The sequence below is a fragment of the Mustela putorius genome, unplaced genomic scaffold, assembly GCF_011764305.1.
Source record: "Mustela putorius furo isolate JIRA1106 unplaced genomic scaffold, ASM1176430v1.1 tig00000561_pilon_pilon_pilon, whole genome shotgun sequence".
In the NCBI taxonomy this organism is placed as follows: domain Eukaryota; kingdom Metazoa; phylum Chordata; class Mammalia; order Carnivora; family Mustelidae; genus Mustela; species Mustela putorius.
In genome coordinates this window covers 1,712,961-1,857,139 of record NW_025421415.1, presented here as the reverse complement: position 1 = coordinate 1,857,139, position 144,179 = coordinate 1,712,961, and the positions used below count along the sequence as shown (strand labels likewise).

The 144,179-nt window shown below is 37.7% G+C and overlaps 2 protein-coding genes across 7 annotated transcripts; one reads left to right on the top strand and one right to left on the bottom strand.

Annotated features, from left to right (window-relative positions):
* Positions 1-26,524: 26,524 nt before the first annotated feature.
* Positions 26,525-137,879, bottom strand: CSNK1G3 (casein kinase 1 gamma 3). 6 transcript variants are annotated; one of them, XM_045081421.1, is made up of 14 exons: positions 137,422-137,879; positions 99,446-99,873; positions 93,213-93,253; positions 88,719-88,788; positions 73,046-73,194; positions 71,171-71,405; positions 57,228-57,313; positions 57,022-57,106; positions 55,062-55,210; positions 53,583-53,678; positions 49,783-49,878; positions 39,343-39,449; positions 38,703-38,726; positions 26,525-28,991 (listed from the first exon to the last, which is right to left on the bottom strand). In XM_045081421.1, the coding sequence occupies exons 2-14, from the start codon at positions 99,621-99,623 to the stop codon at positions 28,937-28,939; spliced, it is 1,371 nt and encodes a 456-aa protein (XP_044937356.1). In that variant the 5' UTR covers positions 99,624-99,873; positions 137,422-137,879; the 3' UTR covers positions 26,525-28,936. The 6 variants fall into 6 exon arrangements, with proteins under 6 accessions (XP_044937356.1, XP_044937357.1, XP_044937358.1 ...); XM_045081422.1 differs by having other exon boundaries at positions 55,062-55,207; XM_045081423.1 differs by lacking the exon at positions 38,703-38,726.
* Positions 136,904-137,581, top strand: LOC123392420 (basic proline-rich protein-like). Its single transcript, XM_045081429.1, has one exon. The coding sequence runs from the start codon at positions 136,904-136,906 to the stop codon at positions 137,579-137,581; it is 678 nt and encodes a 225-aa protein (XP_044937364.1).
* Positions 137,880-144,179: the final 6,300 nt, after the last annotated feature.

Below are 144,179 nucleotides of genomic sequence, written 5' to 3'. Positions count from 1 at the left end.
GCAATTTTTTGAATTAACAGATATTAATGATGATCATTCTTTTCTTTCACACCAGTGAAAGCACTGAACCCAAGCAGGCATGTTTATTCTCAAAGAACTTCTAAGCGATGCAGGCAGTTAGATAGTTCATCATTGCTCAATGAACAAACACATTTTAAATATATACTTCATAGGCAACAGAATTTTATAAGAGCTTGTTCTGAGGTTTTCAAAATTCTATAAAATCTTTGACATAAAGTAGGGTGCTCAAATTTTGGTCAAAAGACCACCTTCAAAGGAATTACATCAAATGCTTACTAAAAAATGGGATTCTTAGGGGCATCTGTGTGGTTGAGATGGTTAAGCATCTGCCTTTAGCTTAGGTCATGATCCCTGAGTCCTGGGATCAGAACCTCACGTTGGGCACCCTGCTCAGCAGGGAGTCTGCTTCTCCTTCTGCCCCACCTCCTGCTCATGCTCTCTCTCTCGCTCACTCGTTCTCTCTCACTCTCACTCTCCCAAATAAATAAAATATTTTTAAAAAGTGGGATTCTTAGACCTTATCTTGGACCTATGGAGTCACAATTCCATAGGGAGGAAGCAATGGAATTTGAATTTTTAACAAACCCCTTAAGTTACTTTTATGACATTATAGTTTAAGAACCTCATCATTTTAGTAAATGAGAGATGAAAGTGAACTCATTTTGCTAAGATCACAAAGTTAGGATTAGAATCAGAAACAGAAACTAGCCCTCTGCCCTTTGGCCCCAAATTCATTATCCTATACTATAAAAACTGGGAAATAATTTACCATATCAAATCTCAAAATCTTTGCACGATGGATAGGGAGCTACTGACTGCATACAGAAGAGACACTTCGTAAGTACATCTTGTGCTCTTTAATATGTTTTTTTTAAAACAAAGGAGCTACATTATTAACAAGAAGTTATAACAGCATGAGTTTTCCCTTCTCACTATGCATCACCATTAAATCTAATAATAGCTGACATTTCTGTGAAGACAACAGTGCAAAATGGTCTCTACTCCTTTGTTGACTATGAAGCCAAACAAAAACAAGGTCAAGAAACAGAAATCAAAAGATGAACCTACACAGGTTGGACTATTTGCCCAAAAAGAGAAACAATAATTCCTTCCAAAACTGAAGACCAGACACAGCCCTTGAAACTGGTCTTCTGGTCTTCTGCCTTGCTTTGACCAGAAGAATACAGCATGAAGGGTGCTTTGAGACTTCCTCAGCTCAGCCATGAGAGGTCTTGAAGTTCCTCACCCTCCCGGAACGCAGAGGGCCTCCTACGATGAAGAGAGCGAGGACGAAAACCATGTGGAGAGGCCCAGGCAAGCCAGCTCTCTCAGCCCTCACAGTGGCATCTCCAGCCTACCACAGCCACATCAATGAGCCCAGGTGAGACCAGCAGAACTGCCCAGGCAACCAACAGAATGAGAAGCCATAATAAGTCATGGTTGATTGAAGCCACCCAGTTTTGGGGTGGTTGTTACATAACAACAGATAATTAATACACCAAGGAACAACCATAACCCTAAACCACAGCATATGAAGCAACAATCACAATATTCAACCACAGCTGCTGCCAAGTACAATGAAAGTGGTACAAACACCGAGGAGGGCTCCGGGAAGAGACCTGAGCCCCTATAGGCTCCAAGCAGAGTAAGGCATTTGTCACACTATGTGGCGGGACTAGACCAAGACAGGATCACTCTTCACCTGAATGGCCAACTGGGTTTATGAAGAAGCTATGGGACCCTCAGTAAACCTTACTTTATTTGAGCGGGTAGCAGAATACTCAGGGTATTCTGGGTATTCAGAATACCAGCTGGGTACCCAGCTGAATAAGAAAGCATACACATGTGCCATCTTTTCGAGAGCTACTGCCAGTGAAACAGGGTGTTGGAGAAACTCTCATTGGCAAGGAGTCCTGCAGAGAAGCAGAGAAAACCACTATGAGAAAAAGGAAAGAAAGAAAAGAAGGAAGAAAAAAAAATTTGTGGATTCACTGCGTGCCTAGAAACTTCTGGCTAACTCCAAGAGAGTTGATTTAAATACATAGAGTAGAACATTAGTAGGAATGTGCTCAAAAGCCATGGTCTATATAAAATTCAAATGTCTTGCCACAATGTACCTAGGCCTCCACTGTACTAGCCATCATCAAAGAGCTTATTCAGGAGTGTGTTACAGATGAATAGTAGAAAAAAAATCAGCTGGAGCTTATACAAAAGTAGTACCAAAAGCCTGAGAAAAATAATCTGGCAAGCAGAAGGCAGATAAGAAGTTGCAAGACACTAATACACATCAGACCAAAAATGATAAACACGCTACTCTTCAAATAAGTTATTTCTAAAATCACAACCCTTCTGAAGCAAGAATTCAGACAAGATATAGTAGAACTCAAGGGGGAAAAAAATCACAAAATAAATGTAATGAAAAGTGATGTGTCAGAGTCAAAAAAAAAAAAAAGAAGAAGAAGAAGAGAAAAATGCAACTATTACATAAATGAAGGTTACAATAAAGGTATTAAAAGGAGAAAAACAAGCCATTTTTAAAAGTACAGAAATACAGAAGAGCATAGGTATTTTTTTTTTAAGTATTTGAAAGGAAATTACTGTTCTGGAGCCGAAGGAGATCCAACACATATATAATTGACATTGCTAAATAAGAAACAGAACAATAAATATTCAAAGACATAATAAAAGAAAAATTCCTGAAACAGAGGAAGAAACAAAGATGTAGATAAGAATGAGGACACCGCATACCAGAAAAACAGTTGCTAAAGAATGATCAGCACATAACCTGAGAAATTTACTGGAATATAATGTTACAGTATTCGATAGGGGACAAGAAAGAATTGATTTTTCCTAAAAGAAAGAATATTATTTGGCTGGCCTCCAAGTTTTAAAAAAAAGGTCACTGTAGAAGGCAACAGAGGGATATCTACTAAGTCTTCAGGGAAGGAAAAAAGAAACCAAGAATGTTCAATCTAAAAAGTTTTCATTTCAAGTATAAAGTCATCGACAGCTAATAAGAAACATACAAGAAATCAAGAACATGTCTCCTTTGAGCTCTTTTTTAAAACAATACCTATGGCAGCATGATATCCTATCAATTTAGAGATAAATGGAGAAGTTGTTGTATGGACTGTAAGAATTATCTGTAGAACAGAATAAAAATGTAATAGACCACAACAATTTAGAAATAATACAATAATCTTACCTCAGGTGACATAAGGGAAGGAGAAGTAGAGAAGTTGGAAGAAAGAGAAAACATACTCATCTCTCTCTTTGAAGAGGAGTCAAATAGATATTGAATCTTAAAGCAACAGCTCATTAAGTCACGATTTAAATATATAAACACTTGGAAAAAAATATGAACACCTCAGACCAAGTAGCAAATAAAAATGATCAAAAAATAAAAGCAGATCAGGGCACCTGAGCACCTCAGTCAGTTGAGTGTCTGACTCTTGATTTCAGTTCGGGGTCTTGATCTCAGGGTAATGAGCTGGAGTTCTGCACTGGGCTCCACATTGGGCATGGAGCCTACTTTAAAAAAAAAAAAAAAAAACTAAAAACTGATCATAAAAAAATGATAGGTTCAAAATTTAAAAATTATTGTCAAGACACTAAATAGGAAAAAGCAAAAAGTAACCTCTTTATTTCTGTATCTAATTTCCTCATTAGATCAAAAAGGAAAAACCATCCTCTAGGGATCAGAGTGATTCCACAAAGAGCAAAGAAAAAGAAAAGGAAAGTGCTGGTCAAGGAGGAGCCAGAAATCAAGCCAATGTCCCTGGACCTCCTCTTCCTTCCTCCACGGTGAGGGCAATAAAGCCCATTCCCCTCCTGCAGAAGGCACATCATCCAGACTAGGAAACCAAAATTAAACAATTATAATAAATCATAGCCCCCATTTCAATATACCTCATTGCCTCATTCGACATTTATTCAACAGAATTAATAGTGTAAAAGAACACAAGACACTTTTCACCATAATCGTATTCATACGTCAATTTATTTTTTTTTTAAATATGACATTTCTTTTTTTTTTTTTTTAAGATTTATTTATTTATTTGACAGACAGAGATCACAGTAGGCAGAGAGGCAGACAGAGAGAGAGGAGGAAGCAGGCTCCCTGCTGAGCAGAGAGCCCAATGTGGGGCTCGATCCCAGGACCCTGGGATCATGACCTGAGCCGAAAGCAGAGGCTTTAACCCACTGAGCCACCCAGGTGCCCCTCATAAGTCAATTTAAAGTAAGAATTTAGATGAGTCTATTCAGAACTTTTTTAAAGATTATTTCTTTCAACAGTTGCCTTTCAGGGTTGCTTTTACAAAAATACTACCTTTTTTTATGTAATTTTGTTTTTAACTCTTTCATTTCACTGGCACAAGGGTCAAGAGAGAGGAGAGGACAAAGGAGTTCCTCTGAGAGGTGATGGTACCGGGTTAAGTTTGACATCCTTCCTCTCACCTTTGCATGACTTTCACAACTTGTTTCAGTGATTGTTCACAAAGAGTTGGAGTGGTGGACCACCCTGGAAAGCTGTGGTACAGACTTCTAGGAAAGGATGTCCTGATTTTTACTCTAAGCAGCCATGAAGAACTGGTAGGCTTGTGGAAACTATTAGATGTTCCTGAAACTAGAAAACCACAGGACCCCCAGTGGTAGCTTCCTCGTTCTCCATCAACTTGGGGTTGGGGGTGATGGCTCTTCCTCCTGAGGAAGCCATGGCTGCAAGTGACAATCTAGGTCACCACTTGGAGCCGGAATAGGAAGCCACTAGGATATGACATTATAAGCCATCCCCAACCTGATCCCCAGATGGCAAGTTCAAAAGAAACCACAAACACCACAAAGCTGGACATACTAGTAAAGCAAGAAAACCTTGACAGAAAATTCTAATATGTACTGTGTGTACCCAAAGAGGGGAATAAATGGTCTGTTGGTTCAAGTAACTAAGGTAATAAATATTACAGTTTTGTATACCTAACCATAAGCTCTTAAAATTCCTTCTAGCTAAGCTCTAACATTTGAAAATGGATTCACTTCAACATTTCCACTAAAATGGATCCAGCAGATTTTGAGTGCTGCTGGAGCCCATAAAACAGAGATGAATCACCAGGAAAAGTTTATCTCTTATGATCCTTTAAAAAATTATGACACAGAATCACACTACCTTCAGGAGTTGATAAATCATATCTAAATGAACTTTGAAAATGCATCACTTGGGTGTTATGCTGTGTGAGATTAGCTAGGAACATTATGTCTCTTGCTGTCCCTAGGACAAGGGACCCAAGAGGCATACTTAAAGAGGGAGGTGGCCACAGAAAGAGTAAAGGCAAAGACATCAAAGAATGACAAACTCAACAGTGAACTAATACTTGACTTTCCCTTACCAGCTAGACGTGCCTGGAGCCAACAGTTCACTTTTAAGCCATGAACACCTTTATCAGAATCACCTGCTTGAGAAATTGCTTATGCCTTCATTTCACACAGTTCATCACACTAAAAAGAGAAGGCTAGCTGGATTTCATGTTCTCAGGTTTTAGGGTTTTCCTTTTCTCAAAGGAGAGCTAAGGACCTTTATTTTAAAAATATTAAGACAAGTGGCAAACAATGATCTTAATGAAAACATGGAGGTACTCCATGTGGCAGGCCTTCTCACACACGCTACCAGCGTGTAATTCACAGTGAGCACATTCAAGGGCTTGAAAAGGAAACGGGGTTTTGTTTTAAGGGGTGGGGTTGAGGATGGGCAAGGGAATGACTAGAAATCTCTAAGTTAGGGAAAATGGTCTTCTCGAATAGAAGAGACCTCCAACACTGTACCTTGGTAGATCAGAATGTGGAAACGATGAACTATAGGAGCTATGGCCTTAGGGGACCACAAAAAAAATGTAGTGGCTTAGTTTTTCCTAGGGGAAATAGATGTTCTGAAGAGCACACTAACTCCCTTTTAAACATTCCAACTGGCCCCAAACCATGAGCAGCTTCTGATCAACTATGAAGACCAACTATGAAGACCAGAGCCCTTACCCCAGATTCCTGGCCTGATTAGACTTCCAAACACTTGTTCAACCCTAGAGTTGGGAAGAGCCTTTCAATCAAGACTGATAGTGGATATCTTGCCAACCTTTGTAAGCAGGGGCTCAGATTTAATTTGATTTAGGAAAATAAAGCAATATCATATTTTGCTATCTTCTACTTAACATAATTTTAATAAAACTTGCTACATTCTAATACCTTACACATGAGTATTATAGAACAAATACATCTCTGCCTCATGTGGCTTTCAGTGATACAGTCGACACAACCTTTCCCTCAGCAAAAATGTATTATGCTCAAATAACATCACCGCATTTAATTTAACTATTACCCAATGGCTTTAGCATACCATCTTTCTATTTGGACACTGTCCACAACATGGCTACTAAATGAATTTAAGTGTTAAAAAATATTGTGATCTAATTGCCGTGAGATGGAATCTATATGAGAGTGGGACAGAATTCTAAATTCCAGGTGAATCACTGTGCTCGCTTCAGACTTCCTGAAACTGACAGTCAATATGGTGGATCTGGATAGCTTAATGGCGCTGGTAGGCACTTCCCATAGATAAGCTAGCTCTATCTATGTTTAATGGCTCACACACTTGTTGGGAGCAGTTAAACTATGTCAGGGGCAAAAGATAGTAACACTGCAAGTAAGGACAGTGTCTTCTGACCTTAGAGCATCCCTCTAAGCCATCCCCAGCCTGATCCCCAGAACCTGTAACACAATCCCATCTTGAGATGGGATTACCTGGGTTACCCAGGTGGACCCTATGTAATCCTAAGTGTCCTTATGAAAGGGAGTTAGGAAATCTGAAGGTGGAGAAGTTAACGTGACTTTGGAAGCAAAGAGGGGAGAGATGTAGCCACCGACCAAGGGATAATGGGGCAGCTTCTGGAACCTGGAAAAAGTAAGGAATGGCTTCTCTCCTCGAGCTTCCAGAAGAAACCAGCCCTGCCAACAACCTGATTTTACCCCCATGGACTTGATTTCAGAATCCTGTCCTCCAGAATACTATGGCAATAAATTTGTGTCATTTTCAGCCACTAAGTCTCATAATCAGCTACAACTGCCGTTAAGAAACCAGTACATATCTCTCCTTTCCCATATGCATTCAGAGTACTGAACCCTGAATTTATGGTGCCTAATAATTTACATTGTGCTTTTACACGGCTGGCCTAAGAGTCAAACTCCTCTAATGCTGAGATTAAATTATCTTTTGGGATTCAAGCATTTTGATACTAGAGAGAGAGAGACCAGAAACCCATCCCCAGTGATCGTAATGAAAACATGGAGCTCCACCTGGGCCAGGCTTTCTCACACATACCGTCTGATGTGATCCTTGCTAGACCTTTGACAGGCAGGAGCTACTTTCTCAGGATTTTTTTAAAAAGATTTTATTTATTTATTTTGACAGATAGAGATCACAAGTAGGCAGAGAGGCAGGCAAAGAGGAGGAAGCAGGCTCCCTGCTGAGCAGAGAGCCCGATGCGGGGCTCGATCCCAGGACCCTGAGATCATGACCTGAGCCGAAGGCAGAGGCTTAACCCATTGCGCCACCCAGGGGCCCCTCTCAGGATTTTATAGAAGAGTAAATGGGCCAGAAATGGAGTGACCTCTACATCCCCCTCAAACCACACCCCTGCTGAGGAGCTTTCCCTGAATACCTCTCCTCCCTCCGAGGGTTGGGCAGCACCAGCTCAGCTTCCCCGAGCTCCCACTGCAGCATTCTGATGGGACTGAGTCCTCGGAGCACTCTGATTTTTAGTTAGTGTACCTTTTGGTTCCCCGTGCCCATCCTCTCTCTTGACCCAGCCTTGGAGACAATAACGAGGCTTCCTTTATCTCTGTATCTCTAGATGAGCGGCTGGTATTTGGATGGGATTTAACAAATGGGTGACAAAGGTAAGGATTAGGTAAGGAAGTACAAAATTCCCCAAAGGAGGAGGACAACCTGGGATCGCTCATCCACCTTTCCAGATAGGACATTAGGGATCTTCTGGTTCTCCTCCAAGAATTCAAGGCTCCAACCAGCCTTCTCACTTAGGAACAGATCCAAGCAAGATACTTCAAACTCAAAAATCGGGCAGGAGGGCGCCTGGGTGGCTCAGTGGGTTAAGCCTCTGCCTTCAGCTCAGGTCACGATCTCAGGGTCCTGGGATCGAGTCCCGCATCGGGCTCTCTGCTCAGCTTGGACCCTGCTTCCTCCTCTTCCTCTCTGCCTGCTTATGATCTCTCTGTCAAATAAATAAATAAAATATTTGAAAAGAAAAAAATCAGGCAGGAGATTAAAAACAAGTAAATAGATGGGGATGGGGGCATCTGGGTAGCCCAGTCAGTTAAGCATCTGACTCTTGATTTCAGCTCCAGTCCTGATCCCAGGACCTTGAGCCCTGCCTTGGGCTCTGCTTGAGGTTCTCTTCCTCTCCCTCTGCCCCTCCCCCCCTAAAATAAACCCATGAGTCTTTTTTTAAAAAGGTAAATAAACAAGCATCTCTGATGCTTATCTCCAGTTGTTTCTAGCTAATAACCGTGGCTAACTTCAACATTACATAAATTGGCCCTCCTAGGTGGTCCCCTAAGATCCCCAGCACTTATCTAAGGGAGACTATATACCATCTCTAGATAAAGTGCTTACACTATTTTTTTGACAACCTACCTGGTTGATAATATTTCTAGTCATTAATTTTCAGGTTCGGGAAGAGGCAATTCAGCCATTTTTCACAGCCCCGGAGAAGTCATACACATTTCTGCTGAATCGAGCACAAGATAATGCCGCAAGACCCACTCAACTGAAACCCATCACCTCCGCCACCATACGTTGCTAACTATTAAAACAAAATGGGAATCGGTTTTTCAGCCGATAGTTTGGCTAAAAGTCTCTCTTAGGCAGGTTTGACCTTTACATTATGAATTTCATTTTGCTGCGAGCTCTTACATTTATATTACTGCTTAACATGCACTCTTCATAGAAACCTGCCCTAACAATTCCTAACTGTATTTATTCATGCTGAGCATTCTGCTTAACTACTCGCCTCAAATGCAGTACAGCCAGCAGAAAAATAATATTTCCTGTTATTTCGGAATGGTGAAGGTCAGACCAGTTTCATGCACCGGGAAATGAAATGTTTTGTGTCTTTAGGCTGTGCGGTCTAATTTCAATGCTCTCCTTGCCGTCGATGGGAGTGCCTTCACCGGGGCCTCCTCTCACTGGGTTCTCTGTTGTCCTCCTCTGCCCTCTCCCCGGTGCCTTTTTAACTGAGCAAGGTGACTTCGAACGCCCCACCGTCCACAGGAGGGAGGCAACATGCACAGCACCGAAAATTTAGGTTAAGCATGGCCTTTGTTACCAGAAAGCAAAATTACGTTCATGAAATGGTTCCACAAAGTTCTCTTATCAGCGAATTAATCCATTCAATAAAATAAGTTATTTCATCCTCTATACTATTCAGAGGAATAAGATGATCTCACAGATTGCCCCCTGTTGGTTTCCAATTAAACTTGCACGCAATGGTGACATAACCCCATCCCCAATTTAAGGGGCCACCTTCCAAAGAGCCTTACAGCATAGTGGCTCAATGCCTGGGCTCAGAAACACCCAGACTGGAGACTTAGCTCTAGTCAGGTATTTACTACCTTCGTGGTGCTGCATTCAGCAAAATGAATGCCCACTGTTTTATTATGATGACCCCTTTGCTTATGGAATTGTGGCAAAATAAACCTCAGCACAATTGCAGAATTTGCAAATATTTTTTTCCATTGACAAGGCACTCCGCTCTGAAGTCAGGTCAGGACCCTCGGAATATGAGAAGGGAAGTTCTATAGGACCAGGCAGTGTGTTGAAGTCTGTGCCCACACACAGGGCTGGCAACCTACAATGCAAAAAGAACAGAGCAAGCTTAGATGGGACGGGGACAAGGATCAAAATCAGGTGGTTCCAACCTTGCCTGTGAGGCAAAGCAACAAGTAAGATCCCGGGGATCTTCAAAGACAGGCATGTAAGTGGCCTGACTATCGTCCACTGGCTTCCCACCCTCACTACCACAATTCACTGTTACATTAGAGATCAGAGGGCAAGAAGGACCTGGGGCTGTCACTACCTCCTCAAGAATTTGATCTACATACAGCTTATAACTCTCCCATACATCATCCTATTACGTATGGACATGAGAATGTTCTCCAATGTGTTTTCCACAGTGGGTTGAAGTGTGGCTCCCAAAATATCTATCTACCCAAAACCTGTGGCTGTGACCTTATTTGATAAAAAGAGTTCTTTCCGTTGTAGTTAATGACCTCAAGATGAGATCATGATGACTGAACAGGTGGGCCCTAAGTCCAGCAACAATGTCATTGTTACAGACAGAAAAGAAGACAGAGACACCATGTGGAAGGCCACGAGACAGGAGGCGCACGCACAGGGTCCCAGAGGAGCTGCGGGGTTGGAAGCCTGACTCCAGTCCTAGAAGGGAATCCAACTATTCCTTTATTCAGCAGGTCTTTTATGGAGGGCCACCTTTGATGGGTATGGTCCAGTCATTTCATATAAAGTGGGGAGTAGGAAGCTGTTTCTGCGATTTGTCAACCACCTGAATACCTTGGATAGCACTCCTAACTCCAGGTCTTACCAAACAATAGATCTGAGAAAGTTAACATCTCACCTTGTTGAGGATTGTGTCAGGAAACACGGAAGTACAGAGCCATTAGGAGAACACCCGGGTCTTTCACTGGGGGAGTCCATGCCTGCAGCAAAAAGGCAATAATTCTTCCCCTTCAGGCAGTTGCCTCTCATGCTTCCCTGGCACTTTTCTGTGGCCGATGGTATATGGTAAAAATAAATTCAGACTCGTGTTTCTGACTTCAAGTGTCGTCATGTCATTAACTCAGTATCTCCCTTCTAGGAGGTGACAAGGACCGTGAGTACCAGTCCTCAGTAGGAGAGAAGGCTGAGATCAGTCACAGGAGTTTGCAAACCTCCAGCATTACAGAGAGGTCATCAGAGAAGGAGTGAAATCAACAACTCCTTCCTTGCAAAGGCAAGATCTGGGGGATGACGGAGCCCTGGAGAGTCCCTACAGCCTCCTGACAACCAGCCCTAGCATGAGAGATGGGGCTAAGTCAGGAAAAAGTGACAGACCCAAAGAAAAAATCTACCTGCCAGAGTCAGAAAAGACAAGACAGATGGAGGACAGGAACCAGTTCCTGGTGAGACGAGAGGTACACGGGAAGTCAGAACGCGAGAAATCCTGGGGCACAGGAAATTTCAGTGCGACCCATCAAGAAGTTCTGCAAGATCACGGAATCCAAACCACAAGCGGCGCTGGTCTTTCATCTGCGAAGCCTGTGAGACAATTATTTAATCCAGCCCACTCTTATGGCCCTTCCACTCTACTCTATCGTCAAAGAAACAGATGGCCCACTAGAAAAAAATGGAATCCTAAGGCTCTTCTATTCACCACTGACTATATTTTCATGCTGTCTACTCTGTTCTTTGCAGCGTCTAACATTGTCTTGATTTCTCCTAGGGTTTTATTGTTCTCTCCCATTTCGTTTTGAGCTCTACCAGTTCACTATTCATCTCTTCCTGCTGGTTTATCATTTTGCCTTAGTGCTTTTTCATCTCCTCGCAACACTTCCTGTTTCAAAAGCTCGTATCTTCTTTATTTAGCCAAGTGACTCAGTTTTCCCTCCCCTTTTTTTCAAAAGCCTTAATTCTAAGATAATTACTAGAAATAAGCCAACATGAAATATGTAAAGAGATGTTCCGAGAAAAAAAAATTCTAAAATATATTTAAGAACTCTTCAAGAAGAAAATGTAAAAGACAACCAAATACTACACCAGAAACACCATAACACAAAGCATATATATGCGATGGTACTATATATATACACACATATATGTCACCATATAGTTATATATCACTCTATATACACACACGTCACCATATATTTTATCATTATATATACACACATGTCACTACATATATCACTATATATACATATACACATATATGTCACCATATATATGTAACTATCACACACATGTCACCATATATATCACTATATATACACACACATGTCACTATATATACATACATATATATGTGACCATAAATATCAATATATATAAACACACATATATGTCACTGTGTATCACTATATACATACACACGTCACCATGTATATATCACTCTATATACACACATATATTTCACCATATATATCACTATATATACATGCACATATATCACCATATATATATCACTATATATATACATACACATGTTACCATATATATCACTATATGTAAACATGCCCATATATGTCACTATATATACATACACACATATGTCACCATATATATACTAAATATACACATGTATGTTACCATATAACTATATATACACACACGTCACCATATATATATCACTATATCTAAACACACACATGTCACTACGCATCACTATATACATACATACACACGTCACCATATAAACATCACTATACATACGCACACATATATATCACCATATATAACTATATATACCTACACATATATATCACTATGTATATACATACACAATATGTCTCCATATATATAACTATATATATTCACACACACGTCACTATGTATACATACACACACATATGTCACCATATATCACTATATATACACACTCATATATGTCACTATATATATATACATATATATAAAAAATGTCACAAAACAAGCAAGCACATTAAAAAAATAGATAAAGGTCATAGGAAGCTTTTATATAAAATTAATGAAATAAAATAAACAGAAAAAATAAAATTGTGATTTAAATGTATGAAACAAGAGAAGCATAAAAAAAGAGCCCTAACATGACTGAAAACAAAGTCATGAAGAGGGAGAACCATACTGAGAACCATACCGAGCAAAATAAATGAAAAAGACAAAAATGCACAAATAGGAGACCGAAGATGACAGAGTATGACAGACAAAAGAGTTCTGAGACAGGAATCATCGATGCTGCTGAAATGAACCAAATAAAACAGACGTTTGCTAAAAGAGAAAAAAAGGAAAAAAAAAACTTTTTCCTAAAATAAACGTTTGAAAAAGTGTGTTTTAGGGGCACTTGCATGGCTCAGTGAGTTGAGCCTCTGACTCTTGTGCTGAGTTTAGGTCATGATCACGGGGCCGTGAGATAAGAGCCATGCCAGGCTCCATGCCCAGCACGGAAACTGCTTCAGATTCATCCTCTTCCTCTCCCTTCTGCCTCTCTCTCTCCCTCACTAAAAAAAGAAGAGAAAAAAATAAATAAAGGTGTATTTGCTCCTCCAAACCTGACATAAAAAGATGAACTCCAAGATTTCAAAGATGAACTTAAAAGATTCTATGAGCACCAGGCAAACAAACCCATCAGGTCTCCTGTGGGGGTGGGGAGCGGAAGGAACTGAGTCCACTTTCCACGGAGCTTCCTCCATCCACAGAAGGCAGTGAGGCAGGGCTAGACGGCCCAGGAGCCAAAGGCTGATGCAGAAATGTTTTTTCTCCATCAAGCTATTTTTCACAAATAAAGACAAATAACATACATTCTCAAATGTGAAGGGACTCGAGAATAACTTGAAAAATAAAAGCCAAGGAACCAGCGGAGTAAACGGATTGCAGTCAAATTTTAAAACTGTGGAAACTTTGGTCAAAGAAAAGAACACAGATGCTATACATCATGAACATGTTGGAAAATAATGAATACTGAGAGGAAGAGGGAAGGAAAGAATAGGGTATAAGTAATATAAGCACATAGATTTTTTTTATAATTTTGCAAGATTATCACCAGATATTGTTTCAAGCTGACAAATGGAGTAAGGGAGATCATCTTATTTTAGAATATAACGGGAAAGAAACACTTTAAAGATGAAACAAAAAATAATGCGACCAGGTAAATTAAAATAATATGCATACCCCATTGTTATATAAGACTCTTATTTTAAATCTCCATTAAATCAACTCAAAATTTAAGTGTGAGTTCAGAAAAAGAAAAGTCATAAAAAATTTTTCTACTGGTGGGGATATGGACCCTGGGGAGGGGATGTGCTATGAGAGTGCTGTGAAGTGTGTAAACCTGGCGATTCACGGACCTGTACCCCTGTACAGGGATAAAAATACATTATATGTTTATTTAAAAAATTAAAAATTAAAAATAAATAAATAAAAATAAAATAAATTTCTCTACACCAAAAAAAGTGAAATTAAGGTCCAAAATTATACACACCAAGGCCAACTGTATGGTGATGAGTAGTAAGTAGACTTCTTGTAGTAATCATTTTGTAGTGTACACAGATACTGAATTACTATGTCGAACATCTGAAACTAGTATAACACTATATGCCTCAATAAACTACCTCCCTAAAAAAATTCACCCATTAAAAAGAAAAAAATAAACATGCAAGTAGGTAACCTAATCTGACATTAAGACATAATACAACGGTATGATAATTAAAAACCTACAAAAATTAGGTGATTAGACAGAAGGGTCCAGAGATAAATATAGATATATGAATATATAGATATAGTATATGATAAAAAATATACATTTTGGAAGAGCAGAGAAAGACTTCCCCAATAGGAGAGTGTTGGGGAAAATTAGCACCCATCTGGAAAGAGATCAGGCTAGAGGTCTCTACCAGTTCTATCAAAATAAATCCAAGTAGATCAAAAGTTCTTTAAAGTTGTAAATAACATAGTTGGGTTGTTGGGTTGTTTTTTTTTTTTTTTAAGATTTATTTATTTGAGAGAGAAAGAGAGGGAGCGTGAACATGCACAGGTAGGGAAGGGGCCAAGGGAGAAAATCTTCATTCAGACTCCCCACTGAACGTGGAAGCTGACGCAGGGCTTGATCCCATGATCCAGGAAATCAGGACCTGAGCCAAAACGAGGAGTTAGACACTTAACCACACTTAACCACACTTAACTGAGCCACCTAGACACCCCTTTATATATTCTTTGACCCAGCAATTCCAATTCTAGAAATCTGTCCATCTTACATAGATGCTAATAAGTAGTCCTTATGCTAAAATGAAATAATTTCTAGGATCTTATTTTTAAATAAAAAAAGCAAGGGACAAAACACAGTAGGTTCAGTATGCATTTACTTAGAGCAATATGAGATATATGATATGTGTTTATGTAACTGTGTATACACGCACACACACATATATATAATACATATGTATAAAGTTCACACATGCATAGAACATTTCTATTTAGGATAGGCAAGAAACTTAACACTGGTTGCCTCTGGAGAGGAAGTGTGGTGAACTGCTTGTCTGGCATCAGAAGGAGACTTCCCTTTCCCTGTACAGACATCTGTACTATATGGGTTTTTATCACTGACATATATTGCTGTTTGATTTAATAAAGGACACTTAGACGCTCCAAGGAGCACAGATAAGCTGGGTGCTGAGCCGTACTTCTTGGAATCCTAGGACCACAGTAACAATGGGCTCGTTAACGTAAGTCATTAAATGCTTGGTTAATTATAAAAGATACATGGAGTCAGAGTAATATTATACTGCTCTAATATATCATTTTCCAAAGAGTTAATTTCAGAGTCAATGGCCTAATATCTTAATACCAGGTTGTGAAAACAGAAGGATTATTACATGTACTCTAAAAAACAACATACAGTTTAGGAAATTACAGAATTATATAACTCACTTCAGTGTCAGATGGGATCTCCTTTACTGGAGATAGATGCTGTGATTTCAAGACACAATTAAGATAAACTGTGAAAAACATTTGTTATATCTGAGACCCCCAAATACAAGTATCACAGCCAAAATAACTCTTGTGTGACCCAGTTAACACAAATATTTAATTTTCCTAATCGATTTACAGGTGCTTAATGAGAACAGATCCTCGTCACATGGAAGAGTGTCACCATCCTTGGTGATACCTCCTTAGATGTCAGGACTCCCAAAATAAACTCGAAGCCATAATTTGACATGAACTTAATTGGACCCAGAAAGAAATTAAGGCCTATAGCATAGCCCACATGAAAATGACATGCCCATTCACTTATGCCTTTTTGTCCCGAAAACATTTTTGCAGAAGAAGGCTGAGTTTTTAAGGCATACGATGACGGAACATTCAACTTGGTGAAGGCAAGAGGAGTGCGGGGCCTTATCACCACCTGGGTGTAGAAATCCAAAAAGAAGTCTCTTGAGAACTTTCCACAACTTAACAACCCGTCATCTCCTAAGGGGACTACCCTTACAGAGAGAAGAGCCACTAGCTTCATAAACACGTGTAGTGTAGGGATTCCAGGGGTGAGACGCAGTAAAAAGCAACAGAAATGATCACATGATGAAATGTTACCAGGCATCAACTAGGCATAAACTAGGGAGAGGCATGAAGTAGGCATGAGCTAGGCATGAAATACTGATACATGGTACCACAGGGATAAATCTTGAAGACATGAGGCTGAGGGCAAGAACTACTTTCAAAAGGCCGTGTGATGTCAATTGGATGAACTACCTAGAGTAGGTGGTCAACAGAGACCCAAGGAGGGGAGAGGTTGCCAGAGGCTGGGATCAGGGGACATGGAAAGTGACGGCTTAGCGGATGTGGGGTTTCTCTTTACAGTGATGAAAATGTCCTGGAACCAAGTAGAGGTGTTGGTAGCACAATACTGTCAACGTACGTACTTCCACAAAACTGTACAATCTAAAATGCTCAAAATGATAGATTTTTGCAATGTGAATTTGCTCTCTGATACACAGGTAGGTAGTTAAGTAAGTAGGTAGAAAGAGACAGGTAAGATAGGATTATACATCTATGTTTTCATAGAAGAAACCTACAAAAAATTGGCCTATTTTCAGGATTTTTTGTTAAAATCCGACAATTACATCCTTCCAATGACAAAATGTCTAGTAGGAAGAACACGTTCAGATTAGCAATTAAAAGCACTGCTCATCTGCATTCGTATTCTTTTTGACCCCTCAATATATGATCTTTCTTCAGCATTACCCATGTGTTATCACTCTAAGTATATTAATGAAGCAGAAAAGATGGAAAGAGATAAGTAAAATTTAATTCTGTCCCCAGAGGAAGAAATTTCTTATGTGCATTGCAAAATATACGAAACTCACTTGTCTCGGTGACTTAAGACTGTAGCTCGCTAAAATGTACAATTTGGATTTTTTCTGAGACCAAATGAAATTTCAAATGTATATTTTTAATCGATAGAAAGCATATAGCAGAGTAATCAGGTTAATTTCCTGTTTTAGTTCATTGTTTTCCATTATTTTCTTCCTCTACTAGCAAAATCAGAAGCAACAGAATTTTGTGCACTGCCCTTGTTTTCATTTTGGGTAACATCAGATTTAGGAAAGCTTTATCCTTAGTGTATAATATTCATAATGTAAATACATAAAGATCACAATTTATGGTCTACACATACCAGAAAGCAAAATATTATGTTGTATTGGCAGAGAATGTTTCAGTCTCAAGCTAACTAGATTTCTATATCCATGCCAAAAGCAATGGAAGATGATTAATATGAAACATTTATAAAATGTCACCAAGATAAATAATCCAACTTATATTACCAAGGACTCTTTTAAAAAGGACCAACTGGCTTGCAAAACACTTCTTAATCAAAAAGCTCTTTTTATAAGTGGATTTGCATTATAACAACCTGGGAAAGAGTTCTTTCACTTAAACTACAAGTTCATAATTCAATTAATGTGTCTGTCAGTAACTTTACACATTGCCTAAAGGAAAACTGAAGGTCAGGGTAGCAGATGGTATAACAAAATGAAGTTTGAAATAATTACGTTTGGTCTTTGACTTTTTTGAGAACCCCCAGTCTTCTGATGGCTCCATTTTTCTTCCAGATAAAAAGCAACCCACAGGAAGCCTCCTCTCTGCCTCACCCACATCTCAAGCCAACAAGGACAGTAGAGACATTCCTTTGAATAACTTTCTCACCCCCCTTGACCCCACAGACAAGTCATCTCCACAAAGCTTAATCTGATCAGCCCCTTCTCCCTCACTTGCCCCTTTCTTTGGATTCCTAGTTCATCTCCCCATGTCATTCTTCCTCGCCGGTGGCTTCTGCTTCATCCCAAGGATTGATAGATTCCTCCCCCAGTAAAAAAGAAAAAATACCCATTCAAGCTCCCCCAATCCTAAAGCCACAAGCAAAACACTCTTCTCCCTCGATGCTGCTCCCCCCTCTAGTCATTTCTTCATCGCCTAACCACGCCTTCCAAAACAAGACTCTGTATCCAAAGTCTGTTTCCTCGGTCTGTCCACTCCTTTCAAGGGTTTTCATCCTTCATTTGCAAAACACTTTTTAAAAAGTCTAAAACATAAAACTCATTCATGACCTCACTTTTTAAGAAGAGCTATTTTTTTTTTTTTTTAAAGATTGTTTTGAATGGATTTGCCAGAGAGAGAAAGCACAAGCAGGGAGAGGGGCAGAGGCAGAGGGAGAAGCAGGCTCCCCGCTGAGCAGAGAGCCGGATGCAGGACTCGATCCCAGAACCTCAGGATCATGACCGGAGTTGAAGGCAGAGGCTTAACCTGACTGAGCCCCCCAGGGTGTCCCAAGAAAAGCTATTCAAATTAATAAACAAAATCTCCCCCTCTCCATCCATGCCGATCTCTGTCAGGGGAATCTAAGAAAACCCTGCCAAGGCTTCTAGACCTCTAGACAAATGGCCACCGTCCTTCCTTACTCTGGTATAAAGTTAAGCCATCTCCTGAAGAAGCTGTAACACACAGTGGATGCTTTGTTCCCCAGGGCTAACGTATCCAGCTTACAACCAGGGGAGGCAACAAAAACATGCTATCATTGTCAGTCATCTCAGCTTTCTCTCTTGCATGGAACATTTCCATTAAGGAAGATAGGAAATTGACTTCTCGGTGTTCTCCACGTGAAAGGGAAAGTTGGACATACATGTCGCCATTGCTGATGAGCTCTGCTACAGAAAAAAGGACAGCAGGGACCAGATGGTATGCGGAGGCTTTATCACCAACAAAGGTTAGTCAGACCTAACGTTTAACCCCTTTGGAGAGAAATCTTCCTACCTACCGTTGACTATGTAGAATACAGAGTTTTCCATTTCCTTAAGCACCACGTAAGGAATAAATGGATTTCCCAATTTAGGGAAGCATTTATTAAGCATTGTATTCTAAACAGACCCTTCATTCCAACAAAATTATTCCTAGAACCCCAAGGGCTCAGTCAGTTTCAGAGAGGGAAAGAGATGGCACAAAAAGGGGTGGGAAAGGAGTGTCCTAAGCGGACTATCGACAAGGCTGTGGCAGGGCTGAGGGAGATCAGGAGGAGCTGAACACAGTATCTGAGGTGTGGTCCCTGGGGGCAGGTTGTGGGTGGCCAGCTGCCTGTGGGAATGTGGCCACAGGACTGTGGCACCTGCCGTCCAGCTGTCAGCCACAAGGGTAGGACTGTCACTGATGTGCTTGCCATCAGAGAGCTGGAGTGAGGCTGCCATCCACCACCTTGTTTTCAGAAGTATGGCCACTAGTGATGCCGTCGATTTGGCAGAGCTGGTGAATTAATCTGAAGGTATCTTGAATTAACTGTATATGTGATATATCTATCACATATATGATATATATGATATATATGATACGTAAATTATATATGTATATATAAAATATATATGTTGATGTATCATATAAATTTATAATTTTTATCATTTTGAAAACAAAGCTGCATAGAGAATATCAGGGCATCCCGACAAAGTTAATATGCGACACAGGACAAAATACAAAGTACAATAAGTGAGTGCTTTTCCTACTCATACGATGTTTTAAAATGGGATTTTCATTTCCAAAGCACAATTTAAGATGGCTTAGAGTGTTAACTTCATGAGTTCCGAGGAAGGGCCTATTTGACTTGTTAATATCATTTTTAAACTGAAAGAGGATGAAGGTGAAAAGAGCTGATAAAAGCCACAGAAGGTTAGCGATGGCCACCAGGTTAGAGATGGCCAAGTAACTCACTCAAGCAGAGAACTTAGCGGTAATCCTGAAAATCGTACGCAGCCGTCCTCACACGAAAGCACAGATGGAAGCCACAAACAGGAAGAGTCCGGTAAAAATGGAGCACGGTAAATACAACCTAGGAGTCACTGCCACTGGGCGTAAGATTTCTGACTGGAACATTCACGTGAGAAGGGGGCACAGGGCAGTCTACTGAGACAATACGTACCTGCAGTGAAGTTAAAGACACTCAAGGTAAAATCCTAGGGCAAAGAAGAGAGGAAAAACTGGGTCACAGTTATAAAAACATAGTACAGAATGCCAAGACAGAGAAAGAAAATCAGATTGGGCACTAAGCGTGGAAAAAAAGCAAAGAAAAACGCTAAATACATCAACTTTGGTTAAAAGAACACAAAATACGGAAACATAAAACTTAGTAGTTGATAGAGAACTCCCAATGTCCAAAGAATATCATTTCCCTAAAAGCAGAGCATCTGACAATTTTTATATGCCAGAAACCTAATCTTTAGGAAGTGGAGATAGCAAAAATCTACTCTAGACCACAAAAATGACCGGCAATAAGGAATTGAGTGATAAAGTGGAAGTGTCAGGCGCCCAGAGAGAATGTGAGCGACTCATGTTAAGATCTCTGATACCTCGTGAAGGGAGCTCAAGACTGTGATTTCCAGCTCTGCTATTAGAAATGATCCTGATAAAGAAAAAAGGAATAAGCTTGCCCCAAAAAAAGCATCTCTTCTGACAAGCTCAGCTTTTAAAAGCATACAAGAGCTGAAGCAGTGTGCATTGCCAATGAAAATGAAAAAAGGTAAAATCTCAGTTGAGATTTTTGGAATTAGTTGAAGATGTCTTTTAAAAAAATACTGAAGCCAACAAAAAAGGGTTTTATAAACTGCATGTCAAGCCAGTTGAAGACAAGGGGGGAGGATGACAAAAAGAATATAAGGCTTAGCCTATTAAAGTTTCATTCTACTATCTTTTTTTATTTTAATCAAGAATAACTTGCACCTAGGAAAGTTAAGGGGGAAGATATATGGCAAGAAGGAAATGAAGCCCATCACAGGTACCGATATTTAAAAAGGAAGTATGTATGGATATATTTACAGATACACAGATATTTAAAAAGAAAAACTGAGTATCCAGACCTGGACAGATTTCATACAGAAAGACCATGTGGGGGTAAATGGAACAAGACAGAAGAGAGATGCGACATGAAATTTTTTTTTAAATATTTTATTTATTTACTTGAGAGAGAGACAGTGAGAGAGCATGAGCGAGGAGAAGGTCAGAGAGAGAAGCAGGCCCCCCATGGAGCTGAGAGCCCGATGCGGGACTCGATCGCGGGACTCCGAGACCATGACCTGAGCCGAAGGCAGCCGTCCAACCAACTGAGCCACCCAGGCGTCCCTGAAATTTTTATTTAAAAAAAAATTAAAAGATGGATTATGTAGCTCACAGATTGATAATGCTGATTCTAAGTAAGATTAGACTGAATTCGTTAAAAGGCAATTTGTAATATTAGTAATAGAAATGGTGATTGTTAGCAATAAACAAGGATTCATTAGAAAGGGTCCTATCAGACTAAATCCAGGACTCCACTCCCCCCTTTTTTTTTTTGGAAGGGATCATGGAAACGGCCAAAGAAATTACCTAGCTTGTTCTTCTGGATTTCCACAAAGCATCTGTAAGAAACCAGTGGCAGTAATGTGGCGGATTGTCATACATTAGAACGCTTAGAGGTTGTGATATCGGTTCAATGACTTAATACTAAACTTCAGCTAGGATTCCAGGGACTCGACGTGGAGTCCGGCACTGGCTCTCCGCAGATTGACATTTTCATCCATATAGGTATAGAATTGATAGCTATGAATTTATCAATGCCATTAAGGGAGGCAAGATGGCTAATGGTGCAATGTGACAGGATTAGGGTACAGACATCTCTCAACAGATGGGAATGATGGCTTCCATCCCAAAGTTTGATAAATACCAGGCCTTATTCTTGTCTCAGAGCAGAAGCACACTCTCTGCGTGAGAAGTCAAGGTGTCACTCAGTTGTAAACTCTACTTCATTATAAGGGTGAGGGTAAAAGGTACCTTGAATTAAGAGCAATTATGAACATTATTGCTAATCCTCAGGGCCAGGCTGCAGAGAAGGCGTTATCCACAATTGGAGGGGAGGACACTGATGTGAAGAAGTCAAATCACTTTGCTGTTGTTCTTGAAGAGGAGTGAAGAAGTGAGATTCAAATTAAATCTGTCTGATCTCAAAACCCATGCTCTTTCCTGCTTCAACATCTAATTTCGTACGGCAGACAGATACCTCCCTGGCTTTATTTCCAACTCCCACCTGCGCTGTGGTGTATTTTCTTCACTGCTATCCTCATTCTTGATGTCATTGAAAAATGGCCCTTTCTCTCATAATGGGAGGATAGGTTATGTTTTGGTAGGTAGTGACATTCAATCAGGGACCAAAATAATTTACTTCAAATACCCAATTCCGTCCAACGTGGACTAGAAGAGAGGTTTGGCCAACTATGGTCTGCAAGTTAAATCGAGCCCATCGCCTGCTTTTATCTGGTCCACAAGCTGATGGTATTCACATTAATAAAAGGCTAGGGGGCAGGGAGAGTATTTCATGACATGTAAGAATCGTATGCAATTCAAATTTCAGTGTCCATGAATAAAGTTTTATTGTAACACAGCCAAGCTTGTTCGTTTACAGAGTGTCTATGGCTGCTCCCAAGCTACAAAGGCAGAAGTGAATGATTGTGACAGAGACCATCTATGGCATTCTCATCACTACACACTGCTGTGCAACACACTTCAAATCTCAATGATGCACTTAGAATTCAACAGCATTTCAAGTGCCACACCAATTGTCACACAGACATTTTTATTGTTTATTATTATTAGTGCATATCAATCATGTTTAAAAAAAAAGGAAAGGAAAGTGAACTTTAAGTGTAGCACTTTTAAGGCACAGTGGACTGTGATTATTTGTCATACAATTACATGGCAAAGCATCCTGTTTATTACGCAATGATACTTCAGCTATGTGAAAAGAATACAATTTATTGTGACATTACCAGACTAAGTGCTCTTCACAGTATCCCCAGCTTACAGGAAAGCAACAGTCAGAAGAGAAAACTTACAACAGAGGATCTCAGTGCAACGAGAGAATTCTTTCACACACTCGAAAAAATGAGAACAAGGGGGCGACAAACCAATTACTTCCCACGGGGCTCACCGTTAGCCAAGCAGAGCTATTTACGGATGGTGAGTTCAGGTTAATCGTATTGGATCCCAGCAGCCAGAAAGTGTGTGCAGAGAAAATAAATGTGTCTAAGGCTAGCTTTTTAGCAAGGACAGGTGCTTGAAGCCTCAAAGACACCAACGGTCAACTAAAAAGCAAGGCAAATGATCTCAAGCAGCTCTCCTTCGCTTGTGATGAGTCAACAGACATTAGCAATACTGCCCAGTTTTTATTTACTAGAGAAGTCTGTGCTGAGCTTGAAGTGACTCAAGAATTAGTCTTTAGGAAGAGCCTCTCTAGAACAACTGTTGTAAAGAATATTTTTGAGGAACTTGGGAAAACACCAATTCAGTGCAGAATCAAGTGGACTTTGCTAAGATGTGTTGCAACAGAAGGTGGTAAAAATGTGGGGAGCGCAGACAGGTGTACTAGACAAATTCACACAGCTTGTCAACATGTAAGATGCTTAAAGTCAGTGTTTATACCTTGTACCACTTGTCAGCAGGGGTTTTGTGGAATATACCTGAACCTGTCAGGTTACTGAACCAGTAGTCAGTGGTGTATTTCATTCACCCTTGTGGCCTTAGCCACCATCGCTTCCATGAAGTCGTACCAGAAACAGAAACTGAGGAACCTGATGGGCCCAGTCGTACAGCAGTTTGATGACAGCGGTAAAGTGTTACGGCAATTTTTTTCAGCTCAGGACCAAGACTGCGAACTTGCTGAATGAGAATCACCTCTGCCTATTTTAGATGAACCCTGAATTCTGCCTGTGCTGCAGATCTAATCATGCTTCTTAATAAATTCAACTTAAAACTACAAGGCAGAACAGCACTTCTATGGGAAACTTACACTGTGGCCAAGTCAATATGGTAACAACTCGTGCTTAAATCATGAGTGATGTCAAGCTGCTTTATATAATTTCCCACGTGGTCAGGTTCAAAGGGAATAGAAGTTCCATTCCCACACTAACGTGTAGTGTATCCACTTTCCAAACCGAACCACAGTTCTGGCTGGACTTTTGGATCTCAAAATCCATGTAACTGTACGACTGAGGAACACTTACTTGGCCTTCAATTGGAAGTGATTGTACCTGCAAAGGAATGATCTACCAAAGGGCAAATATCAAGAGGGTAATCTAATGAAGTTCTGTAAGTACCTTCCAAGTGATAAACACACTCAATGAAAATCATACATGTGAGAACTGGTAACAGTATTTGCTAGTGTCTATCTGCGGGAAGCAATTTTCAAAGACGAAATATGGAAAGTCACATTACCAATCAGTATTTAACAGACGAACATGTGCCATTGATTTTAAACCCCAGATAAGTGAAACAGTATTCCCTCAAAATAATTCAATTCTTACCATTACTAGACTTTGATTTTTTTTAAATTGTACTCAGGCATTAATATATCATTTGGATTCCATTAATAAAAAATTAGCGGAAATCTGTTTTCTTTCTCGTTACACAAGTGTTTATGAGTCTCGATTTTGCCTCTTGGCCCACAAAAAGTTTGCCAACCCTCGCTGCAGATGAGTACAGGTGTGTTTTTACATTTAAATACAATTGCAATACAATGAGCCTTCCTCTGAACAACTGGTCTTTCCAGCAAAAGCATTTTCATATCCCAGTAATACTACCGGATGATACCTACTTCTTTCCTTGGTTATGATCATGTATTCTCATTAAGTCAATTTCCTAAGAAAATAACATGTGAGTCTGTATAAGATTGAGGCAGAGAAGAAACTAGTTATCCTGAACGTCCACAAAGCTCTGTTAACTCCATTTACTTGTAACCCTGCAGGAAAAAAGCAGCTTTTTACTCTACTCATCCAGCTTTTTCACACTCGACAAAAACAAAAGCACACCAAAGATACTGGGGACCACCGTCTTTACCTGAGTCTAGAACATTTTTCAAATGTTTTTACTTACTATGCATCATTTCTAAGAACATAATCAGATTAGTAAAGTCCAGTAACAAGAATGTTTCTGAATTTAAAATGGCTAGGTTTGCCTTTCGCCTCTCCCGTTTTTCTCATCAGGACAGAGGCTGCCTGTGAGTCTTGCCTCAGTGGTGCCGGTTCGCTCTGACTTCTGGTACTAAGGCCCTTGCTTCCTCTTGGCTAAAACCCCTGCACCTCACCTCTCAGGCCAGCGTGTCCTCTGAAGGTGGGCAGACAGCCTTCCCTTGGCCGCAGTAATTGGCTCGGCATGGGCTTATAAATGGAGAAAGCAACCAGTGTCCGTCTTGGGGTTTTGTTAGGACTGCCGAGAGGAACTGCTTGCTGTCTTGGCTGAGGTTACGAAGACGGCAGACGTCTGAAGCTGCTGGGTGGCCACTTCTCTGTCACACAGGAGAAGTGTCCCTGGCGATGAATACAGCCCAGGAGGGTGCAAAACCGAGAGACAGGGCGATCCCGACTCTACACCAGCATCAAGCACATGGGAAGCTGGTGCTTCCACCGGACTTCTCAGCAGGATGCAATGACAGACATCCCCACCGCGGGAGCCACTCACAGTGCAGAGGGCGCTGGCGGATGCAGCTACTGTGTCCTTCCCACCGAATCCCCCTCTTAAATCAGCTTTTTCTACATTGGGCCTTTGGACCGTTACGTTTCCTCTCCAGATCTACAGTCTCTGAATGCTAGTGCTGAGCGTGTGCTGCTTGCCTTATCTTACCTGGGGCGTCTCTCCGTGAGCACAGCACTTTTAGCACCATTTTGGAAAACTCCTCTGAATGTTCCTGGCACAGGATTAGCTGTGAGAGGCTGTCCCAGATAGATGCCCTCCGTCTGCAATGATAAAGTCGTTCACTGAAAAGTGGATTAATCGTGTTTCATCGCTGTGCACACCCAAGTGGACTTCATTTTTTACGAGGAATAAAATGATCCTGTTTCTTTTCCTGACTTTATTAGTGGCATTAGATTTAATTAAGTGCTCTATTAAATGGTTCGAGGAAGTATAAAAGGCTTTTTCTTGAACTCTGATTAAAGAAAGCCCAGCTACTTCCTGGTATGTACCCTGCGACGGGGCTCCCAGAGAGCAAAATCCCAACAGAAACACAAAACACAAAAGCATATTCCTTTAGCTCAGCTTCTCACGTACACAAAATTCAATGAACCGGATTTTTGAAGTTCCTGTCTCGGGTTAATACGAGTAGCATCACTTCACCCGTGATCAGAGGAAGGGGGAAAAAGCGAGTTTAAAAAAACTACTTTATTTTTTATTTCTTTTTCAGTTACATACTTTTAAACAGGGATGTGTTTCATTATTCAGACATTCAGGCAATGTTGACTTCATTAGTGTTGACAGAAAAGAAGCATAAAAATGCAAAACATTGTTGGCTTAACCTGAACATACCTGCGTTACCTATTACTGACCAGTTTGTGTTGCCAAAAGACTTATTCCTTGGCATTAAAATGGAGCACTTAAAAATATTGCTAAAAAGCAAATGTCTACACACTGGTCTTTGCAGCAAATAAGGGTATTTATACTTTTAAAATATTTTAAGTCCATAATTGGATTAATATACACACCTTCTTATGTATAAGGAGTTCAGATCATATAAACACTGTACAGTCCAAAAACCCTACTGAGAATAAAACTAAATAGGCTTATGATAAGAAATACAGATATCGCATGTATTTACAAATATCATAGACACACAAATTTGGTCAAATACTGTAAAGAAAAAAAGTGGTTTCACATTATAATGGCCAAAACATCCATCTACCTTGCTCAAGGCAAACAAAAAAATGAAAACTCAGTATGTAACTCCTGTTGTTTAAGACATCGTGACAGTATACAAACAGAATGGAAACTGCTGACCAAATTATACAGCAAATGTCTTCTAGGCTGAGCGTGGGCCTTTTAAAATCAAGAACTTGAAAAGACCATTGAGACGATTCAGAGCAATGGTGATAAACAATGTCCTGCTTTGCAGTATTCATATGGGCGCCTAATTCATCAAAAAGCAACACGCTGAACTTTTGGCTAATAAGAAAAATAAGTTACAAAGTACAATTAAATCCCTGCAAATGCAATAATGAAGTCAAAAATGTAATTTATTTCCTTTAATTACACATTTCAAATGTTACCTTGAGACAACAAAAATAAATAAGCACGCCGGAAGGCATGCACTTAAAGACAAAGAAAGGGCTGCGTCGTGGAAAGAACAAGTAACAATCTTATCAATGACAGGTGAATGTGAGATTTGGAAAAACTCGTTCTCTTTCTAGCCAGTCTTTTAGTCTTAACTCTTCTTGAAGAATCTGGCTTTAGAATGAGACCAAAGAATACCTGTGTCTTTATGGCTTAAAACAAACTAGACTTAAAGAGTGGCATGGGTTTCCTTTTTCTTTACAGAACTGTTACTTTGTTCATATCCAGGCACTTCAAAAGACTATGGAGGCAAAGCACCTGACCCATCCTTTCCAAAACAGTTTTCGATCATCAAAATTACACTAAAAAGTAGGAAAATTCCAGAGAACCAGCAAAGTTGAATACAAGAGACTAATGTGCACAGAGGGCAAGAGAATGACCCAGTTTTTATTGCTGGGGGTCTTTTCTTTCTCTTATTTTTTTTTTTAATCAAAAAGCAAATAATTAATAGACAGACACCACTGCATGGCACATCCAAAATTTTCTGCTTAGGGGAGAATGTAATCATTCAGCAGTAGGTTTCAGTGGGATCTCCTCGGACTTCAACCTTACACATCGCAATGAGATTCACATTGATTTCTTCTCCTTAGTGTATTTAAAAAAAACCAAAAAACAAAAAAACTCCAACATATTTCATTTCTCAAAGTATTCATTTCTTGCTGTCTAACATACATTATTATCTGGAAGCATAAAGTTACATTATACAAATATTTTGCTTTTTTTTTTTCCTTTTTTTAAAAAAGCGCTTCTGCCACTTGAGCAACACTGTACTTGGCATCATGGGGCCACAAAAGCAGAGCTCCTACCTAGCATGATTCGTTTGACCGCTACTGTCTGCCGAACCCATAGAGCTTTTCCCTCAGTACCTCTAGGCAGTGACTGTACCATGATTTCACAGAGAGAATGTTAGTATGACTCATGAATAGCAGTACCATCAGTAATACTGAAATCAATGCAGATGTCACACAAGAAATGAACTTCTCACAAAATAACTTCTTTTACATATTTGGGCAACTGCGTCTTCTCTGTTGCATTATTCCATTGGGGAGAAAACTCCTGCTTGATTATGCTCTTACAGAAGTTATAAAAAAACCAGATTAGGCATGTGACTGTTTGACACTGAAGACACTGTACTGCTTTCTACAACAGGAGGAGAGCTTCTGGAAAATGTCCTCAGAATGGTATCCATCAGTACCACCTCCTTGGTCCATTCCATTCACTGATGGGCAAAGCACTCGTATGTTTGGACAAAACTTTAAAGCTTCCATAAAAGTTAAATTAGAAAAAAATATGAATGTAAGACAACCACAAAATGAAGTATGAAAGTATGACATTTCGTTTCTAAGAGTGAGTCCTCGAAAATGTATGTGGTCACTACAGAGATGATTTTAATCACAAGACAGCAGATGAACACGTAAGTAACTCCCCATGATCTGTCTGTGTCCAGAGTCATTTGTGACGCTGTATGGTTTTCCTTTTCCTTCGTTTGAAAAAACAGCAGCACCTGCAGACGGAGGGAAACACTTCTTGTATTATAAAGGTACTAGAGGGTCACAGGGTAAAGGCTGAGTTTAGCGTATTAATTTCAATGGTCGTAAAAAGCAACAGGCTAATGCAAGATACACGGAGAACATGCCAAGGAAGCAAACATATTAGTGAACCTAGGGCAGAGTTATTATTATTACTACTGCGCAACCAACGTGCCTTTTAGAAGATAGGCAGGCAGTCTAGGCAACATTACAAGAAGCCACTAAATTTGAAAGGCTTTGCATCAAGACTCACTGAGGAACTGGAGAATTCTGAACGCTCACTGACCCACCATCTTTTACTCTGAATACTTACTAACCTCTGGCAGGGGCATGCTTATATAAAATTCATCTTATGCATTCTCTCCCTTTATTCCTGATATTTGTATATGATTACTAAAGTCACTGTCAGAAAAGCAATAATGATCCTAATACTGAGGATCTGGTTTTCACCAAGAATGAGATTCCAAGAAGAAAAAGAGAAAGCCTAAACAGACTCTTCAACAAACATTCTCCACCACATTTACAAACTGTCTTAACTAGCATGTCAAGACAGGCACTTTTTAATTCTTTAAGGGTTAAGGCCAAACTGATCCTAAGTTAATTAAAGTGAAAGCTGCATTTAACATTAAAAATAGCATAATCAAGATGATTTAATTCTGCAGTCTAAGAGGGGAAAGCATACGGAGTTTCATTCTTAAGTAAAAAAAAAAAAAAAAAAAAATCTAGAGACGATGCCTGAGAGACCTGATTTTTTCCATTTTAAGTTCTCCTTGTCATGAAAAGATGAAACACACGCAGCATGTGGGGAGCGATGGTGAGGCTGGTACTAACTCACAGGTAGAGGAGAATCACTGAGCAGAAACTCACACCAAAATATATACACATGCATACATCTATTCTAATAGTCCGGCATTCCTTCAAATACAGGTCTGGCTCTTCTCCCCTTCCACACTTAAGGGAAAGTCCATCTCTCAGAATGCGACAAAGACAGGCGACACACAGAGGCTCTCTCCTCTTTTCCAACAAAGTCTATGTTGGAAGTCTTACGTGTGTGCGTAAGTAAATGTGTAAATCCTGTCTGTGATTAAAGAAGTATCTATATATGTGGTGATTCAATCAACAAAATGCAGCCAATTCAAGGCTTGTACAGAAAGTGACCTTCTAACAATGTTCCTCTAATTCTTACCAGCCCGCCTGCAAAGAAGGATATTAAATGAGTAATTTCAAGCTAAGCATAATGGAGACCACCCTAGCTTCAAGTGTCCTCTCCAGCAAAAGATTGTGGAAGATGAAATAATTGTTAGATACCTTTTATGTCTTACTGTGAAAGAAATGTAAACAGAAACCCAGCCTGTCCATCTAAATTACATAATCTCTCCACCCACATTATCGTTAGTCAAAAGTAATTTCAGACCATTTATTGTGATTTATGCTATGACTATGAAATCACTGTGGGGCATTCGAAACCAAATTACATGACTGGATTTTTTAACCCCATTCAAACAGCACAGAACGATTAGACCACGAAGTGTGAATAAGTCAAACATTTATATGTCAGCTGCCACAGACTCAATTGGAAATCTATGCAGTTATCAATCGTTATGATTTTTACTCTTACCATGGTGATCACCAGAACAACCAGAAACAAATTATCCAATCAAGGGCCTTGAAGAGAGCTACTTCTGTGAAAGAAGCCTCTGGGTACAATAGATTTTTTCTGGATTTATAAAAACAAGTCAACTTTACTTGTAACTGTCAGTTACCTAAATACTTTCTCAAATCTGTTATATTAATTTTCTAAAACAGTGAAACAAAATATTATTTAACTCAGATTTTAAGAGATGAAGACCATTGTTCAAAAAAAAGGAAACCTTTCAATAAAAGGATAGTGATAAAATTTTCACATTGTAAAAAAAAAAATTAATTGGTATTTAGAAGAAACAGGCCAAATATTTAGAATATTAAATTTAAGAATATGACCACATTTCAATGGAAATTTGTTATTTAATACAAAATTCTATTAATAATGTTCACTGTTTCCAACTACTGTATTTGTGTCTTCAAATTCGAAACTACAATCTTTTAAGTTTTTCTGCTGAAAAGGTGTTTTAATAAGTGTTTATTTAAAAATGTTTTAGGGGCGCCTGGGTGGCTCAGTGGGTTAAAGCCTCTGCCTTCAGCTCAGGTCATGATCCCGGTGTCCTGGGATCGAGCCCCATGTCGGCCCTCTGCTCAGCAGGGAGCCTGCTTCCTCCTCTCTCTCTCTCTGTCTGCCTCTCTGCCTACTCATGATCTCTGTCTGTCAAATAAATAAATAAAATCTTTTTTTTAAGTGTTTTAATAAGCCTTTTGGAACAGGTAATTTAATGTAATACATGTTTTGATCAACAAGTTCCAGATTTTCCACACTTATGTTAGCAATTCACCTTGTCTGACTTATTTTTCTAGTATCATCAATCTGCTTTCCAACTCAAGACAGGTGAGTCTGTCCTATTTCTTAGGTCATCTTTCCTTCAATTCTGTATTATTTATCACAGAAAAGCAGTCTAAGCATTTACCTGAGACTAAATAAAACTTTCAAATGAACCATGAGTATAGAAGCCTTTTAATTAAAAGGCCACTTAAAAAAAGACATCTATTTGTTAGAAATAAACCCACCAAATAAAGAGTACATACACCCTTGAAACAGATTTGACGGAGAAGCTGGCATGCTATTAAACGGACAACCACCAGAGGGCAGCATTGCTCTAGGCAACAAGGATACAGATGTAGTGAAAAGAAGGGCCATCTGTACCCCAATGTTTATAGCAGCAATGGCCACGGTCACCAAACTGTGGAAAGAATCAAGATGCCCTTCAACGGACAAATGGATAAGGAAGATGTGGTCCATATACACTATGGAGTATTATGCCTCCATCAGAAAGGAGGAATACCCAACTTTTGTAGCAACACGGACGGGACTGGAAGAGATTATGCTGAGTGAAATAAGTCAAGCAGAGAGAGTCAATTATCAAATGCATCCACATAAAGGAGAGATGCTCTCAAAATAGTCTATAGTTATCAAAAGAAGAAAATTGTGGCTGGTTTCTTAAAACTCATTACCAAAGCAGGTGATTTGCAGCCTGTGATTCAGAAATCATACCAACTGCCCTCCATCTAAAGCAAGGCTGCTTCCACATGACCATTGTGTCACATGACCCTTTTACGTTCCTCTCAGTCCTCAGACTAATATGAATTTATCTTATTTATACTGATTATCTCCTCCACATAAAAAGTAAGCTTCGTAAGGGCTTTTGCACAGATCCATCCCACAAACGGGCACCCAGTTGGGACTCATTTAATATTTACTGAATAAATGGATGATTTACCTCCTAAGAGCAACTCCTAGAGTTAAGAACCTAGTCAAAAGGTTCTTACTACATTATACCCCATGTTCTAAAGCTGGAGTTCTTACCTCGGGCCCACAAGCCCTAGGGAAATCTCACAAAATGCAGATCTGAGTGTCTGTGGAAGCTTCCCTAGAGAAAATCAGTTTGCATCAGATTCTTACAGGACTCTAAACCTCAGAAGCCCTGCTCTGCCAACGTGTACCTGCCAGGCCTCCCCTCCAGCTTCTCTGTTTCCAGGGAGTCCCAGTCCCAGGAGCTGTGAGCTGAGCACTGCACATCCTGAGGGCCCACCACGTCATCAACTTACATGAATGTGGGCCATGTGTAAAAGGAAACAAGGTAATCCTATCACGTGGCTCAAGTCAAACGGGAACAGAAGTTACTGATAACGGTAACTGCAAATGATAGCAAATGGTGCAATGATGAGCACAGATCACCACATTCAACTAGATGGTCTTAGAAAACGACCCACACCTTTAACATTTTTAGACACATTTTTCTCCAAGCTGCTCAGTGGCGACATTTACTTATTTGTTAGTCCATGCCTCATTCGGGGTCTCTTCAGATCTGGACTACTGACAACCCTGGGTAAATGGATCAAGCTGGCCAGACATTTAATCATGTTCTTCTCAATGTTTTTCCTTCTCTTGGCTCTTTCTTGATTATGCCTATGTGTTTCCAATAAGCCAGTATGCTCTCACAAGTCAGGTTCATGCTTCTGACATGATTCTGTAGCTAGCCTAAAAGCTTTGAAGCCACAGCTCCACTTTTTTTTTTTTTTAATATTTTATTTATTTATTTGAAAGAGAGAGTGAGAGAAAAAGTGCATAAGCAGAGGGGAGGGGCAGAGAGAGAGGGAGAAGCAGGCTGCTCACTGATCAGGGAGCCCAATGCGGAACTCAATCCCAGGACCTTGAGATCATGACCTGAGCCAAAGGCAAACACTGAACTGACTCAGCCACCCAGGTGCCCACCACAGCTCTGCTCCTAAATTCTTTCCAAATAAATAGTAAATCCTGCTTCTGATGAACTTGAGGGTTGTTGCTGTAAATACTGTTTAGGTGCTACACAGGAAATCATAATGGATCAAAGTCCTCAACTATATCAAAAACATACAGAAGGGCCGAGGCTTTGCTAAGAGATTCTGCACCATTTCCCCTTCATCTACTGCCTCTTTTCCTGCCTCTAGGATTTGTCTTCCTGGATGCATGTCTTACACCTCCTTCTCACATACCTGAAACTGACACACATGTCTCTATCTGGCCGAAGTTCCTATGTGTCCTTTCTCTAATGACTCACTGGCTCCACCTTCAGTAGAGAGACTGCTCGACAGGTGCTGGGCCCTACCCACCTGGGACTCCAGAGCCTTGCTTCTTCTTACCTAGGTTACTGGGCATCAGAAAACAGCTTTTAAGACATCTGTCTTTAATTCTTTGATAAAGGATTTGCCCCCTTCAAGTCTATACATACAAATGTAACTTTGTATCTCTGGACATCTTGGTGTAAAAACCCCGTAACTTATCAGTCAAGCAAGAAGAGTTCAGAGGCCCAAGACCATCCCCTTAACTAATCCAACTGGAAACCTGCACATCCAGCCTCATCTTCAACTTCTTCCTCTCCATCCACATGCCATTAGTCTCTCTAGTCTAAAATGACATTCAAAGTTGTCCCATCCTCTCATGCTGGCTTACTTCAGAACATCTGGCCTCCCTCACTGCTAAGGGCCTCTTAACAGACACCCAGGCTAAGTGTCTTCCTCTCTCCAACGTGCCATCCCAACTCACTCCTGCAGAGAGATGGCCTTGCCCTCTGCCTTTTAAATCTCACCACTGTTCGCCACAGTCTAAGGCATTAGGTCCACACGGCTCTTATAATTTGGTTCTGATCTATTTCCCTCTCCTCTTAGTCTCATCTTGCATCAAGCTGCCTTTCTAGGCAGTCAGTACTATAGAAGGAAGAGAAGGAGGGAGGAGGAATTGATTTCATGTCATCTAATGAACCCCAGGAAATGACATAGGCCACAAAAGTGCTGCGAAACTAATTGTCTCAAGGCTCAATCTGATTATACCATTTCTTGGCTTAAAATCCACAGCTTGCTTGCCTGTGTTGAGAAAAGATCATGTCTTTATTGTTGCTGTTGCTCACCTGCCTACTAAAGCCCTTTGCGATCGGGCACTTAGACTATCTCAGCTCCCAGGGGGATGCATTCATGTATATGCGCGCGCGCGCGCGCGCGCGCGCACACACACACACACACACACACACACACACACACACACACACATACACAGTGGATCACTTCTCAGACCTGCCTCACTCTGTCCCTGCTCCCAGCTACTTCTCTCGGACTCCTGCACCCAACTGTTCAGCCAAGCCTGGTCACCTTGGAGAACCAGGACAAATGTACCCTGAGCCGTGAAGATGTCTCTGATCTCCCATGTTCCAGTCTCTTAAATCCAGTCACACTGTATCCTATGAGCTAATCCTTTAATAGCTGGTTTTAGACCAATGACTCTCAATCCTGGTTGCTCCTCGGAATCAGCTTACAAGCTTTTTAAAATTACTGTCAACCAGGGGTGCCTAAGTGGCCCAGTCAGTTAAGCCTCTGCCTTTGGTGGGGGTCAGGATCTCCGGGTCCTGGGATCGAGCCCCACGGCAGGCTGCCAGTGAGGAGTCTGCTTCTCCCTCTGCTCACCCCACCCCCACGCATGCTCTATCTTTTTAGAAGTAAATAAAATCTTTAAAAAAAAAAAATATTGTCAACCAGACCCTAACCACAGAACAGTTAAATCGGAAACTGACATAGCTCAGCCTAAGTGTTAGTGTAGTCACAAATGCTTGTGACTGGAAGCCAAGACTGGGGATCACTACGTGAAAGTTACTTGTGTACTTTCTATCTTTTCTAAGGGAGCACAGGGGCCATGACTTTTCGTAATCAGTAACTATTCAGTAAATGGTGGAAAGGGGACACAAAGAGAAATAAAGGTGAAAAAAGATAATTACAAACTACCTTAAAACTCTGTAACTAAACCAAAGGAAGCTCTGTTTTCCTAAATTCCTGGAAGGAATAATGAGGGTGATACCCCTGTGTCACCTGTCTTGAAAAAAATTCTTAGCCACAGTGAGAAGAGCAAAATCTCATTACTAATGAATGAGCCATTTTATATGCAGGACAAGAGAACATTTTCTATCACTTGGAAATTATATATCGAGCCCTATAAGGTACTATTCTAGGAAGCCTGAGCCTCTAAAATGTCCAATGTGAAATACATTATATTTAATGGGGTGGGGTGAAAGGGGCCTCCATCAATTACAGGTAAGAAGAAAGAGAGGGAGTTGGAAACCCATTTTGAAAGGGAATTCTTGGCAGGTTCCTAGAAAACTATAAAAAAGGTGGGACAGAGAAGAGAAGCAAGCTTAAGATGCAATTTAGGAGAAAACCACACTCACAGCCCCCTCACTGCAGACTAAGAAGGTATGAGGAATGCACTAACAAACTTGCAGGAATGTTGAGAGTCACCCTGATAAAAGGGAAAGCAAATGCGATGTGCTGGAAGTTTTTAACCAGTGAAGAGGCAGGGAAGGTGGGAGAATTTCTGTAACCCATCTGTAATCGGGCTTTACCGAAATTACGGGTTGCTATCCATGTTAAAAAAAAAAAAAACAAATAAACAAACAAAAAAAAATCCAGCTCTATTCAAATATAATTAAAGTTATCAGAAAATTAATGTTTTTAAAGTATACAATTCAGTGGTTTTTAATACATTTACATCCCTCACCACTTTCAAACTTGAAACCACTTCCACCGCCCCCAAAAGAAACCAGAGAACCTAACCTACTAACAGCTTCTCCCACCCTCCTCTCCCCTGTCCTAGGCAATAACTGGATTTTTCTCCGTGCGGTGGCCTAGCCTGGATATTTCACATCAATGGAATCATAGAACACGTGGCCTTTTGCCCAGGGCTTCTTCCACTTAGCATGTTTTCCACCTCATTATTTTACACTGTTGAGTAACACTCCACTGTACAGAAACACCAAATGATTCAGTCATAATCACTTAGTAGTAAGTCACTGAGGCCTACTGTTTTGGGCACCAGTGATCTGAAGATGAAAAAGGCCTTGCAGACAAGAAATTCAAAAAGTTTCACGAAGTGGGACAGAGCTAAGGAGGATAACATACCAACGACAGACTTAAGGAACCCAGCCAGGGAGTACAGCGTTCGGAACAGAAAACGGGGCAGGGCTAGAGAGGCAGGGGTTGGACTACGAGAGGCACGAAGGGCCGTGGGCTGCGCCAAGGAATCTGGACTCGAGGCTCTAGGCTATGGAGGACCTCTCCGTCAGGAACAGCTTTCGCACCACACTTGCATTTTACTCATCTTCCAACACCTATAATGAAAAACCCAAACTCGGGGCGCCTGGGTGGCTCAGTGGTTTGGGCTGCTGCCTTCGGCTCGGGTCGTGATCTCAGAGTCCTGGGATTGAGCCCCGCATCGGGCTCCCTGCTCCGCAGGAAGCCTGCTTCCCTCTCTCTCTCTCTCTCTGCCTGCCTCTCTTCCTACTTGTGATCTCTGTCTTTCAAATAAATAAATAAAATCTTTAAAAAAAAAAAAAAAGAAAGAAAGAAAAACCCAGACCCACAAACACCCACACCATCCCAACTAAATAAATCAGTATGCCATTCTGCAAAGCCACCTCCACAAAGCATTCCCTGATCAGCCTGTCTGTCAGTCATCTTGCTCCTTAGAAGCTCTCACAGGTTTTTTCCTACCTTTCCATGGTAGTTACCATATGCAAATTATGAACGAGTACTGAGACACCACCACCTTCCCTATGGTGTGCCATCTACTGAAGGGTTGGGGCAGGTTCAGACTATTGCTGAAATCCAGGTGGCATAAGTGGGGTCCGAAAAAATGGGAAAGGGAACGGAGTTGGCTCAAAGCAGGTGTCCAGGACAAAACGGACACAGAAGATCCAGTCTCAGCAAAGAGTGGGGGTATGGAAGTAAAAACAGGGGACACCTGCTGGAAGGACAAGGCTGAGGAGAACAAAGACTAGAGAGGTCATTGGCAGCAGGGAGACAACAAGGAGACAAACAGGGTGGGACTGGCTCTCAAGCACCTGCCACGTGCAGTACTTTATCACAGTTAATTTCCTCAATGACCTGCGGAGCAGATATTATGAGCCTCAGTTTACAAAGAAAGAAACAAGTTTGAAGAAGGTAACTGTAAGTGGCGGAAGGAGGGTCTTCGACCCATGCTGGGTACACAGGACGTGCGTGCCCTGCTCGGCCACATCACTCTGGGAACTCCGCTTACGAATGCACAAGCAAACATGAACGGCAGTATTTGCTCTCACTATAAAAATGCCCGAGTACAGAGCTGATTGATTACATCCTCAAATCTACTAGGTCACGCTGTCAATAAATTCCACAAAGTGATAAAAATGAATATTTGACCACTGCTCTTTAAAGAGAAATCTCCCCAACAAAAGTCTCCGCATCTTACGGGCCAGCAAATGAGCATTATTTTGGAATTTATGTAAAGTTTATTTTGGATAGGAGTAGAATGTTTCAAAGTGTGCTAATAAGCAAAGCAACTTTCTCTGTTCACTCCCAGGCTCACTCAAGATTTGTCCTGAAACTGAGAGAAACATATGGAACGTGGCATTTCAACTAGAGACAGATACCAGAGAAGAGTTTAAATCCAACACTGACTCGACTTAAGAGGAATATTTTTGACACAGTATCTGCAATGAGCAGGACCTTCTTAGGTGAAGACTTCCATAACGCACTCTCACTATCGTTAATCCTGAGTTTATCTGCGTACCCCATGTGCACTCAATGGCGATGCAAGTAATCAATGAAATACTCTTTCAGTGAGACTATCGGGGTGGGTGGGGGGTGTGTATTTAATCATTTTTCCAACAGGGAAAAAGGGAGCTTAAAACTCAAAAACCTTTCTATTTCGAATAGCAAACGAAGCCTCTGGGTTACAGAACAAACGCACGAGCACAAGCAGAGTGGGCGTTACCAGCTACTCAAAAAGGTGCCCCCAAATCTATGTCAGTTGAACAAAAAGAAAAAAGGTGCAGCAGGCAAAAGAGCTCCTCAAACAATTATTTCTTGCTTTTCAGACCTAATGTAAATGACACCAAATATTTTTGAACAACTTCGACCAACTGTAATTTCTAGGTTGAAAGTTGTTTTTGTTTTTTTTTTAAAGCGCAAAATGATGCTAAATCTTTGAAATTATAGTCAAGGGAGCTATTTCTGCCTGCCTATACTTGAAAACTCACCACATGTTCAACACTTTCTGGCAGCTATACACAAAAACAAAAACAAAAAACAAAAAAGGAGAGAGAGAGGGAGGGAAAGGGAGGGAGAGAAAGAGAGAGAGAGAGACATCATCAGATGTAGCCCACAATGAAAAATCACATTGTTTTTATGCTTACTTTTTTTCCCAAGAAGCATTATCACTTACATTCACAGAAAAACTACTTTAAAACTAATATGAATGCGTGCAGCATACTATAAAATTAATATTTATTCTTTTTTTCAGATAAACAATGCATACTTTTTATTTTTTTTATTTCATTTTTTTAGTGTCTCCAAATTCATTATTCTCCTTAGCAAAAAAAACTGAGCATCTACCCTACCAAAATTATTTTCATGCATCAATACTCCTATAAACAAAAAGCCAAAACTGCACTGTTAATTCTAAGAAATTGAGCCCAGCTTTTAAGTAATTATTTTTGTATTACAAAATATTTACTGAAACAGCGCTATTTTATACGAAGTGATAGACTGAAAATATCACTTGTTTTGCATGCACCTATTCCCTGAAAAAACTTCCTGGGATAACTGTACATGACTATAAATCTCAAACATGCACAGCTGAGGCAAAAAAGCTACTAAAAAAGTCAAGCAAGTACATACTTGGTTTCATCCATCACTTCTACTTCCGTAGGGGCTGTAATGGGCGCATTGGAACGTCCTGCAGTAGGGTCATCTGTGTTCAACTCTCCATTTGTAGAGCTTACAACCTGCCAAAAAGAAAAAAAAAAAATTATATATACAAAGTAACAGGTTATATACAATGATAAATATTAAGGTAAAATTAAGGTTAATTTAGAAAGTTAATATGCAGAACATAAAACAATTAGTATGTAGTTGAGCTGTTTATAACTGAATATAGTAACAGGTCTAATATTTTATTAAAATTCAAGGTCATCAATATCTGCCTTTCAACTTCCTTTTCATCTTGAAATTTCTGTCTTGTCTCTTTCCCTCTGCTGTGTAAGACTAACGCCTACACTTTGGTGTCAAATCACCTCCCTAAGGTGTGCCCATCACCACTGGCACCTTACTACGTCACAAATTATCTCCCACGCAAACTTCAATCCTGCTCCTTCCGATGAATTTCAGTGTGTAACCAACCTTATATCTCCCTCGCATACTGCTCATTTGTCTACCCATTTGTTCACGCTCAGATCCTGGAATCACAGTGATTCCTCTCTTTGACTGAAACCCCACATCTCGTCTGTCAGCAGGGCTCATTAAAGTCCACCCCCAAAACTCATCCCCAATCTAATCAGTTCTCCCACTTCTATTATTACCAGGACTTTAGTTCAAGCCACCATGATCTCTTGTGTGAATAAGAGCAACAAACTGTAAACTGGTCTTCTGCTTTCACCTGCCCCCGCCCTCCATGAATGTATTGTCCACACAACAACCAGAGTGCTCATTTTAAGACAGAAATTAGACCATGTATAATTAACCTTACTAAATCTCTTCAAGTATCAACTTCCCATTTCACTTAAAATAAAGATCCATATTCCTGCCCCCATTTACAAAGCCGCACAGTATCTGGAATCTGCCCACCCCTCCGACCCCATACTCCCTTCTCTGATGATCACTAGCTTCCACCCAGGACGTCAAACTTATTCCCACCTTAAGGTCTTGGCATTACCTATTCCCAATGCCTGAACTAACTCTCTTCCTGCTGACTGGCTATATTCTTCTCTTTTAGATTCTCAGAGAACATCTCGAAAGCAGTCCTTTTCCATCATACAATCTGAGACTTGCATACAGGACATCCTGTGGCACATCATACTCTACTGTTAACTCTTTGTATGGCATTTATCCAGATAGATGTTTTCTGGACTGTGTTTCTTGACACCCACTCTCGCCTACTCCTGCTCCATGACAGCAAGGACTTTGTACTATTCCCCCACCGCCTCTCCCTACTAACCCTGGCAGAGAACAGGCTATCAATAAATATTTGTTGAAATAAATGTACATATGCATGAGTGAAATCCTAAAACAAAATAAAAATCATAGCAAAATTCCCACATTCTCCCAAATCCTCTTTGTCCAATAAAGTCACCTCACTGTCCTATTTCTTGCTTTCCCCTCAACTTCTCAAAACAACAGTCTTAACTTATCACCTGTATTTTTATAAAATTTTCCACTCATTTATTCCTTAATCCCTTGCAATCTGTACTCTGTCGCTACACTGGAATTCTAAGTAAGCAAACTCTTGCAGGTTACCAACATTTCCTAGAAAAATACATTTCCTGGCCTTTGCTTTCTCCTCAATTTCCCATACATTTCTGTATCACTTAGCCCCAGCTGATACTCTGGAGGAGACGGGTCTAGAAACAAAGCCTAGCTCTAACACTCACCCACCGTGTGACCCGGGAAAGATACCGCATTGCACTAAACCTCGGCATTCTCAACTACGAAACGGCAAACAGTAGTACCCATTGAACAAGACTGAGAGAAAGAAAACAGAATCGGTGTGTAAAGAGCAATAACTGGGCTAATCTAAGAGCTCCAGAAATTGTCGCCCTTGTTCCTCAGCCAGTTTTGCCTGCATTCAAAGCTTCAGCTACAACCTCTACATAAAGGACTTGCTGAGCCCCACCGTTCCCCCACATGCCCACCTAGGCTACATGTGGTACCTCAAACTCAATACTTCCAAAACCAAATTCCTCATACTCCTCTTGAATGTGTCACTCCTCCTATCTATGGTTCCAATTCCTAGTAAACCCTACCATGTTCCCAGACCTCCAGGCTCAAAACGTAACAATCAGCTCTGCTGCTTTCCCTATCTGAGCTCATCATTAGGGGAAAAAAAAATGCTAATAGATCAAAAGCCTGGAGAGCAGACCGACAGCTGACTACTAGACTTAACAGGTCCATCTACAGAACCCCATTTTACTGAAACCTAACTAATTTTGACATTCTTACTGAGAGACCACAATGCGCCAGGCATTGACTGTCCCAGGAACTTAGAAAACCACAAGAAAACACCCTGGCCCTTGTGGGCCTGATATTCCAGTGCACAGAAACAGGCCTCTCACCCCACAACTCCAAGAAAAGTCACTAGAAGTCAACCAACAAATCTAGACGAATGTAGGATTATGGAGGCTGAGTTATCTGTACCCCATGAACAAGTACTTTGAAATAAACACTGCAAATGTGCCCACAGCTGAAAACATACAGAACGGCCTTGATCCTTGTCAGAGCCAACCAGGCCAACAAGAGGAATACCCCTGGGTCTCAGTCTGCTGCTCTGCTTCCTCCTTTCTGCCATTCTACTGAGTTCCATGTCAATTTTTTCTCTTTATTTCTCCCTCTTTCTGAAAACATTTAACAATTATTATTGGTTCTAATTATCAAACTTAATTTGGTTCTTTATTCTTAATTTTTAAAATGTCAGCACTCCTCCGCTGTTTTGGAAAGGAGCTACAAAGCAGGATTCTTATCTTACACTTTTGTATTCGCCACTATCTGTAATTAGCAGAATGTTTTGCATGCAGAAGATAAACAGCTCATGCAACAATTTACATTGCTCTTCCCTCAACATGATATTCACAGGTTTCTTTTCCTCCTCCGAGTTCAGTGGCCCAAGAGAGTTGGAGGGACCCCATCTCAAACTACAGGCAGCTCCTCGAACATGCCTTCCCTTACATTCAGCGGCATAACTTAAAATTCAAAACCCAGGTGTTCTAAACTTCCAGCAAGAGCAACCGTATGAAACGGTAATTATACAATCTGACTTATTTCAGTTCACACAAAGTCATACCTGACTTTAATAAGCTTTATTTTAGTGAAATGTTTCAAATCTCATTTTGCCTCACTGATCAGAACCAGACTAGAATGAAATAATATCTTCATTTATGTATTTTTTTAAATGTAATTTCTCTTTGATTCCCCTGATTCCCTAACTCTCTTGAGTAAAGGCTAAATCCCAGGCTAAGAACAGAATCAATGTGGTAAAAGAGTTCTCCTGTAAAAGTGGCCTACTTAATACTGGTGACATGAGAGTATATCAGGCCATTAAAATTGTTTTCACTTAAGAAAACTAGTATCTTTTAGGGAAGGGATTTTACAAAGAAAAACCAAAGACAAAATATTATAAATAGCACTTGTCATTACATTCCTAGAAACCTAAATCAATCAAACAAATATACACAAATTATTTTTATAAACCAAATTCTAAAGAATGATTCCATTTAGGTAACATCTCTAGAATTATAACTTGAAGTAGACCATAGGAGTCTCCAAAATATTGGTGTGTATCAGCTGATTTTTCTAATGACAGTATCCAAAATGGACGGCTGCTCAATGTCCACAACAGCCAAACTGCAGAGAGCCGAGATGCCCTTCAACAGACGAATGGATAAAGATGTGGTCCATACACACAATGGAATATTACTCAGCCCTCAGAAAGGATGACTACCCAACCTTTTCATCAACATGGCTGGGACTGGAGGAGATTATGCAGAGTGAAATAAATCAAACAGAGAAAGTCAATTATCATACGGTTTCACTTACTTGTGGAACATAAGGAATAGCATGGAGGACAGTAGGAGAAGGAAGGGAAAAATGAAGGGGGAGAGATCGGAATGGGAGATGAACCACGAGAGACTATGGATTCTGGGAAACAAACGGAGGATTTTAGAAGGGGGGGAGTAGGGGGAACAGTTTGCCTGGTGATGGGTATTAAAGGAGGGTACAGATGACACAGAGCACTGGGTGTTATATGCAAACAATGAATCATGGAACACTATACCAAAAACTAATGATGTACTGTATAGTGAGTAACATAATTTTAAAAAATCACAGCTGCTTTGAGGTTTGACATTTAAAGAAAAAATTCAGGTGTTTTACAGGGTTTTTGTTCTTATTTTTCTTAAAGAAATTTCCTCCGATATTCCCACTTTGACAAGAAACTTCGTACAGTTTTTATTTTAAGATGTTACAAAATAACAAATAAAAAGGCATCCAGATTCGGTATTAGTTTTAGTGCACCAGAGTTTAAGAGGAGGGGGCCTTGAACCTGCAGCTAATGATGGGAGAGAAATGATGGTTCACTTGATGGCTGCCAGCCATGTCTAATTCCAAAAAAAGTCTGAGTACAAAGATAACACATGGTATCTTTGTAGTCAATGATTTTATAAGGCCCATTAATTTACTTTCCACATACAATGAATTCATACAAATTAGAGTACTACCTTCCTCATTTCTACGTGAGTTACTGAAAGCATACTACACCAAGTACACAGTAGAGGCTCACTATCTTAGTTAACCAGATCTCTTTCTATCCAATAAATACACTAGAAATACTAAAATGTTATCTATCTTACTTATGTCCTAAGCTTTTTCTAAGAGCCATCTATAAGAAAGCACACTAGTAAATGAGATATAGGTAAGAGTAATTCCCAAAGAGTCTTCTGGACCTGTGCTAGGGTTCCCAAGTATTACAAGAAACCAACTTTCTTACATATTCTAAAACCCAGTCGGCTCAGTCAGTTAAGCGGCGCCTTTGGCTCAGGCCATGATCCCAGGGTCCTGGGATCGAGCCCCACATCAGGCTCCCTGCTCAGTGGGAAACCTGCTTCTCCCTCTCCCTCTGCCTGCCCCTCTGCCTCCTTGTATTCTCTATCTCTTTGTCAAATAAATAAAACCTTTAAAATTTAAAAAAAAAAAAAAAACCAGAGTGAGCTAGAGTTATAACTGATCTTCCTTATACTCCAACTGACAACTGGAAAGCCAGTGAGATTCTCACTGACTTTCAGCGAAGAGAAACCAAAATGGATTTTTGATCTAACTTTCACTTATAAAGTACTAAGCAGAGCACTATACTCCAGTCTTTGAGACGCTACTGTAAAGGTTACTAAAAAGGGTATGAAAATAAACCTCTAATGCTGAATTTCCCCAGTAACCCCTGGATAAGACACTTCCTAAGCTAAGCAGACAGAGCGGAGCCATACACTACTCATCTGCAAAGGGCACCCAACCCCTCTCCTCAAACAAATGCTCCCTCATAGACCTCAGCACCCTGGAACACGGGACAAAAAACATGACTGTACTCATCACTCAATCCTGCCCCCCCTTATTAGTACCTGTGTGTTCTGAAAGATGGGAGAGAGCAGAGTGAAAGTGGTGACTGGCCATGTTTTAGAAAGAGAAGCATTAACAACGACAAGCACAACGGAGGAAGGGCTGAGGCATGGCACCCGCTATTCCCAACTCGTCACTACACAAGTCTCCTGATCACTCCGAAATGCATTCGCCCCATTCTTTTCTGCTGTCCTCACCCGCGTGGGTATGTGTCAAGTGAGGCTGATGAAAACCCCTGCATGCCCAGCACAACAGATAACGTTTACCCTTCCCTTGCAGGCACAGCGGCAATGTGTGGGAGTTAGCCCTTTTCCCTTTCAGGGGCTCAGACGCAACAGTGTTCCTTTAACCACAACCAAAGCCTGTATGACCAGCCGAGATCCCCCAACAATTGGCCTACACCAGCGCACGTGAAGCAGTCTTCAGTAGCGCCCTTGACATCTGTCTTCCTCCCTGTGCTGGAAACTGCCTCTCTGCTTTCCAGAACCGGGCTTCCAGTTGACCTTGAGCTCAAAGGAGCCATAAAGTCACAGTCCCCGTGGGATTCGAGATGAGCACTACCTGCTGTCAGTGGTACATTTTAAAACCTCATTTTGGAGATTCTGGTTTGCCAGGCAGAGATACATCAAAAAGGCAGATAAGTGACATGACCTTCCCCCTCAGCCCTGACACCAAACTAAAATCCGCCTTCTAATTATCTTGCAAATCCTCTCATTTCTCTTCATTTCAGCTACCTATCACCTTCCCTCAGCTAGAATTCTGTGAGTTGCATCCCTGCCTTAGACTTGTTTTCCCTTCAGTCTAGGCTCCAATAAAAGTCATCCCTAGAAAACACACTAATAGAGTTACCTTCCTTATCTAATTCTTGTTACGGCTACCCAACATCCTCAAATGAAGTCCAAACTTAATAACAAGACCTATTAGGTTCTTCATGACTTGCCTCCTGTATACCTCTCAGTCCTCTTTCTCAATATACACACCGGCGTGACTGGACTGCAGCTAATTGCTCAAGATGTCTCTCTCTCTCCTCCGCCACCTTACATGTGCTGCCTTCTTGTCTTGGATGTAGACCCTTTCCATCTGCTAACTCCTGCTACTGAAGCTCTACTTTAGAAACAGATGAAAAGACAGAATACAGAAAGGTTTTGCTTTTTCCAGGAAATCTTAACCCTTGAAATCCAAGTTAGGTGCTTCTCTGTATGTTCTTATAGCGCACTATACATTCTCCGCTTACCACTCTGCCTGTTTCATTGACCTTCCCCATTGGCTGGACACTCCATGGGAAAGGCACCCTAGCTTTGTTATTCTTCCTTCTATTCAAAGACTCCAGTACAATGCCTAGTACCTCCTGGGAACACTTATATATGTTATCTGCTAAATAATGACTAGCCCAGAAACTGAAAGTGCTAGGTCTAAGATTCTTAGCCGTATTTATTACCAAGGATGCTAAAGGGAGCAGAGAGGAATATGTCTGATTGCCTAGGTGCTTTTCCAAAACACATAAAAGCCAAGAACAAATTCAAACTTAGTCTTCAGATATTTGAATATAATTTTTAATCTGTGGGGAAAGTTTATCAAATGTGTAGCTGGATCCTTCAAGTCAGTGGATTAACATGATCACACTTAAAGATGTAGAAAAAAAATGGATAAATTCCAATTTGGCAATATTTCCTTTGGGCTGTACCACTAGACTTCACTTCCCAGAGATTAATCAAGTTTCTTAATCTGAAAAAGCAATAGATTATACTAGTATTTAGTCTTTCAAAAGGCCCACCTTCTATACTATTCTCACGACAAAACCATGAGGTAGAAGTATTATTATATTTCCATTTGCTGGGACATCTGGGTAGCTCAGTTCATTAGGTGTCTGCCTTCAGCTCAGGTCATGAGCCCAGGGTCCTGGGATGGAGCCCCGCAACGGCTTCCGTGCTCAGCAGAAAGCCTGCTTTTCCCTCTGTCTCTTGTGTTCTCGCACTCACTGCCCTTTCTGCCTCTCCCTCTCAAATAAATAAATAATCTTTAAAAATCTGAAAAAAAAAGTTTCCATTTTACTGATGAATAATCTATGGCATAGATTTTAAACTTGAATATGACTCTAGGGCTTGCACTCTTAAATGCAATGAAATTAACTTGGTAAACCAGATGTGTGACCTGTAATACATATTGTACTTCTGGGAGTGCCTGAGTGGCTCAGTCGTTAAGCGTCTGCCTTCAGCTCAGGTCATGATCCCAGGGTCCTAGGATCGAGCCCCGCATTGGGGTCCCTGCTCGGCGGGAAGCCTGCTTCTCCCTCTCCCACTCCTGCTGCTTGTGTTCCCTCTCTCACTGTGTCTCTCTCTGTCAAATAAATAAATAAAATCTTTAAAAAAAAATACATATTGTAATTCTGGAAAAACAAGGAGTTCAAATTTAGACTCCACCATTTAGTTCCTATTAAAAGCACACCTGAAATAACGAATAACCGAGGATCCTTCTGTAAGTCAAAATAGCAAGAGGTTTCATCTTGTAGGTCAACTGGAAGCAGCCCGGAATGCTTTGTGGTGCTGCACTGAGAGCCATTCTAAGCTCCAGGAAAACACTGCAGTGACAGATGAGGGATGAATGCCATGGAACCCAATGGGCTTATTTGGGCTAACTCCTGATTCTACTTCCAAATATCCTACATCTGCACCATATTTATTTCTTACCAGATAGCTATCAGCTTATTATGGTAATGCCTTTTCTAAGAAACTATCTGATGACAGGACCTTAGTATTTGCTGAAGGTTAGTTTTTTAATTGCCATATAAAGTCTCTGCATCTCCTACAAAGTCAACACTGGAAATTGTCCAACAGGGAGTGTAATGATCATCACAGAAAGAATCTCAAGGCAAATTAGTCTCACACTTTTGTATTAATAAAAAGGTTTTTCTCTTTCTCTCTTCCCTTTATCAGAATGAGAATGACTGAATACATTGTTTCACTTCCTTTGTTCAGAATCAAATGTAGTATTCATTTATTATAATGATCACATTAGCTTAGATTTTAGGCACTTTTCTTTCCTCTTCATATTACTAGTTTTAAATTACAATTTTATTAGCCCAACTATACAAGTGTCATATTGTAACTTTTCAAACTTTTTACGTGCGTAGGATATTAATCATAAATGCAGTCAGTATTTTAGGACAGAACAAGATTCAGGCATGAGCCTACTTAGGCTGTCGGTACATTTTTCACAGGAGTTAAGCTTGCTTAATGTCCATCATGTCAGGTTAGTTAATAGTATAAAACATATTCAGGAAGTCAACAGACATAGTGTAAAATTCTTTGCTTTACTTATGTATTACCTAAAATTCTAGTAAGTAAAACTGATCACATCCTGAATATTAGGATGAAGCCAGGTGTAGTCTCCATAGGCAGAGAAGCTTTAAAGAGACGGTGAGAAAGGAGCAGAGTGGAAATGACTCTCCAGGAACATATGAAAAAACAGAACATACAGTACTAGACTGATGAGCCAATAATCACCCCCTTGATAGTCTGGAGATCCCATGAACCACCTCGGGGAATCCCACAGGGTAAGAAGAAACTAAGAAAATAATACATTTATGGTAATGGTGCAGAAGTGGCCGGAAAGCTTTCTAATAGTGCCATAACGGTTGCAGATATCCCTGAACACTGAGCCAGACACCTGCTGTCATAACATACAACACTTAGAAACGTGTAAAGGTGTACAGACACACATACCATCCAGTTTGTGTTATGGAACCAAATATAACTTGTTCTATTAACTCTTCCAAGGATATGAATTGGGGTCATAAAAAATGTTTACAATTCAGGCACCCTTGCCTCTAAGTCCTTTTCAAATACCTCTGTTACACAGGACTGAAAGGTCCACAGACTACAAAGTTCTATAAAAAATATTTGGTTACATACTCAAATTACCTCTAAAACTTAATGGTGAGAAAAACACAAGAACTTACAAGATTTAATCAAAAACTGACTTTTAGAATTCAAATCAAGAAAGAATAAAATCCAGAGCAGAGATCCAATAGACTATATATATACATATTCACTAAAAAAAATGTAAATCTGGTCAAACATAATGGAAAATTATTCAAGTAGAAATATGTGGAGAAAAAAATCAAAATTTTTAAAGGAAATTCTAAATTGAAATGGATGGAGATAACATTTATTATCTCAATTACTTTGAACCAGCATTTAAATTACCTTAAGCTAGCATTTTAAAAGAAATAAAAGACTTCATTAACCTTCCCCTTTCTACAATTCACATAAAAGATGAAAATTGAGGGGGCATGGGAGGGCAAGGTAAGGTATTCTAAGGGAACAGAGAATGGGGGGGAATGAACACTTCAAAAAAATAAAGGACAGCTTTAAATTTTTAGAAATATCCAGAAAATTGAGGGGAGTATTTAATAAATACTTGTTCTTGAAATTATTTTCTCCATCTGATTTTCTAGAAACAAAATATACCATTGTAACAGCTGGGGTCATGTTCATTTGACCAATTAATCAGAAAGTATATTCTGAGTACTAAAGATAAAAAATTTCCTATCTAGTCAACTGACTGAAGTTTAAAGAAGGAAAAAAAAAAATCAATGAAAATGAAAAGTTATAAAAGTGTTCTACTGCTTACAACATTAAAAAAAAAAAAGTCTGGTCTTATTACTGAAAAATCGAGTTTAACACATATTTCAAATAATACAGTTTGTTTCTCTAACCTGTTGTATGACTTACTTTAATACTGTTGCGTGTACTTGCAAAAATGAACAAAGGCAAAACTGTAGTATCCCTGGTGGTCTTTCCAGACCATGTTAATTTTGCTTTTTGGTTAAATACAAAGGAAGAGAATTATGGAGAGTTCAGAAACAAGTTTTTCAGTAGGATATGAAGTCATGCCATGAGTTCCAAAAAAGGGTTAGTTGTATAAATCTGGGAAATAATCACTCATGCAAAAATCAGAAAATACCTGTACCGAGCCACCATGTCTGTCTGCTGCAAGGTGAGCTCTCAAATGGTGGGGATTTGCCTGCTGGGAGTCCCAAGCTGCCCTGTGGTCTGCCGACTGCCATTTATTTAATGCATGTGGCATGCATGGAAGAAGAAAAACCCAATATGTTAAACATCTCATCCTTATAATATAGAAAACAAACGTATAAAAGGAAATTCAAAATATCCTTGCTATTCTGAGTCACAGATGCAGTTGACATTGCATACTGGATGTGGAGAGGTTTTTGTCACATGGATACCATTAGGTAATGATCAACCACAGAAATAAAACAGAACCATAGAATTGAGAAGTGAAAGGGCTTTAAATATGATACGGTCCAGCTTCCAATTTTATAAATGAAGTTAACGAAGAACCAGGGAGGTAAAAATTAAGTGCCCAGGAAAGCATTCCAAATAAATCACCGAAGTACTAAAATGCCATCCACTATATTATCTTATGGTAGATGTCCCCCTTGGTTTTCTGATGAGGAACTACTTCTAGCAAAGGTTTAAAAAAAAAAGTCTTCAAACAGCTGTACTTAGATCCTAGAAAACTTTCCTCTCTTGCTTAGGACCAGGTTTCTGATTGAGAGGTTAATATGAGAAAACAGAAGAGTTCTTTAAGAAGTGACAAGTGCTATACAGAACACTATGAGGATATAACGAGAAATTTTTTTTAAAGTGATAATCCTACTTTATATGAATCCCTTTGCTTCCCTGACCTCTTTTTATCTGGTTCAAATTAAGGAGCCCATTCCCATGATAGGCTGATAGTTCTTGATGCTTTTACATGACTTGGCAAACTGGCATGACAATAACCACAGAAAATAATCTACCGGCAGAATTAGCAGTAGCTGCTTAACAGGGGTCAGTTTTTGTGGACAGCACTAATAAAAAGATCAGGAAGGAATATAATATTTAAGATTCTTTTACATGTTCGGTTTTGCATTAGCTGCTTTGTATGTGTTATCCCACTATGAGATAGACAGTATCATCCTCACTCCAATGATAAAGAGACTGAGACTTTAAACACTTGACTAAGGTCAAAGACACTGCAAGAAGTACAGCAGGGATTCTAACTCAAGAGCCAACTGCTCTGCCAGTAGTACTAACTAGCTCATTAAAACAATGACATATGTTTATAGTCTTTGGTGCTCTTTTCTTTCTTTTTCAACCGAAGTCATGAAAAACTTGCCAAAAAAAACTTGCCACAAAGTGCCAAGTATATTGGCCCCTAAGGAGCTTGAGCCCATCAGCAGCCAGAGCAGGCCTATGGGAGAAGAGATGTTAAGTCCAAATAGGCACAGTGAATAAATGTTCTGGCCCTAAGCCTCCCAAATTAAACTGTACAACGCAAAATTACACCAGAAGTCTGAAGAGGCATGAGGTCTATCATCAAAGCAATCACAACAGTTCTAGGTCTTTTCGTTAAACCCTCCATGTTCAAAACCAGAATTTAGCAGCTGTGTAGCTTAAACTAAGGTAAATTCAAAGAGATTAAATCTGAAGAGGATGAAAGAATGAAAATGATGCTAAAATGGAGACGAACACCTAAATACTGCCTAGAACAACAGGTAACATTTAAGGGTCACGGACTTCTTTAAGAAGACAGGAACAGCTCTCCAGCCTCCCTTCAGAAACAAAAGTTACATGCATCGAACTCCTTCTCTGAAATGTCAGGAGATTCTGAACTTCACCCACCAGCTGTACAGCAAAAACTGTTTAACTGGGGACACTGCAACATTTCAGTCATTTAACTAAATGTTCTTTTGCAATTGTCAATTTTGAGTTTCTCACACACCTGAAATGTTTACTGCTTCAATGATGTTTAGGAAAAGTTGAGATATACAACTTTTCTATTATGATGACAGTGCACATATCCAGGACTCAAATTTAATACATAAGCTACCCTAAAGGGTTTCCTGAAAAAACCACACAATGAAAAACAAAAATCGACTCCCTATATTTAGTGCAACAAGGACTACATAAATAAAACATGGTTCCCACCTTAATGGAGCTCACCATCTAGCTAGGAAGACAAGTCAAAACACACAGGAAGTTCAACTTGAAGACATCTGAATTATAACTGAACTCAAAATTAAGAGAAAAGTTTCACTTATTACAACACCTAACAGCTCAAGAGGACATCTCCAGAGAACATGAATTACTGATCATCATCCAATTGAGAAATTAATTCTGATTTATAAGACACAAACTCCAAGTCTTCACTTGGAGCCATTTCTTTCTATATGCAGCATCTTACCAGAATACTCAAATTATCAACTGATACTAATTTATATCTGAAGAAATTTGTATTTAAGATCCTTTATTGTCCCAATTTTATAAGGCAAAATTCTAAAACTACTCTGTTTTAATTGGCTGTACTTTAAAGCATAATATTATTAAACATCCCCTAAATGGAGCATTTTATTTTGCTATGATTTTTATTGTGTTGTGTTCTTTCCTTTGATTTTTAGCTCGTTTTTAACTCACTTGAATTCCAGTGGGATAAAAAATGTAAGAGTAAGAAAAGATAGCACATTATCCTTCCCCAGAAAGAGTTAAAACTGGAAATTCTAAAGACACTATTTAACTCCCAATTAGCAAAATGTTTTATGTCAAAGATGGATTAAATCAAGCTTCTTTTTACAAAAAAGAGAAAAGCAAGACCACCACTCAAAAATTTCAACAGCTTTCAATTATCTTACCCAAGAAATACAAACTCTTCACTCCCTATCTGCCAGGCTTTCCTGGAACCTAGTCTCTGATCAATGCAAACTAAAATACTCACTATTCCTCAAACAAACTACATTTTTAAACTTCTCCTTCCTATTACATTGTTCACTCTCCCTCAAATGCCCTTTTTCTTTCATCCGCCTTTTAAAAACACCATTCATTCTTCACGCTCATCTCAAAAGCCACCTTCTGCTTACAATCTTTACAGATCCCCATACTCAAATAACCTTCATGGCAGTTTACTAATATGTTCCATGTGACAGAGGTTACATTGTTTGGTAATACAGTTACTTGTGAGTTTACTGCAATAATCATAACAGTAACACCAGCCATGAGACCTGAGATTTACTGAATGCTTATAGGAATTAACAAGCATTTTTGTGTTTCACAGATGAGAGAACTAAGGCTTTGAAAGTTGGAGTCCAAGATCAAGTTATACCCAGATGTGTCTGATTCCAGAGAATGAGTGAGCTCTTAGCCATTCATTACAAAATAATTTCCTATAGGTTATGTTGTTTTCCTTCCTTGTGCATTTCTGCGATATGCAGAATAGTAGCTTTCAAATAGGAGAAACTCAACAAATAATTTACTGAGCTAAATTAGACTGCAGTTAGAAAGATCAACTGCTATCATAATTTACTCCAACAAGATATCCAAACACTTCCACTCTCATAGAGTATCAAATATTGCTGTCATACTAATTTATACCACTAATTTAAAAATTTATCATTAAAAATTTCATGTGATTTTAAACTAGTGAAGAGTGAACCTGGGGGGGAAACAGTTCATTTGTTGCATATCTGTGCATTTTCAATCCTTATTATGCATGTGTATATCATCTTTATCTACTGAAGGAAAAAAGATGTATTTCAATCCTTCAATATGTATCTATATGTGTGGATATGTGCTCACATACACACATCCACATGGGCACACCTATAAGGCTATCATGTGGGCATGGTAAAAAACCAAATTTATTTTTACGCTGTCAAAAGGTAATACAGAAGCAAATCAAGATATTTCATATCTGAAAGAGCAGCAAACCTGGTTTTTGGATTGTTGCATCTTATCTCTGTGCTGATGTGCTTCTCTGTTTGATGACAGAGCAGGATCTTGCTGAACCGCACCCACTGGAGTTGGCTATAATACAGAATGAGCATCAATAGTAAGACTATTGCAGAAGGGTTACTCACAAGTATTGAGTTGCTTCGTGGAATCAAAGAAATAATAAAAGACACCAAAAGTAAAGACACCTTAGAAAATGGGATCATTCTCGAAATATGTCACTAAAAATAAGAAGTTAAAACAAGAGAACATAGCTACATTTTACACTGTTTTCAAAAAACGTTTAAAGGCTCTCTAATGCTGTCTTTACTTTCAGGTTATTTTTTCATATCAGAAGAATAAAAGTGTATTCATGTATGTCTCTCATTTTCAAAGCCAATGCATAAACAGAACAAATCATTTTAAGAAAATAAGAAAATTATTTTTAAAGTAAGCTAATAAAATGGTTTGTCGTCAATATTTTTACCCAGGTGAGACACATAGTGAATTCAACTTTGGATCTAAGAAAAATGTAGATTAAACACTTAAATAAGCCAATTATTCAAAAATACCTGAATCTGAGAGTTTCATAGTTCCAAATATGGACAAAAATTGGCCAACAGCAAGCCACAATTAAAGTTTTGTAAGACATTCTTAGTTATCAAAAAAAAAAAAATAGTGAGAATAAATATTTTAAAAGTTGTCCCTTCAAAGAAAGAATTTCATGATGTGTCCCTTCAAGTGATAAGCACCAATCCTACAGTTACAGTTAAGACTAAACTTTTTTTAAGTTACGAAAACTTAGAACAGTTTTGAAAACCAAAAACATGCTGTAATTTTTAAGTACCAGTCTATTTAAGACTTCAGCTAAATAAAACTGCTAGTATAATTAAAACCTATAATTTAGAATTACAAATTTTTTGAGAAATGGCTGAAATAAACAAAATACAAGACTAACTGATCTTTTAAAATAACAAGATATTATCCAAAAAAAAAAAAATTAAATTCGACAGTAAGAAATAAATCAGGAACGAAAAGTTGAAAGTAACTCATTACTTTAAAAAGCAAGGAGTCCAAATATGGGGTTTCTATAAAATTCAACGAATAATTTTAGTATTATGCTACCTAAAATGCCCAGGAAGATGAAATAAAATGAATTCTTTAAAAAAATTATTTGTGGGCACCTGGGTGGCTCAGTGGGTTAACCATCTGCCTTCGGCTCGGGTCATGGTCTCAGGGTCCTGGGATGGAGTCCCACATCGGGCTCTCTGCTCAGCAGGGAGCCTGCTTCCCCCTCTCTCTCTGCCTGCCTCTCTGCCTACTTGTGATCTCTCTCTCTGTCTCTGTCTCTCTCTCTCTCTCTCTCTGTTAAATAAATAAATAAAATCTTCTAAAAAAGCTATTTGTACTCAACTCTTTTCACTGAAGAAGCTGTACTGTGGGGGGGAAGTTACTACAAATAATCCTTCGTGTACTCACCAACTGTTTACCAATCCAGTCATACTCATAATCAAACATATATCCTTTTCGATCAAACAAGTCAGTAAAAAGCTTTCTTAGGTAGTCATAGTCTGGTTTTTCAAAAAAATCTAGCCTTCTTACATAACGAAGATATGTTGCCATTTCTTCTAGAAAGGAATAAAAAGTATTCTGATTATACTTTCCTATATATTCATTAATAATAAAATTATTTAAATGTCAAAAAACAGTGTTACAAAAATATGAAAAAGCAACAAAATCCTACTAAAATTTAAAATTTAAGGAATTTAATCACAATGAAATTAAAAAGGAGAAGAGAAGGGAAGGAAAATATAGGGTCAAAGGAGAAATGAGAGGTTTTACTTAACAAATTCCTCTGCTTCATTTCATTAGGAAAAGCTAAAATTATTTTACATTGTTATTATGAGTAAAAACCTTGGATAGTACTAAAAACTGAATTAGAAACTTAACACATAATTACCTAAACACAAGCACCACACTCTGCTCATAAACTTAAATATTTCTTTAAAATACTGATGGGAATTGATTTATATATGAAAGCATCCACACTAGCATGATGGATTTCTTCTACCATCAGGCACATTCAACTAACTGACCAACAGAGGATTCAAATTCCTAACTTGAGCCATGAGCAGAATGTTAACCAAACAAAGCTAAGCGATCTCAGAAATAAAACCACAGCAGAGTTTAATTTTTCATTTAATTTATGGTCATACAACAATTATTTGATAACATATAAATTTCTCTGTGCCACTGTAATTCCCAAATGTATTAGAGGTAAGTATTTTTCTTAAAAAGCCTCTTTCCTAAAGGAAAATAAAGAAAAAGCCATAAAAATCAACACACAATATGGTGAGCAATCAGTAAAACAGGGTTTTACCATCAGGATACAGAAAAATCAACTGTAGTGAGAGATGGAAAGTTACTCTAGGGTGTTTTTCTGATCCAATTCACTGACAGTGGCCAGTGAGAACAGAATCAGGCACAGCCCAACAGGCAATGAGAATGGCATCCAATGACCTTCTTCACAGGGTGACTCTCACTATTCTACAATCTAGCTAATTACCTGGCTAAGTGACTCTGACACCCCCATTTTATCCGGCAGAAATGTGTATACGCTTTATAATAACACAGAGCCAGTCTGTCTACACCTACACTGCTAGTGTCAACCAAAATCTTTGTTAATTTCCAGTTCTAGATGTTAGAGCAAAGACAAAAAATATGCAATTAAAGTCTATTGTCCCCGAATAACGAAAGCAAACTTGAAGGGCTCCCTGAGATTATACTACCTGCTAATACTCCAGCACTGATGCCAGCACTGGACAAGAGGACGCGTGAATATTGAAGTGAGGCATGATCTCAGTCTTGGACCTTCCAGATTGGTTCACTTATTACTTACCATCATTAGCAACACATTATTCTTACTCCTTAACTGATTTAGGAATCAAGAAAATTTTTGTTGGCTTAATCTGAGTTGCCAAAACTCTGCATGGAAGTAAAACTATTTTTATAAAGCTCCCCAATGTAACATTAGCCTGCCAGTACTAAGGTTTGTAAAATCTTAATGTACTTTGAAAACTAAATCATGTATCACACACCTTTTTTGAGTCTGACAATGAGACTCAAATGACTAACAGTATGCACCAAAACTTTACAGCTGCATATCTCAGCAAGTATTTTAACTTATTAGAAGTATGTCATTGGTATTTTAGCTGATATCACTATCAACACTATCAAAAAATGGGATTTTCTTCTATTAATTCCATCTGAACAGAGCAAATATACGAACTGTCCCTGTGGTCTATGCATCAAAGGCTGACATCTTTTAAATCATACTTTGAACTCGTTTCTTCTAAGCATAAAAACCAGTCATTACAAAGTTGAGCAATGGAAGTTAACTGCTGTGGTTTTCTGTGTATAAGCACATGTTATTCATTACCTGGAAAATTTTCACATAACACTTCTATCGGTGTGGCTCGTTTTGTATCTCCAATTTTCTGATACCTCTCTTTTAATGTATCAGCCTAAAACAGAAAAGAAAAAAAGTCCTGAGAAGCTGGTGATGTTAAAATTAACTATTTGGAAGAAAGACCCCTGACATATTAACAATTTATGAAATTCAAAAGGAAACACAAAAACAATTACCTTTAAACCTTGCCAAGGAAGACTGCCTCTCAGAAAATACATGAACATATGACCTAAAGCTTCTAAGTCATCTCTTCTACTTTGTTCTGAAATATAAGAGAAACATCAATTTCACTTTGCTCTCCCAGTTAAGGATTTAAGAATGGAGAACTGACTCTTTTGTTACATATACATTAATTCCCAAAGTTCAGTATATAAACATAAACTATCTAGTGCTTACAAGCAACGAATCATGACCAGTTAAACAATGTTTTTAACATTAAAATTACTGTGCATCATTAAAATATGCCGCTACATTTTGGGGGGTCTTTTTGTTTGGTTGGTTTTTTTAAGATTCCACTGGGCACTCATTGCTCTCTTTATATATCTATCCACAGAAGTATAAAGCAAGTCAGAAAGGTTCCATGATCAAATACAGATTCACTGTGTACCATAGCTCCATCGTGAAGACACAGGATATAACATATTAAAGGTTAAAAAAAAAAACCCAGAGATAAAAATGATTCACTTCATTTAACTCTGAATCTCCTGAGCTTATATGAGCACAAAACATCCATCCTATATACTCTCTATTAATATTAAATGCAATTAGATTTTATGTAATATATTCTTTAAAACACTTGTATTTGACCCATCCCAACATTAATAACCCCCTCTGCCACCACCAAAAAAAAAGCTGCTAGAACAAACTGCCATTTTCAAATTGCTAGTGCTGTTTTAGTAACAAAATGTTGCACAGCACCTAACTGAGTGACAATCACAAAGGAAGACTCGAAAAGATACTTATATTTGCTAAGTGAAAATTTTTTTCCAATTTTTTTGTCACTGAAGTTAAATGCTTAAGATTCCTTACTATTTTAAAATAATACAAAAACTCTAACAATAAGAGGAAAAAATAGTACTTTAATTATAAATGTGTAAGATGTTTTATCCAAATGAGTCATCATCATGCTACCTAAGCAGTACTGAATGCTTTTGAAAAAGCAAACTTTTCAAAGCTTGGCTCTGAACTAGCGTGAACAGGACAGAAACGGTTTTAATTTCTACTATTTAATCTCATTCCACAACAGTCTTCTATAACACTTGCTACAGTGTGTGTGTGTGTGTGTGTGTAATTATTATCTAGTCTTTATCTCTCCTCCCACCAGACGGCAGATTACAGGACAGCAGATGTCACTTGGCTCATTATCCTCAGGACCAAGTATAATTGCTGCCACAGAGAAGGCACTCAACACAGACTACTTAAATAGAAAAATGAACATCTGAAAACACATCATACTAGATATGTGTCCCTTTCCTACAAGGAAACAAAGATATCCAGAAGAAAATGCATCACATTGTTAGTAATTAGGGTTATGAGATTGGAGGATTAGACAGGACATTCCACCTTCTCATTTCATATATTCAAACTGCAGCATAATGGCAAATTTTTCTCTTCTGCTTCAATTTTCTATCATAACAATGTAAGCATATGCTATTAAAAACAGAAAACTTTCAAAATAAATAAAATAGACTCAAGGTCTTTTTAAAGCCATTTTTTAAAAAGTGGGGATGTGAATAATATGAGAAAGATGAGTAATGTTTTACATATACAATTTGACCATATTAGATCCTGGGACCCTCAGGAATAAAGAGTCATGCAAAGAAAAAAATATACATATTTCTGAACTCCCACTGAGAATCAGAATCACCTCTGAAACTTTTAAATGCCTCAAATGAGTGACTGATTCCTTGAGTATGACATGACCTAGAAGAACACGCATTTTAAAAAGCTTAACAGATGATTCTGAAATACAGCACTAAAGTGATAAACACTAAAAAAAAGAAACTCTTTTCATTGACGTATACTTTACACATAATAAAATACATCCTTTGTAAGGGTACAGCTTGAAAAATGTTAACAATGTACACCTTAGTACCACCACAATCGACAACTATTTCCAACACTCCAAAAAGTTTCCTTATGCCCATTGCCAGCTATCCTTCCCTCCTCTGGCCTCAAAACAACCACTTATCTGCTTTCTGTCAGGCTACATTAAATCTGATTTTTTTATAGAGTTTCATATGAAAAGCATCGTATAACATGGACCCTTGGGTCCAAATTCATTCACTCAACATAATCTTTTTATGTTGTTGTGTACATTGGTAGTTCATTACTTTTTATTCCTGAGTAGTATGCTACAATATACTTATATATTCACCAGTTGCCAGGTCATGAGTAACTTCCAGTTTGGGGCTATTGTGAATAAAGCTTTTACGAACATTCTTGTATGAGTGTCTTTGTGTGGACATATGTTTCCATTTCTCCTGTGTAAAGTTTTAGGAGGAGGATTACTACTTCATATGGAAACTGTAGATTTTGCTTTTTAAGATACTTCTACACTGTTTTCCAAAGGGATTGTGTCATTTTCTATCTCCACCAGCAACATCTGAGAATTCAATTATACATCGAACTTGTATCCAGCAACCTTGCTAAAACTCACGTACTGGTTGGTGTATTGCCCATTCCCCATTTAGCATGGTCACTCTTTTATACTTCAGCCCTGCTAGTGGCTGTGAGGTGTTAGCTCACTGCGATTTAATTTGAATTTCACCAGTGACTGATATTTTTGAACACTGTTTCAACTGTGTTACTACTTATTCAAACATCATTTTGTGACGTTTTACTCATTTTTTAAAACTATACTATGTCTCTTGCTAAAAAGTTGTAAGGGTTGTTTGTGTATTCTGGATGTAAGTAATTATCAGATGTAAGTTTTGCAAACATGTAGCTTGCTTTGTTTTCTTAACAGTATCTTTCAAAGAACAGAAGTTCACATTTTGATGAAGCCCAACTTAACAGGGTTTTATTGTTTGCTTATGCTTTTTTATGTCCTATCTGAAAATCTCTGACTAGTCTAAGGTTGCAAAGATTTTCTACTTTTTCTTTAAGAAATTCTACCATGTGGGTTCTTAAATTTAAATCTAGGATTCATTTGAGATAATTTTTCTTTTTGCTCCATGTAGGATAAGGGTTTAAACTCATTTTCTTCAATACCGATATCTCGTTATTATCATATAGTTTCTTTAAATATTATGCTCTCCACCCTTGATTTAACTTTGAACCCTTCTCAAAAACCAATTGAGATTTGAGTAGGGGTCCATTTCAGGACTCTGTAATGTGACCCATTTATCTATGTCTAGGCCAATAAATACCACCAAATATAAGACGAAAGGGAAGAGTAAAGATAAGTGAGGAAACCAATGATGACAAAAAAGATAATCAATTGAGAAAACCACAAAGTCAAAAGCTGGTTACATGAAAAACTCAGTAAGACTGTATCACTAGGCTGGAAGACAGAAAACACAAATTACTAGCATCAGGAGCAACCAGGAGGCACCAGGACAGATCCTACAGATATCAAAAGAATGGTAAAAGAGTATTATGAACAAATATCATGCCAGTAAATTCAACAACTCGAATAAACAAATGTCTTAAAAGATAAATTACAAAGATGTGAACAGTTCTACGCCAATTAAAGAAATTTAATTTATAATCTAAAATCTTCCCAAAATATAACCAAAGGCCCAGATGGCATCACTGCTGAATTCTATTAAACAGTTACGGAATAGGGGCGCCTGGGTGGCTCAGTGGGTTAAGCCGCTGCCTTCGGCTCGGGTCATGATCTCAGGGTCCTGGGATCGAGTCCCACATCGGGCTCTCTGCTCAGCAGGGGGCCTGCTTCCCTTCCTCTCTCTGTGATCTCTTCCCTTCCTCTCTCCTACTGTGATCTCTCTCTGTCAAATAAATAAATAAAATCTTTAAAAAAATAAATAAAAAATAAATAAAAAACCAGTTACGGAATAATACTAGCTCTACACAAACTCTTTCAGGAAGCAGAAGGGCATCTTTCCAAACTCTTTTCATTAATGATGTTACCAGTCAAAGGCATTTTACAAGCAAAGGAAAATACAGGAAATGTCTCTCATCAATACAGTCGCAAAATCCTTCAAAAGTTAATACACAATGACTAGTTCATCCCATGAATTTAAGGTTGGTTTAACTTTCAAAAACCAACTATGTCATTCACCATGCCAATAAAATATATAAATCATATGATCACCTCAAAAGATACAGAAAAAGTACCTAATAAAACATAACATGCATTTATGATATTAAAACTCATTAAATAAGCAATAGGAAAAAAACTTCATTCTGACAAGGGACTTCTATGAAAAATCTGTAACATAATTCTTGCATGGCCATAATTCTTACTCCTACAATCAAGAACAAACAAGGATGTTCACTTTCACATTATCTATTCAGTGTTTATGCTAGAAGCCTTGTTAGTACCAACAAAAAACAACAAAAAAAAAGAAAGAAAGAAAAAATTAAAAGGTATTCAGATTGGAAATAAAGAAGTGAAACTAGTTTTTTCTGCAGGCCATATGACTATATAGGTGGAAAATCCAAAGTAATCTCCCCCCCCACCAAAAAAACCTATTAGAACTAGTACATGAGTTTTAGCAAGGTTACAGAATACAAGTTGAATATATAAAAATAAATTGTATTTCTATGAAAGCAATCAACAACTGGAAAACAGATTTAAAAAGCAGTACCATATGAAATACATATGAAATATGAAATAAGAAGCATATGAAATACTGTAAAGATAATTTTAAAAGACTGAATGATTTGCAAATACTGACCCCTCCCAAGTAGCATTCTTTGTTAAGGAGAGGAACACAGTATAAAAGGCAATTTCCCTTTAAATTCAAGGTGTGGGGCCTTAGTTACCAGAGTGCCAACAAGCCCTGATCATAAGGTAATCTTGCCTATATGACAGTCTCAGAAAGCAGTATTAGTCTCAAAACCTACACAGTATTTAAAACTTCAAGTCATAAATATAACCTAATATAATAAACCTCTTCTGTAACTCAGCCTGAAATGTTCCTTACCCTCGTAATTCTTTTCTTTGTCTTCTTTCCTCAACTGACAAATCTGGAAGTAAATTTCACCATGTAGTGAGTAACAGAAGTCAAACACAGTAACTAAAGAATACCTTCTCAGGTCTTTAACAGATCTGTTTCATAGGGGTAAAAAAAAATTTCCCAAAGGTAATATGGCCCTTATTAGGCCCTGTTCACATTTTATAAAGCACTTAACTACAAAGGCCTGTTTGAAAATGGATATTTCCCTGGAAGCCAAGAATCCTCATTATAGGAACCCTTACTATGAGCAACGAAGAAATGAGAAAGTGATGATTTACTTTACAACAGGTATCATTAAAGAATCTTCTAAAGTAAGTTTTCCAATAAGTTTAAAAGTTATGTAAAGAGTCAATTAAAATTTTGCTATTTAAGAATATATGTATCACACAAAATACACAGAATCAGCACATATTGAGAGCCTACTATGGGTCAATGTGTGATACTGTGTGACAGTATGTGATGTGACAATGTGTGATGACTGTTTAAAATTCTACCTACACTTAAAGCAGCAGTAATCCCAAATAAGAAAACAAAGGCTCAGAAAGGCTAAGAGAGAAGCCTAATACTATGCACCTACAAGAGAAAGGCAGAATTCTAAACCACATCTGCACTTTTTTCAGAAAGCAAAGGCAAAGTAGAACCAATTAATCAAACATTTACTGTACATCTTCTGCAATGCTTTTCTACTTAAAAGTCCTACTCTTTAACTGAACATTATTTTCCTCTTTTTAAACTACTTTTATTTCTCACATGCTTAGAACTATTTCTATTTTGACTTAATTTCAACTTAATTTTCAGCAACAGAAAAATACTCCCTTCCTTATTAACTCAAATTTACCTCTGTCAAAGAAAAAATAGATCAAATGCTTACAAGCAGGAAACCTTCTAATATATACATAAGTATTTGCAAAAAAAAACCCTCATTACTGCATTTTCCTACAAAAATGAAAAACAATGAGGCCAAAAGACATGTTAGTTAATACTAAATACAGGCAAGACAAGAGAGCTCAAAAAAAATAAAAAAAAAAACCTCTCACTGAAGAAAATTTAAACCATTCTTTATATATAAACAACAACAAAAAAATTACTACAAGCAAAGGTTTCACTTTATATTTCCTTCTAAAATGTTGAAAATTATTTTTCCCTAACAGCGCCCCCTGCAAAAAAAACTCTTCTTCAAAATTCACTGAGCTTGTTTACATGTTCCAAAATTACATAATTAACATGGTTTTTGTTAAATGAAAACACAAACCTATTTAGCAAAAGAAAGGGCACAATTATGCAAGACAATGTGCAGCAACAGCTACCAATCCAGATACCCAATGTTGCAATAACCAGAATGCATAAAGAAAAAAAAAGGTTTCAGAGTGATGGAACCCAGCACATGCATTCACCTGATTACTAAAGAAGTGCTCTTGAAATCCAGTTCTCTTAATTTAGATAAAATCCAATAAATTTATCAGGAGAAGCAAACCAAAAACCGAGAAGAGTGAAGTACTGCCAACAACAGTACTACACATGATAACAAACAGTATGCTATGAGACATTTAAATACCAATAAAAGCCTTTTAAAAAATAACTACTCTCAGACTGTAAACCTACAGCAATCGACACATAAGAAAAGGTGCTACACACCCTATGTCATCAGAGAACTCAAATTAAAACGAGATAAAACTATTGCCACATAATGATTTATAAGAAATATATATTTGGGGGCACCTGGGTGGCTCCATGGGTAAAAGACTCTGCCTTTGTCTCAGGTCATGATCTCAGGGTCCTGGGATCAAGCCCCACATCAGGCTCTCTGCTCAGCAGGGAGCTTGCTTCCTCCTCTCTCTCTGCCTGCCTCTCTGCCTATCTGTGATCTCTCTGTCAAATAAATAAAATCTTTAAAAAAAAAAAAAACAACAAAAAGAAAGAAAAGAAATATATATTTGGTCATTCAGATGACCAGAATATATATCTCAAGATATATTAGGTCTTTAGCCACATTTCGTGAAAACACTTCAGAGCCATAAAGATGAAATGGGTGTTTGGTAACTAATGAAGGTGAATCTTGAACCCTAGATCACGGGCTGATTGCCAGGGAGATCAACCTTATGATTAGAGGGTTGGGACTTTCAGTCCCAGCCCCCAACCTTCAGGGAGGGAAAAGGGGCTGGAGGTTAAACTAGCCAATGGCCAATGCATTAGTCAATCATGACTATGTAATGAAGTCCCCATAAAATCCCAAAAGGACAGCTTTCTGGCCCTTTTGGGAGAGCTTCCACACTTGGGAAGCTCTCCCAAAAGGGAGAGCTTCATGTGTCACCAAGCCAGGACCCAAGCTGCACAAGGACAGAAGTTCCTTTGTTTAGGCTCCTATCCTACATCTGACTGTTGATTTGTATCCTTTATCATGTCCTGTAATAAAATCATAAACCTAAGTTAAGTGCTTCCCTGAGTCTACAAAACCACTCTAACAAAGAAACTTGAACTTAAGGAGGAGGTAGCTGGAGCCTCTAATCTGTCCATGGTCAGTCAGAAGCACAGGTAACACCCTAGAGTTTGCAAGTTTTATCAGAAGCAGTGGTTGGTGAGTGGTCTTGTAGGATGTAATCCTTAATCTTGTGATCTGATGCTATCTCCAAGTAGACAGTATCAGAATTTAAGCTGAACTTTCAGACATGCTGCTGGGGTCTGAGGGCTTCTTACAACACACTTTTAACATATGATCTAGCACTGCCCTTGGTATTTACCCAAAGGAGATGAAAACTTAGGTCCCACAAAAACCTGCACATGGATGTTTATAGCGGCTTTATTCATAACTGCCAAAACCTGGAGGCAACCAAGATGCCCTGGAGTAGATGAATTGGTGAATGAACTGTGGTACATCCAGACAACGGAATGGTGCTCAGCATTAAAAATAAATGAGCTATCAAGTCATGGAAAACCATGGAGAAACCTTAAATGCATATAACCAAGTAAAAGAAGTCAGTCTAAAAAGGTTACATATTGCTTATTTCAAATTACATGGTATTGGGAAAAGCAAAACTATGAGGACAACAAAAAGATGTGGCTGCCAAGAGTTTGGAGGGTGGGAGGTGGGAAGCGAGGGATGAGTAGGTGGGGCATAGAGGATGCCTAGGGAAGTGAAACTCTCCCGTATAATACTATAATGGTTCATACACGTCATTATAAATGTATCCAAACCCATGGGACAGACTGTGCAAGTCATAGAATGTGCAAGACCAAGAGTAAACTACAGACTCCACAGAGGCTAATGACGCATCAGGGTAGGCTCATCACTTGTACCTAATGTACTACTCTGGTGAGGGATGCTGACAGGCGGGGGGGTGGGGGGGTGCTGCCTGTGTTGGGGCAGGGAGTATAAGGGAAATCTCTGTATCTTCTGCCTAATAGTGCTGTGAATCAAAAACTGTTCTTAAAAAAAAATGCTCTAAAAAATTACATTTAAAAAAAGCACTACTATTTAAATGCATTTTCTCTTAGCTTATTTAAATCAAGGTATACATCCTAACATTCCCTAACTGAACTTGAGGATATCACCATATAATAGTAATCACACAAAATTTACAAAGCTGAGTCATCCAGAAAATGTAAATTATGTTCATTGTATTTTGTTTAAGAAAGCAAGGAATTATGCAATTCATTTTTAAATTGTTAAAACGTAATTACAAAATGTAAATACATGTTTTTCAACTGCTAAGAAGCTGTTTGGGAGCCTGAGAGCTGTCTTCGGGAATTTGGGCAATTAACCTAGAAATTATATGAATCACACACCATCAGATGACAGCACAGAAAGAAGACATTTTTGTAAAATCATAAATTCTGTGATCCCTTCACAGAGCTTACCACTTAGAGGCTTGAAATGTTATTCTTCGATGCAACACAGATTTTTTTATTAACATTTACAAAGCAACTGGCAGTTAATTCTTCAAATCCTAATCCCTTAGTTCATGAATATTCAATATTAATTTAAAAAAAAAACAATTCTACTACTACTTAGTAAAGAGAAATGCACAGTATTTACTTCAAATGACTTCAACAAGACCAGTTTTGTCATGAAAGGAAAAATGAGTGATCCAAAGGAAGATTATAAAATGAGGTTCAGGGGTGCCTGGGTGGCTCAGTGGGTTGAAGCCTCTGCCTCTGGCACGGGTCATGATCCCAGAGTCCTGGGATCGAGCCCCCCCACTGGGCTCTCTGTTCACTGGGGAGCCTGCTTCCTCTTCTCTCTCTGCCTACTTGTGATCTCTCTCTGTCAAATAAATAAATAAAATCTTTAAAATGAGGCTCAAAGGAGTTGACCAAAACAAAACAAAAGTCTTGAAAAAGTATTAAAAATAAGACACTCAAGCAGACACAATTTTAAAATAACATTTCAACATAATAGTAAAGAAGGCTTCCACTAGAGAAGACCACAGAAATCCACGTGTCACACACAGCTTTTATAAGATTTCATCTTGAACAGTGACTCAAGAAGGTATAAGAAGGTACACAGTGAATAAAGACATCTGCCTACTTAACATTAATTGTGCAGTGAAGATATATATATATATATATCTATATATATGTCTCACAGGAATAAAGAGGTTAAAATCCACACTGTGATTTTACACTATTCCAGCTTTTTCCTTTTTAAATCTGATACAGTGCACCAATCTCCACAAAGGAAAAATACTTATAAACGTGCACAAAGGTCTGACCAAATTCTCTCTTTTGAAATGCTCATGTGTGGAGAAAGTCCTTGAATGCACAAGAGTAAAGAATGAATAAGAAGGCTTTAATTCCTCTTAAAAGAGTAATCATCAAAGTCCAGGCAAAGCCAAAAGGAAAAAAATATATAAGCAAATTAAAATCACTACTAGAAGATCCCATTTTCACTACTTGTCCTTTTCTATCTGTTCCTGACTCCTCACAAAGCTAGTGCTTTAAACTCAAAACATCACTAAAAAGCCCATGTTCACAGTCATCTCACTTATAAAAATGCTTTAACTCTTCAGCACTTAAACTCATGTGACTTAAACCTACTCTCAATTTCTGAAAAAACAGGAAATCATGTAATCTGGGAAACAAATTTTCTCTGCCCATCTACTTCCCAAGTACTGCATAAAAATTAAGAAGCAAGGCTTTTGTAAATAGGAGAAAGTAAGGATTAAAGCCTTTGTTCTTTGCAATACTTGCCAAAGAAATATTTTGTTTGTTTTCTTGCTGAAAAAGGAGTAAAAAGATTACTGTAATAGTTAAATGCCATTTCCCAAGCTCTGAAAGCTTTTCCTAACAGGGACAAACATATCAGATTCGCTTTGCCATTTCTACAAATAGAATGCTGTTACATGTGCCATTGTTCGGATAAAAAAAACATCAGGCCATAAGGAAGTTGTGACTTCATATCTCACAATAAAATGGTGGTGAACCTTTGTTAGTTGTTATGCAATAGCCTGTTAACAACTACCATGAAATGAAAATCTCTCACAGACACTGTTCGCATAAATACAGGTGTGCCTGATTTTAACAGAAGACACAATCCGGAAAGTTGTGTATCTATGAAATCTTATTTTAAATCTGTCACCAAAGTTTGCTTTCGAAAGGCACTCCCCCAGAAAACACTGCCTGAATGCAACTAATTTTAGATATTTGAAACTTACTTTTCTTAAAGTAAGGCAGATTTATATTTTTCAGGGATTTTAGACAGCTGAAGAGAAATAATACCACAGCTCTTCTATTAAGAGCCTGTCAGGGAACACACTTTCAGTAAGCAAGTGCTATTAGTTCCAATGAGAGGAAGAAGCAGGGAATGCCATAGAGAGCAGGTAAGTCTCCAAAGAATGGTCAGAGAAGAAGAAGCTATGACCAGGAGTTGAAGCCTGGGTCACATTACTGCTAAGGTCTTGAAGAAAAAGTGACTGTATACCACAAGGTACATTTAAGCAGGGATGATGGGTAAGTGCTGATTGGTTTATGTTTCTATTTTTCCTTGTGAGTGAGATGTCAGGGATGGAATCTAAAGAAATAAAGAAAATAAAGTCTGACTTTCTCTGATACGAAAACTGACCACGGTTTGAGACTTCAGAATAAACTACTACAAACATAACCTAGAACTGATTTTTTTTTAGAAAGGCAAAGAGGTAACCCAATGGGAAAGAATATGGTATCATAAAAAGAACCTCAACCCCTAATTCACACCATATGAAATTAACTGTAGACTGTAGAAGAAAACATAAAATGTCTTCATCTCCTGGGGACAAAGATTCCTCAGGATTCAAAAAGTAATGATCATGAAACAAAAAAACTGATAACTGATTTCACAAATATTTACAACTTTTGCTAACTACTAACATCACTAAGAAAATAAGTAGGTAAGCGGCAGACTGGAAGAATCTATTCACAGGACATATACCTGGGAAAGAATTTATATCCAGAATATATAAAGAATTCCTATAAATCAACAATTAAATGACACACAGATCACAAAAGAAGATACACAAATGGTCAATAAGCACAAGAAGCAGAGCTCAGAATCATTAGTCATGAAGAAACAGACTACCACCACATATCCACTACAACAGCTAGAATGAAAAAGAAGGACAACTCCAAATATCGTCAAGACTGAAACAAACTGAACTCTCATTTGTTACTGGTGGAAACAGGAAATGGTATGAATGCCTTGGGGTACCGATGGGCAGTTTTTTATAAAGTTAAACGATACCTACCGTAGAACCCAATAGCAATTCCAATTTCAAGTATTTACCCAAAGAACTCAAAACATACACCCACTGAAAGATTTTCAAAAATTCCTTATAGTAAAACACTGTTAATAATCAAAATGTTCATCAACATCAGAATAAATAAACCATTTGTGTGGTATATTTGTGCAATGGAATACTACTGAGCCTCAAAAAGAAACCTCTAAAAAAAAGTTACTGATACTTGAAAAACAAACATTAATCTCATAGTAAGCAAAAGAAGCCAGATGATCCCGTTTATATGAAGTAACAGAACCAGCAAAACTAATCTATGGTGACAGAAATCACAACAGTGGCTTCTTTTGGAGAAAGTGGGGGAGAGAACACAAATGAAGTATAAGGAATTATAATAATGTAAATCCTGACAGGGCTGTGGGCTACCCACATGTGTACATATGTCAAAAATCACACATGATATACTCAAATGTTGTTAACTTTACTCAATGTACTTTTTATTTTAAAAAATGAACTTTTCAATAAAATAAGAATTACAAATACTGTCAATTCTAGTAAGCTTGCTTTACATACTGCTATTAGTTACCAATTCTGAAACAACATTCTGAGGATCCTAGGCTTCTAACTATGAGTAAAATAGAGTAGCGGTAGCCATAGTTCTCATTATTGGCAAAGGAAGACATATAGAGAGAAAAGACAAGGGAATTACACATATGGAAATGGAGGTACTACTTTGTGGTCTCAGAATGAAATTTAAAAGTATCATAATCAACTCAGGATTCTTAGTAGATAGGTATTAATACATGTATGTGTGGACATGTGTTTCACATACACATATGCATTTCGTAGTTCCACTGCAGAAGGGGCCTAGAAGCAATAACACACCAGTAGCAATGAGTATACCCAGTGCCCAGATCTTGCTTTCTGTATAACATTATCCAATAAAAGAACCCAGGGAAACTTGAAGAAACGTCTGTTTCTGGGTTAGAGCAGAGAAACTATAAGATGAATCTGGAACAAGTTGTAGCTCCAGAAAGTAAAGTTCTCAAAGAATCATGAGGATAAGCCAAAGGACAGAGCAGCCAGCTGAACTGGGCAACCAATGGCCAAATCTGGAACAACATGACAGTAGTGAACTATACTACTTTCAGTAAGAATCCATGAGTCCTTACTTACTTTATTCAATAAATGGGAAAAAGAGAAAAAGCTTCTGCTTACATTAGATTATCAATAAATACATAAGGACTGATGAATTAGAAAATCATCCATGGATGGTAACTAAATCTAGTGGGTAAAATTTGATGAGAAGCAACATACTTGTATTTACATAATCTCACAAATTCATTTACAAAATACTTCTGAATGGCAAAGGGAAAATAGGAAACTTGTTAAGTATAGCTGAGCAGAGACTACACTAAGCAAGGGATGAAAACTACATGCAACCAACTAACATCACACACCACCTGACATGATACACTGACAACACATCACTTCTGATTTTGTGCTACAGAGGCACACTCAAATATAATCATGAAGAAACTATGAGACAGACTCAAATTGAAGGCATTCTATAAAATATCCTATAGATACTCCACAAAAATATGAAGGTCATGAACCAAAAAGAAAGGTGAAGAAGCGTTCCAGATAAAGAGACTAGGGAGATGTGACAAATCAATGAAATACATGTTCCTGGAATGAATCCTTGGTGGGGTGGGGGGAGGGGGAGAAGCTGTAAGAAACTATGTGAGGTTGATATTATTTTATAAGGAACCGTCTTTAAAAAGTTAAATAATTTGTTTCAAGTCATACAATCTCTATACTGTAAACAGAACCACTAAGGTATGTACTCTCAGCATTCAATGTATTGGGCAGGATACCATCTCCTTGGCTGGCTGTATAGAAAGCCAAAGTCTCAATCAAAAATCTTCACACATACATTAAATGCAGTTAAAATTAAGAATTCTCTCATATTCTTTAATAAAAATAATCTTACGCATCTGCCTAACTGTATCAAAGTTGAACATTTCAAGTTGTCATATTAAAAAAAGAGTGAATGTAAGGATCTGTCATTCATTTACTTTAGAGCAACTTACTTTAAAAGAATTTTATTAAATATAAATCAAAGTAAACTCTAGCCAGATGTGATAAAGAAATTACAATAGAAGCAACTGTAATTCCCCCAAAATTGAACCATAATAACAAATAAAAACTCACACTCTTAGGATAGTTACTAATTCAAATTTCTGTACTTATGAAAGGTACACATACCTTTTCCTAAATGTGTGTTTATGCTCATATATCTAGCTGTTCCTGTAAGGCTCTTGTGTTCTCTGTATGGTATGTGTTTCTTTGTCTCTGGATCAATATATTCCTTTGCCAAACCAAAATCTATAATATGAATAACTTGCTGGGTTTTGTTTCCTGGTCGTCCTATTAAGAAGTTCTCAGGCTTTACATCTCTGTATATCAAGTTCTTTGAGTGGACATATTCCATGCGAGAGATCTTGATTCACACACACAAAAAAAAAAAAAAAAAAAAAAAAAAAGAGAAAAGGAAGAAAGAAAGTTTTATTTCATGCTGTCACTAGCATAAAAAAGCATGATAGAGACAAGACAAAATTCTCACAATGAAAACAACATAAAGAAGAGACCTATCAGAAAATAAAAATAATCTTATGCATCTGCCTAACTGTATCAAAGTTGAACATTTCAAGTTGTCTTATTAAAAAAAAAGTGAATGTAGGGATATCTGTTTCAACCCTTTAAAAGTAATATAATATCGGTCTATAGTTTCTCAAAAATATATCCAATTAGGACCAAAAGTCTTTGCTTTCACTGTATTGGTCAGTTACAAATATAAGTATTTGAATTTCATGAATTCCTTTCATACTGGTGAGCCAGATTCAGTCAGCACTTACAGATGATCCCACCTCAGATAATCAAAAGCGTTACTAATACCAAGTCTTGAACTGAGACTTGCAAAAACACATACTCATAAAGTTGCCATTTGTTCTTCCTTATCAATTCAATCATCAAGCAACTGTTACAGTTATATTAAAGAAACTGAGATCTAAACCATTAAATAAAAATAACACAGTACCCTTTAGGATATCTTTCTTTTTCACAATGTATTTATGTCTTTCCTTAGGTATTAAACATTTTAAAAGATCCTGAAACCAGAAAATGTTGTAAGATCACTTTAATGATAATACAGCACGTTTTCCCCAATTCTTTTACACATTTTCGAATAAAGTTCATTGTACAAAATGTCACAATGTAGGACATTACAAACGAAAACAAAATTGCTTCATTTAGCAGTAATAATAGTTGACCACACAATGTAAACATACAGTCACTTAGGCCATTTTCATTCGTTAACAAATTCTGGAACCTAATATACAGTATTTCTATGACCCACACATTTCGGTAATGATATACGTTGATCATTTTCCAGGTGATAAGACCTTTTTTTAATATGTACTTTTTAATAGCTACCTATTATTTTACATCTATTAATAATTTACTGAACTAATCCTGTAATTTCTCTACATTTGGGTTGTTTCCCTCATTATGACAAACATCCTTACACAAAAAGCTTAAGGATATGTGAACAGTTCCACCAGCTATATTTGTAGAAGTGGAATTAATGAGTCAATGGAGAAAAACAACTCGCAGATTTTGCAACATACTACTGGCAGAGATTTCAAAACTGCCTTAAATCATCCTCTGAGTGGTTTCCCCTCAGGTTCCCTGAAATTTAAATATTTTATAAGACTCCCTCACTGTTTCTTCTTCTCCTGGGCCATTAGAAATTATTACTACTAACATTATAAATCCACATTTCTGCGAGTTCCCTTTTCTATGCATTCATCTTCCTTATGAAAATAGGCCTAGAAACAAACGAGAACATTCTGACTTAAAGCAGTAAGGTATTAATTCTTTCACCCGAATAAAATACAGTTGGCTCAGTTACTTTAAGTTCTATGCATCCTAAAAAGACAGTGTGCTAAAAAGTAGAAACTTCATTAGCTCAAATGTTCTGTAAAAATAACGTCCCAAAGCCTGAAACTTGCAATACAAATGTGTGACCAAAAGAACCATATAAACCGTTCAAATAGCTTCAGAACCTCCTGCTTGACTTACCAGCTGGATGGCGATCATGAGAACGGTCTTAAGAGAAAACGTCCTGTCACATAAATCAAACAAATCTTCCAAACTAGGTCCCAGCAGTTCGAGCACCATGGCGTTGTATTTACCACAAGGGCCAAAATAGTAAACTTGAGGTATACCATCTGGGAGAAAGAAAAATGATTTTAATCACTTCCTCATCTTAAATGTCAAACTTCTCTTCCTAGGAAATTAATAAACAATTTAAGAAATATTTTTGTATTTTTAAGAAGTGCAGTGGTATTTGTGCTTTTTGTCTACATATAATGAACTTTTTCTGAGCCAACCTTCTCCCTCCCTGTATCTTCTTGCATGTTCCACAGGCAGCCTGGTCACACCTGTCCTGAACGACATCACAGACAGTGCTTCCGTGTTGGTCTCCAACACCGCACCAGAGACGGGGTGGGGGGGTGTCTTTTAGCCTCATATTTCCATGGCCTAGAAAAACACTTGCTGCACAGGAAAGATTCTTTTTTTTTTTTTTTTTTTTTTTTTTAAAGCAAGTAGTCACTGCTCTCTTAAGTAAGTCTGAGGGAAGCATAATGCTAGCATCACCCTCCCAGATTCCCATCCTCTGGTATACACACAGAGTACACTTCCCTCCCTGTGAGTGCAGGTAAAACCTCCGATATCACTCTTGGGGTAGGTTATGTTATGTGACAAAAGTGACGCCATCAAGGCCCCATCAGAGGGCCTGATCTAATCAGATAAGTCCTTTAAAAAAGAAGGTCTAAAGGCCAAAGATATTCAAAGCATCAGAGAAGCTCTCCTGTTGGTTTTTAAGATGCAAACTGTCCTGCCGTAGAAGGCGCCACGTGACCTGGAATGGTGGGCAGGCTCTAGGAACTGAATCCCATAGCCACAAGGAACTGAACTCTGGAAATAATCAATGAGCTTGGAAAAGGACTCTGAGCCTCAGGCCAGACTCTTGTCCAGGCTTACACCTTGATTTCACCCTGGCAAAACCCTCAACAGAGGACCCAGTTCAGCTATCCCCCGAGTCCTGGCCCAAGGAAAATGAGAGATAAGGGTCTCTTGCTCTATGCCACTAAATACTAAGTAATTTATTATATGATAATGTAAAACAATACAAACTCCAAATATGAAGTCTAAATGCAGAGAAATCATCTGCATTTGATTTTTTTGAACTAAGAGTTCCACAATAAATGAACATATCATCAGTGATCAATTTATCTTAAAATACATTTATTTATTCATTTGTATAAAGCAAACTTCTTCCATCTTCAATGTCTCACTTTTACTCACAAGTGATTTTTTTTCTGCTTACTAGTTTGATTCTAGTAATTTCAGAAGGGAAAAGACTCTCTCAAGATATAACTTCCTTATTCTTTTTTAAACTGTCCTATTATTTTTTAAATACATTTCAGTTTGCTTCTCCATAACATTACTAGTTTGGATAAGACCAGTTTTTCTCAAATGTGAATGAGTGAGCCAGCAGGCCATCTGGGGACAGGAAGACAAGATAATAAATCATGGCGGGGGTGGGGGAAGGGGGATAAGTTCAAACTGCATACATGACACCCCTTCCCAGAAAGATTCCTGACCAACCCCTCCATGTGTGTATGTCAGAACACCCCACCACACACACACACACTTAACTCTTCTCATCATCACAGAGTATCACTATTTTAGTGTCAGCCACTCCTATCAGAGCCTGTCTTGCATTCATGTGTCAGATCTACCCCTCACATGTGTAAAAGCAGAAAAAAAAAAGTTCAGAAATAGTGAATGAGAATCTCACTAGAGTTTATTCTTTAATACTGCTTTTATTATGCTATTAAGAGCCTGGAGATGCAATTAAGACATTAAAACTTCTCAGCTACTAAGTTTTTAAAATTATTTCCACAATGCCTTTTGTCCCCCCACTCTATCCCTGAAAGTTAATTTTCATGTTGTTAATCAAGCAATCTCTAATAACTCACTTCTACTCTGTAGCTTATTGCTTCTGATCTGTAGGACGAAAGCAAACCAGATCAATCAAGCTTGTTAGAACTATATATGAAAGGTAAAAACAAACAGATTCTGAGGTTCTTCCATGAAAGGACTGTCAAAAGGCTTTCTGACTTCCTTCTGAGTCACCATCTGTATTCCTAATAATTAAAGTTGTTGTGAAATGACCTCTCAATAAGGTAGCAATATACTTTGGTTGATTAAATGACTGACTTAGGGACGCCTGGGTGGCTCAGTCAGTTAAGAGTCTGCCTTCACCTCAGGTCATGATCCCTAAGTCCTGGGGTGGAGTCCCCATCCGGCTCCCTGCTCAGCAGAAAGTCTGCTTCTCCCTCTGTCCCTCCCTCTGCTGTGCACATGAGAGTACACTGTCTGACAAATAAATAAATAAAATCTTTTTTAAAAAGTAATAAATGACTGATTTATTCAAATGTTTTCAAAGGTTTCCAAAAACAGAAAATCATTTCAGAAATCTCGTCTTAAGTAATTCAATGAATGCTTACAGAACATCCACTATATCCTTATGCACATGGTGGAACACTATGGATTAGGGAGGACAAGACCCCATGATCAAGGATAATTTAACCCAGGAATGCAACTTTAGGTTAACATCCAAATATCCACCAATGCAACTTACCACAGTAACAGAATTAATATGAAAAACCATCACATCATCTTAATAGATACTAAAAAAGCATGTGACATTAACTCTCAGCAAATCTGGAATTGAAGGTGACTCCTTCAACCTGGTAAAGGGCCTCTATGAGAAACTCATAACTAACATCATACTTAATGGTGGAAGAATGAATGTTTTCCATTTATGGCTGTGATCAGAACTGGGAGGCCCACTTTTACCTCTTTTATTCAACAGTGCAATGAAGCAAAAGAAAAAAATAAATAAAAGACATTCTCAAAAAATGAACAAAGACAATCTGTTACTTAAGAAAAAGTGAAATAATTTACTTGTTCCTATTTGTTACCAATAATAAAATTCAAGCTTTCACATGAAAATCAGATTTTGGCTAAATTCTATCTGCCAGGATGACCTTTGAAAGTTCCCAATACTAAAAAGAAGAAAAACAATACCTTTTCTGATGAAACTGTGGTGACATTAACTATTATGACTTAATTTTAGGTAATACATATGACAATAATTGAAAATCTAATTCAGTAAATCAGTATTTTCCAAGTGACCAATGTATGTGTTTATAAAACCATGCAAAGGTAAATGATCTAAAGTACAGTGAATTTTAATGTTAAAGAGAATAGGAAAAGGTTTTTCCATGTGGCTTCTAACTCTATACTGCAACTTGAAGAAACTACCACTGGTCAAGTTTTAGTGTAGTGCCAAAAGGATGTTTATAATTTAAAAGTTAATTAATTAGCCTAGACTAACAAGGCTGTGAGTTAAAATCTTGTTAGAGAAATATGAACTGGGACATTCTGGGCGGGGTGTGGGGGGACAACTGCCCTAACCTTTCCAAAATAAACAAAAACATGCATACAACTATACTGAAGCTATGTTGTTGGGAACAGTGAAAGAAAGAAAAAGGAAGAAAGAAAAGAAAATTAAAGAAAAAGAAACCAAATGGGAACCACCTAAACATTCATCAACTCCAAACTAATTAAACCAACTCTGTCATACCCACACTGTGGAACTTAAAATAGCCAATTTATCTATGGAGATAAATTGTGAAGGACAAACTTCTGCTTTTTACTTCTATAAGTCTGAAGTGATCAATTTTGTCATTTACAACAACCATACATTACTTTTAAAATAAAATGTTTCTGGGGCACCTGGGTGGCTCAGCGGGTTAAGCCGCTGCCTTCGGCTCGGGTCATGATCTCAGGGTCCTGGGATCGAGCCCCGAATCGGGCTCTCTGCTCAGCAGGGAGCCTGCTTCCTCCTCTCTCTCTCTCTGCCTGCCTCTCTGCCTACTTGTGATCTCTCTCTGTCAAATAGATAAATAAAATCTTTTAAAAAAATAAATAAATAAAATGTTTCTAATGAGTCATTAAACACAAATACGAAAGGAGACTGGAAGAAAAAACCAAAAAGCTAACAGATTCCTGGAAGTGTAGGTAATTTCTATTCCCATTTTTATACTTCTTAAACTTTTCCAAATTGCTATGAACAACCCCATGCTATTTTTACAATTAGGAATAAAATACTCATTTTTAAAAGATTCTTCTGGGACCCAAAAGAATATCTTGAACTGGAAAATGATTTAGACTCCATTTATTTAATCCATGTATTAATTCCCTGAGCAAGTATTTCTTAAACATTCTCCCAAATACTGAAGATTATGCAAGGGTACCTCTACTCTTGTTAACTCTTAGCTTCATTCCGGAGCTTCTAAAACAAAGCTAAGTATATCATTCTGACTCTGTGGCCTTATAATGTGTGTGGCTTCCCCAGCTCTCCCAGCATACCCCACTAACACAAGGTACAGGCCTTATTCAAAGGTTCTGATTTACTCTGCCTTATTTTGAGCTCTTCTAAAGCTGCACTTCAAAAATTTCTACTCCAGTTCTACCATCCAAGCTGCCAAGTTCAATTTTTACCCAACTTTCAAATCTCCTCTTATCAAACAATCTCTATTAAGCATGACATGATTTTTTTTATTATTAACACACAATTTCCCATAGATGAGGAAAGGCACGCGTAAGTAAATCTGCTTTGCTCTATTTCATACAAGCCAACTCGTTGCCAGGAGAAATACCATGAATCTAACATGCACAGTCAATCAAGCTATTTACATAATATACCTTTGAGCATAATAACACCATGAGAAAAATCAGCAAAGAGACAAGAACTTTGTTTTCTCAAAAACTCCCTTAAATGGCTTCAAAGTGTCTCAAAATTACATAGCTCTACTTTACTCATGATGGCTAAATTCCATTAACAGCATTACATTTTATTGAGTAAATTTAACACGTAATCTAAATTTGAACGAAAATACTTCAGCTCTATCATGCAACATAATTTTACCTTAAAATATGACTCAGCAAAAATTTCTGAGGGGGGAAAAAAAGAAAAAATAACTCTAAATGACTCTTCAAGATACATACTGTTCTATGAATCAATGAGTGTACAAACTTCTTAGGTAAGTATTAAGAATGTATCTCAATACCAATTTCATGTCACTGAAGCAAAAAATCAAGAGTTATAATTTTTCCTAAAAAATCAAGAACGTAAAGCAAACACTGTAAAGGTCAAACTAGAATTTCATTTCCCAGGACAAGTTTGGGCAGTTTTCTGAGCAAACAAAATTAAGTTGTTAGGCGTCAGGAAACGTTGCAACCAACGAACAGGAGCTGGGGAGTACCCCAAGCAGCAACAAAACAAAACCACCCCAGCCAGTATGAATATGAGAGGCAAGACCACCCGGTAGAGGATTTATGGAAGGAGAGATGAAGGTAAAGAAGGTGAGAGAGAAGAGAAAGGCAGAAAGAAGGCTTAGAAGGAAGAGTAATGAGGTGTTACATCATTATCCATGCCTCTTGATCACAGTACCTGGCTACTTAATTGCAGGAATGCAAATGAACTAAGAGGCAGGAGCAAGCTTTGTACTTGGTCTCACAACCAGTGAAGTTTCAACTGTAAACTCACACTGCACCCAGTTTGACTTGTTCTAAAATTCTTTGTGAGACTACTATAAAGAGCCATCCATGCGAATTTATGGAAGTTAGCTCTGATCACTTCCAGTATCACTGATTCTCAGGGCTGCTTATTAGCACCCCTCATCTTCAAGACAAGTGTATCTATTCCCAACAAAAGCTGAAGAGTGGGCAAAAATACAAAATTCATATATTATTTGAAAATACAATCTCACCCTTAGTCTCCTAAAATTGATTTTAAAAGAGTACATCTGCTCTGCTCTGTTTCACATGAGCCAGGAGAATTACCGTGAACCTAACATGCACATTCAATCAAGCTATTTACATAACATACCTTTGAGTATTAATAATGCCATAGAAAGATCAGCACAGGGACAAAAACTGTTTCAGTTTTCTCAAAAACCCCCTTACTTTAATGGCTTCAAAGTGTCTTCATTTCCTATTTCAGCCTTCTATTTAAGTGATAAAACATTCATTAATTTAAGTCACAGAACAGTATCAGGTCTAACAAACACTTTTAAAGACTGCTTAGTACTTTATGCCAGGTGTGGAAGTACTTCAGTTGGGCGACAATTAAACATTATCCTTAAAAGAAATAATATTATGATGTTTCTTTCCATTTTTCAGGTCTGGTATTGTTCTTATGGGAAGGATTAGAACAAAACCATTAACTTTCTGATTAGGAAATTTGAACTCTACAGATATGCTTAAGAAAACTTAAAATCTGACTAGAAATACTATACAGAATTATCACGCAGGGTATGTTGTTTTCCAAGGAAGTTTTACTTTAAGGTGCTCTTAACCTTTACCATAAATGCTTTCACTCTCAGCTCAGCAGTTCTCAACAGGTGCTCTGGAGATACACAGTTGGGGGGTAGGGGTGGCCCATGAGATCCTTTCAGGAGGTCAATGACATCAAAATTATTTTTGTAAAAACACTAAGATGCCATTTACCTTTTTCACTCTCCTCTCACAAGCGAAAAGTCGAATTTTTCAGAGGTTACATGACATGTGATATGGCAATGGACTCAACGAAGAAGAAGAAAGGGAGAATATAGGTGTTTTTTAGTAAGCCACACATTAAAAAACTGCAAATTTGTAAAATAAGGACACTTTTCTCAGATATTTTTGATTTGGAAAATATGGTAAGTTGTAATTGTAAAATGTCAGTGATATTTAAAAATGAATTAATACAGCAACATATTTATATTTCTGTTTTGAGTTCTCATAAGGTAAAATATCAATAGCTACTAACTCACAACAAAAGGTCTCTGGGATCTTCAGAAAGTTTGAAGAGTTAAAAAGGATCCCGATACCCAAAAGTTTGAGAAATGCTGACCCAGCTGTACAGCAAGCTCTAATGTGAACAAGCAAGTGCACTGAGTTCCAGACTTAGCCAACAGTGGTTCCATTACATTCCAGCCCACACAGTTAGTAATAAAATTCTACCATACCCCCAAATGAAATAAAGCCACCTCATTGTAAAAAGAAAAAATGAAAAACAAAAAACAGTCCTTTCTGTGATAATTCTATTTACACCTTGAGATTATTCTAAACTTCAGAGAACATTAAAAAAATAACAACACCTACAAATAAGTATTGTTCATTATATTGAATATTGAATATTACATGAATAAAGAATATTGTATGAATATCAAATAAAATTATATTCATTATGTAATGTTCTATTATTCATTATTTAGTTATTATTCTCTGGGCCTAATTAATTAAGGAAAAAAATAAATCCTCTGTATCATTTTTATCCTCAACCTTCTAGTTTGCAAATGTTTTTCTCACAATGGGATACTTGATATTTAAATCAAAAATTAAAACAAAGTATGAAATCATACTATTTTTAATAGCCTTAAACTTTTTACTATTACATAGAGAAATTTTAAAATGATGCTGCATTTTAGAAAATTAAATCCATAACCATTTAGTCCTATTCTATTCAAAGGTATTTTTTAAATTTAAGATTCTTATGTGATTAATTTCTCACTAAAAATACTATAATTACCACATCACATACAACTAATCTAGTATCTGCACCATATAAACCAAACTAAAACCACTGTTAACCCTTCCTTCTTATATTGATAACGTACAGCATTCTTTAAATGTATACATTTTCCATCAACTATAAGGGCTTCAACACAAAAACTTTGTACACTTTTATCAAAATACTTAACATACTTATGTATTAAGAGCTCAACATTCCATAAGTGACAGAAATTCCCATACAGAGAGGCTTCCATAAGGAATGAGGAATATTATGTATACTTAAGAGGACTTCTAAAAGCAATTCAGCTAAGAGAGAAAAGGGAACTCTCAGAAGCTGCTACATCAACTGTTGGTTATCTGAGCTGAGATTAAGTCTACACTAACCACTGGCTCACCCATACAATATTCTTTATTACGTTTGTTAATACCAAAATACAATAGGTGACATCCTAATTAATATATTCACTTCACATTAATAGTTTTTACAGTATTTTCTCTGTTTTCTCAAATAGACGGAAAGAGTAGATACATGGAAAGAGTAGAATTTCTTAAATTTCTTCAACACAGAAAAACTCTAATCAGGCTTCTCTATGAATAAATGAAACTTCAAATATTAACAAATGGATATAGCCAGGTTTAAAAGCTTTGTACTGTTACAACCTTTCTTTTAGTAAATAGTACGATCAAATTTCCATACATTATGGAATCACCAACACACATTCAGCTAGCAAACATACCGAAACTGCCTTGAAAAAATGTGAAAATGGAGGCGTCTGTAAAACACAGAGGCAACAACTAAATCCTGACTTTTTAACAAGACACAAACCAAGAAGGCAGAGGGGTCAGTACAAGGCAGGGAGAGGAGCTCTTTTAACAGCCCCTGAAAGACAATACTACGAATAGGTATGATTTCTAAAAGAGCCACTGCAGCTATTATCAAATTATTGTTTAGAACTACATAGTTCAGAGCATATCAAAAAGCCAAAGCATGGACTTAGAAACAATGATTTAACATATGCATGGTCTCAAACAGGGTGTTTAATATCACTCCTATAGCTGCAGATTTCCAACAACAGTAATTTATAACAGAAAAAAGATTATTCTACTTCCTTTGGTAAGCAATAATTTATGACAAAGAACGGCTGTTTTAATCTCTGAGAGAAAGATTATCAGCTAATAAAGAGATTCTGAGGAATAAATAATTGCCCCCAACAGAGGGGCCTTTGAAAACCATTTGATGTGAAGAATTAACATAAAGAAACAATACTCAGAATCACTGATCTTCAGAGAAAATTACCCCATAAATTTCAAAGCATAGTCCCTGCACTCTCATCAAGTATCAACAATTCAAGTAAATAAAAAACCACATTATTCTAATAATTAAACCCTATCTTCTCTACAAAGTTATTATTTTTAGATGGCTGAACTGTACAGTTCAGTTAATTAGATAACTATCTGGCTATCTCCTAGGTTTATCATTTCCATTATTTCAAAAAATACTTATCATTGATTTTTTTTTCCTTCTACTTCCAGATTCCTAAAATGAGGAATTAAATTTGCCTAATTAGAGAATAATACACAAATGAAATAAGTTAAAACAAATAAAATTTTTGAAATGGTACAGCTATGCTTCTGTGTCAGAAATGAAATAAATTAAAATTATAATACTATAACAATCTTTATAATACTGATATATCAAACTTTCAAAACCCATCACAGAAGTTTTAAAAAAACACTACAGGAAATTCTGGGAATTCTATATCACAACTTCACATCTAGTAAAAGAAAACAGTCCCTCTCATTTAAGAATTTATCAGTTCAATCATCTACCAAGGAACTACAATTGTCAAGCATTCTGCTCAGTTTCAAGGATAAAAAGGCAAATATATCATTTTATTTGCCTCAAAGAGTTCAACTGTTAGTGGAGGGGAAAAACATAAGCAAACAATAATGAAATATAGTATGATACATGAAAAGCAAAGATATATTCATACTAATGTCAGGTCAAAGAAGAAGCATTTTTGTAGAGAGTGGAAAACAATGTCAGGAAATGCATTGCAAAAGAGGTGATATTTAGCTAGGGCCTGAAGAAACAAATTTGTTGAGAAAGAAAGACATTCCCAAAGGAGAATACATACAGATGAAAATACAAACATCTTTTCAAGGAACAGTAAATTGAGAGCAACCAGAAAAGTGAGTTCCCAGAAAGACAAAGAAATTTTATTCTAAATGGTAGGACAGAACCCTGTGTTCATCCTAACTGGCCAAAATCAAAAGATAATCCAAAAAAAGCAAACAGGCCTTTGAGAAGAGAAAAAAATCACTGAAAAGGTAAGGAGAAAAGAAGGGAGGGAGCAAAATTCTAAGTATACAGAATTTCTCAATTCCACTAGGGACAAAAATGAATAACTAAATTTTAAGAATGGAGGCAAGAGGTAAAGAATTGGAAGTCACGGAGCACCTGGGTGGCTCAGTGGGTTAAAGCCTCTGCTTTCGGCTCAGGTCATGATCCCAGCACCATGGGATGGAGCCTCACATGGGGCTCTTTGCTCGGCAGGGAGCCTGCTCCCCCCACCCCTTCTCTCTCTGCCTGCCTCTCTGCCTACTTGTGATCTCTGTCAAATAAATAAATAAAATCTTAAAAAAAAAAAAAACAGAATTGGAAGTTATCCTTATTTAGACACCAATTTCATCTTTTTCTCCCTCCTCCAGTTTCAAAAAATTTAAGATCTTAAGATGAAAGCCACATGAAAAACAGGAGGAGGAAGCTAAAGGGAGCCGATGCCTCACTTTTGAGCAACTATATCAAACCTACAATGGTCTGTCTACCTGAGAATTCCTTGTTTATTTTTCCTCACAAAACGTCCCTTCACTTGTGTAACTACTGCTGTCGTGATTCCTGTTACTGACGAAGTCATTCGTGCCCAACGCCAAGGTCAGTGTGGTTTTATCTCTGTTCCTCTTCTCAAGTCACACTCTACTCTCCCCTGGGGGATCCCAGCCATTCCCTTCGTCTTAGAAACCACCTATGTGCTAATGACTCCCAAATCTAGATCTTCTTTGACTCAGTAAATGCTGACTGGATATGACAAAACAAGACTATTCAATATATCACATCTTCGCTATCACAGAACGTGATCATGGTATCAAACACAATATTATTATAATCCTATGGAAAGCTAAGTAGTAAGAGAGAGCCAATCCCTCATCTAAGCACTAAAGCTAAACAGTCCCACTGTCTGTAAAAAACAGATTCAGTGAACAAATGAGAGAGAAAACGGAAAAAACTGGGCAGTTAGAGAAAGAGAACAAGAGACATAAGGACTTACTGGAGGTTCAAAACCCAGACAGGCAGAACTAGAGAAATTATGTATGTTTTCAGAGACAGTTCAATAAATAATTCTAAATCTTTTCAAATCTGTTTTTAAAAATTTTTTTAAATTTATTTACTTGATAGAGCACAAGTAGGCAGAGCGGCAGGCAGAGGGAGAGGGAGAAGCAGACTCCCCACTGAGCAAGAAACCCAAGGCGGGACTTGATCCCAGAACTCTGGGATCATAACCTGAGCTGAAGTCAGATGATTAATGACTGAGCCACCCAGGCACCCCAAAATAAATCCATCTCTTAATTTTTGTTTTTACTGTGGTCAGGCATACATGATAGAAAATGTGTTATTTTAATCATCTGTCCGTGTGCAGATCAATGGCACGAGGCAAATATTCACACTGCTGTGCACCCGGCACCACAACTCAACTCCAGAACGCTTTCATCACTTCATACTGAAACTCCATATCCAAGAAATAATATTTTCCCATTTCCCTATCCCCTCAGGCCCTGGCAACCACCATTCTGCTGCCTGTCTCTGTAAATCTGACTACTCTCGGTACCTCAAATAAGTGGAATTATATAGTATTTGTCCTACTGTGACAGGCTTATTTTAGTTAGCAAAATGTCCCCAAGGCTCACCTATATTGTACCATGTGTCCAAACTTCCCTTCTTCTTTAAGACTGAGTAATATTTCAGGGTACCTGGGTGACTCAGTCAGTTAAGCATCTGGAGTCCCAGGATCAAGCCCAACATCTGGCTCCCCGCTCGGCAGGGAGTATGCTTCTCCCTCTGACCCTCCCCTTTCTTGTGTTCTCTAAATAAATAAATAAATAAAATCTTAAGAAAAAAGACTGAATATTTCATTGTATGTATAGATCGCATTGTTTATCTGTTCATCCACTGATGGACACTTAGGTTGTTTCCACTTTTTACTGCAAATCATGCTGCTCTGAACATAGCTGTTTGGATATCTGTTAGCAGGCAATCTTTGGTACAGATAATAAGTGGGATTGCTGCATCAAATGGTAATTATAGGTTTGATTTTTTTTTTTTTGGAGGAACTGTTTTCCACACATCTGCAGCTGTACCATTTTACTGTGCCCTCAGCAATGCACCAAGATTTTTATTTTTCCACATTCATAGCAACACTTGTTGACTGGTTGCTGCTGTTTTTCATTTGTCTGAAAACAGCCAATCTATGGGTATGAAGTGGTGTATCTCTGTAGTTTTGATTTACATTTCCCTAATGATGACTAATACTGAGCATCCTTTCAGGTGCTTATTGGCCATCTGCATATATTTGGAGAAAAGTCTACTCAAACCCTTTGCCCACTTTTGAAGTGGACTGCCTGTTTTCTCGTGGTTGAGTTTTAGGGGTTTGTTAAATAGTGTAGCTATTGATTAACTATACCTATTTTTAAAGGGAACACTAACAAGCAAACTGCTACTTAAATAAAACTTAAAGTACCTTAAGAGAGTTAAAGCTAAATTACTTTGAATGGCTCATTTATGACTAAGAGTACTCTGAAAATAGAATCCTTTCAAGTATCAATTCCAAAATCCATCTTTTTTTTTTTTTTTTTTTTAAGCAGGCTCCATTCTGACTGTGGGGCTTGAACTCAGAACCTTGAGATCAAGAGTCACATGCTCTACTGACTGAACCAGCCAGCATCCCCAAAATCAAACTATTTTAAAAATCATCAGTCCCGGGGCGCCTGGGTGGCTCAGTGGGTTAAGCCACTGCTTTCGGCTCAGGTCATGATCTCAGGGTCCTGGGATCGAGTCCCGCATCGGGCTCTCTGCTCGGCAGGGAGCCTGCTTCCCTCTCTCTCTCTCTCTCTCTGCCTGCCTCTCCATCTACTTGTGATTTCTCTCTGTCAAATAAATAAATAAAATCTTTAAAAAAAAAAAAAAATCATCAGTCCCTCCCCAAACAACTAAAGTCTTTTCTACATAGATGACATGGGCACTCACAAATGTTTCCAAAATTCATGTTTGATTTAAAAAACTATGTAGTAACCTAAACTGACATGATTCACATAAAATACTCAAAACTATTCACACTTGAAAGCTTCATGCAATACCATTCATATTTCAATCTGTGTAAATGCTATGCCACAGAGCACAGGGGGATCACCTGATATATATGGAGTGTCTTCTACATGGTGGGCCCTGTTACTTGCAGTCCTATGGCATTCAAGGATAAAGACGTAGCCTTCATTTCTATTATTACTCTGACATAAAGTTTAAAAGTTAAAAAAGGCAAAGAATACAATAATAAAATTAAGTGTACCTTTGATGTTTAATTCAATGACTCCCTAAACTCTAAACTGACTTATTCATTCTTCTCTAATTAAAGTGTTCAACCAGATTTTTTGAAATGATAGCTTTACTATGTAAGTAATGATTGATCTGTTGTCTTTAAATCTCCCCAGCATCCAATCTTCCTTCTGATTAACACCTCAGTTTCCCAATAGGCAACCACCTTACCCCATTCTCAGTCCCGGAGTTTCAGGTAGCTACTAAGATGAGCAAAAGACCTAAGTTTCGGCAATCAAATTCAAAGCAATAAAAACAAGGAAAGTCATGGGACATAAAATAATACAGTAAGATTTGGTCCTAGAACTTTTGCAAGAATTTTCGGGAAAGACATGACATTATAGGGATGCCTCGGTGGCTCACTCAGCTAAGCACTGCCTTTGGCTCAGATCATGATTCTGAAGTCCTGAGATGGAGTCCCACACCAGGTTCCCTGCTCAGCAGGAAGCCTGCTTCTCTCTCTCCCTCTGCCACTCACCCTGCTTATGCTCACTCTCTCCCTCTCTCTTTCTCTCTCTGTCAAATAAATAAAATATTTGAAAAGAAAAGAGAAGAAATGACATTATAATTGCTAAGTTCGGCTACTGGTAACCACCTCTGCCATCTCATAAAAAGGGCCAACCAGAAAATGAAGCTTACACACTTACACACACACACACACACACACACACACACACATAGAGGCAGAGCACAGAAACAAATTCAAGAATGTCCCTCATGCCCTCATGGCAGTATTTGAAATCCTGGATACAATAATGTCTTATAAATAGGTCCCTTCTCTGAATTTCCAGGAGATGAGCCAATAAACTCCCCACCCCCCCCCAACTTAGTTTCTTAGGGCTTTCTATCACTTGCTACTTCTAACTAACATGTATGATTTCACATATCATTGGTTTTATTTCCCCCTATCCTTTAAATCTCAGTTGTCAATGATAATTTTGGTAACTCCTGGAGGGCTATCTGTATCAGACTTAGATGTGCATTATAAGAAGCCTACAGTGATAAAAAACATTAACACAAAATGTCAATTTATTGTCCTCACAGTGACTACTCATTTGGAAAATATGCTGTTAGGAAAAAAAGAATATGCAAATTAATAATGCATTAAGTGCTCAATTCTATGAATTAGAATATAAACATGTACTTACAAAAAGACACATGAAAAAACTTTATTTTATTAAACCTGGGGAAACAAAATATTCCTACCTGATAAGAAACTACACATAAAAAATCATTACAGTTAGCAGAACAGAAGTAAACAAAAAGCATAGCTGTGAGAGGCTTCCACATAAAGGCAATGCAACATACTATAAGAAATTTTCTCATTAGTTTTTTTTCCAATGGCCAAAAATATCCGTTCTCACTAATTTTAGAGTTTACATAAAAATACACCTGTACTTTAAAAAAAAAAAAAAACCTGTATTAACTTCCTACAGTCACTGAAATTACTGCACAATTGTTGCTTAAAACAGCAATTTATTTTGTCACAGATCTGGAGGCCAGAAATCTGAAATCAGTCTCATCAGATTAAATCAAGGTGTTGGCAGGGAGGGGCATGTTTCCGCTGAAGGTTCAAAGGGAGAATCCTAGAAGCCTCTTCCAGGTTTTTAAGACTGAGCATTCCCTACTTATGCTCTATCACTCCAGTCTCTGAGTTTGTAGCCATTTTGCCTTCTCCTTTCTGTGTATTAAAATACCCCTCTTTTACAAGGACATTTGTGGCTGTATTAAAAAACCCCTCTGCCCCTCTTTTACAAGGACATTTGTATCTAGGGGATACCCAGATAATCCAGAATAATCTACCCATCACAAGATCTTTAACTTCATCACACCTGCAAAGGTAAATTTACAAGTTCTAAGGATTATGATATAGGTATCTTTTACGGGGCCATTTTTCAGCCTACCACTATGTCATAGGTCATTTCAACAACTATAATACCACCAAAAAGGCTAAGGCTATAGAAGTCATATGCATCTTGTATTCTCACACTAAATTTTTTTCACAATGTTCTCTATTTATATTAGCAGCAATGCAGTAAGCTCCCAAAACTGTCATAATTAAAATAAAAGGAGGGGCGCCTGAGTGGTTCCATTGGTTAAGCAACTGCCTTCAGCTCAGGTCATGATCCCAGGGTCCTGGAATCAAGTCCCCTATCAGGCTCCCTGCTAAGCAGAGAGCCTACTTTTCCCTCTGCCTGCCTCTCTCTCTCTCTCTCTGATATATAAATAAATAAAATCTTGAAAACAATAAAATGAAAACATTAAGAATCTAGTGAAAAAATGTCTTATAAGCATAGCCTTAAGAAATTATTCATTTTAACCAAATTTAAAATACTATTCTTTGAAACCAAATATGTTATGATAACAATTCATTTTATTACAAATGTAAAAAATAATACACGACTTTACCTCCAGATCCTAACTGTTTGTAGAATCTGTATTCCAAATGTAGCTGTGGTGCTCTGGATTTCATGGGCTCCTAATTAAAAAGCAAACAAAAATAACAAAAAAATATTTAAATTATTAAAACATCACTAGGCCCAATCCCAAATGTTATAAACCTTGGTGTCAACTCTTGCATAATTTAATATTCTAGAAGGCATCTTTCCCTAAGGTTAGATCCAAATAAAAATCAACTTTACATTTAAGTAAAAACAACTGATACCATAAATGTACATAATGTCAACGGGCTAATAGAAGAAGCAGAAGCAATAAGGAAATCTATATGTCTGACTCTTTGACCCTGAAGAAAATTATACTCCAAACATTCATGACTAGGGAAAATGGTGGCTCTTACTCTTTTTCTCCCATTCCCAAGAAGTGACCCCTGAACTGTGTATTTCTCATGTAAAGGTTCTAGGTTAAAGGGAAGTCACAGACAAGTGAGAAAGAACAAAGAAGAAAACTTTGACAGAAGCAAGATTTTTTTTTTTAATTTTAACTAGGGTATAGCTTACAATAAAACACAGAGTTTGTTAAGTATTATACCCATGAGTTTAGGTAACTACATATATACTCCCACAACCACCACCTCAAAAAACCTTTAGAACATTTCCATCATCCTTCCCTCAGAGGTGGTTACTTGTTGACTTTTATCACCTTTGGATGAGTTTCACCTGTTGTTGGATTTCATATAAATGACATTACACAGTCTATGTTCTATATGTGTGTGGCTGGCTTTTTTCACTCAACATAATGTTTTTAAGAGTTATATACACAGAGAGAGAAACAACATAAACAAAAGCAAAAGACACTCTAGATATAAGTAATAAGCAATAAGTGCGTGAAAATATCTATAGAAAGCAGTTAACTATTTAACAAAGTAACAGGCAATCTGTATAAGATCCAGTAGGAAAGTATAACAATGTAACAATATTTAAACAAAACCAACAGAACTTCAAATTTTTTTTAAGACTTCTATAAGTGAACTTGCAAACTCAGTGTGCCAACAAGTTAACACAACAGAAGAGAGAATATGGAAACTGGAAGATATATGGAAGAATGTCCACAGAACTCTAAATGATTCTCATTTAGAGAATGCCTCTAAAGAAGTTATACGGAATGAATGCATTATGAAAGAAAAAAATGGAAAACATAGGGGGAAAAAAGATCAGACAATACACAGAGAAAGTCTAATAGACATTTGATAAGCGTCCCAGGACAACAGGAGGAAAAGAAGTGAGCAGAAGCAACAACTGAAGAAGTAATTGCTATGAATCTTCAAGAACCAATTAAAGACAACAAACCACAGACTCAGGAGGAATATAGATCCCAAACAAAAGAACTAAAAACAAATCTATACCAAGACCTATCATAATGAAAACTCTAACCCATGACAAAGACTTCAGATAAGAAGTGAGTAAAATCCCAGGGGAACAATTACAGTCATAAACATAATTGTGAGAGAAAACAATGAACTTAGCTCCCGAGAGGCAGGACAGAATAGTTAAAAGAACAGACACTAAAACCTCACTGTTCTGAGTTTGAATCCTAAATTTGCTATGTACTAGCTGAGTGGTTTTGGCAAATTACTTAACCTTTTTGTACTTCTCAGTTTCCTCCTCTACTAAAGAGGGATAAAACTTTATCCTCATCATTATATACACATTCATTAACTGTTTATATTTTATATATATATATATATATATATATATACATTTACATACATGACTTAAAACAGTGCCTTCCATATAGTGAGTGCTGTAATACCTATAAATTCTTCACTTAACTCTACAGAAGTATGTAACCATAAAATGTAATGAAAGATGCAATCACCAGTGAAATTAAATACGCAACTTACTCACTCACTAAAACTCCCTAGATAAAAACAGAAACTCCCATCTAATTTAGGTAAGTCAGTTCAGCTTGATTCCAGTACTTTACTAGCAGTAAAATTTTATTACACCATCATATAACAAAAGTTTAACAGGCTGACATTTTCATTATTCATGAACACCAGGTTATTAGATGAATGCAAACAACAACAGATGAGGGTACCAGCTGAGGTCAGATTAACAAATTACCCAGAAACAAACTACCAATCTGAACTAGGATAACATTAAGAAAATGTGAAAACCTTTCTAAGAGATAGAACTGAAAGTAGTCACTGAAATCTGCTCTCTGAACACCACTATTATCAAAATGCCCCTATTTGTAACCAAAAAATAGAAATCAGATGGCACTGAAGGTAGACAAACATAATATTTTCAAGTGATTGCTTTTAAGGCGGGTCCTGAACAAAATATATATTTCGTATATAAGATATACAAAATATATATATTTTGTATATAAAAATATTTAATAAACTAAGTACCAAATGATGGTCCAGTAGTTTATGTGAAATGCCTTCTGTCCTACCAAGCTATTTTCCTGTCCTACCAATCTATTTTTTGGGTGAATTCAAGGCAAAGGTGCCTCTATACCATACTTAAGCCTCAAAGTATTAGACACAGATCCAAAGAAATTGCCAGTTTCACAAGGAAACCACAATTATTATACGTAGCATTGAGCAATGTGCTTTATAAAAAGGGGCAAATCAGAGCAGAGGGAGATTGTTCAAAAAATAAAAGGAAAATAATAACTAAGGGCATAGTGAGACATAATAAAGATAAAACTAAAAAGAGTTGTACACACATGTGTATATGTAAGACTGAGAGATGACATACTAAATGTTTACTAAGGCGTCAATGGAGCAAGCAGGGTAAACAAGTCCGGAATCTGAGAGTAACAAGATCTAAGAGTTACCAATTAATGCCTGAAACAGACAAGGGCAGGTGAGCCTAGAAGAGTGGCTCCTGCTTTGACACCGTGGTTGATGCGCCACAGCGTTATCAGTTCACCATCACAGCTCCTGGGAGCTGCTCACTACTGGCTGCTAGAGCAATAACACCGAATATGGGTGTTGCCACATTCCTATCCTTGCGTGCCACCCCCACTCCCAACACCACACAATGTCTAGATCCTAGGTTGCTGGCCTAGAACATGGAAAAAGGAAGAATTCCAAAGACATGAAAGTCAGCAATGCTCTTTTAGACACTGTCCAATGCCTGCAACCTCAGCCTCCCTCTGTGATTCATACAAACTCTTGTCCCTTGTTTGGATTTCATGATCAGAAGAGAATCTTGTCATTTTAACTTGCTTTCTATGCAGATCAGCCTACAGAAAGCAAACATGTTTACAATGATTTGTGGATTTGGGGCGTGTTAATAATAGTAAAATACCTCACTTTAAATTAGAAGTTAATTCTTCCAAATATTTATATCTCTGAGAGCTTGACTGATGGTGTGAACTGATGGTTAATGTAAATCCACTTTTAGTTGCCAATGACAAGCTTAACAGATGACCTAACTAGATTTGTTACCATAAAGCCAAAGAGAGACCTTAACACTAAGGTGAACTCATCTAGGCAAAAGCCAGTACCAAAGCACATGTCAGCCAGCCAGTCTCTCCTGGTGGAATCAGAACCCTATTGTGCATCTTTACTTCCCCGCAAAAATAAACAGCCTTGTTATAGCCAAAGTTCGTCTACAATCACAGAGACACTTAAAATTAAGTAGTACAAGTTTTCTATCTTATCTCCAAAGATTTTCTATTTCTCTGCTGCCTCTTCTTCTGATAGTCTCTCCTTATATATTAATCTCACATTACCCTGTAACAGTGGTTCTTTTGGCAGAAGCAAGATTGACAATGGCAAGAGGACTGGAAAAACCAAGCCGCTCAAGCTTAACCTCAGGGAAATCTGGCTGGCAAGCCAGAGAGAAAAGTTGTGCCTGAAGAAAGTTGGGTCTCATAAAAATTCCCAGATCCCAATTCCTCCAGAGAAGAGCTGCCTCACAGCTGTCATAGTTGGCAGAGTTAGGACTACAGAAAGGTCCCATGGGACTTTGCTTTCCCTGCTATCCTCCACTCACATCAATAATTTCTGAACCCCTGAAGGTCAAACAAGAGCCAGTATTACCATACAGAAAAGATTGGTAGAAAAAGAGATTTTGGAAACTACCTGGAAATATATTTTCAAAGAATGTAATCCTGAATACTAAGGACACTTCTGTCCAAATGCTTGACTCATTAAGAGAAATTTCGTTTTCTAGTTTTTCAACAGTTAAAAATGCCAATGTGCCAGGTTCTTTAAATGAAAAACTGTGCCAAAACTCGAAAATGAAATTCTAAATTGCTATCAAAATAAAGGGTCTGTGTTCTCGTGGCATAGAAACACAGACATCTATACATTATCACATACTTGAGGGGCATGCTTATGCCTGCAGCTTAATGACAGAAAATTCAGTTATGCATATCATTTTCCCAGGAAACATTCAAATTACAAATGATATGAAAACAGAAAAGTAAGTAAAATATAAACTAGTCATCAAAGACAAAACAGGAAAATTAGAAAGGTGAACTTACCAGTTTAATTGCCACATATTCATTTGTATATAAATTTTTCCCTTGAAAAAGAAAGAAAAAATGTCAGATTCTACCAGTAATTAATTCTTAGAGATATATTATGTAAAACTCTACTCTGGGTGGGGAAAAAAAAAAAAAGCACATAATCTAGTTACATAAAGCAAAGGGGGGGCACCGGGGTGGCTTAGTTGGGTAAGCATCCAACTCTTGAGGGTCCTGTGATCTTGGGCTCCTCGCTCAGCGGGCCATATCCTTGATATTCTCCCTATCCCGCACCCTCCTGTGCATGCACAAGCATTCTCTCTCTCTCTCTCTCTCTCTCTCTCAAAAAAATCTTTAAAGCAAAGGTCTTCACATCCAACTGTTTTAGCAAAAACCTCAATGACAAGGAAATCTTAACATTTATCGATTCAATGACGTATTTAGCATTTCACCTGGATTCAGAGTAGAAGGTGATACTAATAAATACATTAGCCCACTTACAAAAATGGAAAGATTATTATTTTGCTGGAACACTGCACACAACTCAGAAAGTCAATCAATAGTCAAACACATGCTAAAATAAATGTCAAAACCAGAATGCCTATATAAAAAGAATACAAAATTCCTTTTCCAGTCACCAGCTCATTTTAAATCCTTCATTATTATGAAATGTGTTCTCATTAGAGCTCAGATGTAATCCAGTAAATACATTAACCCAGAAAAAACCTGGAATATATTAAAAATGAAACAAAGAAAGAAACATTATTCAATAATTGCCTTTGACAAACTAGTTAACTACTTCGAGGGGAACAAGGGTTTTTAACATCTTAGCTTATGACCACATTAAATTCTGAATATTTTAAAATGTAGATATAGATTATAAAATGAGAAAAAAAAATTACCCAATATATAGGAGTCTTTCTGAGCATTTTTAAAAGGTAGAAAAAGTTAAGATTTTATACAGACTGGAAAGCATAAAACATGTTAACCTCTGTATGTCGAAAAAATTTTACCATATACAAAGAACAGGCAAGTAACAAACCAAAATAAAGATTTAATACCTTTGATACATAAATTAAAGTTCCTTCACAAGTACAGTAAAAAGAATTTTTTAAAAAAAGGTGACTTCTGAATTTCCAGCACTGTTTCAATAAGCGTGTCTTATTTCTATAATAAGAAATGCAGAAAAATGATAGCTTTTTTTTTTTTTTTAATTTTGATAGTAACCGGCCCTGCTTACATGGCTGCTGAACAGAGAACAGGCAATCATCAATGTTCACACATGGGATTTTCTAGCATAATACCTCTAACTTCCTTTTCAACAGTAACTAATGAGTGGCAGTAAAACTAGGCACAATTTCAGTGTCAGATACCCAAAGCAGTGTTTGTTCATACAAATACGATAACAAACATCTGAATTTTGTCCTTATTTTAATAAAAGTGAATGACAAAAAAAGAGATTTCTTTTTTTTTAAAGCATTTGTACCCATGCTAAATAAATAGCATAAGGCTCCAAAGCCATGAGACCTGGAACAGGGATGGACTCAGTAAGAGTGTACATTCATTCAAGTTATTGGCTGATCCCATCTTAAAAAAACAAAAAATTCCAAAAAAAAAAGTAACACATTTTCAGTCGCTTGGTTCAACATTTAGAAGTGCCTTTGGCTATACCTTCCAGAATACAGTATGTATGAAATTCAGGCTTCCTCAAATAAGCACAGAGTAAATCATTTAATGATACAGTGAGGAATTCATCTTGAGGAACTGATGTTTCACAAAGGAATAATTCTGTTTTGAGTTCAAAGAGAGAACTTGTATATCCTCAAGACGTTATCATCTTTTCACAACTACGCATGTGATGCTTAATCACAGGTACCCAAGGGAAAATATCCACGGGACAAAAAGTGAGGTTAAATACAAAGAACACAGAACCAAAATATACCAAATTCTTCCACAAGTACTGTTTTTTTAACTGGCATTTATAAAACCAAAGGTCTACTTTTAGGTCAGAGCAGAAAGCACTAAATCCTTAAAGCATCATCTTTTTTTTGAACACAAAAGATTTTATTGAACTCTGAGGATTATATTTTTAAACATGAGCAATGTTGAGACAATACTACCAATGCATCTGTGCTACCTAACAGGCAGAGCCTCACAGTTGGCTTTTAATCAATGTTTGTTTTATGCATGAACAAACAATGACACGCTAAGTATGTCTTTGTGAGTATAGTATGAGAGAGAGAGAGGGAGTGGTATGTGTAGAGGGAATCCAGTTAAGACAAGGCTCCAAGCAGACTGGTTCCGATTAACTGATGTTTTAATCCCATTTCAAAGGACATTCCCAGTAGAGCTCTGTGCTATACTGAACTTGAAAACATGGATTTACCAGTTGGGTGGTACTTGGATACTTGGGTACATAGAAACCTATGTTCTACAGAAACTATGTATATGTTTATAGCAGGAATTACTAGTTGCCCACCAATATCCAAGTGCTCCATTCTCTAACAACAGAATGACTCAATTTTAAAGCGGCAGTCCAGCTAGAGACATTTCCAGCCTTTCTTCCAGCTTGGTGTGGCCATGTGATTAAGTTCCAGATATGAGCGGACAGAAGGTTTGTCACTCCTCACTTCCTGAATGATTTTGTGTTCTCCTGGCCCATTTTCTTCTTCCTGCTGGCTGGCTGGCTGGCTGGCTGGCTGGTGGGAGAAAGCAACCAAAGGGGCAATCACCTTACATACAGAGACTGAAGCCATATACTGAGGATACAGAGGTGCCCTGGTGGCCTGAGGGCTCTTCCTCTGCTTTGTGTTACAGAAAACAACAAAAACCTATTTTGCTTACTACCACTATATTCCAGGATCTCTTTGTTAGAGCATCACAATCTGTTCCTTATTATGACATTTTTCAGTTAAGTTCCATAATATGCCTCAGTTAGTAGCAGTAAAAATCAATAAGTATAAAAATGATGAATGCACTCAAATCTGCATTATTTATTCAAAATATTATCATAAGGCCTGCAGAATTTTCAATAAAACAATTCTTAAAAACAATCAAACAAGAAGAATTATCAACTATATAGAAGAAAAGAAACAACAGTAAGAGAAGTTATTGAAACTCCTGTGGCATACTTCATTATGTCAAAAGTTCCAATAACTTATTTCAGAAATAGTATCCCATAGAGCTATATGTAACAACCTTGTTCTGTGTTCTTTTATGCAGGCAGGGGTAGCCAAGAGAGGGGACATAGAAGAGGCTCAGGAAAACAAAGTTTATTATCCTCACAGACAAGAAGTCACAGGAGAAGTATCACAGTTTGGTCAAGTGGTAGGGGACAGAAACAAAGGAAAGGGAGCTTAGATCAAAGGCTTTATTGGAGTTTCTGTAGAAAACCAAGGCAAGGCAGGATCAACAGTTCAGGATTAACTAGTTTGGATAATTCTGGTGGCAAATAATTAAGGGTCTTTGGGCTATAAAGGTGGTCTCTCATCTTACACCTAGCCATGGGATGATTAATGAAGACTGCCTCCTAGAACATACAGGCCAGACAAAGGAGGTACAGCTCTGCACCAGTTATTCTGCAGATCAAAGGCATGTTCCCAGCTGAGTCCTTTGCGATGGCTAGGAACTGGCTAGCCCCAGCAGGAGTAGTCTCTCCCCAAGCAGAAAGATTTTTTTAAGGTGTCAAAATTCCTGATTATTCAGCAGTATTTTACTGTTTTTTCACTATATGTACCATATACAGGTTCAGTATATGGTACACATAGTTTCTCATATTGCCCCGGTGAAAAGGGTCAGCTAGATTCATTGTGTGTGTATACCAACACACACACGCACACACACACGCACAGAGGTATACATACACATAAATGTATTTATAAACATATACACGTATAAACATATACACGTAGTCATTTTGAAATTAATTACATAAAACCACTTTTAAATAAAAATGGCCAATATACTATAATCCTACAGTCATAGCCACAAAGAGATAAGAATACAAATACGTATATATGATCACCTGTAGAGCTAATTTATACATATAAATTTAAATAAAAATACATAGAACATGTCATCAATATAATTTCAAAACAGAACAAATATCTTGATACCATCTTTTAAGGAAGCAGAACAATCACTGTGTTCCTAAAATATGCAGGTACAATGCTGGTCCTTTACATTATCATCTAAATTTCATCTCCACAATAAACTATGAAGTAGGAGTAATTCCATTTTAAAGTTGAGGAATCTGCAACCCCAAGTAGTTCCCTGGCTTATATTTTCCATGATAGAGGGGACAATTTTTTTATTTTTCCAGTATTATTAGTGCCAAATCATGCCTCCTACATGACAGATAAGAAGTAGATTTGGAAGGATGAAGGGTGCTAAAAGTGACACAGGTAAATAACCTCGATTTTCTAATTCTAAAATCAGAAACAGTTTAAGAATTTCAAAATATCTAACTTGGAGTGCTTGCGTGGCTCAGTGGGTTAAGCCTCTGCCTTCGGCTCAGGTCAGGTCATGATCTCAGGGTCCTGGGATAGAGCCCTGCATCAGGCTCTCTGCTCAGCAGGGAGCCTGCTTCCCTGCCTCTCTGCCTACTTGTGATCTGTCAAATAAATAAATACAATCTTTAAAAAAAAAAATCTTACTCAATATCCTTGAGAAAATGAAGTGTAAATCATTCAGCCTTTCAAATATGTGAGTCCCTACTCAAATGCAAGAGTATGCCAGGCACATCAATCACAGCTCTTTACAAGTGTATCACTGCCTTTTATTGGCTTGCTTCATGAAAAGACTTAATGCACATTAACAACACAGAATAGTATTAAAATGAAGGACTAACTACAAATTAGGGTGTTTTACAAGATGAAAATAAGAAGTAATTGAGTAGATAAACATACAATTGGATTTATTTCTAATAAGTGGGGTTGTATCTAAGGAATATTGTAAAGCTAAGTTTTACCTTTTTACATGGCAAGTTTTCACTCTTGGTGGGCCAGTGATCAAAGAGCCCTCGAGCAACCTCAGTACTAACAGCCATATAACCATGCTGCCCTGTTCTTATTTCTCTTCATTCAGGATAGCCATATTTCTACTTTACTGGCAGTTAAAAGCCTAGATTTTGGTCCTGAGTCTGTCATTAAAATGCTGTGTGACATCTGGCAGGCAACCTTCCCTCACGGAATTTCAACTGCCTTAAATGTAGAGTTAGGAAGTTTAATTAGACCAGTGTTTACCATACCACCCTGATTACAAAAATAAACTGAATCAGTATTCTCTGTCCCTTGGTAAGAATAAAGATTTCTTGAGGCGCCTGGGTAGCTCAGTGAGTTAAGCATTGGACACTGATTTCAGCATAGGTCATAATGTCAGGGCCATGTGATCAAGACCCCCCTAGCGCTTCAAGCTAGGCATGGTACCTGCTTAAGATTCTCTCTCTCCCTAGCCCGATCACTCCCACTGGGTCTCTTAAAAAAAAAAAAATCCAGATTACAGAGCCCCAACGTGGAATATACTTGGTTAAATGGTTAGAGAGGGGGTGGTGACAGAATCACAATGTAAATTTCACTGATTTTTTTTTTTTTAGGTTTATTTATTTGAGAGAAGGGTGGAAGGGCAGTGGAGAGGGAGAGGGAGCCTTAAGCAGACTCCACAATGGATGCGGAGCCCAATACAGGGGTTCAATTTCACAACCCTGAAATTATAACCTGAGCAGAAACCAAGAGTTGGATGCTTAACCAAGTGGACCACCCAGGCTCCTTAATTTCACTGATTTTTACGCAGTTTCAGTATATTACCTTGGCTTTAAGCCATACATACCCTCCTAAAGGGGTCAGTTACTACATGTTTTCAAATATGAAAAAAAGAGCCTAAATACCATTCTTAATACACTACAAATGGCTCCTTATGGGTCCTTTTTTCTTTCCCCACCTTGTTGGGTCTTTTTAATTTACTTTCTTTTTTCTCATATTCCAAATGGGTGATCTCAAGTAAACAGACATTCACATACTATTCATATATTATACTATATATACATGTATGAATACACATTCATATACTAGGGAACTCCTTACAAATGAAAATACAAGTATGAAAGAAATTTCCAACATTTATATTCTTTAAAATTATCACAACAACAAAACAACTAAACAATATCATTTTCATTAGAAAGTAACGTTCAGCTTAAAAAAAAAAAAAAAAAAAAAAAAGCTTCCAGCATAATGGAATAAACAAAATAGTCTTACCTAATCGTAATTCTCCAAAATTGCCACATCCAATTTTTTTTCCAACTCTAAAGTTAGGTCCAACCATTAAAACTCCAGAGGATGAAGACCCAGTTCCTCGAGTGTTGTGTCCCGACCGACCACTAGGTCGTGCCATTCTATCATCTGATTTGTCCTTGTCTTTCTTTTTATTATCCATATCAAGTTTGCGGTACTCCACTTTGAATTCTTTAATCAAGACAAGCACAATGAAAAAGGGTATTGTGAGAATAGGTACATCACTAGATTAACTGTACCAGGTGGGTAACTGCTAACATTCAAATTGCAGCAGGTAGTCAGTTAACTGAAGCGTGTTCATCCCATTCGTGAAATTTTTCTCAGTTGTCTTTTCAGCAAAACATGTCTTCAAAATTATCTCTTCAGTGATGTAAGCTGATATTGATAGAGAGCTAGAATGTTAAGAAAAGAAAATTAGTTAACCTGAAGAATTTAAAAACATATTTTGGGGATATTAAAAACATAAGTTCAAGCAATGGATTATTGCTATTTGTTGATTCCCACTTAAATCAAACCACAGTAGACTTAGAGTAACCATTAGCCTCTTCCTATACTTTAATAAAAAAGAGATGATAAAAATAAAGAAAATTTATTAAAAATTTAAAATATTTTAAAAATTTGCTATTTCATAAGCCAGTATACATTCACTAACCTAGACCTTACAACTTAAAACCATTTCAGTTTTATCCATAAGTCAATATAAGATTTTCTACTTAAAAGCAAAAAAGAGAATATATTTTGAAAATCAGTAAAAGACTTTAGTAAAATTGTCTTCCACAAGTCCATACACACATAGGTACATTTTCAAAATCTTTTCAAATATACATTCTCATTTGAACTTCATTCATTCAAATATTTATTAGAAATTATACAAGGTGCCTGGGTGGCTCTGTTAGTTAAGTGAATGCCTCTGGCTCAAGTCATGATCCCAGTACCTTGGGATCAAGCCCCACATCAGGCTCCTTGCTACGCAAGGAGCCTGCAACCTCTCCCTCTGCCTGCTGCTCCACCTTCTTGTACGCGCTCTCTCTCTCTCTCTGTCAAATAAATAATAAAATCTTTAAAAAAAAAAAAAAAAAAAGAAAGAAGGAAGGAAAGAATTCAAATACAGGAGTCTAGGTGGCTCAGTCATTAAACATCTGCCTCCCAGCCCAGGTCATGATCCCAGGGTCCTGGGATACCCACATTGAGCTCCTTGCTCAGCAGGGAGCCTGCTTCTCCTTCTCCTTCCTGCTTCTCCCTCTGCCTGCTGCTCCCCCTACGTGTACTTGCGCTCATTCTCTCGTTCTCTCTCTCTCTCTCTCTCTCTGTGTCAAATAAATAAATAAAACCTTTTAAAAAAGAATTCAAATACTATTTATTAATAAATAATAAATATTTATTATTACTTATAACTATATATGGAAATGGGCTTCAGAAATGGTAATGCAAAGAGCACTCTTGCCACCCATCATGGGAAACAATTCTTATGTAACATTTGAACTAGGCCTTAAAAAAAAATAAAAAGTAATTTCACAAGATTAAGAAATACTGGCCATGGGGCGCCTGGGTGGCTCAGTGGGTTAAAGCCTCTGCCTTCAGCTCGGGTCATGATCTCAGGGTCCTGGGATCGAGTCCCGCATCAGGCTCTCTGCTCGGCGGGGAGCCTGCTTCCTCCTCTCTCTGCCTTCCTCTCTGCCTACTTCTGATCTGTCTCTGTCAAAGGAATAAATAAAATTAAAAAAAAAATAGAAAAAGAAATACTGGCCATGAGGTGGAGAAGATTAGTTTTTATATTTTCTAATAGATACATGAAAACACTAAACCTCAAAAAAAGGCTTTTGGAGGAGTCTTCCTCATTCATCTTCTCTGGGAATTTCACCCATCTACCATACCTCAATTCTGCAAGCTTGAGCAATTCTCCTACTTGTGTTTGAACAATTTAAGTGGATTCCTATTCTCTGCAATTAAAGAAGTAACTTCAAAACATAGTCACTAATAAGGAAACCTGGATCAGTATCAAGGACTTCTTACTTGTATTTCTGAAACTTATTATATAATGCAATTGCAACAAGAGCTGAAACAAATAGTATCATCTGATTAATTCCCAGCAATCCCCCAAATAGGCTTTTAATCCTAACACCCAATGTGTTTAAGTTGTTTCATAGTATTTCTGCCATACTCATATTTTGCAGATAAAACTGTAAGCATCTCTTTGGTATCTGTAAAAGACATACACTGCTTATTCTGTTTCCAAATATAATAGAGTAACTGATACTGAACTGCCCACCCTGCTATAAAAAACTACACAAATGGATAAAATTTATAAAGCACCCATTTTCAGTTATTGAGTAACAGGCACTATGGTCTATGATCTTCGAGAAAAAGCAAACACATAAGGTGAGTCCCACCTTTACCTAAGCTCTCTAGGGAGGGATAATTTTCTGACCACAATACACGGAGGTGAGACACGGGTAGAATGCAGTGATTAAGATCAGTCACTGCTGAAACAAGTGAAATTTGTAGGATTTGGTACACAAGGTGAGGCAGTGGTACAGTGCTGGGGATAAAGAGTGGTAGGCAGAAAGCTAGACTACATGTGTAGCAATATTCTGAAATATCTATTGGACAATGGCTACTATGGGGTTAAATGAATAATGAACATACTAATGGCTGCACAGTGCTGGGAGAGATTTAAGTTCATATATAGTCATGGTGGAGGAAACTCATTAATATCCCAGGAATTCAGCTGAGACACCACAAAGACCAGGTCTTAAGAGTAAAGACCATACTCTAGAGTAAAAACTACAATACACGGCTCAACTAAAGCCTAAAACCAAGCCTAGATTTAAGAAAAGCATCAGCAAACCTCCCTCCTTTCCATAACAAAACTGAACATACTTAAAAAGACAAAAGACCCAGACTCTTAACAATGCTGGACTCCTAATGTCTAGCATACAATTAAAAATTACCAGACATGCAAATAATTAGAAATTCCACAGCCAGGAAACCAAACTGTCAAAGGAAACAGACTCCAAAACAATCCTGATAGTGGAATTAGAAAACAGGACTTTAAAACTACTAAATAGCGATTAAAGTCCTAGTAAATTGAATAAAGAGAATGGGACAGAAAATTTTTGAATAAATAATGGTTCAAATTGTCCCAAATTCAGTGAAAAACATTAACCTATAAGTTGAGGAAATGTCAAACTTCGAATAGAAATTAAGAGCACTGGAAATCAAAAATGCATGGGTATTCATTTCCTTAAAAGATAAATTACTGATTAAAGCACAAATAACTTTTTAGTGTCATTAATAACAAAAAATGGAAGTAAAATTTATGACAACAAAAATGGGGGCAAGTATATGGAATTGCATTATTTTAAGATTGTTATATTTGTGGGGAATGATGTGGTTCAATATTAAGTAGCCAATGTCAAGCAAAGAATGTTTATTTTAATATGCAGGACAAATACAAAAAAATTAACTGAATAGGAATAACTAAACAACTAAGGCAAATTATAAAAACAATAAACAACATCTGATTAAAACAAAAGAGAAAGAAGACATGAGACAAAAAGAAAACAAAGATCAGGACACTACAGTCAAAAACACACAAAGGCCTATGAAAATAGACCACATTCTCAAAAGGGAAAAATTGTCACTGTATTTAAAAAGCAACATCCAGGGACAGATGGGTGGCCTAGTCGTTAAGAGCCTGCCTTTGGCTCACATCATGATCCTGGGGTTCTGGGATTGAGCCCCACATCGGGCTCCCTGCTCAGCAGGAAGCCTGCTTCTCCCACTTCAGTTCCCCCTGCTTGTGTTTCCTCTCTCTCTGTTAAATAAATAAATCTTTAAAAAAATTTTTTTAAAAAAAAGCAACATTCACCTATATTCACCTCTAAAAACAATTTCAAATACAAAGACAAAGAGACTGAAAGTAAAAGAAGAGACAAAGATACACTATGCAAATGGCAAGTGTAAGAAAACTTGAGAAGCTACAATATTACCAAAGTAAATAGCCAAAGAAATATCTCTAAAGATACAGAGGTCCAGTTCATAATGCCAAAAATATCGATTAAGCTGAAAAACATAAAAATCATAAATACATATGAACAAAATAAAAAACTAAAAAAAAAAACTAAAATGAAGAACTAAAGGAAAAAAGACGATCAAAGGTGAAAATGTTAACAATGCTTCAATAAATGACAAAATAGAAGACAAAAATATCTAGGGGCGCCAGGGCGGCTCAGGGAGTTGAGGGACTGACTCTGGATTTTGGCTCACGTCAGATCTCAGGACCATGAGATCAAGCCCCACCACATCAAGCTCCATACAGAGCAGGGAGTCTGCTTGAGATTTTCTCTCCCTCTCCCTTTTGCCCCTCCCCATGCTCTTATATGCTCTTTCTAGAAAATAAATAAATCGATCTTCAAAAAATTTTAAAGGAAGCAAAAATATCAGGATTATACTGACACAGTAGATCTAAATAATACCATCAGTACCCTGCACTTAGCTGACATTTATAAAATATAACATTTAATAACTACTAAATAGTATTTCCTTTAAATGCTCATCAAGAAAGATCATATGCTGTGTCAGAATTTAAATCTCACAGAGCTGAAGTATTACACAGCACATTCTCTGATCAAAATAAAATTTAAAAGCAATTATAAGGGCACCTGGGTGGCTCAGTGGGTTAAGCCTCTGCCTTCGGCTCAAGTCAGGTCATGATCTCAGGGTCCTGGGATGGAGCCCCGCATCGAGCTCTCTGCTCAACAGGGATCCTGCTTCCCCCTCTCTCTCTGCCTGCCTCTCTGCCTGCTTGTGACCTCTCTGTCAAATAAATAAATAATAAAATAAAATAAATAAATAAAATCTTTAAAAAAAAGGAATTATATACACTTTTGTGTATAAAGTTGAATGGGGTGGCTGGGGGATGGGCACTGGGGAATGTATGTGCTATGGTGAGTGCTGTGAATTGTGTAAGACTGATGAATCACAGACCTGTACCCCTGAAACAAATAATACATTACAAGTTAATATAAATAAATAAATAAATTGAAAAATAAATGTGCGAAATTAGAAAAAGCTGTAACAAAATAATAATGAAACACTAAATTTTTTAAGCTCTATCTAGATCAACACTTAGAACAAAATCAGAAGCTTTAAATGCCTAACTGAAAAACATTTTTAAGCAATGATCTAGGTTTTCTTTTTTTTTTTTTTTAAGATTTTATTTATTTATTTGACAGAGAAAGAGATCACAAGTAGACAGAGAGGCAGGCAGAGGGAGAGAGGTGGAAGCAGGCTCCTTGCTGAGCAGAGAGCCTGATGTGGGGGTTGATCCCAGGACCCTGAGATCATGACCTGAGCTGAAGGCAGAGGCTTAACCCACTGAGCCACCCAGTCACCCTAGGTATTCTTTTTAAAAAGCTAGAAAAGAGCAAATTAGACATCACTTTAAGAAATAATTTAATGCGGTGCCTGGGTGGTTCAGTGAGTTAAGCCGTTGCCTTCAGCTCTGGTCATGATCTCGGAGTCCTGGGATCGAGTCCCACATAGGACTTTCTGCTTGGCAGGGAGCCTGCTTCCCTCTCTTTCTCTCTGCCTACCTGTGATCTCTCTCTATCAAATGGATAAATAAAATCTTTAAAAATAAAAAGAAAGAAAGAAATACTTTAATAAAACTATTATTAATATCCCATGAACTATATGAAAATATAGTCTTAATAAGTGAAAACAGGAGTGTCAGCTGATAAATGCCAAAATATCATTAAAAAAATGGAAACTCTAGAACAAAAAGACTCATATGTGAAATGAAAAGCTTCACTGGATACACTTAAAAGTAGATTGAATAAAGCAGAATAAAGTGTCAATGAACCTGAAAGGAAATTCAAAGAAATTATCTAGGGAACAAAATCAATAAAAGTAGAAAATAAACAACAGAGGAAGTAAATAAAGCCAAAATACTCCTTCTCTGAAAATTAACAATAAAACTGGTAACTCCTAGCAAAAATGATCAAAAATGAAAAGAGAAAATATATAAATAACCAATAACAATACTGAAAGAAGGCACATCACTGAAGATCTTACAAATTTTAAAAGGATAAAGGACAATTATGAGCAACTTTATGCCAGTAATTTGATAACTCAGACGAAATGGACAAATTTCTTAGGGCACCTGTCTGGTTTAGTCAGTTAAGCAACTGACTCTTGATTTTGGCTCAGGTCGTGAACTTCAGGTCATGAGATCCAGCCCCACACTGGGCTCCAAGACTTTTGTGTAGAGTCTGCTTGTCTTCTCTCTTCCCCCTAAGGCTTGTGCACACTCTCTTTCTCTAAAATAAATTAATTAATTAAAATCTTTTTTTTTTTTTAAGGGAAATGGACAAAAATTTTTTTTAGAAATCCAACATAGGATTACAAGATGAAATAGAAAATATCAATAGCTCTGTATATATTAAAAGAACTTAATTTTTTTTTTTTTTTAGCAAAATCTCTCGCATATTTGAGTGAACAAAGTCAGGAACCTATGAGTACATATTATATGATTCCAGTTACGCGAAGTTCTAAAATCAGCAAAACAAGCTGTGGTGATAGAAATCACACCAGTGCTGCCTAGGGTGTTGGGATATCTGAGTGAAGAGTAGCCTGAGGAAACTTTCTGGGAGAAGGAAATGTTCTACATCTTAAGTGGAAAAGGACTACACAGGTGTATACATTTGTCCATGCTCATAAAATGATACTTAAAACCTACACATCATAGGTCATAGTATCAACAACTCTTCAAAATGTGACTTTTAGAAATAACCCACACCCAAAAAGCAGTGCTACATCAGAAAGCTCAGGTTTTTTTCCATCCTATAACATTATTATAATGTTTCTTAAAGTTAATGAATGTATCAGTACTTTACTTTAGAATATATCAGAATTTTACTACTTTAGAATGTATCAGTACTTTAATTTACCACAGTACTTTACTTTAGAACCTTAAAGAGCCTTTCTGTATTTCTATACTTCTATTACTTCTAGAAGTAATTTTCCTTTTGCAATCTTCTTTTTTTTTTTTTTTAAGATTTTATTTATTTGACACACAGAGATAACAAGTAGGCAGAGAGGCAGGCGGGGAGGGCGGGGAGAGGGAGAAACAGGCTACCCGCTGAGCAGAGAGCCCAGGACCCTGGGATCATGACCAGAGCTGAAGGCAGAGACTTTAACCCGCTGAGCCACCCAGGCACCCCCCTTTTGCAATCTTTTATGTTATTTTCAATACATAGCTTTTGGTTTACATTTAATCAAATACCCAAAACACAATCTACATGTAATTAAGAATTCAAATAATAAAGATGAAGTAAAAGTACCCCTTGGGATACCCACACCCCTTGTCTTCCAACCCACTTGCCTATGCAGAGGTAATAACCATTACTTTCAGTTTGGTGTGTATGCTCCAGACCTTTTTTGTAATGCATGTATGTACATATTTGTGTACAGCAATATTTAGAACTTTGTTTTACAGAAGTCCTCACAAAGCCTCTGAAAAACCAGAAGTGCCTCATGAAAGAAAGAGCCTATGAACGTGTTTCATATATGAAAGGACTTTTGCCCTTTCGTCTTCATACCCCTCTACCCAATATGAATGGTAAAGGAGCAAGGGCCAGCATAATGGGCGAGGGGGGGGGGGTGCAGAAAAAAGTCAAATCTCTTCCCCAAACAAAGTTCCAGAGCCAAGAGCCAGGCCTGAAAGTGAGAGGTGGGGAGATAGTGGTTGAAAGAAGCAAGGAATTAGCTTAAAACTGAACCTCAAAACCTTTAATACCTGAAAATAAGTCCACTGCCAAAAGTAAACTTATTCTTATAAATATATAACAAAAAATCAAAGGAAACTAAGATATCATCTATGAGTGAGGAAGGGAGAATAATCAAAGCAGATACATGATAATGTGGTTAGTGAGAAAGGAAGCTCTTTTCTGTTTTAGCCTTTCCAGTTCACCACATTCAAAAGAAACTCCTCATGAACCCGTAATAAGATTTTTTAGTCTTTAAAATATGTTTACAAATACATTTTTTATTGAAATATTTTCTTATTGAGGATCTCAAACAGCACTAGTACTTTCCCTATTATAGCAACTACCCAATAGTATTAGTATCACCTACAAGTCTAGCTATTAACTACAGCCACAAATTCCAGCCTACAGGTTAAATTCAGCCTGTTTTGTTTTGCACACCACAAACTAAAAATGGTCTTTACATTTTTACATGGTTGGGAAAAAAATTAATAATAACATTTTATAACACATGAGAATCATGTGAAATTCAAATTTTATTGTTCATGAATAAGTTTTTGTAAGAATGAATCCAAGAACGCCTGGGTGGCTCAGTGGGTTAAAGCCTCTGCCTTCAGCTAAGGTCATGATCCCAGGGCCCTGGATAGAGCCCCGCATCAGGCTCTTTGCTCAGCAGGGAGCCTGCTTCCCCGCCTCCCTCTCTGCCTGACTCTCTGCCTGCTTGTGATCACTGTCTGTCAAATAAATAAATAAATAAAATCTTAAAAAAAGAACGAATCCATACCAATTCGTTTACATATCTTGATGGCTACTTCGGGTTACATGAGAGGAGTAGTTGTGAGAGAGCGTATGTGGCACACCTGTCATTTCGAACTGTTGCACAGCGCACCACAAATTGCTATGACCATGCTTTTAAAGCACAGGACAGGGTGGACTAGGTATTTCACATTAGATAGTAAAGCACTGTGTTCATTATAACACTATACTAAAGAATAAAATATACTTGGACATGACCAAAAATACTAGCTTTCCAGTGCTGTGTAACAATTTAGCAAAAACGTCAAGGCTTACAGCAATACACATTTCATGGATCAGAAGTCTGGGCACAGCTCAACTGAGTCATTTGCTCAGGAATTCATGGCTTCATTCAAGGTATCAGCCAGGCTGCATTCTCACCTGGAGGCTAAAGTAGCGAAGAATTCTCTTCCAAGCCCTTTCAGATTATGGGCAGAATTCACATTTTGGCCCTGTAACAGTAAGGGCCCTGTTTTGCTGGCTCTGGGATGGAGGCTACCCTCGGGTTCTACACAACACCTACAGGTCCTAGAAGGTGCCTATAGTTCTGTGCCATGTAGGCTTCTCCGACATAGCCACTTACTTCAAGTCCCCCAAAAGAATCTCTAACTCCAATTTTCAAAGAATGAGTTTTATGTAAGGTAATACAACCTTCTCTCCTACCTAAGTTCCAATCTTTGTACCCTGCTCTAATACAACAGTTGGGTCAAGTCTAGGGACCCTCACTACATGATTCCAGACCTCTTTGATGCTACCTGCCTATCGAGGATAATAAAAAAAAGAGGTCTTGGAATACCAACTAGTAGCAAACACTTGGGCAAGGATTAATATGGCTATCCTTATTTTAATAATTATAAAATAGGATTAGACTAGGAGATTTCTAAGGATGCCATTATATTACGGACAGTATTAAAATTGCCTGTTGAATTTGATGACAACGACTCATATATAACTTCATGATCTTTGAACCTAGTACACTACTGGGCATGTAGGGCAGTCAATGGATATTACAGATTAATAAATGATTTATTTCTATCCCTAAACATTTCCAGGTTTTAGGTGTATAATTTCTACTTAGAGCGCCCCTCCCCCAGCTACTTATCACCAGACCCCCTAACATCAGGCTGTTCGTTCACCAGAAAGACCTCAGTGAGAATTTTTTGCATATGCCAACCAGTCTGCTACCCGTGCTCCCAAGAATGTTCTGGATGAGATAGCATTCCCTTGCCTGAGTTACTCTGTTAATACTGTCTGCATTTCTGTCTTCTGTAGTGATTCATCCTAGCACCAAAGAAAAATCAGTTCTGAAAACCGAAGACATTCTTTCAGCTCTACCTAACACCAATAAACCATGAGTCACAAATCCAAATGCCCAAACAAGTAAGGCAGGTAATATGTATGAGTGAATCAAGCAGAGACTAAGACCATAAGGAATACTAGGGACTACAGCAAACTAGAAAGCAAATACTCCACTTGAAAGGGACAGTTTTTACTCAGCTGTAAATATTATCAGTGCCATTGAGGAATCTAGACATACCAATTTTTCCAGAAAAATGCAGAAGCTCTGTATGTGTGTGTGTGTGTGTGTGTGTGAAATCTCTGTAGTTGGTATTTGCTGAGCACTTACTACAGTAAGTATTTTAAATAGATTAATTCATAAATTCCCAAAAAGTTTTTTTTACCAACAAGGAAATTAAATTTTAAAGACATCACATGGCACGACCAGAATCATGAAGTTAGTAACTAATACGGTGAGAAATGATTTAAAAAAGGAGAATTCCTGAGTTCATATTCTTACCCACTTTACTTTCTCATGTTGTTCTTGCTGTCTGACCTCTCAAAATACAGACTGTTTCCTTCTAGCTGGATCTGCAGCCTGGGACTTCCTTCTGCCTTTTGCCATCCTATATTCTCAGTATTCTATAACACCTCGATACTGGCCAATCCTAATCTGAACCAAACTGGGCGGCGGGGGGATGCAGGGGGAACGACCCACCACTCAACAAGCCCCATTCATGTACATAGGGCTCCAAGATATTTCTGAACAAAAAAGCCATACACACACACAGAACAGAAGAAAAAAATTATTAACCTACAAAATTGTAACATGCTGTCTATGATATATATATATACCTTTCTGTTTAAATATCCTATTTTTTAAGAGTTAACAACTGTAACTATGTATATTCTTACCAGTTACCCTTGGAGACATGAAACATTAATAAACTTATAAAAGATGGGAAGAAACACATATACTACAGGTGAAAGAGTGAAGGAAGCAAAATCCCAAACTAAGTGCCAGAAAATAAAACAGGTAAGTAAAGAAGTGATCTGCCCGACTAGAAGTCCACAAAGGCTTCCTAAAGGAAGGTGAAATAGTGAGCACGAAAGAAGGGATGGGAGGCAGGGATAAAATGGGGGAATGGGAAAACTGTTACTAACTACAAGTAACTATCTCCTATGTAAAACAAAACAAAGCAAAACAAAATAAGAACAGACCTCTAAAGAAGCCAAAGGAAGGCCCAAAGGAGAACATGGGGAAGGGAAAATTATACTCTGGCATCACAGAATGAAACCCATCCCCATCTGGCATTCTGAAGAACCCCTTGCCTACAGACTGGTGCCCTGAGTACTCATTCTAATGTGGAAACTCATAGTCAATAAGCACCATCGTGTATACATGACATCAAGAGACTAATGAACCGACAATTCAGAATTACTGTATTTGGGAAGAAAGCTAATTATATGAAAGAAAAATACAAACAAAAAAAGCAAGTAAAAAATCTGGCAAACGGAGATCACCCACACAAAAGAAGAGGAAAGACTACCAAAAATAATAATAACTAGATCCAGAGAGGCTTTTGAGAAGAACAGTAATATAGAGGGAGAATGACAAAATAATGTTACATTAAATGGAATAAGCAAAGATCAAGTGGGGAAACAATCTTAATATACAAAACAAAAATAAGAAAACAAATAAAGGAAAACACACAGGATGAAGCAACCAAACACCTCCAACTTCAAATTAATAATTTCTTTTTTTTTAAGATTTTTATTTATTTATTTGACAGACAGAGATCATAAGTAGGCAGAGAGGCAGGCACAGAGAGGAGGAAACAGGCTCCCCACCAAGCAGAGAGCTGGATGCGGGGCTCGATCCCAGGACCCTGAGATCATGACCTGAGCTGAAGGCAGAAGCTTAACCTACTGAGCCACCCAGATGCCCCTCAAATTAATAATTTCAACAAATGTAAAGGACAAAGAAAATTAAAAAAACTTTTCAAAGAAAATTTTCCTGAACTAGAGCAAAAAGGGCCCAAAGAACACTAATGAGGAAGGATACCCTCCATTTATGGCACTGTTAGTTATTTAAAACAGTCAAATTATGGAAGCAGCCCAAGTGTCTATCAATAGATAAAGGGTAAGGAAGATATGGTGTATGTATTCAATGGAATGTTATTCACCCATAAAAAAATAAAATCTTGTCATTTGCAATAACACAGATGAAGCAAGAAAGTTTAAGGCTAAGCAAAATAAGTCAGAGAAAGACAAATACAGGATGTCACTCATATGTGGAATTTACTAAACAAAACAAACTAACAAAGGGAAAAAAAGAGCAAGAGGGAGACAAACTAAGGAACAGATTCTTAACTATAGCAAACTGATAGTTACCAGACAGGAGGGGGTGTGAGGATGAGTGAAATAGATGAACTAGGTGATGGGGAAGAAAGAGTAAACTCACCACTATGAGCACTGAGTAAAGTACAGAATTGCTGAATCATTATATTGTATACCTGAAACTAATAAAAAACTGTAGGTTAACTATATTGGAATTACAATAAAAAATAATAAAAAATTTTTAATCCTAGTATACTACTTGGTTCTCCAGCATGTCCTAAAAATGCAAGCACAGTTCATTGATTTTCAGGTTTTAGAATCAATCCTACCCCAAAAATGCAAGATAAATGTTATAGAAGAGAATATAAATTGCCCAACCTTCATACAATTGACAAATGCTCAGCTGTTAAGTGGAAGTAGAAGTGGTAAAAGAAACAAGAGAAATAAGAGTATCTGCACCTTACAAAGTATGGAGTAAAGACAAAAAAAAAAAAAAAAAAGAGTGAGAGAATTTAAAATTGCTAGAATAAAACAGAAATGTAAAAATGTTATTTAAAATGTCAAAGGTAAGCAATGGAGGAAGTAAAAATAGTAACTTTCCAAACATTTAAAGACAGAAGGGTAACTGGAAATGTGTAGGCTAAAATTATATCACTGTTACAGTAGAAAATTCTAAGATAATCCATCTGCCAAAAAAAAAAAGACAATTCTGCTTCCTCTGTTCTAATTTGAATACCTTTTATTGATTTTTCTTGTCTGACTGCTGTGGCTAGGACTTCTAGTACTATGTGGAAGACAAGTGGTTAGAGAGGGCATCCTTGTCTTGTTTTTGATCTTGGAGGAAAAGCTTTCAGCCTTTCACCACTGAAAATGATGTTACCTATTGTAACATAAAGGCTTATCACAGATGGCCTTTATTATGTTGAGGTACTTTCTTCTATACATAATTTCTCAAGACTTTTATCATGAACAGATATTGAATTTTGTCAAACGCTTTTTCTGAATCTATTATTGTGCTCATACAATTTTTAACCTTTATTTGGTTAATGTGCTGTATTACATTTATTGATTAGCAAATGTTGAAGGATCCTTGCATTCCAGGCTTAAATCCCACTTGATCATAGCATATGACCCTTTAAATGTTCCAGTAAATTAAGTTTGCTAGTGTTGTGTTGAGGATTTTTGCATTTATATATATTATGGATATTGGTCTGTAATATTTTTTTCTATAGAGTCCTTATCTGGCTTTGGCATCACAGTAGTACTGGCTTCATGAAATGACTTTAGGAGTATTACTTCCTCTTCAGTTTTTTTTTGTTTTATTTTGATTTTTTTAAGATTATTTATTTATTTATTTGAAAGAGATAGAAAGCACACAAGCAGAAGGAGCAGCAGGCAGGGAGAGGGAGAAGGAGAAGCAGACTTCCCAGTGAGTAGGAAGTCCGATGTGGGGCTCAATCCCAGGACCCTGGGATTGTGACCTGAGCTGAAGGCAGACGCTTAATGACTGAGCCACCCAGGCGCCCCTCCTATTCAGTTTTTGGAAGAGTTTCGGAAGAACTGTATTCATTCCTCTTTTAGATGTTTAGTAGAATTCACCAGTAAAGCCATCGGGTCCTGTTATTTTGTGGTTGTTGTTGTTGTTGGGAAATTTTTCTTTGCTAATTCAATCTCCTTAGTAATTACAAGTCTATTAAGATTTTCTATTTCTTCCTGAATCAATCTTAGTAGGTTGTTTGTTTCTATGACGTTATTTTTTCAGATTACACAATTTTTTGGCAATAATTGCCTACAAGAGTCTCTTACGAGCTTTTGTATTCCTGCAGTATTATCTGCAGTATCTCCTCTTTTGTTTCTAATTTTGAGTCTCCTCTTTTTTTCTTAGCCTAGCTAAGACTTTATCAATTTTATCCTTAAAAGAACAACTCTTCATTTTGTGATCTTTTCTGTTGTTCTAGTTTCTATTTCACTTAGCTCTGCTCTGATCTCATTATTTCCTTCTTTCTGCTAACTTTGAAGTTAGTTTTTTCTTCTTCTAGTTCTTTTTCTTTTACCTTGAACTATAAACTTTAGGTTCCTTTATATTAGGTCTTTATTCTTTTTTTTTAATATTTTATTTATTTATTCATGAGACAGAGGCAGAGGGAGAAGTGGACTCAACACTTAGCAAGGAGCCCAACACAGCACTCAATCCTAGGACCTTGGGATCATGACCTGAGTGGAGAGCAGATACTTAACCATCTGAGCCACCCAGGCTCGCCTTTCTTTATTCTTAATATAGGCTCTTATCACTATAAATTTCTCTCTAAGAAGTATTTTTGTTATATTCATTAGTTTTGGTATGCTATGTGTCCGACAATTCTACCAAAAACTGTTAGCTATAACAAGCAAATTAAGTAAAGTTACAGGACACAAAAATCAACATACAAAATTCATGAACTATCATATACTAACAATGAATGCTCTGAAAAAGAAATTATAAAAGCAATCCCATTTACAACAGGATCAAAAAGAATTAAATACTTGGAAATAAGTTCAGCCAAGGAGGTGAAAGACCTATACACTGAAACATGTAAGACATTAATGGAAAATATTGAAGAGGCGCAAATACAACAAAGATAGCCGATGTTCTTAAATTGGTAGAATTGATTAAATAACCCAAAGTGATCTATGTATTCAACACAATCCTTATCAAAACTCCAAGGACTTTTCTTACAGACAGAAAAAACAATGCTAAAATTCAGAGAGAACCACAAAAGACTCCAAATACCAAACCAATCCTAAGGAAGAACAAGGCTGAAGGCATCACACTTCCTGACTTCAATCTATATTACACAACTCCAACAATCAAAACAACATGGTATTGACATAAAAAAAAAAAAAAAGGACACATAAATCAACAGAACAAGATAGAGAACCCAGAAATCAATCCATACATATATGGTCAACTAATCTTTGACAAGGGCACCAAAAACATAAAATGGGTAAAGGATGGTCTCTTCAATAAATGGTGTTGGGACAACTAGACATCCACATGCAAAAGAATGAAAGTGAACCCCTATCTCACATCATTCACAAAAATTAACCCATAATGGGCCAAAGACTTAAATACAACACCTGAACCTCTAGGAGAAAACATAGAAAAAAATCTTCCTGACACTGGTCTCGGGAATGAATGTTTTAAATATAACACCAAAAGAATAGATAACAAAAGTAAAATGAACAGATAGGACTACATCAAACTAAAAGTCTGCTGTAGCAAAAGGAAACCTCCAATGAAATAAAATGGCAACCTATGGAATGAGAAAAAGTATTTGTGAATCATATGTCTGATAAGGAGTTAATGTCTAAAATATATATGGAACCCATACTACTCAATAGTAAATAATGTGATTAAGAAATAGGCAATGACCCGAATGTTTATAGCAGCAATGTCCACAATAGCCAAACTATGGAAAGAACCCAGATGTCCATCAACATATGAATGGATAAAGAAGAACTGTATATATACACAATGGAATACTATGCAGCCATCAAAAGAAATGAAATCTTGCCATTTGCAACGACGTGGATGGAACTAAAGGTATTATGCTGAGTGAAATAAGTCAATCAGAGAAAGACAATTATCATATGATCTCCATGATGTGAGGAATCTGAGAGGCAGAGTGGGGGGTTTGAGGGGTAGGGAAGGAAAAAAATGAAACAAGATGGGATCAGGAAGGAGACAAACCGTAAGAGACTCTAATCTCATAAAACAAACAGAGGGTTGCTGGGGGGGGGGGGATAGGGTGGCTGGGTTATGTACATTGGGGAGGGTATGTGATATGGTGAGTGCTGTGAAGTATATAAGCCTGATGATTCACAGACCTGTACCCCTGGGGCAAATAATACAATATATGTTAATTAAAATAATTAAAAACAAAAACAAAACAAAAAAGAAACTGAATTTGTAGATAAAAAAGCCCAGATGGCTTCTCTGGTGAATTCCACCAAACACTTAAGTATGAAGTAATACTCACTCTACACAAATTTTTCTAAAAAATTAAAGAGAATTACTTCCCAACTCAAAAAAAAAATTTTTTTTTAAAAGAGAAAAAGAAATAGGCAATGATCTGAATAGCCATTTTTCCAAAGAAGATATACCAACAGGTATACAAAAAAAGGTCCTCAACATCACTAGTTATCATGCAAGTGCAAATCAAAACCACAATGAGATTATTACTTTATACCTGTTAGGACAGCTATTATCAAAAAGGTAAGAATTAACAAATGTTGGCGAGGATATGGAAAAAAGCAAACCCTTGTGTACTGTTAATGGAAATATAAATTAGTATAGTCATTATGGAAAATAGTAGGAAGGTTGCTCAAAAAATCAAAAACAGAAGTACCATATGATCCAGTAATCCTGTTTCTGGGTATATATCCAAAGGAAACTGAAATAAATATCTCAGAGAGATATCTGCACTGCCATGCTCATGGAAGCACTATTTCCTAATACCCAAGATATGGAAACAAACTGTGTCTGTCATACATGAATGAAAAAAGAAAACAGGCTATATTCAATGGAACATTATTCAGCCATAAAAAAGGAAGTAAGTTCTGCCACTGGGACACCACAGATGAACCTCTAGAGCATTATACTAAGTGAAATACACAGACATAAAGACAAATACTACAGGGAACTGCTAATTTGTAGAATCTAAAAATAAATAAATAAATAAACCAAAACAAAAAAGTCCAACTCATAGAAACAGAGTAGAATGGTGGATGACAGGCACCAAGAGAAATGGAAAAAAGTAGGTCAAAGGGCAAACTTGCAGTTATAAGATCAGTAAGTTCTGAGGACCTAATGTACAGCAGGGTGACTACAGTTAGTAATATTGTATTGTATTTTAATAGTACTGTATTGTATATTTAAAATTTGCTTAGAGTAGATAACTGTCCTTATCAACCATCCAAAAAAAAAATAATTATGTAATGGAGTTGTTAATTAACTTGTGATGATTTTACAATGTACACAAAACATATTGTACACTTTACATAAAATTTTGTCAATTATGCCTCAGTAAAGCTATAAAAAAATAAAATTAAAATTAGAAAAAAAAATTTAAATTTGACATAGGGGGCACTCAGGTGGGTCAGTTGGTTGAGCGTCCAACTCTTGATTTAGCTCAGGTCTTGATCTCTCAGTAGTGAGTTCAAGCCCTGCATGCACTGAGCTCCACGCTGGGCATGAAGCCTACTTACAATAAAATAATCTGAGATAGAATCAAAAAGAATAGTATATGCATATTATTTTTAATTATAGAAATACTAGCTAAAGCATTTAAAATACTAAAATGCATTTAAAGCATTAAAAAAACATTTAAAGCATTAAAATGATAGGCTTTTAATTCTTCCTCAAGTGTTAAAAAAAGTGGTTTTATCTACTAAAAAATTCAAATATTAGAGATATGAGGAAGACACTATTATTTATATATCTTTCTCTTATTTTGATATTCTAGCATGCAGTCATTAATTTAATAAAAATATTAATTCTAACATGAATAAATAGACTTAGTCCTAATATAACTTAAAAATACTGTCAAAACCTAGTAAGAATATTTCAAGTTATTGAAAAGTAAAGTAGTAAGTGCCTATACAAATCATATTTTGTTTTGGTTTGGTTTACTTTTACTTTGAATGAAAATAGAGTCCACTAGTACTGGAACTCTTAACCTGAAATCCCTGGACCTTCTGAGCATTTTCTTAAGACAGAATCCATAACTTTCAACAGATTGTAAGATTATATGACCCTAAAAAAGTTAAGAACCACTGAATAGTATATCATTTTCTCACTAAATTATAGATGCATTTTTAGAAACAATCTATCCTAAAAACTAACATCTCTATTTAAAAGCCAGCCTTGTTAGAAAAAAGTATTTAGGGCAGTTTACAATACACACAGTACAAACCAACTGAGAAAATTTTCAAGTTAGGAAATCAAGCAAGCAGCTGGGTCATGCTAGAAATATAACTATATAATACTAAATACAAAATGGATACCACATAGTTCAGTACCCATACTTAATAAATTTATTTTTCTGATTTCTAATAGTCAAGCAAAAACAGAAATATAAGCAGATACAAGATTCAGAATGTCCATTAAAGTCACCCCAGTTGCTAAAAACCCACAAATAATCATAGTACTATTATACCTACAGATACAGTAATACTAGTAAAAAAAAATGTCTCTCAGAAGTTTTAAATTTAAACACTACAAGGAAGAAAATGGAAAAACACAACATAAAAACTTAAAAATCTGGCATCCAGAGAAATAAAACTACTGAGAGAACAAGTATCATACAAATATGCCTAGCATACACCTTCTGATAAGGCAAATTAAATAATGATCCATATGGCCTAAGGATATTTTTTTTTGCCTTAAGGGTATTTTAACTTTTATTTAAAAGATACTACCCTTTTAACTGAAACCCTAAACTATCTATAACCAAAAGAATGGACAAGAATTTGGGGCACCTAGGTGGCTCAGTGGGTTAAGCCACTGCCTTCAGCTCAGGTCATGATCCCAGGGTCCTGGGATCGAGTCCCGCGTTAGGCTCTCTGCTCAGCAAGGAGCCTGCTTCCTCCTCTCTCTGCCTGCCTCTCTGCCTACTTGTGATCTCTGTCAAATAAATAAATAAATTCTTTAAAAAAAAAAATGGAAAGAATTTAGTTAACATGCATAAAGCTACATGAATGTGCATAAACACTAGCAAAATATTTACAAATTATGTTTGATTCTGTCACTATTTTCAGCACACTGACTTAAATACTTACATTTAAAAGACATAATTTATTAAAGGGATGTATTTTAAAATTATCCTCAAGAACTGATAAACAAATACAAATAATCGTTTTGCTTTTAAGAACAAATACAATTTTGCTGTAACATCCACTAAGAAAGATTTAAAAAAAAAAAAAAAGACCTGCTAAATACAGAAAACATCACACATAATCTGATTAGATGAACAGAAATGTAGGCCACTGGCATACTCCTAATTTGATGATCAATGATGAATCTTCAAAACATAAAATAGAAAATCAGATTCTCTAATCTTCATGGGCCAGTAATTTAATACATTACAGAGCCAACTGGCCTTCTTTAGATTGCAACCACATAAAACAGAGTAAGTAGTCTGAGAACATGTCAGTATAGTATGTTCTACCTCATAAAAAAACACCTAGAGCTAGCAAAAGCTTTCAAATATTAATGAGCTGTTCTAATTTTTTTAAATGCTTATTAATACTCCATCTAGCTTCAAAATATTGCTGTAATACATATAGAATTGTTCCATGTACCTGTAATATTAAGTATGAAAATTTCTTGTGGTCATCTTTTCATGTTCAACATGTCTGTCAGTGTTTTTGCAAATACAAAATTAGAAATAATGGAAATTTTAAAATTAATTGTTTTTCACGTTACTTGTCACAGCATTGATTTCTCAATGCTTTATAACTTAAATGAAAAAGTCCATATTTAGTATATGTAATGACCCATTCAGCATTTCAAATGCCTTATTCAGTCTCTAAAAACTACATTACAATACATGTCTGCAGGCTTCTCCGAAATTTAAATGAGTAAGGATATTTGTGATGTGATGGCTACCGGCACATCACATGCTTCTATTAGCAGCAAGTGTCCCAGTTACTGGTTTCTGGCATGAGCTCAACTGTGGTTGTCTAAGAAAAGACTAAACACTTATTTTTAAAAGCTAAATCATTAACTGTAATGTCAAAAATGGAGATTAATTTCTGTAATTACATACTACAGAAACTTATTTTGTCTCAGAAAACATTTAGTAACTATCATCAACACTACAGTTTTGAAACCTGACTTCAGTGATGCCCCCTGTATATTCCTCTCAAGATCCAGGAAACTCTAGTCTAAAAATTGCCCCCAGTTCTATTAGAACAGGGTTTCCCAAAGTGTGGATCATAACCCTAAATCAGTAGGTTTGTTCAACTAATATAAGAAGTCCTGAGCAGCACTTTTTTAAATGAAATAGTATTATACAGAAAAGAAAATGGAATACACAAAGGTCATAAAGATAGTTTTGTTCAGTGAGATTTTGTTTTTGTTCTTTTTATCAATGTGTATGTATCCACGGGTCACAATGGAAAATACATCTTTACAGGTTGTGATAAACAGATTTCTATGTACGGTCAGAGAAGATTTCTAAGTTTGAAAGCTGTAATAAATATGTAACAGCACAGGAGTATCAAACCACGGTAGGTTATAATCAGTTATAAGTGAGTCAAATTTTAAAGAGAAATTTTATTAAAGTCTAAATTTTCTTAATATACATAAACATTACTGAATATCTAATTCAGTAAATTTTCTAACTATCTAGTTGTGACTCTTTTCTAGTAACTAGGATATGACTATATCATAGATCTTCAAAATATCTTTTGTGCCTCCTCTCTTCATTTTCACAGATGAACTTGTACTCTCATTGGTAATACATACCCCTTATCATAGCTAAGGAGTCTCAATGGTTGGAACAGGAAGGAAGTTTAATTTGAAAATATCCAGCCCCCTAAACATTTATTACATGTGCAGTCAGAGAAGCATAAAATACCCTCATCTCCTGCCCCTTTAAGCATCATGGGAATGAAAAATCAAGTAGAGGTCACAGTAAATTTCTATAAATGAAAAATTCACAAGATCAATCTCTATGAGTAGGTCACCTCACTGTAAAATTGCAAACACGGTTGCAAATCCCAATCATAGGAACAGTATTAAATTTAAACTCCAAGCCATCAAGGAAAAGTCATGTTCTGTTTTGAGAAGACTCACTTGCATTCAACAAATACTTACTGAATATCTACCCTGTACCAAGAACAATCCAAAGGTCTGGGGATATAGCAATGAACTTGTCCTAGAACAGGTCTCACCATGCCCTTTCTATCTACTTCATGAATCCCATGGCACAACAGTATACTTTTTAAATCAATTAAAAAGGATATCCTTCTGTATCCGAGCAAAACTAAAAACAGTTGGTTCCCAGGAGTTATGTTGTATAAAGCTGCAGCAAACTCTGAAACAAGAACAATGGACCCATGCTCCTAGGGAAGATAAAGGGTTCAGTTCCTGCAAGCCTCTGGTCACAACACTGTCAGCAAACAATTAATATACAACCTTGTTCACGAATGTTTCTGTGTAAAGATGCTTTATTTTAATACATCTTGTTGAGTCATTAACATTGAACTCGGAGCCAACAGCATTAAAATTCACACCTGAAATAAGCCCATGTAACACACATTTTCTCAAGAAAGCATATCACACAGGTTTTTTGAGTATAGGGAACACTAGGAAGCACTTCCATACTACATTTGGGGGTCATTTTAAACAGCAAAATCACTCCCCAAATGGCATTATATAGGCCCCCCAAAAAAAACAAAACAAAAAGGCAGAGCATCACCTTGTTCAGTTTGGGGTGGGAACATGCATGTTGGATAATTCAAATTTTTTGCCACTCTGCACATGTGCATGTACATATCATGAGTGCCTGGGAAAGCACCAAGAATGTTGATCTGGAGGCTACAAATAAATTTCAGCAAGTACAGAAAGCTGCAAATATAGAGTCTGTTAATAATGAGGATCAACCCTAATTGATGAGGGAAATTTCCTCTCTTTAAACATATTCCCATCTAATAAGTAAGAAATGACAGAATTCAAGTATGGTCATTATGCAACTCCTATAATGGAAGTAGGTAAGTATCACTTGCTGTTAACGTCAACAAAAAAAAAAAAATAAGATAACCTTTGAGCTTCCTGATGGAGGGGAAAAAAAAAAAAAAAGTGAACCTAATGAAACCTCTATATTTTACAGCCAATTTACAGGAAAGACAAGACACAAAGCTTTTACTTCTCAAACTTAAGATAGCCCATTTATTTTATCTGATGTCCTGAAGGGGAGGAATAGTTTATTGAACTCTACCTCCCCATTATCTATTATAACACATAATACATAGCAGACATTTATTTAATGTTTGTTGAATAAATGAGCAAATGAATGAATGAGTGAACAGACAATCTACCTCTTAGAAGTTTAGGAATGTGGGGCACCTGGGTGGCTCAGTGGGTTAAGCCGCTGCCTTCGGCTCAGGTCATGATCTCAGGGTCCTGGGATAGAGTCCTGCATCGGGCTCTCTGCTCAGCAGGGAGCCTGCTTCCCTCTCTCTCTCTCTCTCTACCTGCCTCTCCATCTACTTGTGATCTCTCTCTGTCAAATAAATAAATAAAATCTTTAAAAAAAAAAAAAAAGAAGAAGAAGTTTAGGAATGTTAATTTATAAGATCATGTCTTTTTCAAGGAAAGAAGAAAAGAAAAAGGTATGGACAGACAGGCAATTTACAGCTCAAAGTGGGGTAACACCTCACGAATCAAAGGTCATTTATACTGTAGTCTCTAATCTCTAAAACGTAGCAATGAACCAGAAGAAAAAAAATGAATGTACTAAAAGAGGTCACAAAATGCATATTTTACTAATTAAACAAAAAGAGCCCTTAAACTATATTTTACTTTAATCTTAAAATAATTCTAGTAAGTTTATTATTAGAAAATCAAACATAGCAGGAACAACTGAAGTGACTAGTAAAAATGTGACAGAAAACAAAGACAACCTTATACACCTTGATAAATTCTGACAATCTATGCATCACAGGACACTTTGTAACTGATGTGTAGAATGAGAACCCTGACTCAGCAGATCTGAACATGTTTAGAAAACACTGAGTAGTAATCACTTAAAAAAATACTAAAATAAAAAACTTTAGTATAAATTCAGTCTTCTAATTTATCTAACAGGTCATTGACTGATAAAACCAGATAAATGAAAAAGTACTTCAGAAAAGTCAGTAGCTGCTTCATACATAGTTCTTCTAATGAAATTCTATTTTTCTTTTTAACTACAGTGCTAATTTCTAAATTTGTAAAAATATATATAATCATCGAGTGTAGGCAAAGGTCACAAAATTAAAAGGTTCACTCAAGAGTATCGACATCTGAGGGACACCTGGCTGGCTCAGGCGGTTAAGTGTCAGCTCAGGTCATGATCCTAAGTTTCTGGGATTGAGCCCCACATTGGGGGGGGGGGGTCCTTGCTCAATGGGGAGCCTGCTTTTTCTACCCCTCCCCCTGCTGCTCTCTCTCTCTTTCTCTCTTTCTCTTTGACAAGTAAATAAAATCTTTAACAAAAAAATAGTATCAACGTTGGATAATTTTACTTAGGAAGCCAATCTTGTCAATTCTCATCATAGAAAGAACTTAATATTGTAACTGACAATAAATCATAGATAACCAAGCTAATTTCTACAAAATTCTATAATGAAATGTGCAACAAGTGATAGAAAAGCTTAAACTATCACTTCTCCAGACTAAGGATTTCTTTCTGCCTGGACCAAACCACAGGAATCTTTCTCCAAATAAATGCTGTAGCCAGAAGACAGAGACACAGAATTGAAAACACTTTAAGTCCCAATATGGCACCAGGGTTAAGGCCTAGTTTTTCTTTTCTTTTCTTCCTTTTTTTTTTTTTTTGAAAGATTTATTTATTTGAGAGACAGAAAGTATGGCGAAGGGGCAGAGAGAAAGGGAGAGTCTCAAGCTGACTCCACGCTGAGTGCAGAACCCAACTGATATGGGTATCGATCTCACAACCCTGAGATCAGGGCCTAAACCAAAACGAAGAGTCAGAAGCTTAACTGACTATACCACCCAGGTGCCTCAGGCCTGGTTTTTCTTACAGAGATCAGGGCTGGCTCATCTAAGCTAGAAAGAAAAGCTCCAAAACATCATGAAGATTGCATTCCCTAAAAACTGAGGTTCCCCTAAATCACTATCTATCTGATAAAGGTCTACAGCAATGAAAATATCATGTTCAGGCTGAATATTATTGCTATGGTGTTTGGGTATGCAATCAAATTAACAAGCTATTATTAAAAAGTAATTCAATACAGGAGATTTAAAGTTCAGGAACTGCTTATTACTAGAACTCTTCAACATTACTGGTGGAACTACAAAACGGTATACAGCTGCTCAGGAAAAGTTTGGCAGCTTCTCATAAAGTTAAACATACACTTATCATATGACCAATAATTCCAATCCTAGGAACTTAACAAGTCAAATGAAATTTTTAATTCACCAAAAAGAAAAAAAAAAAAAAAAACTGCACCCAAAAATGTTCAGGGCAGCTTTATTCCTAACTGCCAAAAACTGGAAACAAATGCTTCAAATGGTTAATGGATAAACATGCCCAGGTACATCCATATAATGGAACAGTGCTCAGGAGCAAAAAGAAATGACTGACACATGCTTCACCAAGACTGAATCTCAAATACCCTATGCAAAGGGAAAGGAGCTAGATTCAAAAGCCCACATACCACACAGTTCCATTAATATGCTATTCTGAAAAAGGCAAAAGTACAGAAACTGAGAAAAGATCAGGGGTTGCTAGGGGCTGGGAGGGGGAGAAGGGGTTTACTACAAAGGGGCAGAAGGAGGGCAATATTTGGACCTAACGGAATTGTTCTGTGCACTGATAGCAGGGGGGAGTGAACTTTAGTGTGCAAAAATGTAAAAACAGGAAAAAGAAAAAAACTTTATCTAATATAAAAAAAAAACCTTGCGACAAAATCATAATTAAGTGAAATGTTCCAAAAATTGAATACTTCCTTTAAATTTTCTGGCTAGCCCATAAATGCCTTTAATTTCAACTCTTACCATTTAAAAAAAGAAAACCTTTCTATAAAGTATTTCTCTACTTTTAAGCCTAAGTAGCTATATCAGATGCTTGTGTTTATTAGGATATTTAAAGTAGGGCCAATTTATTTGTGTGAGATACCTCATACAACAATGAAGATGCCCACTAAATTGGTTTGGAATGAGCACAGTGCCTCAGGAGGTATTTAATCAAGGTTCTTCCATGTTAATTCTCCCTAATAAAAAAGATGAAATGATTAATCCATTCATTCAACAAACAAGTAATCACGAGAGGCCTATCATGTGCCAAATACAGGAAATGAAATGGCACACAGACACTCAATCCCTGAAATCACACAGCATAAACAAACAATAATGTAAAGTATGATATGTACAAGAGAATTACAGCACTTTCCGAACACACAGCAAATGCACATAACCTATGTAAGCTCGAAATCTTCCATTAGTAACTACACTGTAAAATACTTACCATCTTGGTAAATTCAAAAACACAACGGAAAAAGCATGCACAACCGTGCTCACCACCCCATCACCCCCTCAGTGTTTAGGGAGGGAAACAAAGCAAAAGACCACGTACACAGAACACTAATAAGCAGTACAATATTCATTTCCCTATAATAAGGTCCTCTTCAGGGAAATTCCAAAATATGCAGATTTATTTGTCACCTTTCGCACCAGCAGGGCATTTTTTCCTGATTCAGAATACCATACATAATCCTGAACTTATCTTGTTAAGAAATATGATTTCAAAGGAGGGGAGGGTGGCGTAATAAAGAAAAGGAGAGAAAAGAAAAAAACAGAAAAGATGTGGGGGGGGGAGCCAGTTAAGTATATAGATCTTTGCAGTGAAGTCTTAAAAACAAATTAAGGAAGTTTAAGGAAACTAAAACAGAGGCATTACAACCACACCCCTGCTTCTTTCTGTAATGAAAAAGGAAGCCAAGAGCACTGCCTGCAGGTGCTTTGGTATGAAGTTACCATGTGCAGAGGTAAAATTATATAACCCCAAGGACTAAACAGAGTGTGTGATGAATGCTCGGCTACACCAGCTACCCAAAACATTTTCCATCCTGAGCATCCTAATTACACAATGCTCCTGGGACCACACTGGGGCCCACAGGACCAGGGTTAATAACTTAGTGCCAAAAAAACAGAAAAGCTTTCAACAACTGTTAAACAAACACAGATTAAAATAAAGTGCCTCTTGGTATGTATGTATTTACAAGAGAAAAAAAACACTAGGAATTTACTAGCATCTTAGTGAAACTCCATTTCAGAGGAATAAGATGCTAAGTAGTTTCAATGAAGAAACAAGAAGTAGAAGCAAATTAATGCAGTTTCCACAGGTCCCTTTCCAAAGTTCTTACAGCCAAGCATGTTCTGGAATCCTGAATTTTAGGGGATTTTTGACAGGTGATATAGTGTGTATGTACCACCTAACTTGTAAAAAGGTTGTGATGACACACAGAAGTCTGGAAAAGGACATTATAATCAAATTTACTATTTCTGCAGTGAAACCAACAAATCTATGAAATAAAGACACAACAGTTCAACCTAAGTTTTATGAAAAAATCAATTTATGCCAAACATACAAGAAAATATTTTTGGTTTCCAGAGCATTATGGATGTTAAAATTGTTGATAAGGAAACAGTATCCACTGCTCAGTCACTGTGTGTACAAAGTGTTACTGGAAGCCTTATAATCATGTGATTTTCTTGTGGAATTTTGGTGAACACAAAATAATTCTAAAAGTCTTCTCCAGGTTCACAAAGAACATGTCCTCTACAACTCCATCCACTTTAAAATTTCTTTACCACAAATTGTCCTTCTAGGGCAGTTTACAAAAGTCTAACCCTTGAAATTTACAGAGGAACTGCAAAACCCAATTTTGCCACCAATCAAACAATGTTCCTTGAATGGAATTTAACATATTAAACTCATCATAAAATGGTCTGTCAGGGCACTTCGGTGGCTCAGTGGGTTGGAGCCTCTGCCTTCAGCTTGGTCTTGATCCCAGGGTGCTGGTATCATCAGGCTCTCTGCTCAGCAGGGAGCCTGCTTCTCTCTCTGCCTGCCTCTATGCCTACTTGTGATCTCTGTCTGCCAAATAAATAAAATCTTTAAAAAAAAAAAAAAGGCCTGTTCTCATTGTACCACTACAGGCTGTAACTGGTAGGGGTGTTTGTGACCTAGGAAGTTACACCAAATATGGCACAAAAGAGGACGCTGACTGTCATAAATGACAAGATACAAAAACCACAAAATCCTTTTATCATAGTACATCTACATGTATACAAACACTGACTAAATAAGTCATAGACAACATACTATATTACACAATGTACTATAACTGAAGTAAATTATTTCCACTTAGGGGAAAACAAAGATATTTCTCATTGACGATGGTATAAAAAAGAGTAAAGCAGTACGCATGCAGTTATACTAAACTATTAATGCCTCTTTCAACCTTATGTTCCAGGAAAATACAATACAGTGATATTATAAATATGATAAATATATAAGCTATGACTAATAAACTTTTGATTAGCAACAATTCTTGTCTTCTTATACTTTAAAGATACAACTGTTTTTATCACTTAGGTTTCTTAAGATTCTCAGAGGCATCTGAGACGATGCTTTAATTTATTCTTGATAAACTTCCCTTTAACAAATATTCAAAACTTCAACAATCCTCTAATTTGGGGGCTGTATGTAGCAAAAACTGCTAATAACCAATGAATATAGTGGCTTCACTAAGGATTCTGGGTATGAAACTATTAAGAGAAGTCACTTTGTAAACCTGGTCCTCTTGCAAATGTTTCCTATACATTTCTTGTCTCACTTTGACACCCTTATCTCAATTAAAAAGAGAACTTGAAAGTTAAGAGCTAAGAGACGTGTAAAAGGGGAAAGAGAAGAAATCAGACATTTCAACACACTGGAATCACTTACAATAACCCTAAAATATATCAGCACCCCACCCCCAGATTCAAATATCAATTATCAGGGGTAGAATCCCTTTACCCATCATGTTTTTTAAGGTCCCCAAAAAATGTTAATGTGAAGTCAGGGCTGAGAACCACCGGGATACATAGCCCTCCTCACAAACACTTTTCTCTTTTTTTTTTTTTTTAAAGATTTTATTTATTTATTTGACAGAGAGAGAGATAGAGATCACAAGTAGGCAGAGAGGCGGACAGAGGCGGGGGAAGCAGGCTCCCTGCTAAGCAGAGAGCCCCATGCAGGGCTCGATCCCAGGAACCTGAGATCATGACCTGAGCCGAAGGCAGAGGCTTAACCCACTGAGTCACCCAGGTGCCCCAAACACTTTTCTCTTATTTCTAGTCAGTGGTAGCTGACTTTATCTTTAAAACTACCCCTTTTTGTTCTCATTTACTCCATCACAGAAAAAAATTTACTAATCTTGAATTAGAAGATTTTAAACAAGTGCTTATAATAAAAGACATTTTGATTTATCTCACATTCTCATTCCCAATCCTCAGGATTTTATTTTTCATTCAGTCTTCACAAACAACTTCATCAGTACTTGGCAACTAAAATGTGTATCAACAGTGGAACATACAATAAACATACATATGACACATACTGTTATCAACCTGTAACAGATTATCAGAAAATACCCACACCCAAAGGAATGATTCTAAAGAGCTGACTACATTTGGATATTTCATGAACTATAAACTACTTTCAGAACTCAAATGTACAAAAGAATATGAGCTACAATATGCTCACATTCGTATGACAGAAAAAAGAACTCAGTACATCATCTACCATTTTTTTTTACTATACTCATGATTACATGATTACAGTTTATTATAGTAAAAAGATAAAGATTAAAATCAACAAAGGGAAAAAATGCATGGGTTGAAGTCCAGTGGAAACCAAGCCTTGAGTTTCCAGTATCCTTTCCTAGTGGAATCATATGCATTTAGTTAATTCTTCTTACACTAACTTGTGTAAGTGTTACCAACCTGATGATATTACTGGTGTTACATAGATAATTACTGGTATTACACAGGGAAGCTCACCTGAACACTGATGTTCAGTGTTTTTTTTTTAATATATAAAATGTTTTTTTTAATAATTTTTTATTTTTTATAAACATATATTTTTATCCCCGGGGTACAGGTCTGTGAATCACCAGGTTTACACATTTCACAGCACTCATCTACCATTTTTTAAATGAAAATTGGTATTACAAGATTCCACATCTTTAAGATGTATACTTATTTTGATTCACATTATTTTCAGATCTCTAGAACAAAAGAATATAATAATACCTTAAAAATATGCAACTGCAAATACCAGTTTCTGAAAACGTCACCAACGACTGACATCTACTAGTTTCACCTCCAAAACAATACTAGGTTATGTTTGCACTTCAAATCAGGATTTTATTAAAAGGTCTTGTAGCCACACATTTGCATACCATAAAACTAGAAGAATACCAGGAATTTTCCCTCTTCTTTACCTATAACATTACCTACTGTATTTGCCTGCCATCTGAAAGTATTCATTGCTGGAATATAAAATAAGTATTTCACAAAAACAGAAAAAATAGACATGACACAGACTGACTGTGAGGGAAAAAAACATTTTCACTTCCCTTTTTACTAAAGGAAACTCTGACTATGACTTTGACTCTAATACAGTGGCCTCTAATACACTGCCAAGTTTACCACCTGAAGTCAAAAACACACAAGTCTTAAAAATAGGTAACACAAAGAGAACTATTAAATACTCAGAAGTCCAGTACTTTCATACAGTACACTTGTATCAAAAGGTATTATATGGCCAATTTCCACTTAAAATTTTAAGGTAAATAGCTTTTAAAAGTAAAATTCTAAAAGTAAAGACAATTACAAAGCAGCCCTGCATTCCAGGCATACTTTACCCAAGGTAATATACAAACAAAAGCAGAAGTATGTTAAAATCTAAGTTGGTAAAAACATCCTACCCCAGGATTCTCTTCTTTTCTTCCTCCTTAAAAAAAAAAAAATTTACTCTTTTTCCTGATGGTAAATAATAATGATTAATTATAGCGGAAGATCCAAACAATATAAAGAAGAAAAAGTGTAAAAATAAAAATCACCACGAATCTCGCTACTTACAAATAATTGTCATTAACATAAATACCCTTGCAGAGGATAGACAGATCTAGTCTGTATATATACCAGTGCCACAATGACAATGAGAAGAATTGCAACAATTAAAATCCTGTGTGTGTGTGTTATACACATACACACACACACACATGCATTTTTTTACATACACTACAGGTACAAAAATTTTTAATATAACAACTTTCTTGAATTTAAACATACATAAATTGTTCCAAGCACTCATTCTGCTTCTGCATTTTCATTTAAACAGGCCAGGTTTGAGGTTACTTGTCTGTCTGTGTGTTGCTGTGCTTGAGGGAAGATTAAAAAATGTGTCAGTTTATTTGACTTAAAAAAAAAAAAAAACAAAGAAACAAAAAAACAATCTCTAGCTAAAATTTTCCAAACCCTGGAAATACGTACCTGTACTAACGACAGTTGGCTGACTGCTTTACAGAACTACCTCATGGTCCCAAGCAAAACTGTAAAGCAGACAAAACTTTTCAGGGCCTCCTATCTCTTGGGTCAGAAAGAGCACCATACTAGCAATTAGGAAAGGAGAGTACACCCACCAAGAGTGTGCTGTGAGAATTTCACTCAACCTTCCCATGATTTGTTTTATTTCAATTCCAAAATTCTGTGATTCTCCCGTGTCCCCATTCCCCCACCAATTTTTTGCTTCTCAAGATAGGTAAAAATTATCCTTTCCTCCTATCTCACTAGGATCCCATGATTCAAAATAAACCCTTCCTCTGACTAACAAATTCCCATTTCCTCAACTCACTTATCGTCCTCTAAGTGAGAAGAAGAAAGAAATCTGATGAGATCAAAGGCACGCACAATTTTTGGAAAGGAGGGAGGGCAACAACTCAGAAAAACATTTAAGTAAGTTTATAGGTACGAATTTTTAATCTAAAGTTATAATGGCTTTATGAGTTTCATGGAAAAAAGATATAATCTTACAACTTGAAAAACTCCTTTTATTGATGCAAAGATAGTCAATAAAAAAACATTGTTTTAAGCTCCTAAAATATTCATCCCTGAGCATATTTAAGAGTATAAAACAGAAGCAGCTTTCTAATCTTTCATCTACTACATCTGTACAACCCTTTAAAGTTCAAAGTGCATTTATATGCATTATTTATTTTCATTCTCAAAACAAGCAGATGTAGTGGTCACTATTGATTGCCTCTCTAACATCCATTTTCTCCATATTCTCCCCCCCACCATATTCTTCCTTCCCACAATTTTTTAAAATATCTTCCCTCCACAATGTAACTCAGGAAACCATGACCCCATCCCCAACAGCAGGGGATGTATCCTGATTAACAGAAATCAACTATGATAACCCTATTCCCCTTGTCATGACTGGTTAGGAAATACACATGACCTAATTCTGGTCAATAAAACATGAAAGGAAAAGTATGCTGGTAAGCTTGTGCAAAACATTTCCTGGCCAATGCATGTCTAGATGTGATCTTGCTACCAGCCTGAGGATGAATCCAACACAAAGAGGAGAGCAGAGCCAAAAAAATCAGAGGCAGACCAAAGCTCTGAAAAACTAGCCCTACCTCAATACTTCACTGTTCCATACCGGAAACTACTGCATTTCAGCATTAAGATGCAGAGACACCAAGATAAATAGCAAAACCTATCCATCTCTCCTTCCCCAACCTGGACCTCCTTTCCTATAAACCTGAAAGTTTTCCTTCACACTTGAGCTCAGCTAGGCAAGACAGGAGGGCAGCTCCTGTAAGCTGCTAGACCAGCATGCTTTGAACCAAGCTCAACAGCTCCTGGTACACATCAAGCGTATGGCATTTCCTCTTCCAAGGGGCAATTTCCTCTACCAATTCACTCCAGTAGTCCCTACGCTGGTTGAGGAGATCCTGGGATTCTAAGGCGGCTCTTCTCTATATAAAAGCTGAAAGGTAGAACACAAAATCAGATCAAGGACCACATGGGAAAATATGTGAAAACCACAGGTTTATCACTTGAATAGATAATTAAATAATTCACCCTAAGGTATTAATGAATATAGCAGAAATACCAGAATTTATTTCTTTTTTATAAGAGGATGCTATTAAATCAATCTATAAGGGTATAAAATAGATGGTATTTTAGAAGCAGATACTCTCTTTAATATATAATTAACCAAGAGTTTCTAAGTTAACTAACTTAGAAAAGGGGAATCATGGGGTGCCTGGGTGGGTCAGTCAATTAAGCCTCTGACTCCTGGTTTCGGCTCAGGTTATGATCTCGGGACTGTAACACTGAGCCCCGAGTTGGGCTCTGTGCTCAGCACTGAGTCGGCTTGAGATTTTCTCTCTCCCTCACCCTCTGCCCTCCCCCTGCTCTCTCACACTCACTCTCTTTCCCTCCCTTGCTCTCCCAAATAAATTTTTAAAAACTTAAAGAAAAATAAAAAGACATGAAATGAGGTCATGAAAAAGTCCACATATCTTGAACATTTTCTTGCAACTAAAACATTAAAAAAATGTACATTCCCAAGACAGTATGATTGGTCTACAGACCAATCTCTTCTTTCTCTTCTTTCTTGCAAAAACCACACCTATTGTACATCACCTGTGATTTCCAGTTTCTGTTTTTTAAATATGGATGGACTTCTTACAAAACTTAGGCACAAACATTGCAGATTCGTTTTAGATTTTTAGGGTTTAATGAGGGTTCCCCTCATGGTTTAAAGTCTTCTCACCCACACCTATTTTAACTATAATTATTTTAGCTATTCACCTGTTTTCAAAGGAGCCAGAGGTTCTTATACAAATAACTTTTTGCCTCTATACTTCACTAAATAATGTTTCATTAAACTATAATTACAACATTAAGTACAAGTGCCATCAACGATTTGTTGAGGGTAAACACAAATAATTCTTGCTAAGTATAAAATAACTAGTGGGATTAAAAATTGAAAAACAAACTAGAGAATAGTCTACTGCCATTTAATACCACATGGGCATCAAGCAGTAAATGAATGAAGAATATCAATTTTTTGAGTGGGTTGAACAGGTGAGTTAAAACACAGTCTCCTCAAACAGGTGTTCCCAAGAGTCTTTGCTTATTCTGCCCACCAGTCAACCTTCTGACAACTCATAGGTATCTTTTAAAATTTTTTTAAGATTTTATTTATTTATTTGACAGAGAGAGATCACAAATAGGCAGAGAGAGATGGGGGAGAAGCAGGCTTCCTGCTGAGCAGAGAACCCGATGCAGGACTTGATCCTAGGACCCTGAGACCACGACCTGGGCTGAAGGCAGAGGCTTAACCCACTGAGCCACCCAGGCACCCAACTCATGAATATCTTAAGAAAAAGAGTAACCAAAAAAAAAAAAAAAAAAAGAAAAGAAAAGAAAGAAAGAAAAAGAAAAAAGAAAGAAAGAAAGAAAGAAAAAGAAAAAGAGTTTCATGAGATTTTACTTACTTCTAGTGCAAGCTATAAAAAATGTGGATGTGATTTAGGCATATGTGGATATAATTCAGCTACAGACCTTCATTAAATTAAATTATAACTGTGTGATCTATTATTAGTCAAGAAAATGACCAAAGTGTGTGTCTTCTCTACCAAATACATAAACACTGCAGGCTCATTGTTAAGAATTCTTTCTTACAACAAAGATGATAGGCAAGGAGTGGTAAGTGAGAATATAACCAATCACTTACTATAGTTTAAGAACAAATCACTACACACCTTCCTAAGGTCCCATAATTGGAAGAAACTCTATGGTTTAGGAAACATTTATGGTTCTAAATCCCAGCTCTGAGAAGGGAGCTAGAAAAAACATGGCTAATAGCACCTTGAAAAATGTGTATAAAACTTATCTCTCCTTATATCTCTCTCTCATTCCTTATTTTCTGAGTAATGCAGAGCATCTTCCCAAGTCACTTTACACTCATAGGTAATACACACTTGATTTCTACCTATTAAGAATCCCAAATATGGTTCTGTCTTTTAGGACATCATCACAAAAGGATACCCTGAGTTAGCTTTAGTCACTAGAACCACATTGACCATTCCTATGCAATCTCTACAACTAAAAAACTACAGATACCCCCTGAGTTAGCTTTAGTCACTAGAACCACATTGACCATTCCTATGCAATCTCTACAACTAAAAAACTACAGATACCCCCAAAATTGCCATTTCCAAAAAAGTTCCATCTTGAAGAACCAACACCCCAACATATACTAACAATACTAATCAGTACCACTAAGTGCCAACCTCTCAAGAAAACATAAAAAAGGAAGAGGATGGAAGATTAGGGAAAAAACAGGTATTTGGTGGTTTAAGACTCTGAAATCAGGAAAAAAACGACTTAAATAAGCACTGTGCTGTATCTTTAAAAGGTTGCTTAAACTCTAGTTGACTGTTTCCTATTGTCAAAAGCAAAGATTATACACCATATAACAAAAAAATGTTGTCTTGACAGTATCATCTTGGTCCCTTACAAAGCCGGCAGTTAATAAATTTTAACAAGTATTAGTGTTTTAAATGGAAGGTTCATGATAATTCAGTTATACTTGGGTTCACAAATTCAGTTTATGTATACCACATATATATGTGTGTATATATGTATATATACCATATATATGTGTATATATGTATCTATCATATATATGTGTGTATGTATATATATCATACATATATGTATATATATCCTTTTTGGACATCTAAAAGGAACAGTTAGTAAAACCCATCAAAAACCTTCCCAAAAAGGTGAGTCTACTACATAGACATAAACACTATTATTGTTGAGGGTGGTATTTTTCTAAGTATTTCTTTGATAAGGATATAAAGTTTGGGGTTAAATTCTGTAAGGGTCATTTAATATTTAAGATAACTAAAAACCTTATACATATTATCTGGAACCATGAACACCTCCCATTTTACCATCCCACTGTCATGGCCAATTCTCCCTGTATGTGGATTCCTTATATTTCACTTTATCCATAGCGAATCTCACCTTCAAATGCATTCAGAATAATACAACTATATAATGGCCTGTGTTTTGTGTTGTTTAATATTGCAGCTTTCCCTCAATTTAGTTTGAAATATCCTTTTAGGGAACCCTCTAAAACTTAAAACAACCACTTGTTCCCTTGTGAGAAACTCTGAATCAATAAAATACACCAGAAAAAAGAGCCTATTGCCAGTACAGAGAGGATTACAGAGGGGACAGAGAAATAAACAGAGAGCTTCCCATTTCTTCCAGAGGCTCCTTGTTACAGCCTGGATTCATTTCATATACCACCAATTACCAGACACACCCATATTCAAATTCAAGTACAGAAATATGACAAAGCCAAGTATGGTGTTGTAGATTATATACTTCTCTGCTTTCCTCCATCAGCATAAATGATAACACGTTGATTATTCTGTTACAGTTTGTTTCCTTGAACTTAATATCCTTATTTGCCTACCTACTTCCTAGAAGCATAAAATCTGGACATTTGGACCTTTATACCTCAAACTGACTCAGTTTTAAATACAAGGCATTCTGGACTTCCACGGCTCAATCTCCACCTATTTTCATAGTTTCCTCTCCCACAAAGACCTCCAAGCACAGCAGCCTCATGTGCAGTTCAACAAGCCCATAATACCCAACCAACACGCCTCTGCCCAAAAACTACCCCCCACACACACCCCGTTTTGCCCATTCAAATATTTTAATGCCCAAATGGATTGTTACCAGATCTAAAGTCATTCATAACTCCCCAGTTAAAAATTAGTATCTCTCTCTCTCTCTCACACATTCACACACACACAGCCCCCATGCTTCCATTCACCTCCAATAAATCCCACAGGTGTTTTGTGTTGCCATCATTTCCGTGCATGTCTGCTGCTCCCCTTTAAGACGGCTACTGGGTCTGAGTCATTTTCATATTCTAACCACTCTTCCATCCTCACCAGAGTAAAGTTCCTTTGCTGATGGTAAAAGTCCAGGTTGAACTGAACTACTCCTTGATTTTAATTCCTGCCTTTTTATTTGAAGGAATAAATGAATATCATGTGTTGAATATTTTGGTAAGAGTTATCACTTTGTAAATCTAACAAAGACAATGTCAATAATTACATAATGCATTAACTTCTGAGTTGATGAGTGGCAGAAGAGGTAAGTGAACACAATAAATCACCACTGAAGATTATCATTTTCTAAGATTCCCCCAAAAAAGTCTCATATATATCAATATTAACATTAACCTTTCTGTCCCCATTCTAATAAGAAGTGTTAATAACTGATGCATATGCAGAAGTGCAAGCTCTCTGGAAGCCGAAGTGTCCGTACATTCCAGAGAATCTATGTCAAAGCCATGCAATTTATTTGGTAATACCTCCTTTTAATGCCAATTAATGTGATTTTTACCTTACATGCAATAAAAAGGGCTAATATATACAAAGGATACTTTATCTTAGCTCAGAATATAGACAGGACAAAGTATGGTAAGAGTTATGAAATACACTAAGCAGAACCCTCCACCCTACCCCGAAAAAAGTTATGAAGAATGTCACAAACTGTATTTGATTTTTGGAGGAAAATGGTTTCTTAAACTGGCCTCCTATCTTTGTAACCCTAACTCATTCTTATAATCTGTATTATTTTTCCTCCACTTTTTATTTACAGGGAAAGCAAATATTCCTCAAAAATATATCCGTGGGTTTAAAATTTAAATTTTTTTTTAATTTTAAAAAGTATTCCAACTCAGATGTAGTTGAACATCTCTTACTGTGAGCAAATGCCATTCACTAGTAACTGCACAAGAAATAAATACTGACTTATTTTCTTAACCTATTAAAAATCAGAAGGTTTTTCATTTTCCAATTAAAGTCCACGTTTTAACACAAAAGGTTAAAAAGGGGTCACTTATTGGCCAGCCTCCGTACTCATTACAACAGAGTTACAACTAATTCGCACAGTGTAGCAACAGTAGCCATCTCCCACACACGCGCGCACATACACACACACACACACACTCTCTCTCTCTCCCACCCATTAACTTTTCCTCCTTCCTTGGGAAAACTAGAATGATCCTAATACAGGCCTAACTACCCCCACCCCAGGAGCACACACACATCTCCATCACCGCCCCACGGAAAAGCAATGTGGTAGCTGTGGACCAAGAGCACCGACGCTTCGGTGTGTCACTTCCCCTGCATGTGGGATAAACAAACAAACCAGCACCTTAACAGTAGCCAGCAGAGAAAATTTGTTTCCCTCGACTAATGCCTTGGTTAAGTTTTAAGCTAAGTCAAAAGCTCTAACAAATAGGTAAATCCCAGCCCCCCCACACACACCCCCAACAGACACCCCAGCGGGAAGTTTCCCCCTGAAATGAATGTTGACCCTGACACCTCCTTCCAGCAGCCAGATGCCTCCCTCCCTCCGGCCCAAACCCCCACTCCGAGCGTAATTGTCTGGACACAATCAGGAGCCCCAGGGCTGCGCTCCCGACCTCAAAAACCCCTCCCTGCAGAAGCCCCCGCCTTCCCCGGCTCGCCCACCTTCCCCCGCGTCCCCACTCGCGCAGCACCGCTCGGCAACTTCTGCACGCGCCCGGCCCGCCGCCCGCGGCCCCCTCCCCAGCCGCCCAGCCCTCGGCGCCCTCACCCCCCCGGGCCGCGGCCCCTCCCGTCCTCCCTCCGCGCCGCCAGCCCGCCGGGGTCCTCGCCCACCCCTCCTCCTCCTCCTCCACCTCCGCGGCCCCCCGCCTGCCGCGCCGCCCCCGCCGCACCCCAGCCCGGGACCCCAGCCCACCCAGCCCCACCCGGGAAGGAGGGAGCCGCGGCCGCGTTGAGGCTGCCGCGGGGCCGGGGCCGGCCGGCCGCGCGCCACCGCGGAGGGGGCTTTACCTCAGAGGCGCGGCCGCGAGCTGCGGGGTCGGTCCCGGGCGCGGGCGGCGCCCCCTGCTCCGTCAGTCAGCGGCGGCGGGGGCAGCCGCGGCGGCACATCACACCCGCCGGCGACCGGAGGAGGAAAGCGAGCCACGCAGGGAGGGAGCGAGCGAGGTAGGGGGGGGGAAGGAACGAGCGAGGGAGGGAACGCCGCTCGGCTCGGGCTCGCTCTCTGCACTACTGCCGGTGCCTCCTACCGCCGCCTCTGGCCGGAGAGTCGCCGCCCGGGCCGCTGCTGTCGCCACCGATGCAGCCGGGAATGAATGCACAGCGGCGCCTCGCTTATCCGGAGGTCAAACATCCTTCTGCCTCGGGCATCCGGATCGGCGCCGGACCCGGAAGTGAACACATGGAAAAAAAAAATAAAAAAGGAAAGCGTCTCTCTAGCGGCGGCGGCCCCCAAGCTCCCGCATCAGCGAAAAGAGCCGAGCAGAGCCGAAGATTACAGCGGCCTGCTCGGATTGGCCGGTTCTCCGACCGGAAGAAAGGCGGCACGTTCATTGGCTGGCGAGGCGCATAAAAGCCAAGCCACTCCTCCATCCCCACCTCCGCGCGAGCCGTGCGTGAGGGGGAGCGTGGAGTAATAGTGGATACGGGTATGTTCCTCTGGGCGAGGCTAGGAGAGGCGAGGCTTGGCGAGGTGTCTGAGGGAGCCCTGGAAGAAAACGCTCCCATGATTAAGGACAACTACTAAAAATTCCGCGGTTTGGGTGACCAAAGAGCCTAAGGGCGCCATTGTGCCAAGTGAGGTTCTGGAGGCTTCGCCGAGCACCGCCTCCAGGTGCAGAATTTTAGGGCCCTGGCCTAAGGGAGTGACCTCACCGGGTTGACATTTTTCCCCCGCTTTTTTGGGACCTCGGTGCTGGAACAGGGATGCAGCTGCTTGGAACTCGGAGCCCTTGGCTCACGTTTGCATCCCATTTACGGTCTGCAGAGAGAGCTACGTTTGTGAGCTCAGGTTATCAGTCCGTGGAGTTGCATAATGGGATGGTTATTATCTCGATGTTTTAAATGAACCTCCTGAAGTTTCGAGAGGCCAGACCTCCCTCAGGTTATCAGGCTGTAGAACACAAAGTGGAACCGGTGTTTTCTCACTCCACGCGGCCGTCCCGTCTGCCCACACAGAAAAGGCAGAAGATTTCCATGCTCTGTCTTTACAGATGGTTAAGTAGGAGGAAGATACGTCACTTGGAAAAACCGCTGTGGAAATCGATCCACCGTAAAGGCATTTGAAGAGGGCTCCGAAAATGTTCATTAATGGTTAATTATTAGCTAATATTATGTCTGAATGTCTTTCAGAAGGCAGACATTAAGGTGTGCATGAAGACAAATCACAGCCCAGTTTAAAAATTCATTTATGAAACGTTTTTATGCTTTGATACATTGTATCCAGAAATTTCAGTCTCTCCATCCCTCTTTTTCTATCAGGAAAAACACAGAAGTCTCCAGTGAAACAAACGGACTTGAAAATCATGGAGGGTTTTTTTTTCTTTCTTTCTCCGTACTATTCCAGACTGATGATAAGGTTAATGACTGAAGTTGAGAGGTATAGTTACAGGGAAAGATGCTGGTTTGGTTTTGTTTTTTAATTACAATAGGTTTTTTACATATTTTTTAACCTCTCTTTTCACACTCTTTCCTAAACTGACTGCTATTACTTGGTACAGATGATAAAAGTACTGCTTCTGTGTTTGCCACACCACCACCATTTTATTAGAGAGTAAGAAGCAACTAAGATTTTTTGCATGCTCAGACTAATTTGCCTCTCAAATTACATATCCCACAGTTTTGAGCTATCCCAGGGTCCAATACCAGACAGGAAACAAAGTTAATCCTATCTCAATAAATGAAAGAAATGTCTGCCATACAGGGAACTGTAAATACTGTCATTGACAACCAACAAACCATTTTATACTCTCTGACTCAAAAAAACTCAGTTTAGATTAAGAACACCTCCTACTGCCGCTCGAAGTCTGCTAAATGTTTAAGAAATATAGGTGTGTAAGTATATGGTCAAATCACATATTTAGATAGGGATAGGAGTAAAGGTTTACATTTTTAAACACTTACGATTCTTTTGCTAAACTGAGACCTAGATATTGCCATAGATTAAAACTGGCACGTAACCTAGGTGGAAAGCCAATGAGATTTTCGTTTTATTCTTTTGTATGAAAAATTTGGCAATATGAAAATCACTTATGTTAGTGAAGGAAAAACCACAGACATCTCAACAAAAATGAGTTTTGCAACATAATGTCTCAGCATAAGCAGACCAATCACACTTCTTCATCTGCTATATTATACATCAAATACAGTTAATTTTTTATGTTTCCTATTACTGCCACTCTTCAGATACTTATAGTCTATTAATATTTTTACTGTTTCCAAAGCAGGAAATGTAGATCTCTGTTGACACAAATATCAGTCCCACCATTTAGGCATACAACAACGGTAACAATTTCTGTGAAAAACAGTATGAAACAGCCAACTTGAGTTTTGCCTATATATTTCTATTAAAATGGGAGGGAACTCCAAAATGACTTCAGTCTAAGACTACCATAAATTTCTTAGAAAAAACTCTGGATTTATCAAGTGGGAGTTTGAAGGAAAAAAAAGGTAAAATTTCTGGGGGCCTTTAATTTCACAACTGAGAACAGTGTAAATATCCCAGTATCTCCTTTACATGTTTTGATTCTTTTTCTCTTCCTCTCACTCTTCTTGCATGCTCACATTGGGTACCTAGCCCCACCTACACACACACTCCATGGAGAGTGTATAGAATTAAGGCCTTCAATTAGATTTTTAAACAGGAAAAGTATTCCATTTCCTTCTTTAACACACTTGAAGTTTTACTGCTTATAAAAAAAGGAAAGATAACTAGCTTTACTCTCTACAAAATATACCTATGTTCTCTCTCAAGCAAAGCATTTGTAGAACATGAAAAGAAAGCGTATTGTTGGGCACCTGGGTAGACCAGTCAGTTAAGCATCCAATTCCTGATTTTGACTCAGGGCATTATCTCAGGGTCCGTAGATCAGGTCTCTGTGCTCAGAAAGAAGTCTGCTTCAGATTCTCTCTCTCCCTCTGCCTCGGTCCCTCTCCCATGCACGCACTTTTTCTCTCACACTCTATATCCAAAATAAAATCTTAAAAATAAAAATAAATTGCCAAAAAAATTTGATAATTCCAAGTTCCTAATGTATCCTTAAAGATTAGGAGAGCACTAACACATAGGTTTGTACTACAGTCACTTACTGCCTATGCCTTGTTCATACTATTAAAATAAGTCAAACTTATTTTGCACAAATTGATCAAGAAATAATCCCAAATACAAATAGGCACCCAAGATGAAACTAGCCCTTCTACTTGGGTGCAGTATATCAACTATGTGACCAGTCTGACTGAATTAAATACAAGCAGATATTTCCCAACTAACAATGTAACAACCAACACTTGTACAAATTCCATTTATATTATTCCATCTGAGTCTGACATTCTTGTGAACAAATATAGCAGCTGTTATCATTTTTCCATGTTAGGAATGAGGAATGATGGACTCAAAGAGATCAATTAACTTGCCCAAGATCATGTGACAATTGATAACCTGTTAAATATGAAATACAAAATTATGAGATTAAGATATTCATGAAACCCTTACAAAATAAAAATAAGATACACGCATTCTCTTCTTCCAAATATTCTATTTAAGTGTAATGGGAAATCTAGGATGGTGATTTACTTATTGACAGAGGGTAGGGCCCAAGGCATTGGCAAACCACTTGTTCATTTTTAATATTATCCTTAAACTACCTGGAAGAAAAATACAATTAAGAAAAAATAAATGCTCAAGCAGAAAAAGGAAGGATACAAAAGGGGACATTGTAACAGTAGCCAGAGCCTCGGAGCAGAACATAGTATTTTACTAAGATTGGGAAGAAAACCTCTTCCCCAAGCCAGCAGTCAAGGGGAGGGAAAGGAAGGATGCCAGGAGAAAGGGAGTTGAAGACAAGAGTCAAGTACAAGATCACAAAACTCTTCTAAAAGACTTTATCATATTTTATAGTAATAATCTTGAGTAATGTTTGGGCACCTGGGTGGCTCAGTCAGTTAAGCATCTGCCTTCAGCTCAGGACATGATCTCAGGGTCCTGGGATTGAGCCTCCATGGGGTTCTCCCCATGCTTCTCCCCCTCTCCTTGCCCCTCCCCCTGCTCATACTCACGCTCTTGCTCTCTCTCAAATAAATAAAATCTTTTAAAAACAATCCTAAGTAACGTTTAATAACAATCACATTGTTAAGACTCCCTTGTTTTAGCTAAGCTGACAAAACAAAATTCCACAGATGGGGTGGCTTAAGCAACAGAAATGTATTTGTTTATCGTTCTGGAGGCCAGAAGTCTGAGATCAGGGTGCTAACATGGTCAGGTTCTGGTGAGAGCTCTCTTCCTAGCTTCCAGATGGCTGGCTGCCTTCTCATTGTGTGTTCATAGGACTTTCCTCAACGCCTGAGATCTCTCTCTCTTCTCTCTAGTTCTTCTTAAAAGGGCACTCATCCCATCATGAGGGCCCCACCTTCATGATCTCCTCTAAACCTAGGTATTTCCAAAAAAACTTATCTCTAAACACCATCACACTAGGGGTTAGGACATCAACATAAGAATGGGGGGGGGGACATAATTCCGTCCATACCACTCCTTAAAGGAACACTTTCTACATAGATACCATCTATAAATGAAATAGAAGTTAAAGTTTAGACAAGATATTTATTACAGAAGACAAGTTGTGGGCAAAGAATTTTGAAACTTCATACAAGAAAAGAATGTATTCTTAAGAGAAGGAACCTCAATAAAGAAAACTGCCTAGAGAGGCAAGCTATAAACACCATGAAAAGTGTAAAAGAGTCTTGCCTAAAAAATAGGCTAAATCTCTAGCTAAGCAATTTAATTTTTGTTTTTTTCCATTAGGTGTCCTGAATTTTGGCAGCTTTTAAACAAATGTGGCTATCTGAAGAATGCTTTTTGATAAATGAAAGAGTTAGCTAAAGCTGTGATTTTTTTTTCCTTCTCTCTCTCTCTTTGGCATTGGTTTTAAGAACAGCTTGGATTCTGGGTAATATGTGAATCTAAGGTTTAGAGATGGATGTAATGACTGGCCCCTGCTCCACTTTCCATATCTTGGTTTTATTCTGTTTTTTTGTTTTTTGTGTTTTTGGCTCCCCACAGTTATATTTTCCAATAATTACCTCAGGAGCCCATCCCAGGCCATGAGGCAAATCTGACCAAGACCGAGTGTCTCACCAGCCCATGGGAATCATGCAGTCCCATGCCTGGAAATTCAGAGTGCCGCTCTGGGTAAGTGTGTAGACATCCAACTATGCCACTTCCCTGTTTCCTCCCCGTAATGTTTTCCCAGTTTATAGCCCTGAAGTCCTCCTCTGGTGTCTTCTGATTGAAACTATAGGCTTTCCCAGAACCCCATCCAATGTGGAAAAGTGTACTCCAGCCCCAGTTCTGACTACGCCCTAGGTCCCTGGCGAGGGTCCTGCTAGGATGGAACTTCTCCAAATACCACACACTGACGGGGCTCACTGGATTACTCTAACCTTCTTCTGGAAAAGACCACATTAGTACCAAAGCTTGTCTAAGTCATGTCTGACCTTCATGTGCCCTCTGGACAGGGAATAGGAACAAAGAATTACCTTGTTGGGGTCAACATCTGTGTCTAATTATGTTTCTTTAGTCTCTGTCCTGCTTGGTCTTAATTCCATCTCTCTCTTCACCAAGCAGTACTGCTAAATTCCTGACATGTCTTCCTCCTCCCACCTGTTCCTATTACACTGTTGTTGCCATATCCGACAGAACAAGACCGCTGGGTCAACAGAAGTTAAAACTGATGTGGGAGGGTATCTTACTTGGAGCCTCCCTTCCTTGTACTTCTCATCCTCCTTTCTAGGATAATCACAGGATCAAACTGCTTTTCAGCCTCCTCCTAGCTTCCTTCATTGTGCAGTTTAAACCTCCTGAACCTCAGTTGGCTCATCTGTAAAATGAGTCACTACATCGGTGTGAGTCCTACATCACATTGATATCAGAAACATTAAATGGTCTATCGGTTCTCTACTTCCTGCAGTGTCTAACACAGAGGAAGTATGTGTGTTGTTAGCTATCCTGTAACCCTCAGGCACCTGTGTTTTCCAATCCAACATGAACTGTAATACAAAATATCAGGTCCCAGTCTGTTCCCTAGCTTTATTTTATTTTACTTTATTTTATTTTATTTTTGAGATCTTATTTATTTACTCAGAGGGGCAGGGTTAGTGGGAGAGGAAGAGAATCTCAAGCAGGCTCCTCTCCCTGCTCTGGGGGAGCTCAACTCAGGGTTTGACTCCACAACCCTGAGATCGAGACCTGAGCTGAAATCCAGAGTCAAGAGGCTTAACCAATTGAGCCACCCAGGTGTCCTTGCTCTCTAGCCTTAAACGTCTAAGACATCATCAGTGGGATTGTGTCTGGCAGAAAAACATAATTTAAATTTGCCTCAAACCCTATTTCTCTTGATTCTATCCTGTATGTTTGGATATTTAGAATAAAGTGGCTTTCCAGCACCTGTTTATCCCCCGGATTTACTTTTGATGAATTTTCTCCCTGTCCCTATAGTCCCTGACCAGGGGCTCTGCCTTCTTATAAGTGTAGTAGTAGGTGGGAGAGGAGTAATGGG

Coding starts and splice junctions, on each gene's coding strand:
- CSNK1G3 (XM_045081421.1), bottom strand. CDS start 99,623: ATGGATAATAAAAAGAAAGACAAGGACAAATCAGATGATAGAATGGCA. Junction 93,254..99,445: donor TTTTGGAGAATTACGATTAG/GTAAGACTATTT, acceptor TTCTTTTTCAAG/GGAAAAATTTATATACAAAT. Junction 88,789..93,212: donor AATATGTGGCAATTAAACTG/GTAAGTTCACCT, acceptor CTTTTTAATTAG/GAGCCCATGAAATCCAGAGC.
- LOC123392420 (XM_045081429.1), top strand. CDS start 136,904: ATGAATGTTGACCCTGACACCTCCTTCCAGCAGCCAGATGCCTCCCTC.